The sequence below is a fragment of the Agelaius tricolor genome, unplaced genomic scaffold (genome assembly GCF_023055355.1).
Source record: "Agelaius tricolor isolate 1412-34295 unplaced genomic scaffold, bAgeTri1.0.p SCAF_2, whole genome shotgun sequence".
NCBI lineage: Eukaryota > Metazoa > Chordata > Aves > Passeriformes > Icteridae > Agelaius > Agelaius tricolor.
The window spans coordinates 2967217-3076059 of NW_027269262.1; the positions used below are offsets into that span (position 1 = coordinate 2967217).

Genomic DNA, 108843 nt, shown 5'->3' on the forward strand with positions numbered 1-108843 from the left:
AGCTGCAGAAGAAAAAAGCCTGTTTGGTTTTTTTTAAATATAATTAGTAATTCTTTTTCTTCTGTTGAATTGCCTCCTTTCCTCTCTTTTAAACAGATTTTCACAACTTACATCAAAGTTTGAGTTTTGAGTTTGCTAGCTGATTAAGAATGCTAGTAGTCAGCTGAGTAAACATCTCTGTGAAGAGATTTGCAAATTCATCATCATCATACTTAATGTAGGACCAAATTAAATAATATTAACTGTAGTTGAGGAATGACTTCTTAAGTTACCAGTGTTACAAACCAAAGGCATTAAAATTACATGCAGAATTCACTAGGATGCTGTAAATTTATGTTCAAGCTGTCCTCAAAACACTAATCTGCTAATCAAGCAGAAAACATTCTAGTAACACTGTCAAAAATGTTGACGCAAAGTATGGAGCTAAATCTTTAGGCTTGACCTGAACACAAAAATTTAATTGGGATGTTAGCTCAAACATTAGCAAGCTTTTGAGTCCAGGATTTTCATGTGACTTTCAAGAACTGGTCAAAATCACTTTTCTAGGAGAGTTGCACTCTTAGCCATGGAACATGCTTCTGTGTGTTTGAAAATAGCTGCATGGAAACAGAAAAAATATACTGCAGAATTTCAGCAATACCTAAAAAAAATGTGTAAAGCAAGAATATGATGCACAGTGCCTGTCTGGGGTGGGTTCAGGTTATCAGACTTTTCTGATGCCTGTTCTGAGTCACTTATTTGACAATTCAACCTCCCTAAGCTTTGTTTGAGTTTGTTTTAGGTTATCAAGCTGTAGGTGTTTGAAGTTTTAGAGCTCTGTAACTTCTTGCCTACAGATGGTATGAAAACTAAGAGCTAACATAAGGTCAAATGGAACTTGGATTCTCATGGACTAGAAATACACAGGAATGCTACAATCAGCTCACAAAGACAAAACTAGCTGGATGCTGGGCAAATGTAAAAGCTACCATATATATTTTTCCCTAGCTGCCTGATTTTGGCAGCAATATAGGACAGGGAACTACACTGAATGAACATTTGGGTTGACTGTGCTTATGTAAGAAACCCTTGACATGTAATTTTAACAATCAGCTCTCCAACATAAAAGACAGTAAGTATGAATGTTACATGAAAGATTCTGCTCAAGATAAAACTACGCTGTGAGATACAAAAACACTTGAAGCTCAGCCTGGATAATCGGAAATAGCCTGGATTTTCTGGTCTGAGCCCCACACATCTCCCCATAAATAGAAACAGTACAGTGATATGGCTATAAAAATGGACCATGATGACACCATTTCTTTTTTCAAAAGGCTCTATCTGCTTTTATTTCCTTGTTCCAGTCAGCTATTTCTTTTAGGAAGGCTGGTATCACAGAACAATTTCTGGTTGAGTATCTTTGTCACCATGGGTCAAAAAGGCCAGTCATTTTATTCTAATTTGATGTGTGCAACCTATGCCACTGTGTTTAATTCCTGTGTTGTCTACAGCTCAGTTGCTTATAAGGACTGCTTAATGCTACAGGATCCTGCTACTGCAGGCAAAAGTAATAAACTTTCAAACACAGGGGAAGACAGCTGCAGGGATCAGAGGGGTAAGAGCTCCCATCTTACCTCTGATTTCATCATACACCCTTTCCTCCCCTCTCACCACCCTGGGACCTGAGGGCCCTCCCTGGGGGCTGCTGGGGGCTGTGCAATGCCCTGGCCTTGCTGGGGCAGGGGGCTCATCCTGCTCATGCACGAGGGTGCTCATGCCCTACAGCCACGGTCATGACTGTGCCTATCTGCTCAGGAGGTCATGGCACGACATGAAATCACTGAGGACATTCAAATTGAGGAGAGGGGTAGACAGTGAGAAGTAGCCCTTCCTCTACAATCAGGAGCCCTGGTCTCCTCCTGGCCTCAATGAGCTGCCCAGGTGTAAAGGAAAGTCACAACTAGACACAGCTTTTCATTATTTTTGGCTACATGAAGGGAAACCATGATATGACAACTGAAATAAAATTTTAAAGGATCTGTTCTTAACATACCCAGAAAGCTTCTCAGGAGTAACTTAGCTTAGAAACATCATTGTAAAGTCTCATGACGGCTAAGGCAGAAAACTCCGTATTTTATTTATTCATTTATGTTCCCAAATAACTAAATCCTCAGGTGCAAGCTAATTTTTATGGAACAGCTCTCAAAAATACCACCAATAGAGAGTATTTGTGGTTTTTGTTTTTTGGGGTTTTTTTCATTTTGAAAAGCTTTATATTTGCTTAGACATTCAAGGAAATGATGATGATAGAGAAAAATGTGGTAAAACCTTGTTTGTGGTTTCCCACATTGCCAAACTGTCTTTTATGTTTGCCTTTTATACACCTTTAATCTCTGTGGGTTTTTTTACAAGGAATGAATCTGATGTTAAATTAAATTACTCCCTCCTTCTTAAGTGACTGGAAGCATTTGAGCGCTAAGACCTGAGATTGTAATTAAAGTGATAACAGTGGTATGAAATTTGGAAGTCTAATTATTAGTGTCATATGACGCAGAAAAAAAGGCAGTCTAGTTAAGACTCACAACTTCAGTTCATATTTACTGGAATTTTTAAGGAATTTCTTCTGCACCAGTTGTCACTTTACATCTGTAACTTTAACAATGCAAGTGTTCCCTGCTCTCCTACATCTGGTTGTGAGTGACAATGCCAGCACAAGCAAACAGTGCTCACAAATTTTGATTTGCTTCACATTCTCTTCTTCCTCACTAAGAGGAAAGAAAAACCATGAGGTTTGCTTTCATTGCTTATATCTCCTATACCTCCCTGGGAGTTGCAGCCGAAGGACTCATGGGCAAGGTGAAGACAGGGAGTAGGAATTTAACATTCCTAAGAATCCCTGAGAAAGGGAAAGCACCATAAACTCATGCTTTGTCAAAGAAGCACCAGTTTACACACCCTACTACATTATGACTACTTCTGTTTCTTTGTGTGCCTTCAGTACTATTTTGAAAAAAAGGAAAAATGCTATTAATGGCTGATATTGTAGGACAGGTTTTTAATTTGGAGAAGAAAGAAAAGAAAAAAGACGTTTCAGAACTTTGAGTGACTTAGCATCACACTTAAGCTGCAGATCCATCTCCAGAGCTGACTAACTGCTCCCTCCTTTGATCAGTAGGGTTTCTTCACCTTTGAAAGAGTGAGTGAGTGGGGCTGTAATATTTTTATTAGGTACAAGCAAAGTCATAACACTTTGTAAGAGACAATTCATTTTTCTAATTGCAAAGACAGGCAAGAAGAAAATTATATTTGGTGCAATTAAGTGGTTAGTCATTCTTCCAGAATGAGAAAATCTTGCATACAGCTTTTAAAAATCTTTTTGAACTGCAATAAAGCAATCATATTTAAAAAAAAGAGGCATAAATGCTAAATGTTTTACTGACTAATGAATATTAACCAAGCACTATATCTTTAATTAAATACATTTTAAACCACTTAATATGTACCAATATCACTGACAGTCAAATGACAAAGCACTAACACCAATTTACCTCTTTGATGTAAAAGGCAAAATACCTGCTGAATATGGCAACCCAAACTGGTAAGAAAACACCAAAATATTTAATGTTACAAAAACGAAAAATGTGAAACCTAACAAAATATTTATTAGGCTACAACTTGGAATTTGAATTCTTTTCCTGAATCAGTGATGTTATGGAAACTATCCATCACAAAGGATTTACATGAGCATGGAATGTAAGAAAATGCAGTGATTATCTCCCATTGATGATGAGAAACAACAACAGACCTTGATAAAATTCCGTATGATCAGAAGCCTTATTTTATTAATATTTTGATTTACATATCAAGAAAAGCAACTTCTTTTGAGAATCTGGGCAAAGCTTTAAACATTTCTACATGAAAATAGCCTGAAATAACTAAAACAGAAGAGATGTAACAAAATAAAGAAATGTTAAACAACTATGAGGTAAATAATAATTAGATGGATTTAAAAAGAAAAAAGGGGGGAAGCAAAACAACAGTAATAACAGGAAATCATTTTATCATGACTAAAAGTATGCATCTAAAGAACATTTATGCTTTTAGCTATTGAAAATAATCTGATTTTAACTACAGAAAATAATCCAAAACTGTAAATAACAAAAATGTGTTTACAAAGAGGCTGTCATTTCAGTAAGGCTGAGAAAACAGGAGGCTTAAATGGGAGATACAGTAGGCAGGAATGTTGTTACATTACAATTGAAATGAAAGTAATATTGCATCTGCAACTACCCATGGTAAGGTCATTACACTGTCATTATTTACAGATTCATGCATACTCAACAATAAATGGACTTAAAAACATACAGACATGTTGTAAAACTACAGTTTTGATTAAGGAACAGGGAAGAAGTATAGATTGCCTCAATGAAACATAACAGAAAGAAGGAAAGGATTATACCATGTCACTCTAACCTTTTGCACTCTTATTAGATTTCCTGATACTGTCACTGGTGGGACAGAGAAGCCAATAAAAACCTACTCAGACACAATTGGTCAAGGCAAAAGCTTTTCCTGGGCTGGCAGTAGAAATGACATGTAAGAGCAACCAGACAAATGTGGCCAAGGGGAACTCACCTCATTCCAGCTTTCAAAAACTTTTACAATTACTGATGAATAAAAAAAAACATCTGTCCCAGGTGCCTTGAAGGAGAATACTACCCTTTTTTTCAGTGTTGGTAGACACCTCCTTGAACTGAAACAGATGAAGTTATTTTACTTATTTAAATGGGAGGTGGGAAAAGGTTATTTTCAGGAAAGTGCAACACGATCTAATCAGGGTTAAGTAATGTGAACTAAGTGGCATATGCCCCAAACCTCTTTCTTTTGTAACAGATGTCCCAGGGAAAACTTCCAAGCAGCTGGTTTAGCAATCCAGTTGAAAAGGGATAGGAGAGTAGGGTGCAGGGTAGGGTGCAGGGTGACTGGAAGGGCTGTGCCAACCCCCTGTGGTGGGAGGGACCTCCTATACATCATCATAATGTTGTGTTATGTCTCAGGTCAGAGCTTCCCTGACACAGCAAGAAGCTGCTCATAAGGTCCACTTGGCAGTGATGGGAGGTGCATGTCAGGGGCAGACTCCAAAATGAACCTGGATATCTGGTGCTGAGTTAATTGTCCTAGGTGATGACAGTTTCACAAGACTTTTGTCTGATCAAATTAAAGCACTTATTGTGGGAAGGCAGCTGGAGGTAACCAGATCAACACTATAGCCCTCTCACCTAGAGGGCTATATTTTGAAGTTTTAATGATTTTGAGATAACATTATAGCATGCTAAGACTATTATTTTGGGAGGATTAAGCCTATTAATTTATCAATTATATGAAAGGCAAGAAAGGCTCAGCAAGAAAATACCTTCTTAGCCTCACCCATCTGCAGCAAACCTGCCTTCACAATCTGTTTAGCCATTTCATTTCATAGCATTTCTGGAGTTTGCAGACTGGCAGCAGAACAGGCACCAGGTGCTGCTGCTGGGTTTCTTCAACAGGAGCTGTTTGCTCCAATTCCTCTGTGTTTGTGTAGGAGTGGTTGCATCTTGATTACTCAGTGGAAGAGGCAGTCTGAAAAGCCAAGGGCACTGGATCATCTACCCCTGTGCAGGGAAAGCAAATAGGGACAGTTACTGCTTTCATCCTTTTTCACCCTGTTTTAATTAAGACAGTGGGAAGAACCTCCTGACAGGATACGCAGAAGACTTGTGTTCCTAAGCATGTGCTGTGCTAAGGAGCCTTTTGCATACCTGCACAGATCCTTCAAAAAGTGCTAACATTGAGAGAATAATCATTCCTGCAGAGAAAATAATTAAAAAATAAAACAGTGCCACTGTATCTGCTGGCAGTCAGTAAAATTAGGATCACATAACCGTATGAAGCATTGGAGGTCAATTTTCTTCTCCCACTGGGTGAGTAAATCGAGTCCCAGTGCTGGCAGGAAGGCTTCAAGGCATGAGAAATAGGGCTGCCACAAAGGAAAGATATCCAGGCTTCCTCTCTTTACACACACATCCTCTTCCAAGTCAAGTAGACTAGGTCAACTGTGGAAATAATAAGTCTTCTCTTCCTTTTTATTAGAACATGTTTTAGGAATTCACATGATACTTTTTTACTTCAAATGAGTAGACTTGGTCTCCCTAAGCTGGCCAAAACAGCCAACACGCAGAAATTGCAGAAACTGTGGAATCAAAACTGGCACAAGAACATAGCAAAAAAAAATTTTTTTAAATGTCAACAGACAACTCCTTTAGGCTCTTTCATATATATTCAAAAGCAATCCACAATTACAGTTCTGAGATATCATTCCTTACTTTAGAGAGCAAGCACATGAGTCACGACCTTCCCATACTGAGGAAGACATAAAGTAGCTTCAGGAAATATCATAACAGACCATTGTTGAATACAGTTGGTAAGGTGGGAATCAGACGAGGAGGTAAAAGCTGTTGTTCACTCAAGAGATGACCTTTTTACATCCTTAAAATGCTTTGATTTTTTCATCATCCTGTAGTACCTGCAAAACACTGTTTACCCCGAGTCAAGCAATTCATTAAAGACTGAGCAGAACTTGGCAATACAGTAGCATCACTAACAGGTAGAACAGAGGATCTGGGACCTTGATAGGCGGGTGCAAAGCATGAAACCTTTACAAGTCTGAAATTCACTGCTTTTTTAATTTTATTTTACTTAAAAATGAAATTGCTTGTTCTACAATGTTGCTGAGGGGGATATACTTAAATCACTTCTCTATGCCACATGGACTTTGGTGTTGAGTAGAAAAACGCCTGTTTCCAAATCAAACTGGTGTATTATTTTGGAATGGAGCTGTAAAAATCAAAGAAGCAATCAAACCATTTCTGCATGCTCTGACTGCAAATGGAAAATGGCAATGTGACAAGAAAAGAGCAAAATCAAAGACAGAGAAATGATGAATATTTTGTTGAAAAGCTATTCTGAATAAGCTATGGGTTCTCTTGCAGAGGCTTCCAACAGAGATATTTGCCATTAGGATGTGGGACTTTATCAGATGAGCAGCACTGGCTCCCCAGCCCAACGTTATCAGAAGATTGGAAAGGTAAGGATCAGAAGGAAGATACAATGAGGATGTGTGAGCTGGGGAGCATGCCCCAGTGCATCTCATGCCTGACAGGTGCTGGCCTCCTGCTGCAGCCACCGTGGGAAACCCCTACTAGCAGTAACAGTGTCCCTCAAAACGCTGCACGTGGAAACAGAGCAGCGAAAAGCCGAGCAGGTGACAAAAGTAGGGAGACCTGCACTCAGGGATTGGGTGCGAGATCCCACCTTCGAGGCCCTTTGCAGACCAGCAGCAGTGCCGTGGTCGCCTTTCGGCCGCTGGCACCCAAAGTGGCGTGAGGCAGAGCTCGGCTGCCTCCCCGCTACAGCTTCTCGGCTCAACACCTTCATACCCTTGCTGAAGGTCTTCAGACCTGGGAGACCTCTCGCTGCTCTACCTACAGGTCGCGTCCATGGAACAGTAAAAGCCCTGTGGGTGCAATGCCGTGGAAGGTGCCACCACGGTCCGGCCGGGCGGGGAGGACAGCAGCGGCAGCGAGACTCCGTGCCCAGGGGCTGCGCCTCCCGCTCGCCCCCTCCTCAAGATGGCACCTCCTCTCCTTGCTGCCAGCAGGAACCCCCCCGCCCCCAACTCCTTCTTGGGATGGAACTGGACCGACCCCACCTCTCCGCCCGGAGCCACCTCCCAGCCCTCCCTGCCGTGCCCAGGGCTGCCCACAGGTGCGGCCCGCTGCCACTGCCGTGGGTGGTGCGTGCCCGGCGGGGGCTGTGGGCAGCGATCCTGCGCGGAACGCGGCGGCCGCCCCTCGGCAGCGGCGTGAGGGACGGCGCCTGCTCCTGAGTCAGCAGCGGCGAGGAGGAGGAGGTGGCGGCAGCTCCCGCCCTGCCCAGCCCGGCCCGGCTCCGGCCCCGGCCCCACGCCCTCTCCCGGCTCCCGGCGCTCAGCACCCGCGGGAGGGAGCGAGGAGGGGCGGCGGGGCGGCGCCGGCTCCTGCCCTCCGCTAGGTAGGGTCGCCAGGAGATGGGATCGCCGCCGCGGCCTGGGCGAGGGTGGGGAAGGGGCGGAAAGCGGAGCCGGTGCTCCGGGCGAGGCGCTCCCCAGCTGAGCGCTGGGCAGCCGCCCTCGTCTCCCGGCGGGGCGCAGCCCGGGCTCCGGGGAAAGGAGCTGGGAACGCCGGGCTGGAAGGCTGCGGGACAGCGGTAGCGATGAGCCACCCGGTCTTCCAGGGAGTTCTCCTTCACTCCTTGACTCCCCCGTCTGCGTGAAGCAACGTGTGTATTCTGTGCGACCTGTTAGGCCGGGAGCGTGGGGAGATACAACAGTGGGCTGCTTTGGGGAAGCGTGTGTACGTGTTGGCAGATAGATGTATTTATTTATGTATGTGTAGAAAAATAAGTATTTATGTATGAAGGATCATTTTTGATAGGATATTTCCTAGGTGTTCATGTGCATTTATCTGTGTCCAATCATAGCTTTATGTTGTTCTCTGTGTGCGTGTATGTATTGATATTTATAAATCCAAGGAATGTAAGAATATTACTCTCACCAAGCTGCCCTCCAGTCTTCTGTCAAAGTGTGTTTTTGCTACAGCCCAGACATGTATTTATGTGCCTGCTGAGAAAGAATGGTGCTAATGTGTAGTATGTGAAATGTAGTATGCTTTGTTAGATTGCATTCTGAGCAGTAGGGCAGAGCTTAAACAGGAGAAAGTGCTATGTGTGATTTTTATATCACTGCAGTTTTGGATGTTATCTGCATTATGGTTGCTATACGGAAACATTTCCATCCTTCTCCTGACCCCCTTCAGGCGCCTATTGCAGAATAGTCAGATAGTTGAGGGAACAAAATGAAATGCAAACTGTTTTGCCCTCTGTTCCTCCCTTATCTGTTTATACTGTAGGAACACCCTCATGTTCCTCACACTGACTGCATGACAAGATAGTGGAATTGATATATTAAACTCTTTGGGGTAGGTTCTCTATCTCTTTTTGCCTTTGCAATGTCTTGTAGTTGGAGACTGATCCTCAGCCACACAATTCTGAGAGATGTAAGTATCATGTAAGTATCCTTGTGTTTTACAAAATTTGACTTTTGCAGTTGATATTTCACAGTTAGACATTGTGTTGAGCCAAATTTGAATCTCTAAAAACCAGAGTTAATAGGTGGTACTGTCTATACTCATTTTGGTAGCTTAGATGATGGGAGGTGAGCTGCTCAGCATGTTCTAGGTCTGAGTGGTACAGGTAAGGTGAGAGTGGTGTGTACAAGCTTCTTGGGCTGATGCTTTTCCCTAGGCACAAGGCAGTGGAGAATGCAGTATAGCCTGGATTTTACATTATTTAAGATGAGTAGAATCATGATCATGGTGGTCTGTCGAGGATGCGTGCGCAGGGATTGCTTGCCCAGTTTTAAGTTTTTCCCCACCATTTCCTTTGGGGAATACTGTGGTGGAGGGCTGAAGGAATACTTCTGTGCAGAGGGACAGAGACACTTCTGTAACACTTATGAAAACTTCAGGTTCCACAGAGAACACATGCAACTATTAATCTGCTTCATCTTCACTAGCTGTGTATCAGTGAGCTGTAATTCTGTCGATTTTAATGAACTGCATGAAGTGACAAAGTTTTGGTGACCTGGAGATGCTGTAGTTTGGTTCAGCTTTGCATTGTGTTGACCTCTCACCACTTAGGTTTTGGATGCTGTTTGAGCAGGCTGCTAATTTCAGTGGCATGGAGACGAAGGAATTACTGTGGACAGGTTTCTGAACCTGCTAGTGAAATCTCCATCAGGAATGCTTTAAAAATAGTTTATTCTCTCTCCTACCCATGTGCCAAGACACAATATCTGTTTCAGGTGGAGTCTTTCTAAACCTTCCCAGCTGTACTTTCTGTAATGTTGGAAAAGGCTTTCTGTGGGCTTCCACGCATACCAGGGGTACAGATTTGCTTACAGATCTTTCATTTAAGGAGGTATGTGGGAAAGGTTTATGTATACTAGTTTTGATATGTTAGGTATATCCTTAATGGAAAACCAGTGATTAAAGGTAGAGCTGTGAACAAGTCCTGCATATCCAGCAGTCTCCAATTTCAGGACAGTGGAGAATGCAAAAACCATTGTAATGGATATTGTACCCATAGGGAGAAATCTTTCCTACTGTCAGGCTGTTAGCTTTCAATTTCTGTCACAAGGTATCTTTCTGTACAAATTTATAATCTAATTTAACAGCAGATATAGTTGCTTTTCCATTTAAGCATCTAATCTCTTCCTGAATTATGCCAGGGTATGACCACTGAGTATTTTTCAACATGATGTGACTTTTTACTGAGTAGGTTGGAATTGAGTCAGTCCAGTTGGTGATAATATAAATGTTGTAAGGCTAATGCCAGTTTTCAGGCTAGTTGACCTTGATGAAGAGACAGTTCAAAGGTTATTTCCTATCCTGATGTATTTTCTTTGATAAATCTGTTCTCTGTACAGTTTGTTAATTGTTTTATGTGTTGCAAGGAGTTCCCCTTGTAAAATACAGATGGATTTTAGAGAAGTAAAACATACTCAATTATCTGAGATTGGGCTCCAGAAGTTTGCATCTGAGGGGAGTGCACATGTGCTTTAGCTGTTTATTACAAGCAAGTGATTTCCTGAACAGCAGAGTTAATTAAAATTTCTGTAAAGTGGTGTATTGAGGTCAAAACCTGATTTTTTCATTGTCTTTCCCTGTACCTCTGCATTTTTTTGCCACGTAGCTTCCTCTTTCCACAGACTGGACTGATTTCGCAATACGTGAGCTGCCATTTTCAATTATGGAAACTGGATGGCACATTATATGAGGTTTGAGCCTAAATATGTTCAAATTGCAGTTTTGTTTTCTCTGGCCTAGCTTATTTTACAAAAGTCATGAGAATTTAATTACCTTCTGGTAATCAGTTCTTCTCTGGTTGAAATCAATGAATGGCTTAAAGGATACATAAGTGAAAAAAATCTTTCAGACAAGATTTTTCTCTACAGGGCAGCAGTCTAACAATGGGCATAAAAACCTGCATTTGTCATGTGGGTCAAAAGACTTCCCCATGTCTAGAAATGGATTTGCAGCATCCAACTGCTCTAAAGCTCTTTCCTTGAAGGTGATAAAATAGCAAGACAAATGGAGAGAATGTTTGTGTACTTCATGTGGAAGATTTGGGCTTTTCTGGCTATCTGCTGTTGTATCCATGCCCCTTATGCAAGCTTTTTTTCCTGCAGTGTGTGTTATTTTATCTCAGGCAGTCACTGAGTTCAATACTCTAATCTCAGAAATGGTCAATTAACTTAGTTGATGTTAATACTTATATTTCTTGATCCAGTCTCTGCCAATCAATCTGTGAAGAGCTTGGAAAGCTTTTATAAATTAAATGTACCCCTAAGTCTGGTTTCATCACACCGTAGCATGATACAAAAAATATTACCTAACATCCTAGTGCATCCATTTGACTTCAAGTGTCAGACTGTCATTTCTTCTATTGTATGGTGCTTTGTTCATTAATGAAGGTAGTCTTTATCACCTGAAGGCCATAAATCAGAAAGCTTGAATCTCCTGTAAGGGAAGTGGGTTGAGAGAACTTCTACAGTAAAACTTAAATTTTACTGTAGTAGTTTTGCATTGTTTTTCTTCACAGTGTTTGCCTTGTGAGTGCTATTAGTGCTAGGGTGTCAAAGTAAAATGTAGTCATTAATTTAAGTGCAACAAATTGCACTGGACAATAACATACATGTTTTTGCAACTCTTTCTGTAGCTAGTGTTCCTTTGGCTGAGGTTACAAACTTGGGTTTTTTTGAGACACCCTCATGTTTTATGTGACAGCTGTCCTCTACATTTCAAAGATAGAAGGTGGCTGCCATTTCCTTTGAAGTGTGATCATCTCTGTATTCAGCACTTCTGAGATCAGTGTCTGGGGTTCCTGCATAGTATGTTTGAAAATTTGGTCACCAGTCTGGAAATACTAGCTTTGATGCTTAGGTAGAGATCAAGTTACAAGAAGAGTAATTTTTTTTTTTTTAAGTATTAGATACTAAATATCAGTATTAACAATTGCAACAGTTCAAGTTATCGTAAAAAAGATTATCTAAATCCTAGCACTGATTTAAATGTGGTCATGACTTTGCCCCATGAAGTTTTTCTTAAAGAAAAAAACTGGCAATATTTAAAGTCTTGACCAATCTATGAAAACTATGAATCTTGTGGGTTTAAATTGTGGGATTTTTCTCTTCAGTAGAGAGAGGTTTCTTTCCCTACTGAAGATTGTGACTTTTTCTATAATTACTGTAGTTCAGAAAATGGCACTTTAAGAAAATTTGTCAAAATCCGAAGAACTGCAATTTAATAATGGCATTTTGAATCAATTAATTTTTCCTTTTAATTTGAGGATGTAGAATATAAGTGGAAAAAAATTGCTCTTAGTTGCAGCTCCATGCTATAGCAAAGCTTTTCATAGTTTTAATATAGTCATTTTTGACCTTGAGCGAGTGCAAAATAAATACATTCTTGTGTTCTTTGCGTTTGTGTGATCCAGATTAAACTATCCATGTGAGACTCTTTCTTGCACCTCTCCTTTTAATTTCGTCAAGTTTCTCCAGAAGCATCAACCTGCACTTGCAAATTGTCCCTGAGCTGCGCAGAGATACCTCAGTACCTAGCTGGAGCCTGCTGTGCAGTGCAGCCTGCTGTGTGTAATTGCTTTCTGCCAGAATGGCACACTACTGAGACCACACGACTTTGTCACACAGGCCTTCAGTCAGCAGTTGGGCAGCAGCAAATTTGGATTCTGCAAACTGAAGAAGATTTCTACCACCTTCTCTGCAGTTGTATGTGTCTTTTGCAGGCAGTTTGCTAAATCTGGTTTTGCTTTTTCTATCCAAAGCTCAAAACTGATATTATGTACACCCATTGGATAGTTTTCTTCTGTCACCTGTTTTCCTGTTGGGAAAAAAGTATTTAAATACTAGAAGATTAGATAGAGAGATAGATAGATAGATAGATAGATAGATAGATAGATAGATAGATAGATAGATAGATAGATTCTAAAGTACCCTTCATGGAAGGCTAATGACAGGCTAGATGAAAATCCAGAGGATTATGCAAGGTTGCTTTGTCTTGCCTCTGCTGTGGAAGGCACAAGATACCATCTTGTTCCTTCAAGCTCTCCCTTTATGGGTCTCACTTAATTTTCATTGTGGAGTACATATTTGAAAATTGCCTCACTTATCAGTTCTCTCTCTCCTCTATGTCCTTGTGAGAGTGGAAAGCAAATGGAAACTGAGTATAATGGTTTAGAGGAGCTGTCCAACAGTTAGACTGCCTTCTGTAGAGAGGTATTTTGATATGTCTGGCCTGTTGTGGGGAGGGAAATGCTCTCAGGTGTTTACTGATCTCACTCTGTGCTATTAATTTTCTTAAGGATGAGTTTTTGATTAGCCTTCCCTCCTTGCTGGGTTCTCTGACCTCAGGGCTATGCAAATGTCTGTATTGAAAATTAAGTAGTAACAATCGTGAAACATGTCAATCCTGACACTAATTATAGTGTTTTTATAGCTTAGCAGAGAGTAGTTCCACCATTCATTGGTGGGTTCAAAATTTTTTCTTCCTGGTCTCTTCACCCCATAAACCCCTGCTAATTCTCTCAGCTTTAGGATTTCCTCTATTGTTTGCACTCTCCACCCCAGTTGTAATGAAGGAAATCTTGTAGAAGATTTCCTGAGATCTTGTAGAATAAAATTGCTCTTTCTGTGCAGCACTGCTCTTTTCTCTTTGTCTGGCTGTTTGGTGTCACTTAGCAGTTGACAGAGCTATGGTTACCAGTGGAGCTAGTTGAGCATGTATCCAATCCAGCTGAACATGGCAGAACATATTCAGCTATTCAGTTTGTTGTTCTGTCACCATCACCTTGCTGTTTGTGCCCTGGACCTGACTGAGGAAATTGATACAGAGTTGGGATGTAATACCAATCTAATGTCAGCCTTCACCACGACCTGCGGGAGACCCTCTTAATAAAGCAGAGAGACATTTGCAATTATAGTTATATCCTGCAGTTGCAATAACATTCCATCAGAAGTCATGGGTTTTTTTTCAAGTATAGGTATACCTATTGTTAGCAAATTGTGTGAGAGGAAGGTGACTTTGCACAGGTCATAAGCATTGATGACTCTGCAATACCTGCCACATCTGCTGAAGGGCTTGAAAATTATCTCCTTTATTTAGATGCCTAACTTGTGGCAGTTTTGATGATGTGTGTTCAGGCAACACATGTTATTGTTTGAAGTCCTAGTGGCTGCACATGTCCTGAGTTTTTCTCTCTGTTACTAGGGACAAATGCTACTGGCATGAAGTTTAATTTTCTTTCCTTCTACAGTATTTATGCAATGTCAATGCTCAGCTATGAAGTAACTGCCTCAGGTACTAATGCAGGTACCATAACTGATAAAATAAATATTTTTAATTCTTCATGAGAGGTGGATTTCCTGAAGGATTGTTTTGTACTACATTTAATAGAAAGGCTGACAAATATGTGTGTATATGTGTGTGTGTTTATGCATATAGACACTTTCATTAAGTGTGGTTATATGTTCATTTACTCAGCCAGGCTGCTTTATAAAGGAAATGCTGTCAATTCAAAAATAGGGATTTGCTTTACTGTGGCTTGAGTTTCAGATGCTGTTTCAGTATTTCTTTTGGCATGTTCCCTAGCTGTGCTAGTGACCATAAGGGCAAGGAGGCAAGGACCTTCTGCCTGCCTTTCTCACTGATGCCAGTGTGGCTGGGCCCAGCGTTCAGGCCCCTCATTCTCCGGGAGGTTTCTGCTGCCAGGCAGTGTTCTCTGACTGCCTTCATGGCACCATTTGTCCCTGTCTCTGATTTTGTTGGCATGCAGGGATTCTGCTACACCTTCTGTGGAGCACCTGCATACTACCTTATGCTCTCTTTGCAGTTTCACAGCTGGAGGATTTGAATGTATTCCCAGACACAGGTAATTCAGTCTGTACACATTCTTACTGCTAATGGCCCTGGCCTAATTATGTGTAGGAGGTGGCAATATAGTTCTGCATTGCTGACCCCTTTCTCTCTCTGTGGGAGAAAATTACTTGAGTCTGCCTTAAAGTTAAGGTGAACCAAAATGCAGAGTGAGATTTGATGTGGAGGAGAAGAGGAATATGGAAGTAATTCCTTTCCTTGGAAATCTGTTGTAGTTTGTGTGTTAGCTAGTAAAAGATGTGGTCCTGATCAGCAGCTGCAAATGTTTAAAAGGTCATGGAGTCAAAATGTTTGTATAGAGGGATCAGTGCAGACTTTTCTCTTATCCTGTTGCCTTGAGCCCTGCCAAAAGCTGCCAGCTGCAACAGAAAAACACAGTTTTCAGAGTAAGGCAATATATGTATAATACATACCTGTTTTGACCATACCTGCTGCTCAAGGTTGCCATCCCTCTTCTAGCTAAGAGTGCAAGTCAGACTTGAACTTTTAAGAGCCAAGAAATGTCAAAATAATTACCAGCAATGCTGTCTGCTTGTATTGTTATAAAAATAGCAGGCTTTGTGTTATATGTGAAGGATAGAGATTCAGCTAGCAAAATAATCTTGTGGCCTTAGTTATTTTTAATTGCTGGGATCTCAGGGCTGGCCACCTTAAATTTTAATGTGTCTTGTGTTTGTGTGATGAAACTTGCACTTGTGTGGAACAGAAAAGTATCATGGGGAAGATAAGAGGAGCATTGCATGCACACACTGCAGCACTGTTTACTGTTTTAACAGTTTAAGAAGGCACACAGTGTCTGGTAGCTTTGTTCTCATTTGTGGGTCAGAAGCTGTGCACTGAATTGTGACTGGGTATGCTTTGTGTCTGAGCTTGATCCTAATATCAGGAAGCACAAGCTAGTGTTGCAGTGAATGTGAGCTCTTTTATTATGTGGATATTAAACATCAATAGATGTGGAGCCACAATGGAGCATGGGAGGACACAGTGCTGCTTTTGTGCATTCACTGTATACTCACATGGTGTGTCCCATCAGGATTCAGTGAAGATTGTACATGTGGTACAAAGTCTACCATTTTGCAGCTTTGTTAAGTCATGTTTTTTTAATATAAATTAAAAAACAAAAAAAAAGCCAAAACAAACCCAAAAAACCCAAAACTATTAAAAAAATCACAAACAAACAAACACAACATAAACCAAATCAAACAAAATTACAAACAAACAAACAAACAAAACACCCAAACCAAAACAAACAACCAAATCTATGACCCTTTGCTTCAGGAACTTTTGTTTCTGAATCCGGGACAAGTAACATTGAAAAAGTCTGGATCATTTGCACCATCTCTCAGTATTTTTCTTAGTGTTGCTAAAATGTGGACTATCATGTAAGTGTTGCTGTCATGTGGACTCCTCAGGGAACTGTTCTATGGTAAAAAGAAGCTGCTACTTGTCTCTTTTTAGTGGCAGTGAGATTGTAGAGTTGGCCTTGCAGAGGAAAAGGCCTGTTAAATAAATAAAATATTTTTCTGCCTCTGGTTGTGGTTAATTTTTACCTTGTGATGTTCTGATACCAAGCCTGATGCATTTTTCCTTAGGCTAAAGAACTAAAAGTCTCTCTTAGGCATCTGGTCCATTTAGCTGTTTCTGGGAATGGGTGAAGGTTACAGCAAATGCACAGTATCTCAGAAACCTTTATCTGCAGTAGTAAGTTCTTCTGCAAATTGTGATTTTTTTGTGGCTAACAACTTTTCCAAATCTAGAAGGATTTCTATAGAAACAAGAAAAAGTCTGTATGTGAAATTGTGATCTTACCATAATAATCTCTTCTGTCTCTCAAGGATGAAGTATTTGGGGTTTGTGCTAATAAGATGGGGATATTTAGTAGGAACATAGCATACTTCTGCTACTCTGTTTTTTCTCAAAATCCACAGGAATGTTTCAAAAACCATTGCAAGATGAAGCCTGTAAACATTGTACACTCTGTATATCTTTCTGGTTTAGTTTGAGTGTCTGAAATAAAGCACCAAATAAAAATAATCACTTTGAGTAATGTGTTAGATGACACATTGTGCCATGTGTTACATGGGCAAGTGTATGCTGCTGGATTCAGCTTAAGGAAAGGCTTAAGAAGCCATCTCTCTTCAGCTGGAGATCAGTCTGCATAACTGAGATCTGGATAAATAGACTTTCTCATGGTGAAGGTGACCATATACTGGCAGATTGTCCAGGAAGGTTGTGGAGTCTCCATCCTCAGAGATACTGGATCTGTCTGGACTTGGTCCTTGGAAGCCAGCTCCAGGCTACCCCACTTGAGCTGAGGGGTGTGGATAAGGTATCTTACAGAAGTCCCTTCTAACCCTAACCATTCTGTGGATGGGTTGTGTTGATCTTCATAATTCATTTCAGTGTGAAATTAAGCAATTCCATTAGCTTCACCTTTACAGTGAAATCAGAATACAAGGTTCCATGTTGTGGGACCTTCAGGACTGACACTTTCCCTCTTGTGCAAAAGTGCTCATTTCTCTTCAGTTGCCAATGATCCTGTACCTTGACCCTGCTCAGTGGCTATTTCAGTGGCTGCATAAGTGGATTGTTTAGAATGACTTGGCTTAAAGAACATAAGAACTTTTGGTCTTTGTCTGCTACAAAACTAAGATTAAAGTATATGGAATATATTATAGTATATTAATAAGGTTATAGTTAATAGAAGGACAGAAGAGCAATTAGGTAATGCAAGACAGCAAAAATGGCCCTGTTGCTGAAAATTTTGTATCATAGAAGTAGTACCTGGAAGCATCCAAACAACCTTTTGCTCTTTCTCAAGTCAAGCCTTACTAAATTTGCTACAGAGGAGCACAGCTCCTCTGGCAGGAATTGCTTCCTGAGAGAACATCTAACAACAGGTATTAAAATAGCATCGTCTTAGAAGCAGTATAATGTGTGTTTGTTTGGGTTTTTGTTGTTTTGGGTTTTTTTTTTTTTGTGATCAGAGATAATTTTTCTAATTGTGCAGCATGGAATAGGTTGGGAGACCACCTTATCCTCACTAAGGCAGCTGCCTTAGGAAGGGGATTTTGTTTTATGTTGGATAGAACAAAACAAGAAGTCAAGGATCAGGCTTTTGGAAAGTTAGTAAGAGTAAGAATAATGCAATGTCTAATATCAGACAATTATTTGGAGATATTTACTGTGACATGGGATTTCTGATTTAGTGAAGCAATACAGAGTATGCTGAAATCACAATGCAAAATCCATTATACTTGGCAAAATGTAGCAGTGGCAATATGCAGTTTTATCTGAATACCAATATGATTCTCTTCATTGATTTCTATAATCCCAGCATCACAGCATCCTCTGTCAGAGGAATGGGACATGTGGGTTGAAGCTAGCTCAAGCCCATTGCTGTCTTTTAAATTTTTTTTGTTAGTTGTTTAGTTGTTATACTCTGTATCGGGTTAAGCGACCTGTTCGTGTTCACTTGGCTTGTGCTGGTCCAGCTTCCTCAGGGAGGCAGCCACACTCTTTAGTGAGCCACACTCTTTCAGTATTTCTAACTGGGGGAAATATTTATTCCATCAGTTGATCCACTCAGCTTTTGATAGAACTCCTAATATCTAAAACAAACAACTGGTCCCTTTTGTCTTGAGATAAATACATGTCTTGCTTTGCAAAAGCTGTGGTCAGTCACAGAAGTGCAAGTTGCAGATCAGAGTCCAGTTGTTTGTGTGACTTAAACACATGCCACCAATAAAGGATCCCTTTTCAGAGAGCAAAAGTCCAACTGCTGAGCTGCTAGGGTTTCTAATCTAGTTCAGTCAGCCCTGGCTTGTCTAAGTAACTTACTTTTCCTTTTGCAAGGGAAAAACCTAGGCGGTTTTTCATCATATAAAATTATGTGTGGCAAGGAACCTGCCAAGAGCAGCCAGTTAGCAGCATTTCTATCACATGTAGATATAGGCAGCTGAAATATGAAAGTCATGTAATGAATGTGTGATACTCTGCCTTGAAAAGGGCTGTTCGCTGAAAAAAACACTACCTGTGTTTTCATTTACAGAAGTGTTTCTTGGTCAAGCATCCATTTAGGATCCTTTATGTGGGGGGAGTTTGGCTAAACTGGTTTTTTTGTTGCATGAGTCTTGCATGAGTAATGTTGCTTTGAACTATTCATTCCTTACATCTATTTGTTGCTCAGGATACCTTACTTGGAGAATTTAGTGTCCTGACAAGGAATGTCTCCCTAGAAATTCTGGAGTAGTGTCTGCTTGCATTGCCTTGATAGCTGGAAAAGAATAGCTTGAGCACTCAAAAGCTGACTTAACACTGCATGGATTTTAGCATGGAGAATGCTGTCTGTGATTCCTTGGTTAAAATTACCTGCTAGTTTAAAGTCACAGCTAAACCAGGGTCTGGATAACTGCAGACAGAGAATTTGTGGGGTTTGAGGTACTGGAGGCCAAGAGTGCAAATATTTCTGGGGTGTTTCTGTATCTCGAGAAAGAGATTTCCAGGTAGGTAATTTGTTCTGTATCTTCAGCATGCCTGATCTACTATGTCATCCATCGAGAAGTCAGGAAGTAATGATAAAGCCTGCATGTCACCTGTCTATTTTCTTTAACTGTGACATTCTAATTAATTCTAATTCTAATTCTAATTCTAATCTGATCTAATTTTTCCTGTGCTGTCTGTTTCAGTGCTTGATGGCCACAGCAGGGCACTAAACAATATTAGAAAAAAACCCCAGCATTAAGACCTATCATTCCCACACCACTGGCTGGAAAAGCGGTTGTCACTGCCTTCTTGGTGCAGCATGGCATTTGGACCTGGTGTACTCTGCCTGTTCCTATGGACAATAACAGGTAGGAGTACTTCTCCTGTGTCTGAATCATCCAGACAGAACAAGTGAATTTAATACTCCTGGAGTGTGTATTGAGCTGTGAAATAAATATGAATAAGGCAAAAGTTGGGAAATCCTGTGATTCCTCAGTGGTAAAAGCTTTGGTAAGTTGCAGCTTCGTAAGTTGCAAGGGAGGAAAGCAGTTGTGAGTAGATGTTTGAAGCCAGTTTCAGCAGGCTGCTTTGGGGGAGATGCATAGGGTGAGAGTGGGTGGTGGGAGGGTTCAAAGAGGTTTCCCTCTTTTTCACTTCCAGGAGAGCAATTGAGGAATAATGTGTTGCTTGCATTGTGAGCTACATTTTTGTTCTGAATTTTTATATATGAGTAGCATGGTTCACATCTCTCACCTCATCATACTCTGTACAAACATATCTATCCTTTCAAAAAAACACAGGAAAGTCCTGTAAGTTTCTGCTTCAGCCACAGGAATAGGTAATTTATTTGCATAAGCAGACAGATGAAGAATGATTAATACTGCCTCTGTCAGAGAGAGACTTACTCTGGTGCAGGTAGTTTTGATATTGTAACTGAAGAAAAATATATTAAGAAGTCGGGTTTGTTTCCTTAAAAAATATCGTTTGAATTCTATCTCTGGTGGTACTGGTAGTATCCATATTAGCAGAAATTGAGAAAATAATGCACCACTGTCTGACTCTCACTTCTTGTAGTGTAAACAGAATGAGCTGTTTCATGAGGGAGAGACTTGCTTAATATGCTAAAGCTTAAATTGACTGCTGAATTTGGAAAAGTTGGATTAAAGGGGATGGATATTAGCCTACAGCTGAGGGGGATAGTCATTACCTATGTCTGAGCTTGTAGGTGGTGTTTGAGGTAGTCATCAAGATCACCATGAGGATCTCATAGTGCCAAGCTTTTTGAAGAGAACATGGAGCTGAGTTTTTTGTTGCTGTAGTGAAGAAGTGTGCCTTTTGTAAATAAAATCCTCTCCTGTGAGATACTGAGTACCTGCTGTACGGTCTATGCTAGAATCTTTAGGGAAAAAAAAAAAACAAAGCAACTTCAGCAGAAGACAGTAATGTGCAGTAAATACTGGAATTTGCCTGTAGAGAATGTCACAGTTTCATGCTTGTGATAATACTGTTAATTGTTAGCAGATTAGAACATCTTCCACATGCATATAGGAAGTTATCTGTTTTAATTGCAAATTTGCTATGCTCGCTTTGCTTATCTGAGAACAAGACCATTGCTCTCAAAATGCCGGCTGTATTTCAAGCCTCTGCCTGTATCTCAACTACCAGTTCACAGTGTTTAGAGGATAATATAACCTAATAGCTCATATTATTTTAGTAAAAATGTTAGTATTTATTTCCATCTCAGTAATTTGTGGTATTTTAGTACAATTAATATTAAACTGGGAGGTTCCTGCTAAGTTCCAGGATGTGCTTACTACAGTGTATCAGTAAATACTTCCCTTTTCTAAGTCAAAAGGACTTCTTTTCAGTGTAGGCTTTAAAGTGAATTGACTGACACTCAGGAATTTGCTAGATGTTCATTCTGCAGGTTTTTTCTGCACATGAGCTTGTGCCTTTAAAAGCTACCTTTTCTTTAAAAAAAACCCCCAAGTTATCTCAACACTTGCTTTAATTTAAGATAATGAGAAGACTGACTTAATATAGGAAAGAAAGGCTTGATACTCCATCACTGAGGGAAGAGAAAAACAGCCTCACTGATGAATAATGTTGGAAGGATATTGAAAAATGTGCTCTGGTTCATTAAAAGACATTGAGGTGGGCTACTCTGTCCTGTTTAGGTGATGTTTACTTAGTTTTATTTCATGCATGATAGTTGTTGACTAATAGTGTTTTACTGCTTCTAATGAATGTGTGGGTTGACCTTTGCTGGCTGCCAGGAACACAAGTCACTCTATCACTTCCCTTTCTCAGCAAGATGGAAGAGAAAAATAAGATTAAAAACTCCATGGACTGAGATTGAGACAGGTCATGTCTCATTCATGTACCCGTTACAGTCAAGAGCTGACAAAACTTGACTTAGTGAAATTTATTTAATTTATTGTCAATTAAGCAGAGCAGGATAATGAGAAGTAAGAACTACTATAGAAACACCTTGCCCTCACTTCTCCCATCTTTCTATATTCAACTTTACTCCCAATTATTCTTTCTTCTTTCCGTGAGCAGCTCAGAAAATCAGGGACTGAAGGTTGCAATTAGTTCATAATGCTTCCACTCTATTGCTGCTTTTTCCTCACCCTTTCCCTACTCCAGTATGGGGTGTCCCGGTCTCTCTGCAAGTCCCTCAATGTCCCTGGGCCTTACCCGGGTCGGCAGAGAGTGGGGGGTGCAGCCCCACCACGGCCGACTGCGGGGAGACACTCTCTGTGCCCCGAGGGTGCTGAGGGCACTCAGGCTGGTTGCCTTTGCTGCAGCAGAGACGACCGAGACGTCGGTGGAAGAGGAAAGGGGCCGACTCCCAGCAGGGGGTATTCCAAGGTTTTATTAAGGAGTCCCGAGGGAGCTCCTATACCTCAGGGGGTTCCTCCTGCCGAGAGCACTGGGGGACGTTTGGAGCTTACATTTAAAGGGGGGAGGAAGCTAACATAGATAAAATCCTACTGACCAATAGGTATCTCTGGGGGATGGGTGCTGGGGGGACAGACATACAAAGCAGCGTATGGGGCAGGACTTGGGGGGTTGACCCTTGGCCCCTGGCTAATCACTCGACAACTTGGACCGAAACTTCTAGGTAGGGGGCTGGGATGTCGAGGTGACTGGCAGAGAGCCAGGGTGGGGGTTTTGGAGATCTTATCCGGGAAAGGGATAACACAAGTACAGGGAAAAGGAGGGGGGGGGGTACAGTCTGAGATAAACCATTTGGGAAAAACATGGGAATACAAAACCAACTACTTCAAGGTATTACAAAATATAAGAACGCACTACAACATCTCCCTCTTTTCGTTTAAATAAAAAAGGAAGAGGCACCTAAACATTAAATTTCAGCTCGGAGTGCTATCAAGCATCAGCAAACCAAGGCTGTTTTGTAAATTCTGCAGAGGTTTCTGTCTCTTCCTCAGAAGAGGTGGGAACAGTCACCTGATTGACCTCTAAAGGGGAAATAGCTTTCGAGATCAGTTTGGTCACAATGCTCTTGATGATCCCAAAACTGATCAAAATAACAAGAAGAACAAGCAAAACTAAAAATACAGATTTCAAAATGGATTTGACCCAGCCCGAGAGTCCCCATCCCTGAAAGAGTCCATCCATCCAGTCCGCTGTTTCTTGCTTGATGTCTTGGACCATTTGTTGCATCTTCCCGATGATTTTGTGGACATTTTCAGCTTTGGATGACAGATTCAGGCAACAGAGACCTTCAAACTCCTCACAACGATGATTATGTAGCAAGAGGAGAAAATCAATTGCAGCCCGATTTTGTAGGGTGGCTTGCCTTGTTGTTTCATCGTCTGCCAGGAGGTCTGAAAGTGCAGCTGATGTAATATTGGCCTGTTTAGCAACCCAACACTCTAGATGTGATAGTTCGCCTAGAGCTTTAGCTGCAGACACCCATGGCAAAAACACGGTGATCGCAACTCCTTTTGGTTTGGACCAATGTACAATTTCAGAATCGCAATTTGGGTCCAGATTCCTTAAATCTCTCTTTTTGCGGGCCGAATTGCGGGTGTTGGTTTTGGTTCGCCAATCCATGATTTGGGTTTTGTTGGGTGTAAACAGGCTCAGCTTTCCAATGGTGCATGGACCTCCGATTAGACGAGAGGGGATGCCTGCCCATGCCCTGTCCCCGCAAATGAGGAAAAACCCCTTAGGAAGGGCACGGGGCTTATTATCAGGGGTAGAAGGTATTCCTACTTGGGAAATTTTCTTACACCAAATTTTTGCTGTATAGTTCACTTTAAACTGTTTGACTTCATGGTACAAATCTACTTGATCTTTTGGTGTAAACGTAAACTGAACACAATAGAATGCCTTGGCAGAACCAAGGAGTTCAAATTCTTGGGGTTCTTTTTCTGCTACTGCTTGTCTATCAATTAATTTTGACCAAGGGGATAACGGATTATATACTGGGGGAAGGGGAGCAGCTAATGTTGGCGGAAATTCATCATATTTAGATGGGATCCCCACAAGGCAAGTGGACATCGGGTCAGACACAGAAGAGGTTGACAGGCAAATGTGGTCTTGGTTGAGGACTCTGGCGAGAGTGGTCCACACATTTGCTTGGGGTTGTGGAACGATCCACATCTGACCTGGATGGACGGCTGTCAACAGAAGCAACGGAAGGATGGGGCTCATTCTGATGACACCAGGGCTGAGTTCAGATCAAAGGAAAACACTAAAACTGAAAATAAAAAATGTTAGGGATGAGGTCCAGGTAACAACAATTTAACTTTAAAGAGTCTGACGGCGCTTCCTCCTCCAGCAGGCACTGGCTACCTGTGTTGCAGCTTTGTCCTTTGACACCTTAGGAATGTACGGTCTCACCCACCTGGAGGGGATCCATCTCAAGCCTGAGGGAGTGGATACGCACGCATATCCCCTACCCCAGACTACGAGCTCATGGGGCCCCTCTATTTTCCAAGTTTCAGGGTCCTTTATGAGGACTGGCGGACGGACTTTTAATTTGTGCTGACTGTTCTCGTTAAAATGTCTTACAATAGGTGGGTTAAGGTTTTCAAAGGTACAGTTCAAAAAGTTCAGTGTGAACAGCGCTTTGGACAGCTGGATTTGAGGGGTCTCTGTTTTCACCACTTCACGTTGCCGGTGAAGAACCTTTTTTAGATTCTGATGGGCTCTCTCCACCACAGCTTGGCCTGTCGGGGAATAGGGGATGCCTGTTTTGTGTTCTATTCCCCATTGCTGCAGGAAGCTCCGAAGGTCTTTGGACTTGTACGCTGGGCCATTGTCTGTTTTGATGACCTTAGGGATTCCTAATGTGGAAAAGGCTTGCATGAAATGCTTCTTTACCTCACTGGCTTTCTCCCCTGTGTGGGCAGAAGCATAGATGGCACCAGAAAAGGTGTCCACGGAGACGTGGACATATTTAAATCTGCCAAATGATGGGATGTGGGTTACATCTGTCTGCCACACTTCGCAGCTCTGCAAGCCCCTAGGGTTTGCACCTGCACTTAAGGTAGGTAGTGACTGATTTTGACAAGAAGGGCAGGTGGCTACGATGGCCTGGGCTTGTTTGTGCTTCAGGTGGAATTGTCGGACCAAGGCAGGTGCATTCTGATGAAAAAATTGATGACTGATCTTTGCTTGTTGGAATACCTCTGGGAGCGGGGCCATCTTGGCTGTAGCCGCAAGGGCATCAGCTTTCCGGTTACCTTCTGCAATGAACCCCGGCAGGTCTGTGTGTGACCTAACATGCATCACATAAAATGGGTGTTCTCGGCCAGAAATAATTCTTACTAACTTAGAAAGTAATTCATATAAAGGAATGTTGGAAACTTCTTGCAGCACAGCATTCTCTGCCCTAGACACTACACCTGCAACATAAGCTGAATCAGTAACTACATTTAAAGGCTCGGGAAACTTCTCAAAAGCTCTGACTACAGCGGCCAACTCAGCAATTTGGGGTGATCCTTCCACCTTGGCAATATCTGCTTCCCACTGTTGAGTTTGGGGATCTTTCCAAGTTACCACTGACTTGTGAGATGCACCAGACGCGTCAGTAAAAACTGTCAGTGCTTTTAGAGGTGTCCTGCTCTGAATACTTGTCAGTGATAATGAAAACTGAACATCTGAGTTGAAAATTTTGTGGGCCGGTCTGTGAATTGAAATTTGGCCTGTGTAGCTATCTAGGGCTAATTGCAAGGCTTCATTCTCTTGATAAAATTGCTCTAGCATTGCTTGAGACAAATGGCCTGATTTCAGGTTTAAGGAAATGTAAATGCAGTCAAAGTCACACCCTGCCAATTCTCTGATCCGTATCCTTGCTTTCCGGATCAATTCTGCCATCAGCTCTTGTGGCATTGTCATCCTTTTTGACCTGTTGTGACTGAGAAAGACCCACTCTATAATTAAGAGGGGATCTTTCTTGACCTGGTCCTTTTTCTTTGCCTGGACAGTTTCCCACTGAAAAATCATACCATGGAGATGTGGCAGTTTGCCTAAGATGATAAATTTGAAGGGGAGACCCTGCTGGCACCTGTGGGCCTGTCTAGTAGACATGATTTCCTGAACTTTCTCCAGTGCGGTTTTCGCTTCCTGGGTGAGGGTCCTAGGAGCACTAAGGTCATCTCCCCCTTTTAACAAATTGAAAAGGGGGGCTAGGTCTTCGGTGGAAATGCCTAGCCAAGGTCTCACCCAATTTAAGGATCCACAAAGTTGATGGAGATCCGCTAAGGTTTTGATATCGTGTTTGATAGTCAATTTTTGCGGCACAATGGTCCGCTTTCCAATTTCAAGGCCCAGGTACTTCCAAGGTGGCATCTTTTGAATCTTTTCTTCTTGGAGCTCGAACCCTGCAGCAACCAATGCATTGATTGTCAGGTCAAGTGTGTGAGTAAGCATGTCATCACTTGGGGCACACACCAGGATGTCATCCATGTAGTGCAGGATGATGGAATCTCCTGCAGCTTCACGGACTGGAGACAACAGGGAAGAGACATACCTCTGGCAAATCACAGGGCTCACTTTCAGTCCCTGAGGGAGGACGGTCCAATGGTATCTCTTCATTGGGGCCTCCAGGTTAATGGTGGGAACCGAGAAGGCAAAACGCGGAGCATCGTCAGGATGTAGGGGAATGTGAAAAAAACAATCTTTGATGTCAATTACAGCTAAAGACCAATTTTGTGGAAGCATGCTTGGTGAGGGCATCCCTGGTTGTAGGGACCCCATGTCCTCAATAACGTTGTTGATTTGACGGAGGTCATGGAGTAGTCTCCACTTGTCTTTGTTTGGTTTTTTAATGACAAAGACAGGCGAATTCCACGGCGACGTGGTCTCCACAATGTGACCTTTTTCTAACTGCTCTTGTACAAGTTCTTCAAGCGCCTTTAATTTGGTTTTATTGAGCGGCCACTGAACTACCCTTATTGGAGTGTCAGTTTTCCAAATCAATTTTTGGGCATGGCGCACCTCAGCGACCGCTCCCCGAAAAACCTGCGGGTTTTCTGGGATGTCAATTGTGGTTCCCCATTGAACCATTAAATCTCTGCCCCAGAGGGGCTCTGTGTAGTCTAAAACAAATGGGCGAATGGAAGCTATTTTGCCATTGGGTCCCTCAATTTGAACAACGTTTTTTGACTGTCTTGCCAATTGAATTCCCCCTACACCTTGCACGTGTCCTGCTACATTTTGCAATTCCCAGTGTGATGGCCACTCTTTAGATGGAATAATCGTGACATCTGCTCCAGTATCTAGAAGTCCTTGTATGGACTTGTACTCACCACCACGGTGTAACCCACATGATAGCTTGGGTTTTTCTTTTCCCAATACCTGAGTCCAGCAGACATTGGGATGGAGTTTACCTCTGAGGGTGTTTGCTTGCTCCTGGTCCCATGGAGGCTCAGGTACTGGGATGGCTTGGGCTATGATTTGGCCTTTGGGCAAGTACACGGGTGGATGAGTACAGTGAAGCCATATGACAAATTGTTTCGGGTCTGATGATATGAGACCCGGAGGAATAATAATTTCTTGGGGTGTGTGTTTTGTGTCCCCAAGGACGACATACTTACTGTGACGCTTCTGGCAAAGCTGTGTCCAAGTACCTGGTTGTTCAGGGTTAACAGATATGAAATGCCAGTTAGTGTCTCTGAGATGAAGAGGTTCGGTCAACGCCAGCCTGTAAGGATTATGTGAAGAGTCAGTGGTTAAAATTGGTCTGGGATTATTCCAATGAAATGAATGTTCTGTTTTGTTCAAAGCCAGTGCCTCGCTTGGCACCGATACATCTTTTACACTAGATTTCTTTTCCCTCCCCCGTACTTGAATTGAGCCCACCCTATTTTTGTCATAGCGCTGGGGAAAGGAGCGCTCTTTACTCAGTTTTTTGAGAGGTGGTCCTTTGGGGAATTCTGGTTTTTAAGCATATTGTATTTAAAATCTAAAAACTGCTTTTTCAGAGGGCAGCCAGGCATCCAATGCCCCAACTTCCCACAAAGATGGCAAGGTCTATTAGAGCTGGAGATTCTCTCTTGTGGCATCGCGACATGCTGGAGCTGGCTGGTAAATGGTGGCTCAGGGGTTTCCACTGCAGCAATCCTCCTCTGTGGTTTTGGTCTCTCGTCGTGGTCAGCGAGGGTGATGGTAACTTTCCTCTCACACACTTCAAGCATGGCCTGCAGCGTAGGCGTTGGGTCAAGAGGCAGGCTGAGGATAGCAGCTTTGCACTTCTCATTGGCATTTTCTTTAGCAATTTCGGTGAGGATTTCCATCCTGGCTCCTTCATTCTGAACTTGCAATTCAACAGCTTTTCTCAACCTTTCCACAAAACTCAAAAAGGACTCAGATGGAGATTGTGTTATTTTCAAATAATTTTCAATTGGAATACTAGGACGGAGCCCAAAGAAAGCTTTCTCAGCTGCTCTAGCACCTTCTCTGAAAGCCCTTGTGGGAATGCTTTCTGCCTGGGTCACGGCGTTTTCCCATCCTCCCTGTCCACAGAGATGATCGAGGGATAACATATTACCATAAACATCACGAGCAGTAGCTTCATCAGCCCACAGAGCTGGTAAAATTGCTCTCAATCCTTTTTGCCATGCAACTTCCCACAAGAGATATTCAGAAGAGGATAACAGGCAGGAAAAAAGGTGTTTTATATCAGCAGGGGTTAAAATGTGAGCGAATAATGTAGCTTTAAGGAGCCCTCTAAAATATTCACTTGATCTCCCAAAATCTTTTTGGGCTTTGGCTAGTTCTTTAACAGAATCAACAGAAAGGGGGCTATAATTTGGCTGGAATGCCCCGGTGGCATCTGGAATATATGAGACAGGGGCAACAGAAAAGAGCTGTCCTGTTTCCGGGTTCTGACTCCCAGCGACAGCGTCTCTTATCACACTGTCCTGAGCGCCGGAGGGCGGGCCGTGGGGGGGGCGGAGGGAGCCCGCGGCGGGCGGGCAGAGCTCTGAGGGGGCGGGGGCGGCCGGGGCCAGGGCAGGAGGGGCGGCCGGGGCCGGGGCGGGAGGAGCCGGAGGAGGGGCCGGAGGAGGAGACGGGGGAAGGGCGGGAGGGCGGGTTTCGGGGGAGGGGTGCTCCGAGCAGAATGGGTTGTTGGGAGAGCGAAAGGGATTATGGGAAGGCGAGGAAACCGGCATTGCCACGTGGTGTCCGCCATTATGGTCCGGGGAAGTTACCGGGCGCGTCTCAGGGGTACCAAGGCGGGCACAAAGGTTGTGAGACACGGTATTATAACTTGTGGAAGCAGGGGGGAGGGTGGGATTCCGGGAATTCAGGGCAGAAGTGTCCGGGTTGGAGACAGGGGGCCTCTGGGGGAGAGCAGGGGTTTGTGCAGGGGCTGGGAGTGGGGAAAGGGGGGTGGGGGAGGGAGAACCGAACTCGGAGGGGGGTAGATCGGGTTTCTGGGGAACAGAGATATTGAAACTGTTGCCGGATGGCTGTTCTTGCATTTTTAAATTAAATTTTACAACATTTCTTATCTGCAGGGCTAAAAAAGCAAATTTTGACGGAGATATGTCTCCTGCTTTCCCTGCCTTCAATAATTCACTGCCAATTTTGTCCCAAAAAGCCAAATCACTGAGATTTTCAGTGGACACGTCAGGGAAGTGAAGGAAAAGCCATCTGACGAACTGTTTAACATCTGTTTTTGAAAATTGGATTTTTTCACTCTTAAGAATGTTTAAAAGATGATAATAGACACCCTTGTGAGATACAGAAAGCCTAGCACCCATTTTGGCTCTGATTTTAAATTTGTATCTCAAATTTCAGCAACCCAGGTGGGGGGGGGAGGAGAAAAAAGCCTACAGCTGGCAGCCTGCCCACAATAGAGAGAAAAAAAATTCAGCCCTCCGCGGCGGGGCTGAGAACAAAGGACAGGGAACCACCCCCTCCCAAAGAGGGGAAAAACAAGAGAAGGGTAAAACTTACCAATCCAACTGCAGGAGAGGGGAACGAAAAAGCCTGGGATGTTGATTTCCACCTAAAGCTGACTTCTTAGGGTACATAAGAAGCTCCCAGCTTCGTCCACAGGAGAGCAACTCACTAAAACGGAGTTTTTTCTTTCCTGAGGTAGCTTGCCGGCCGAAGGCTTATCGAACAGACTGAAAGTATGTCCGAGCCCCTTTCCGTGGGCTCCTGGAATGGTTCCAGAGCCCCACGTTGGGCGCCAAGCTGTCCCGGTCTCTCTGCAAGTCCCTCAATGTCCCTGGGCCTTACCCGGGTCGGCAGAGAGTGGGGGGTGCAGCCCCACCACGGCCGACTGCGGGGAGACACTCTCTGTGCCCCGAGGGTGCTGAGGGCACTCAGGCTGGTTGCCTTTGCTGCAGCAGAGACGACCGAGACGTCGGTGGAAGAGGAAAGGGGCCGACTCCCAGCAGGGGGTATTCCAAGGTTTTATTAAGGAGTCCCGAGGGAGCTCCTATACCTCAGGGGGTTCCTCCTGCCGAGAGCGCTGGGGGACTTTTGGAGCTTACATTTAAAGGGGGGAGGAAGCTAACATAGATAAAATCCTACTGACCAATAGGTATCTCTGGGGGATGGGTGCTGGGGGGACAGACATACAAAGCAGCGTATGGGGCAGGACTTGGGGGGTTGACCCTTGGCCCCTGGCTAATCACTCGACAACTTGGACCGAAACTTCTAGGTAGGGGGCTGGGATGTCGAGGTGACTGGCAGAGAGCCAGGGTGGGGGTTTTGGAGATCTTATCCGGGAAAGGGATAACACAAGTACAGGGAAAAGGAGGGGGGGGGGTACAGTCTGAGATAAACCATTTGGGAAAAACATGGGAATACAAAACCAACTACTTCAAGGTATTACAAAATATAAGAACGCACTACAACAATGGGGTCTTTCCCATTGGCTCAAATTCTTCAAGAACTACACTACCATCGGTCCTTTTCACATGAAAGTCCTTCAGGTACAGGCTGTTCCAGCATGGATCCCCTGTGGGGTCACAGGTCCTGCTGGAAAATGTGTTTCTGTATGGACTCCTCTTCATGGGCTTGTGATTCAGGCCAGGAGCCTGCTCCAGTCTGGGTTTTTCAAGGGTTCACAACTTCCTTCCAGGCTTACCCACCTGGTTCAAGGTGGGGTCCTCCATGGGCTTTAGGGCTGGGTATCTGCTTCAGTGTGGATCTCCATGGACCGCAGCAGGACAATGAAGCAGTGAATCACCATTGTTTTTACTACAGCTGCAGGGGAATCCCTCCACTGGCACTGGACCACCTCCTATCCCTTCTTCAGTGACCTTGCTGTATACAGGATGGCTTTTCTCACATTTTCTTGCTCCTCTCTCCTGCCTGCTGCACTTGTGCCAGATTTTTTGCCTCTTTGTAAAACCTTTTCACAGAGGAGCTGCCACCATCCATTTGGTTCAACCTTGGCCAGTTGTGAGTCAGTCTTGTAACAGGTTCTGTCCTGACATGGGGCATTTTCTGGTGTCTTCTCACAAAGATATTCTGGCAGTCAATTTCCCCCTGCCCCAACTACCAAGATGTGCCACATAAACCTAATTGATACAGATATCCATCACTGACAAATGTGCATGCCTCTCAGGAGGCTTGAGGTGAGTGTAGCAATAGGTATGAATGGGTACCATGCCTCTGTCACTCAACATCTCATGCATTTTGGGTGATTGATTTCCAAAATCTCTGGATGCAGCTCCTAATTTATCCATATACATATTCCTTAGTGTGCTTATAATCTTGTTTCAGTTTTTTGAATCCATTCATTGATGAAAGCAGCATATATTGAAATACATTTCAATTATCCTGGCCATTAATTAATTTTTTTTGCTAATGTATCAATTTCTTTTTTCTCTATGAGAGAGAGGAGACATTGTTTTCCAGCACAGAAAAGTGAGTTTACTTTGCAACTGGGAGTCCAGGATCTTGGAAGCAATTAAGTCTAGCTCTCATCTTGAGCAGGCATATTTAATTTGGCATTTGAAGCAGACCTTGTAAATACTGCTGTTAAAATGCATTTCTGCAAATATTGTCAATAGCATTCTCATGGCTGACTCTTGGTTTGGTCATATTGTGTGTGTGTGTTGTGTGCTTTGTTTTGAGATTAGCCACTCCAACAAAAATATAAACAGCAATTACCAGGTAATTGCAGTCATAGGTCTTGTGTCATCTGGTCTCCTGTTTTCAAGTCCACCTAGCCCAGATGTAGATTATATGACCTCCCAGATTCCTTGATAACCTTCAATGTCCTTTTATTTACTTGATAAAACTTTGATAACCAATGTCCTTTTATTTACTCTAGCAAAAGGTGTTTCTAAATATATTACAAGCCCTCAATTTTCAACACTTTTCACTACTACTGGTCTTGGACTTTGAAAAAGATTAATACCCTTTTCTTCCTACGTGTCTAACATGTAAAGCCCAAGCCAGGAGTGTCAAGGAACACTTTACGATGTGGGTGTGCCTTTGAAATGACAGTGGAACCACTGCCCTGGGGTCGTGGTGCATTCTTTGTTACTTATACTACCATGCCTAGATGTTCTAGTGTCCGGGTTCACACAGGTCTTTCCAGAGATACAGGATGGTGTAGTGCTTGATTACAATCTCTGAGATCATAGTGAGTTACACCATATGCCAGGTTAGTTCACATTGTCCATGCCTCCATTGGAAGTGATCTGGTATTTCCTTGTGGAGGGATGCAGTAGTTGCAGCTGTGCATCTACCCTTCTGTTTTCTTAATATTTTTTCCCCCTTCTTTTTAAATAGCACTTAGTTGATTTATCAGCGACAAACAGGCAATATGACAATTGATGGAATGAAAACAATACTTGGAAAGGATGATCAGACCCACTGAACTAATTATGATGCCTTGACAGATTCTGGACAAAAGAAGTGTGAAGGCTGCTGTAATGACCATAAAGGCTTTGCAAATCATTATTTGCAGATGTTTACTGTTGAAAGCCTTTGTTATCGCATATGTATCTGTGTTTAAAGACCTGAGAGACAACCTCAGGGCAGCCTGAAGTAAAAGAATGAAAGTGCTTTCATGGTGTGGAGGGATGTTAGCTGCTGCTAGAGGAACCAATGCAGTAAAATTTCAGCTGTTGAAATGTTCCGATGTCGGTGCTACTGCTTTTCTGGTTTCAAGGACAGTACCCTCTGTAGGGCATTACCAAAGCTGATTGAGTATAAGCCTTTTTCATCATTTATGATATAAGTGTGCTTTGCAGGGGTTTATAGCTCTGCTGTGGAAATTATCTCTAGCTTGAAAATTGGAATTTTACTTTCTCCTCTTAGATGACTGTAACTAAAATTAAAAACTTACTTTAATTTTGCTTCCAGAAACTTATCAAAATTGTTTCAGTGTGTTATAATGATAGTAGGAAAAAACAAAACTTATTTTTTACTGATGTCATGTCTTTCATCTCAAAATTCACCAAATGAGATAAAAGTTACTTGAATAGATTTTAAAAAGGATCACTAAGCCTAAAAGCAGAATAGAACTAGTTTGCTGCTAAAAGAGAGTAGATGGAGCATATGGCAAGAAAACAGGGACAATCCTACTCTTCCTGTAGCAAAATGCTATAGGATCCTCCATGCTCAGGTAGAGGCTTTTAGGCTGTGAGAATAATGTGCTATGTGGGCTCTCAATGTTGTGCTGCCAGAAAAAAGGTAATGGGATTCTGGTCAAATGTGATGATTCTTGGTGCAGGGTCTGAATCTGAGCTTCTCTCTATTACTGTACATTTCCTTTTGCCACTTCTTTCTGCTTCTTCTTATAGTGCTTGCTGCTAGGGAAAGCAAGCAGAGTGGATAGTTCTGCTGGGGTGATGAGCTGTGATGACCTAAGTGTTAGTACGTGGTCAATTTTTTACCGACTCTCTAAAGAATACTTGCTGGCAAATCTTTCAAGTGCTCATGGCTGTGTGAGCACGTGTGGTGGTGTTCGTAGGGGTCCCAGAGCCGAGGGAAGAGATGAGAATCTTGACTCCATTTTTCAGAAGGCTGAAAAATTTATTATTTTATGATATATTTAAAATTTATTATTTTATGATATATTTTATATTATAAGAAAATGATGTATTAAAACTATACTAAAGAATAGAAGAAAGGATTTCATCAGAAGGCTTGAAAGGAATAGAAAGGAATGATAATGAAATCTCCTGACTGACCAGAGAGTCTGAGAGAGCTGGACTTTGATTGGCCATTAGTTAAAAACAACCACATGAGACCAATCAAAGATGCCCCTTATGCATTCCACAGCAGCAAAACATGGAGAAGCTGAAGCTTCTCAGCTTCTCAGGAGAAAAGATCCTGGCAAAAGGATTTTTCATAAAATATGTCTGTGACAAGCATGGGGGAGAGAAACTCTTAGGTTTCCTTGTCCACTTGAGGAAAGGTCTCCAGCCAGCTGCAACAGGGGAACAGCTGTGTTCCCAATGGGCTCCTGACATCAATGGACTCATGCTCCAAGACGTGAAGGAGCAGAAGTGTGAAGCTCAAAGAAACGTATGGATGTTCCCTCATTAAAGGAGTGAATCTCTTTAAAATGAAACTGTATTCCACACTGTGACTCTGTTAGGATTTTGGTAGGGGATACAGGTTGGGTTTTTTTTTAATGGTAACCATCTTGCCTGACTAGGTCTCTGGATATGTCAGTGTTGTCCTGCTGTAGATGTAACAGGGTGCAGCTAAGAGCGAGGGAAACACTTTGGTTGCAGAAGTTTTAGGCTTTTGACTCATGTTCCAGAGGGTTTTGGGGAGTTTTAATAAAGGGAATCAGTCTTCCTATTGGTAACTTGAATGAGTTCTTCTGAAACAGAATTGCATGATGCTGGGTTTTGCCATTAGTGGTCGGAGTAGAACAGAGGTTTAATAACTGAGATCAGTTTATTAAAATAAAATAGTTGTGCTATGATCTCACACAGTGGGTAGTACTGTGACAGATACAAATGTTACTAAGTGACCTTTTATATTGCACACCTTCAGTAAATTTTCTGTAAATAAGGGACCTTGCTATCTCTGAGTCCACTGCAGACTGGAGATGAGATGTAAGTGAATATGAAATTAGAGATCAGATCAAGTTCACTCCAAGTAGACCATACATGTTTTTCATGTGAAGTAGACACACCCAGTATGAGGCCAAAAGAGCTTGATAAATTCATCCTTTCTTGCACACCTACTGCTACAATTCAGCTCAGGTGTAATGCTAGATAAAGCAAGATGAAACTTCCATTACTTTGAGATTTTTTTCTGCTCCTTGTTGGGATGAAACCTTCTCACATTTGCAAAAGCAGGTAGCCAAGGTTTGTGGCTAGGTTGCGTACTTGGGGAGATCTAGGTTCAAAGTCATGTATCATCTTAGAAATATGCTGGACAAGTTTCTCTCTATGGTTAAAAAAGCACCATGAATCTTGAGGGATGTTGACGCTGCAGTGTGATAACTGATGTGTCAAACTGAAAGTGGTGCAGTGAGATTTGAAGTTGATTGAGGACTTGAAGCCTGGCCTCACGTTAGAGCTGTGGAGTGTCCCAGTTGTGTAGGCCTGTCTCTTAAGCAAGAACTATTGGTCATTCTGTTTGGAGCAAATAAATAGTGAAACTTTCAGTTTGGTTTTTTTTTTTAACATACTCTTCACGTTCTGTTTCAGGAATAAGTTAAAGAAGTGGGGGTGATGAAAACAGCCATCAAAAAGCCATCATTTGGTTTTTTTTTTAACATACTCTTCACGTTCTGTTTCAGGATTAAGTTAGAGAAGTGGGGGTGATGAAAACAGCCATCAAAGGAGCTTTTTGGCCCACATTAATAGTGCTGTTCCTAAAGTATTCATTGTAATGATTTGTTGCTGACCTGATATTACACATTTGCACAGAGTCATGTTTCTGTTTTCCCTTTTTAAAGGCCTGTTACTCATCTCTCTACTGATTTATGGGATTAACTAAATGCATTTGAGCTGCAAAAAGACAGAATGGTTGAATGGGATGCCTGCCTCCTATACTTCATTTTAACCCAGACTTTTTCTGGCTCTCCTGTTCTAAGTTGTGCAGACAACTTAAACGAAAGACTTGTGATGGCAATTCTGAGTCTCTGCCACCATCTTATGTTCTTGGAGGTAAAAGGGAATGTAGAGAAAATGTTTATATGCAGTGTAACAGAAAAAAATGCAGAAATCTTGAGCATCTTCTGGGTACAGATAAGGATACGTCATGTTTGGGCTGTATAAGAACAGGATAGGTTGTTTTAAGTGCTTGTTTCCCTGGGTAGATTTTTTTCACTGAAAGTGTAAAGTGGAACAGTTGACAGCATCCTAGTTCTGTGTGAAGGAGCAGCTGCAGTCAGAAAAATGGTTCTTGAAGTTCTTATCCTTTTTGTCAGCTTCCTATTCAGCTATATTTTTGCATATCATCAATCTTCTTTAAAATTTGTTTCATTTCATGTTTTTCCTTACCCCACACAGCCAGCTCTGCAAAACCATCATGTTGCCCTCTCTGTCCCTCAGTATATTGTGTAATTTTTTTGTTTGTTTGATTTGGGTTTGTTTGGTTTTTTGCATTGAACTAACCTACTTTGCAAGCTTTACATTCTTCCCAGGCAGTTTGATTCTGCACATATATTTTGATAGCTATATTCAGACCATGTATTGTGAAGGAGTGTGCTGCAGTTCAGCCCAGATGAGGTGGTGGGAACTGTAATGTGGTGCTGGAGAATCTCTGCATCTCATATTCTGACCTAACCCCTATTGCCAGCCTCTTCCTACTCCTTGATTTCATTTTTCCTATTGTGAATAATGAGGTACAAAGCAAGCAAAGTCAGCTTTGACTTCCATTCCTGTGTTAGCTCCACAGTGGGGGCACATTTGTTTTCATTCATTGAGATAGCAATTCCAGTTGAAAACCAAAGAGAATGATTTTCTGGCTTTATTCAACTTTCTTGAAACATAATCAGATTTTAGGGAGAAGAATTATGAAGAGCAGTTATAAGCAGGGAAAAAACACCTAGAAAAGATGTTAAAAACTGACTCGAATATGCAATATGTTGATTCATGCTTTTTTTGACCATTTCACTATCAGTCTGTAATGTGCTATGAAAATAATTCCGATGTCATGTTAAAAAATTTTAGCGTTACTGGAAATGAAGGAAAGAGCTCCATACTGGAGCAAGCTCTTGGGTTTTCACATGAACTTGTGGGTAAAGCAGCAGAAGTTTGAGAAATTGATCCAGGTTTTATATTAAGATCAGTGAGTATGTTGGAGTGAGGAACTCTTCATGACATTCAGATGAGATGGCAAATCTTTCTCCTATTTAGAGTTTTGCTCCCTTCTCTCTCAAGTGAAAAAATGACATTACAGCATCTTATTTGAGTTTTGTTTCTAAACATGTTTCTAAAGATTCCAGTCGGAACATGCTGCGGAAGTAATGAAGATACCACATGGTTTTGGGTTTTTTTGGTGGTTTTTTTTTGTTTTTTTTTTGTTTGTTTGTTTGTTTGTTTTTGTTTTGTTTTGTTTTTTTGGTGTTGTATTTTTTTTTATTCTCTGCTCTTTTCTTGTTTTTAAGTGTTGGCAATTTGCTTTTATCTCTACGTATTTGAATTAGCACAGGAAGTAAAAGTTACTTCTGCAAAATATGTCAAGGTCCTACACTGAAAAATCCTCTAAAGTACAATTTTTACTGCAAAGGGACATGCTTAAAAAAGTAGTGATGATGTTAGTGAAAGGAAATGAGCTCTTTTAAACAGAATACCATGTGTCTCTATCTTAAAAGCTATTTATGGTCACAATAAACTCTATTATCACTTGGATGTAGTGCTGTGCCTTATGTTGGTGGTGTTGTTGCAGGTTCCAGTTGTGAGCAGTGCAGAGAAGGAGCCACATACTCAGGTGCAGTAATATCTCCCAACTTAGAAACCACTAAAATCATGCGAGTTCCTCACGCTTTGTCCGTGTCCGACTGCATCGCAGCGTGCTGTGACCTCTCTGGTTGTGACCTGTCCTGGATGTTTGAACGGCGCTGTTACATCGTCAACTGCCAACACAAGGACAATTGTGAGCCTAAAAAAATTGAAACTGTCAAGTCCTACCTTACCTTTGTGCTGAGGCCTTCCCAGAGGCCAGCCTCACTGCTAGGGCTTGGGCAAGTGATCCCAAGTATGGTCCACTCTGTGGGAGTCCAGAATGAGCCGTCAGAGGAAGTGAGTAGCCTGAAGAAGCTGTCTCTGCTTGGCAAAGATCCCAGCCTTGAGGAGATACCTGAATACATTGATGATTATAAAGAGTTGGAGCAGGACCCCTTTCAGGTGGGCATCAAAAATGAGCAGAAGGACAGTATGGATTATGCTGACTGGGGCCTGATAGTGGCAGGTGAAAATGGCTTCAACACTTCCACGGGTGATGATGGAGATAACCAGGAAGATTTTGCTGAAAAGAAAGGGGTATCTGGGAAGGTAGAAAGCCTTCTGAATAAAAACAGCTCTGAACTGACTTCTGTCAATGAACACCCCACAGAGAGGTCGTCCCCTCCGGAGATTACACCACTCCCTGGGAAAACATTTGAAAGGGAAGCAGCAGTTCCACTCCTTTCACAACCTGAGGATGCTTTGCAAAAAGAGGTATGTTTGCCCCTAAGGAAGCAGGCTCTGGTGAGGCTACTTGGCAATTATTTTAGTTTTCAAATCTTTGAAAATCTTAGGTTTTTGCTTTATAATATTACAACTCTCAAATGACTACAGTCGTGTTACTGTGTAGAAGAGGCTGAAGGGAAGAGGATTGTCTTAAGAGACAGATGAATCACTAAAGGATTTTTTTTTTTTTCATCAGATGATAAGGAGTAACGTTCCCTTTAGGGCACTGTGAGGTTTCCTTGAAAGTGTACAAATTAGTGAACCTGGACCTGGTGTTACAGTGTTCTTCATTTCTGACCCCTGGTGACTCACTGGAAGAAGTTAGCAGAGCAGTACTAGCAGACCCTGTGGTATCCAAAGGCCAGAATCAGGGAACATAAGCTCCTCCATCAACAAAATTAGGCCTGCTTCATGGTTTCATGCTACTAATGCACAGTGGTGTTACAGGTGTAAGTGCTGAGTTAATTTTTATAATGCTTTTAAAACATGAGAGGGGCATGGAACTTAAGGAGGGATGATAGCAGTTTTGGACCATGATGTGCAGCTGGATAAAGTGGATAAGGTGTTTCTGTTCTCAGAATCCTTGAGTCTGATAATTAGAAAAATAGGTTAATTACCTAAAATCCAATATGTAAGTCAATATAAGTAAGGTGCACCTGTTCTCTGTTTATGCCAACTAGTTTGATCAGTTGAGACTCAAGGGGCCTTGGTTTCTTAAGAACGGGGTAGGTTCAGCTGGAAAGTTTAAACAGGCTGTAAATTCAGTATTCCCTGGGTTTGACTCCCCTTGCCAGAGGAAAGAGGAAATTGATCAGTTTTAGCTGACTTGCTCTAAATACCACAAGATTTTGTAACTAGCAAGTATCTCTTGTTGTAAAAATGGTAATTTATTATTGTTACTGTAGGGAAGTAAAATGCAAGCAAATAAGAAAGTTGCATGAAATCTGTGACAACTGCAGTTCTGGGAGGGGATGACTGATGTGTGGAGAGCAGCAAGTCATAAGAAACAGATAAAGACTTCAGGTAACTGGAAGGAACCTCTTATTAACAGCCCTGGTCCTCCTGGTGGATTTTAGACACCCCAATACCTACTGGGAGGGCAAGAGAGCAGGGCAAAAGCTGTGCAGAAAGTTTCTGAAGGTTTTTGATAACTTCAAGAAGGTTATTGGTTTGAGTTGTTTCCAGGAGTTGAGAAGGAGAGACTCTGCTGGACCTCACCCTTGCAGGAAACAAAGGATTCGTTAGGGATGCAGGCATGAGGTAGAAGCTCCTAAGAGGGGCAGGAATAAGTGAGGAAGCAGAGTCACAACCATGGGCTGCAGTAGAGCAGTCTTTGGTCTGTTGTGGGATCTGTTTGGAAGAATTGCAAGGGAAATTATTGCCCTGGAGTTAAGTGGGGGCCATGACAGCAGGCTGCTTTTTGAGGACCATCTCCTGTAGAGTCAAGGTAGCCTGTGACTTTTATCACTGACTAAATTGGTCTGGAGTGTATTGGCACAAGTGAGAAGAGATCAGAACTCATTTTCATGTGTATGGAAGAACATTTGAAAATAGAACGAGTGCTGAGGCAAGCTGAAAATTAGGTACTGGTTCTGCAAGCAGAATTGATGATGGGAGACTTGTTTTTAAGAGTTCCTTCCATGCACACTTCCAAATGAGCATAATTAACATGGAGGTTTAGGTGAGAAGAGTAGATATTGGTTGTTTTTTTCTTAGCATGCAAAAAATATGTATATATGTACATATGAAGAGTATGAGAACAAAGTAGACTGTCACTGCTAATAAAATTTAGAGTGACATTCTGTCATGCACTAGCGGTGCAGTTAGTCCTAGCACAGGGCAATAGCTGAGCTAAAATAAAGGACATCCAACCACTGCTATACTAAGCTCATCTCCCATATTTCCTTCCATCTGCAAGGGAAAACTTGCAAGCATCTTTTAGTTGCTGCCTGTGTAGTGTGGTGGAAATCAAGCCACACCAAGAACCTGCAGTAGCTCTGTGCTCCGCTATATTTGTGCTATATTATACTTTAGGTATGCAGTAAGACTTGAAACTTGTTTCCATTGCATTTTGCTGTCTAATGGAAGAGCCATTAGCACGGTGCTAATCTTTAGCTAATTGTCAGGATCCATGCTGACTGAACTGCTTATGCCTTGTGCCTTAGAGGAGTCATAAAACTTCAAGTTCACCTAAACTATGTGTCAGAGCTGAGCAAGTTTGTTAGTTAGAAGGTGTAGTTAGAAGGTGGTTGGGAAGTGCTCTGTGAGCAGAGCTGTAGAAAGCATGTTAATGGGATAACATCAAAAGCTGTTCATGACATGTATTGAGAAATGGCTCTAAAGGCTCTCTATTAATGTAAAGATAGAATCTGGGGAAGCAGAAGGCTTTCAGAAACTGCCAAAGTCTAAGTTTCCTTTGTTTCCTAGGTGGGAATTCCTTTGAATTTAGACATGTGTGGAGAAATGGAGATGATGAGCAGTTTTAGCAAATAGTTTTCCCTTGAATGACCTTCCCTAGAATTAGCTTCAGTCCTGACCCATCTCCTGTCCCCTTCCTAGTCTCCACTCCCTTTCACTGCAGATTATGCTCAGTTGCTTTGATGAGGAAACAGGTGGCACAGGAGGTTGGAGTCAGTGCATGGCAGTCTCCTTTCTGCCACTTGTCATTTCTTTCTCTCTCCTGCCACTGTTCCTTCCTTTTTGTTTCATCTGCACTGGTGTGGCTTCTCTGTGGGCCTCATTTCCCTGGGAGGTGGCATGGAGTGCATGTTTCCATGAGGGTGTCTCCAGCCCTGTGCACAATAATGTTTGCTTCCAGATGTTTCCTGTTGTGCAAACCCCCACATCCTCCTGCGTCCCCTGCCCACAGTGGCTATTGCCCTTGTTTGACTAGGTTTGAGAGGTTGTGGTGCTGGTGCATGGTGGCTTGATTCCATCCACTGCCAAACTGACTGGGACCACCAGGGTGGCCCCTGCAGCCAGTCTTCTGCCACCTAAGCCCTGTCAGGTATGCCCAACACAAATTTTCAGCTTGGCTTCAAGTTTTTCTGGTTTGAGAGCTTTACTTATGACCCTAGTGAAATAGAAGCTGCCTGTGGTGTATAGTGGTGATAGGATTTCCTTCTTATGTGTCTCTTTCTCCAGCAAGCACATATTTTCATCAAATCTCATATGGATTGTTTAGCACATATTTGTGTTTCCTTCTGAAAAAAGGTTGTTTTTTGAAAACCAAACTTTGTTATGAAGGAAATATTACATTTTCACCCTGGATTAAAAATGCCAAGAGGTTTCCAAATAGTTTTTTCATTGGTATGTAATCCAAACAACCTCTCAAACTGTTGTGGTTTTTTATAGGTTATGAAAATATGAAGGTCTTAACATCATGCTTGCTACTAAGTTTAATGAATTGCCCTCCTTATTGCACATTATGCAATGTTTTCCTATCATCCTCTCAGCAATTCTATATCTCTGTTCCTGGATCTGTGCTGATGCACTCCCTTCTCCAGACAAAGCTGTTTTGACAAGCCAGACAGAGCAAGGTGGCAAAAATGCAATTCCACGATTCCCTCCCTTCACAGTAGTCAGCAGGATGTGATGTCAGGTGCTGTGTTCTTTGAGCAAGGACCTGCACAGAGATTTTAAACTGAGAAACAAACCAAATATAGAGCTCTGGAGTCTGTGCCCTTGGAGCATCCTTGTCATAAATGCAGTCAAATGCAGGGAGTTTCTGTATGTGATTTGGGAGAGAGAAGATGGGGTTTGTCACTTAAATGAGTCACCTGACTGTTGGGTTTACATCTGAGTTCAGAGGGATCTTATGGACTGTCAGTCTCTGGCAGCTCAATAACATGAGTGTGTTCAGAAACCTGTACAGAGTATGTGCTGTCCACCTGCCCAGATCAGAAATCTGCAGTGCTGCCCATCCTTGAAGTGAGATATCTGCAAAGAATTAATTTTCTTTTTAAAATTTCTAGTTAAAATTGATTTTTAAAATTTACAGTTAATTTCCAGCTGATCTGCTAAGCCAAGTAAGGTTTTTAAGGTCTTAGCCAGAGTCTAGCTGCTGCTATGTTGATGCTGCAATCTTCCAAACATTTACTCAATAGATAAGGCCTTATTTAATTCTTGTGCTTATTGTATTTGCAGGGATAATGGTGCAGTCAAAATGCATAAATCTCTACCTAAGAAGCCTTAAGATGGCTGATGGACTCTATGTGATGGTGAGCCTTTTAGTGTCTGATTGGCTTGCCTTCAGAATTTGTATTTAAGACTTAGAATGCAGTTGAATAACATAGATATTCATCTCTTGTTTTGGCTTTGTTTCAGTTTTGATGTCTGCAGAAGCTGAACAGTTCTGTTTGGTTAAAAATACAATGACTTGATCCATAGAGGATGTATAAAACCCCTGAAAGATATTTTGATACTTAGATTTATCTTTCTTTCTATTTTGAAGTGTGTACTTCATGGTATATTGTTGTTCTTATTTTCTGTTGGAATTCTCAAGAGATTTGCACTCAAGTCAAACCCAGGGAACTGGAGGATGTGGGCCCTCACCATTGGTGTGTTAGTATCAAGTAATAGTGGCTGTAAAAAAGGGTAAAAGCAAACAACCCACAAAGTCCCTACCAGCAGAACTGCCTATCGGACTCACTCCCAGAAAGAAGTCTTTTCTTTCCTTTAACTTTCACTTCCCAAGCTGGAATTTAGGTTGATCTTGCCCTCCACATCTGTTCCAGCAAACTCTCAGTTTCTGTCTGAGAGCCTAATTTCTGATATTGTCCCTGCCCCAGTTGTCTGCTGTCTGCTAACATTTTTAGTTTGTCTTTTTGGCTGTGACAGCGCTTCAGACATGACAATACCACAGGGCACCTTTTTTGTGCCTTGCCTAGACTTGCTGACTGAAGTGATGTATGGTGCCACTGCAGAAGAGGCACCCTGCGAAGGTACGTTTGAGGTAACTTTGTCTCCATCTGTCCTACAAAGCCATGATGGCTGCTTTTCAGCTGCTAGATTGGCAAAGAATGATGAGAGGAGAGAAGCCAGAGGAAGCTCGAGACTTCCCTCAAATTCAGAAGGCAAAAGAACACTGTGGTTTGCCCAAGTGTGGGAAGAAAATCTTCTATAAAGATGAGGGGTGGAGTGAGTATGTCGAGGAGACCTATCTGGAGGAAAGACCTTTTGTCAAGATACAAAGCAGGATGGGCTTGAGGTTCTCCCTGTACATGATGCTGTCAAGGGTGAGATTCCTGAAGGCACTGCTTTAGGAGAGCTGCAGTCCCTGATCCTGCTCTCAGTGTCCAGCTGCTCAGAGAGTACTGTCTGCATATGGAGCAGAGCTGGAGGTGTGACCTCAAAGGTGCTTGTCTTGTCTGTGTTATGGACTCACCCAAAGGTGCAGCTCTTGGTGTTTTCCTCAGCATCTTCAAGGGTGGGCAGCTGTAATCCCTGACACTGCACAGGGATTTGTTCCCTGTGTCCATTGTTGAAGGTTGAGATGGAGTTGCAGATGACTTCTGTGCTCTGTTTTCTTGTAGGCTGGGAAGGAACAGTTCCTGGCATTGCTTTCACGTTCCCAGCTGCACAAGGAGCTTTTTCTCCTGTCCAGAAGGCAGGGCTGCTCTTATTTCCTAGGGAGGCAAACTGCAAAGGGAAAGTAGAGCACCTGAAATGCAAAGAGTAGAGAAGTGGGACTGTTCAGTCTTGAGCAGAGAAGGTTCGGGGGATTTTACAGATGTGTATTAATAACTGTTATGGGTGTGAAGAAGATGGAGCCAGGCTCTTCTCAGTGCTGTTCTGTGGCAGGATAAGATACAATGGACACAAAATGAAATACATGGAATTTTATTTAAACACTAAACACTGTATTTTTTTCTGTGAGGATGCCCAAACATTGGAGGTTTTCCACAGAGATGGATTCTCTGACCTTGGAGATACTCATAACCTGACTGAATTTGGTTCTGAGCAGTCTGCTGTACCTGACCCTGCTTTGGGGGTGGGGGCTGAGCTGGGCTACCTCCAGGGGTCCCTTTCCACCTCAGCTGTTTGTGATGTTAGTGTACACTTTGCCAACCTTCATAATCCTATTCTTCAGTTAATAGATGATGTACAAATAATAGTATTTTGCTGTACCTTCATATGCCAGACACAGTAGCCATAATTAGAAAAATGCTTTTCCCATATCATTAGATCAGAAATAAGTCTTAAGAATATTAAGGAAAACCTGCTGACCCATTGAGGGTAATGTGTCATTAAAAGGTAAGATTAACCCAGTGCTGAGTTATTCGTGCCACTCTTGCCATGTCCTTTGAGGCAGTTCTGATTTACTAACAAGGTGAGGCAGTGCTGCTTGATGAATGAAGTAGAGACATGTAGGGTGTTTTATTCCTGTTGAGGAGATAAAAAGGTACAAGCAACTTGTGTACTGAGCAGATGTAGTAAGAAGCAAAGACTCTGTTATGTTTGTGTATGGCACAAAGACAATAATACCACATAGACTTTCTGACATTGTCTTTTAAAGGTTTATGACTGTATTTAGACCTGTTGTACTGATTTTTTTTAATATTTTGGTAACTCGTAGCATTAGTTGTATTCCAGGTTACCACATGACTGTTCTACATCTGAAACTTGGAAAATTAGCAATTGTTACAAGGCCTGGTTGGAAAAAAACCCAGTCCTGGTTCAATGGATATTCTGTATGTGAATAAAATCTCTTAATAGCATAAATCACTTGGGTCATCCTACATGCTATTTAAAACACAGCATACCTCTAAATCTAGAAATGTGAAAAATGTCTCACAACAACTCTTTCTCTATAATTCCTTTTTTCAGGCTGCTACACCTTCCTCTTCTTCAGATAAACCAGATTTCTCCCCAGGCATGTCAGAGAAAACCCAGACTCCCACAGTGGCCCCAGAGAATGCCACTGAAGGTGGGATCATGCTACTTCCCACTAATACTGCCCCATCCGAGCCCATGCAGCTGTTCACACCACCTGCTACTGCTGCTAAAGCAGGTAATGTTTCAACAGAGCTGGTGATCTGAGGGGTACCTGCAGGTTGGGCAGAGGGTGAGCATGACTTTTCTACTGTCAGGCTTCCAACCTGTTGTTAGTAAGAGCTCATTCTTTATCCAAATGTTACATAATCCCACTTTAAACCTGTAGACCTACAGTACCACTGCAAACCCCAGAGCCTGTCGTCACGTAATTCTGAGACAAAACCCTGGCCAAGTTCACCATTAGTGGGAAATGACAACTCAAGGAAATACAGCAAAGTAAAAAGCAGAGATTAAGACCTGTTTTAAATGTTTTAGGTTTTGGGTTTTTTTTTTTTTTGTTTTGTTTTGTTTTTTTTTTTTGACTTTGTAAGCAATACCTGAAGCTCTCTGGGGTTTCAGAATAGTCTCTTGTACCCATATTGTTGTTTTTGGTGTGACTCTTCAGAGCACTGCTCCCTCTCAGAAACTCTGCAGTAGAAGCCTATCCATAGTTGCCAGATACCATGCAGCAACATAGGTGGGACCTGAGGAAGCTCAGCCCTTAACAGTGGAGAACGTGGCCTCCAAATCCTGGGAAAACAAAATTTTGCTCTAATTTCAAAACTGTGGGGAAGCTTATGACAATTAGAGCTGCAGAACAATTGGTTTTATTTTGAAAAGGACTTCTAAATACCATGTCCTCTGTAGCTGTGTTAAATTCTGTGTGTATGTTCATGTATCTCCTTTCTCCTGCTGAATTTCCTGCCTCTCTGTGCACATGGACAAAGGGTTTGAATGACCACAAGAAGCAGAGAAGCACAGATGTGTGTTTTTCTGCACTCCTAATGTACTGAGGGATGTTGAGAGCTAAGCCCTTTGCTTCCTGGTAGAGCAAGTCTGGTTTGGAACATTCCTGACAGCCTCTACCAAAATGCAACCTGCCAGCCAGGATAGCAATAGAAGGTAAGAGGAAGAGATAAGCTACAAGAGATTTCTCTCCAAGACAGTGGATCATCATTACCACTGACTGTTGGCTAGGGAGCTCTTCCTCCTCCTCCTCCTGTGAAGGAGGAGGTTGAAGAGGGCCCAAAAAGGAGTTTGGAAGAAGAAACTGAAGGGAAGGTTGTGATGAATCTCACAGTAGGTACTGCTTTATACAAGGATTGCCTAAAGTTTGTGTGTTCTCAGCCAGACTGTCTAGAAAGTCTCAATGACAGTCCCTCGTTCTCTCTTTTGGCCATCACCCTCTTCTAGCCATTTTATTATCATCTCATGTGAAGGTCCAAGTGCAAACCTTTGCTCCTCAGGTGTCTAGGGCAACTTCCATGATCAATTGTGAAGCCTTGGGTGAATTTAGGTAGCAGTGACAGAAAGTGTGTTGTCAGTGTCTTCATTTCATCATTTTTAGACCCATCAGCTGCCACTGCTGAGTTGCTTCTTTGGCATCTCTTCTGAGTTTGTGAGTTGGACATTTAGAAACTAGTGAATGCTGCCTTGGGAGAACTTTTGTTCTGTGGTTTCCCAATATTAAAAGGAAGATATTTGAAACATTTGAAATACAGGACTAAGTTGTGCTTGGGTATATTTCTTCTGGGGGCTAGTTTTGTGTACTTTGGCATTTTTTGAAAGGCAAAAGTTTTCACAGACAAGGACAGGATAGCAAGTAGATTGAATGGGCAGTTCAGATAAGAAGTAACCATTTGCCATGCTATGCAAGCGGAATTTTTAAAAGGAACACAAGATGGACATTGGAACCTGCCTTGCAAGTGCCACACGAACATAGGAATAGTACTTCTTGGTGAAGAAAAGTGTGATAGTGAAGTTCTACTATGATTTTTTTGTCTTCATGCACTTCCAATTACTGAGAAAAATACATAACTCTTTATGCAGAGCATTGTTACCTCTGATATAAAAGAAGAATGAGAATGCTTTTCTCTGAAACAGAAGTAGGGAAAATGAGGCATCATAGCTGGAAAAGAAAAAAAACTTTTGTTTGGTAAAAGGTGAAGGAATCACAGTCATGATTAAATAGATCATTATTTTATAATACATTAAGGATTTTTTTTAATTATTGCTGCCTGTTCTCTGTAGAGTACTTGTCAAATTTTACTTAATCAATTCCAAATAATATTTGATGATACTAAATTTATATCAGTTCCATCTGTTATAACAATGTAGTCATCCTGTCTTATATGCAGTTAAAGAACTTACTGTATCTGCTGGAGATAACATACAAGTGATGTTACCCAAAAATGAAGTTGAACTAAATGCCTTTGCTGTCCCACCACCATCTACAGGTGAGTTGAATGCCTTGGTATACAAGGAGATGCATACACTACTTGTAGATGCAGATAAGTTCTGAGTTATGTGAACATCCACCACTTGGGATAGAACAATTTTTCTTATTTCTCTTACTGCCTCTTTTGTGGCTCTAACTGCAGAGAGATTTCCTCTGTTGGATTTTAAAGAGGAATTTTTTTAAGTGACTTTTACTTTCAGAACCTGAACTCATTAGCCAGATGGTTCAGTAGAAAGCCTGTAATTTCTACCAAAAGATGATGAGGCCTAGTTTATAGCATCTTGCTGTAAAGCTCAGGGGAGGTGGGAAAGTAGGTTTTGAATGCAACATTTGCCTTAAAACTGCCAGCTTCTGAATTTCAGGAGCAAGTATAAGATGTTTCATAAGTAGCTATGTGAAATATGTTGGCTTCACACAAAGCTGGTTATTGTGAAAAAGTTATTATTTGTGAAGTCCATTATATCCTTGCTGCTTTACCAATTTGAAACACACTGGGAGTTTAACATGTGGTCATACTCCTTCATTTTACAGGCTTAGGCAGTAGCAGTCATGATTTCATACTGTAGTGTTTTATCTGATGAGTGGTGAACTTAATTTCTTTGTTTTATGGCCTTATCTTGAACACAAACCTGATTGTTCTTACCCTGTGTTATTGCTCTTAGAAACAGCCTACACCTATGAGTGGAGCTTAATCAGTCACCCTGCTGACTATAGTGGGGAAATGGAGCGCAGGCACAGCCAGACTTTGAAGCTCTCTCATGTAAGTGAGCTGTAAGTTCAGGCTCATTATGTTTGTGTGGTCCTTTCACAGAACTGTAAGCTGTGGGGAAGGGCACCTTGATTCAAGGAGTTCAAATGGCTTCAAGCCATCCTGAGTCTATTCACTTGTTTGTGTCACCAAATTTATGCCAGTATCTTAAAGTGCTCTAATAATTTTCTAAGATAAAGTAAAAACTCCTCAGTGTTTACTTCATATTCTCCACTTCCAGGTGGTGGCTAGTGGCCTTTTATGTATGTGTTTATTAAAGTAGTTTGAGGATTCAGACATACATATTTGCTCTCTGGTGATATGATTGTCAGATTTAAGCATACTTTTGTATAATTCAACATGTAACCCTATTTGTTCTGTATTTGTTTCAGTTATCAGTGGGACTTTATGCCTTCAAAGTGACAGTTTCTGGTGAAAATGCCTTTGGTGAAGGTTTTGTAAATGTCACAGTCAAACCAGGTAAATGAGTTGACTGATATAATAAATTTATTCTACACAAGTACAGCATACTTATCAAACAGTCTCTCAGTTACTGTTTCTCAAGGACATCTGGCAGTCCAGTCATGCTGATGTGTTTCATATCTTGGTGTCTATAAGGGGTTTTAAGAAAGCAGAGCTAAGGGTCCTGCTCACTGTTTAAATACTCTCTAGTCTTTCCCCCTCCTCAGGCAAAGCCTGAGATATCATCATGCCACCTTTCCTGGTCCTGTTCTCCAGCTAGGGACAGCAATCATGTGCTGATCCAGCTCTATCTGCAAGTTACAGTGCACGGCTCTGATCTGAATTACACCACATAGGAGCACTGCAGTGGAACACTGCTATGTCAGCACACTGCTCATCGCTAACCTCTTCTTTGCCTTTTCCAAAAAGGACAGCAGATGCTGCAAAGCTGTGTGTTCCTAGATTTAATCACTGGGGACTATTGATCTGCAGACTTAACATAAGTTTTGCCTGGGCTTTCACTAATTTTTTTTTCTTGCCCTTTTTTTCTTCCCCCCCTGTCTTTCTCACAGCAGTCAGAATTAACCAGCCACCTGTTGCTGTTGCTTCACCCAAAGTGCAAGAAGTTTCCTTGCCCACAACTTCTACCTTCATCGATGGCAGTCGTATGTACTGGACCATCCTGTGTTTATATCCTATATTTTTAATATACAATTACAACATTATTGTTTGTCAATTTCAAGTGAAATTTCTTATTCTAACTCTTCTCAGAAGTTCCCTGAATAATGATTTTGGGAATACGTGTCCAGTTCTAAATGATTTTAATAAATTAAAAAATTATAAAACACTACCTTGCACATGGAGATTGAGATGCAGTGTGTCATAGACTGCTGCATCCAGACAGCAGCTACTCTTACAGCTTCTTCCTGTCCTGCCCAGAGAGTCTCTGTGCCAGTACAGCTGGGGCCATAGTAGAGAGCTGTCAGATAGGGTGTGATGAGGTGTTGTAACTACATTCATAATTACCGAGTACAGACAAGTCAGAAAGTGTAGAATCTGAGACTGATTTTTTTTTTTAATTCATGTGTGTAAAGAATTGTTTAGATAAATCATACCAAAGGTAACTTGTTATGACTCTGTCGTTAATGAAGCTTGTTCAATTATACTTGTAGAGACAATTTTAGAAAACCAGTTAGGGATGAACAAATGAATTACTTAAATATTCATTCCAGCAATTGCTATAAGAAACTGATGTGTTTTTCTTCAATGAATGTAGAAAGCATAGATGATGTGAAGATAGTGAGTTACCACTGGGAGGAAATTAAAGGTCCCCTGAGAGAGCAGAAGGCATCTGCTGACACACCTGTCTTGCACTTGTCTAACCTTGTTCCTGGAAACTACACCTTCAGGTACCTGCATGATTATTTTCTTGGGGGCTTATCTGTGATATCAGCTAAATTTTCATTTTTTTCTGTGCTCATCTGTATCTCCTCAAACAAAAGAATTTTTCTTCTGCATGCTGTTACTCTTCATTTTGCACAGTGGAGAAACATGGAGTGGTTTTATCAAAAAATGCTTGCAGTGATCCTTTATAACTCAAAATTACAGAAAGGAAAGTATCATAAATTAATTATGTCCCCACTTCCAGCAGTAACAACTGTGACAGACTAAATTTTTTTTCCTAGCCTAGAAGTTGGCTAGTGCCCTGAATGAAACTATGAGTCAGGCTGTGAAAGTCATCCTCTGAAGGGTGGTGGCAGACAGAATAATATTGGCAGACTGGTCCTCACAAGACATTGTTGTGTGCTGATTTTACTAAGAGTCATTCTGTTCTTTATAAAAGCATTTACCTTGCTACTGGTTTCACCGTTTATGCATTGTTGAAGCTGGGGGCCGCCCAGATAGTGGAAGGAATGTTTGTGGTTCAAGGTGCTTTAGTAAAAATCAGTCCTTTTTCTGAACTGTTTAACTTAAAGCCCAGTGTGTACAGACGCAGACTTCCCACTGACCCAGCTTGGGTTCTTTGGCTGTCAGTGGGTTGCCTATCAGTCAATGTATTATCTATCATCAGCAGATTGTTGAAGCCAGCATACATCTACATTAACTGTGGTGCTTCACATAAGTTACACCAAAAGTTTTACAGCTTCTACTTCTGAATTCTGTATTTTTTACTGGAATTGTTCCATAACAAACAGTAGCAGAAATGAGTGTTAATTTTTTTCTGTGTTAAAAAGGGCAGAGCCTGGCTTACAAGCAATGCTTCTAAGTGTGTTCCAAACCATAGGGAATTCAGAAGTCAGTTGTTGCATCTCTGCAACTTTGAGGGAGGCTGACTAACCTGAACAAAAAAAGTCCAGTGCCCTTGATACACAGTGATGTGCACTCATTGCAAAATGTACGGGTTCCCTACTGTCTGAGGTAGTGAACACTAGTTTTGTTCCTGCTCAAGTTCCCTTCCACGTGGTCAGCTGTATGCAGTTTTCACAACGGAGGTGGATTACAGATTAATTGGTCACCTTTGGAGTGCCTGCAGTAGTCTTATTTTAAGAATATTTTGTGCTTCTGAGAGGCAGTAATGTCTGAGGTTTTTTAAAACCCTGTAAATTTTTAGTTTTGTAACTTGACATTGATATTAATTAAAATTAGTAATGATGGGCCACAAAAAAAATAAGTGAGGATCTGCTACTGTTCTATAAGGAGAGCTTCTGAACATCCAGAGTAGTTTTAGATGTTTCTCTGTACTGTTTCACTATAGATGATGAATAAAATCCTTCTTTTTTACTGAGTACATTTCTAAGATTTTGTAGTGAATGGTGAAGTTGCTATTGAGAGCAGGTAAAGGGATTCAGAATATCTAGTTTTGTTTTGTTTTTTTTTTTGTTGTGAAAGGTTGAAAGTTGGCTTTGTAAAGTTTTCTGAATTTCTTTCTTGTCTTAGCTGAGGGATATGTGTGTTTGAAGCAGAAGTTCATATCATATAATGAGTGGCTTTTTTTTAGGTGGTGTTTGAAAAAGTGCCAGAAAAAGATTAATACTTCCATTTGGCAGAAGTTCATCTTAACAGATAGTGTTTTTCCTGTTGTAGACTCACAGTGATTGATTCAGATGGAGCAGCCAACTCCACCATTGCATCTCTGACTGTCAACAAGCCAGTGGATTACCCACCTATTGCTAATGCAGGACCGAATCAGGCAGTCACTTTGCCCCAGAACTTCATCACACTGAATGGAAACCAGAGCAGTGATGACCATGAAATTGTCAGTTATGAGTGGTCACTTAGTCCCAAAAGCAAAGGCAAGGTTGTAGCAATGCAGGTATGTGTATTTCTCCTTTCATAGGATTGAAAAGCTCTTTTATCTTTGCCTCTAACATGGGCAAACACATACCTAAGTAACTGCTCAGAAGCACTGAAATAACTAGAGTTATGTTATTATTTTTTTGTTTTTCTCTCACATGTGTTCAGCTCTTATTTTAGATACTACTTTTAATTCCTTTTCATATTTTTTTTAATTATTTGGGGCCAAAAAAACTTGCTTGTTCCCTGGTGGTTTGGAAAGACTTCAAGATCACATTGTCTGTCCTTGAACCCTAGAAGCTGTTTTACAGAATCCCATCTTTTGAGGCTCTGTGCAGGCTGAAAACTGGTTGTAGGAGAATGTGGGGATGGTCAGAGTTTTCTTGTAACACTTTCTTCTGGAGAGAGTAGAACTCAAATACAACCTTCATTTTCTGAATGAAAGATGACAAGACCTTTTGGCAGTGTTTATGCAGCCATGCTCTGTGGTGGATTTTTATCCTCACTAAAACATGGGTTTCCAGTGAGGGCTTAAGAGAATTTATTCTCTTATTTTCATGACTGTTTCTGTTGATGTTGTTGTTTTGGTTTTTTTTTAATCTGAGAAGTTAATAAATATTTTCATTGGACTTGAATTTGTTAAGTTGGAGATTCTTACAGCTCTGTAGGTGGTTGAGATAATTAATGTAATGAATCCAGCTGAAACTCAGGAGCCATTTTTTTATGAGACTTGATTTCTGCCATGTTGGCAAATGCTTTAGACCTTCAGAACTGAAAAGAGATCGCTGTAGATCTATTCAGGAAAGAAGTGATATTATTAATGCAAGACTACAGTGTAGAGGAAATTAAAAATTATGGAAAGACTTACAGCATGATGACTCTTTCTGATCATTCACCAAGACAAAAACTTTCCAAAAGCACCCAAGCAAACTGAACTTGTAGTTTTTGAGAGCTGTTCAATCTTAGAGCAACCTTTCTGAAGGAAGGGAATAACTGCTCAAATGATCCAATGGATTCACTGGGTATTTAATGTGGAAATGCAAGTGCATGTTACAGTTTCTTTTCAACAGACTAGTAATCTTTTTCATGTGCCTGAAGCTGAGAATCACAGAATCATAGAATGGTTTGGGTTGGAAGGGACATTGAAGATCACCTTGTTCCAACACCTTGCCATGGGCAGGGATGTCACTCACTAGACCAGATTGTTCAGGGCCCCATCCAGTTTGGCCTTAAACAGTTCCAGTGATGGAGTATCCACAGCTTCTCTGGGCAACCTGTGCTGGTGCTTCACCACCTTCTGAGTAAATAATTTCTTCTAATATCTAATCTAAGCCTGCCCTCTTTCACTTTGAAACTATCTGCCCATATAAAAAGTCCCTCTCCCTCCTTTTATAAGCCTTCTTTAGGTACTGTGAGACTGCAATGAGATCTCTCCAGAGCCTTCTTTTCTCCAGGCTGAACAACTCCAACTTTCTCAGCCTCTTTTTGGTGCACCAGCCCTCTGACCCATCTTCATGGCCCTTCTTTTGACCATGCTAGAGGATGCTGGTCTGTGGTGTATTAGATGGTATCCACTGTTAGAGTGCAATGTAGCAAGTACCTCTGCTGGTTAGTTAATCATTTATCAAGTCTCTGTTCTTATTGTCATCTTTATCCAAAAGAAAAAAAGAAAGCCATACTTACTTGCATTATGATTTGGTATTCCTCATATGAAAGATGCACAAATGTTCATTTTATTAGCAAAAGGACCTATAGCTGGGCCCAGTCATTTTATGATTTCTATAGGTATCAGTAAATTCTGCTGGAAGAGTAAACTCAGAACAGAGTTGTCTTGTTTAATATGGGGTTTTTTTCCATAACCCTATTTGTCTGGATTCAAGTCAAGCTTGGTTTTGCATTTAACAGTTTTTATAAGTAGTAAAGGATGTAATTATGTTTGGTTTTAAAATATCCCTAAGGAAATGGAATAAGCTGTAGGAATTTTCACCACTGTTTAATTTCCTAATTGAGAATGGTAGTGTTCCATGTGTTTCACAATTATTGTTGTGGAGATGTGGTGTATGCAGTGGTTATACCAACAGAAGAAAGTAGGATTTATTGCCTATAGATATTTCTCTGGGTTGGTAGGAAGAGTTGGAATAGTGAACACATTACCTCTGTCTGTGTGCCAAATTTTAAGCCTTCTCTTTATCTGCAAGGTGCATAACTCCTTGCTCAAACACTGTATTTATGACTCTAAGCATTTCTTTCTCCTTACATTTGCTCTGTAAGACCTTTCATTGCCCACAACCCATTTCTGTTTAATCTTGTGCCCTGTCCTTGCCGATGCTGCGAAGGGAGTACGGACGCCGTACCTGCAGCTCTCTGCAATGCAGGAGGGAGATTACACCTTCCAGCTGACTGTGACAGACTCTGCACACCAGCGCTCCACGGCCGAGGTGACGCTGATTGTGCAGCCTGGTAAGTCAGTGCAGGCATGACTGGCTCCCTCAGGGCTGGCCCAGCCTGCTGCCTTGGCTCCAACACCTCCTCTCCTCGCATTGTACCACTGATATGGCAGCCCCAGTGCCTGGTACCCCACAAAAAGGAGTTGCTCACCTCCATTTTCTGTCAAAGCAGGCAGTTAAGTGTAGAATCAAATGCAGAATCAAACAAAATCCAGGTGGTGATCCTGAGGGCTCACACCAGCCTGGTTATGTAAGGCAACAGAGGTCTGTTTGAATTTGCTTCTATAACCCAAAGAGTAGCTCTTGAGTTTAATGTCCTACAGAGTCTGTTTTGAAAGCTGCTCAGCGTATCAATCAGTGCTTTGCTCAGTTTTCTTATTGTTTTGCAATTCTCCTGCAAGAGTCCTTGTGTGATTTGAATTCACTTAAACAAATTGTCTTGTGTTTCCAAGGAAGAAGTGTCGACCAAGGACTTTTTGAAAGCTGCATCTTTCACATGTTTATTTAGGTTTGGGAGCCAAATGATGAATAAGCCAAAATGATCTTGTGTGATTTTTTAATGCCTTTTTTTTTTCACTGTATGTTTGCCTTTTACATCCACAGTAGCCTTTTCTGCCCCTGTGCAGGTCTCATATTCCACCATGCAGAAATGTTTTATCTTCCTGTTGCTGCTTAACATGCATCCTTTGTAGTTTATCCCTCTGGGGCAACTTTACAGCAGTCATTCACTGCAGAAACAAGAACATGAATTGGAAGTGTGGTGTGTGGTGGTGCCTTTTAGAACCCATTATAGTGTGGAGTTAGAAAGATGCTGTTGCTGAAGTCAGGCTCAAGGGTAAATGAATATACAGAAAAATGGTAGCGTTGCCAGTTTTACCATGTCACAAAAGCAGAGGCTGAAAACAGAGTAGCAGGTTATGTTTCTTTGCTAAATTCTCAAAGGCTCTCAGTTGGCAGTAACTTACTGGCCTTGAGCAGCAGAGAGAAGGGGTCAGTATCTTCTCTGAGGGCAAAGAATCATATTTGTGTGGGAGGTTTTGAAGGAGGTGGACTGGTAGAACCAGGAGAATACCCCTCATGTTTTATGACATTTTATATAATGCATTGAGCATGCAGCAAGATTTTTGGGAGTGTGACTATGCCTTCAGCTAGGACTATGAAAAAGGGAAGTACTTGATGTGGGATTTGTCTTGCTGCAGTGTGGGCCTCCCACCTGCTGGCTTGTGCATGTCATACTTGTGGTTTGTACCTTTTGAGCCAATATACCAAATTTTTATTAAAATACCCTATGTAAAATCTGATTGGCAGGCCTTGCCAGTGACTACATCAAAAATGTCATGCACTAAATACTAATTTTGCAGAAAATAACAGTCCTCCAGTAGCAGTGGCTGGCCCTGACAAGGAGTTGACCTTCCCAGTAGAAAGTACTACACTGGATGGAAGCAAAAGCCAAGATGACCAAGGCATTGTCTTCTATCACTGGGAAAATATCAGGTATCAAAAGATTTTACTAATCCTTAGTAAAACAGAGAACAAAGTGAAAATGATTGAGTCTAGAGCCTCTTATCCAATCATGTTGAATGATGAATCGTGAATTATGTTTGAAAATTGTTTTCAGGACAATCCCACTTGAGTAAGTAATAGTATAAGAAATAGCAATTTTAAGCTGAACTCGAAAAGCTTAGACACTCTCTGCCTATGTTTTGCAATGTTTCATTTTGAGGCCTACTTTTATAAAATTAAGAGAAAATGACAGGAACTTCTGTGTCTCCTGTTAAAAAGCAAGTAGCAGGCTTGGGTTGCATCCTGTAATACACAAAATTTTCCATTTGTGCTCAGAACTAGGGTTTTTCAGTCACTTGTTTATTGAACAGTAAAGTGTCAGTCACTTTACCCTGAACTTCCAGGAATGGGTGACTAAATCACTCTTGAATGATAATTGAAAATATTTTACAAAATCTTATAACTGTATGTTTATGTGCAAACCTAACTGATCCTTAATAAAAGGGCAAGGTATTTTACTCGTGCAGCTGTTGTTCTTGGTACAAGAAGAGTTATGCTGGCAGACAGTACGGGTTGTGAGTGGCTCTTAGAGCAATACAATTTGCATGAAATAGCTATTAGTTATAGTTCTGTTTTCATGCTGTCATGAGCTAGAGCTGTGGTGAGGTTGAACTTCTGGGGGGTGTTTTCTACTCTTCTGATAGGTGAGGATATGTGCTTGGGTGTTTTGAATGTCCTGAGAAAAGGCATTAATGAATTCTCTAAACTAAACTCATGTCTCAAATGGTTCTTTAGCCATCAGTGCCTACAGCAGTAGTAGAACTATAACACACAAAATCAAAAGGCCTGAGCAATGCTGCTGAAGTCACAGTTTGGCTGGCTGGGCACAATTATTGTTGTGAGATGTTTTGTTTCAGTGGGCCAAGCTCTGTACAGATGGAAAACACTGACAAGGCAGTAGCAACCGTGACTGGTCTCCAGGTCGGCACCTATCACTTCAGGCTGACTGTGAAAGACCAGCAGGGCTTGAGCAGTGCATCTGTGCTCTCCATTACTGTGAAGGAAGGTAAGCCTGGCTGCTGCCTCTTAGGGCAGGGTGTGCAACTGGACACTTCATTCATTTGCTAGTGTAATGTGAAGGAAATCAGAACAGAAAGGTGTAACATATTTGGTGTTATATTTCATTTGTGTTTAAGAAAACGGCTCTTTTGTAGTGAACTAGTATTAATTAATTTCCTTTGAAGAATTAATTTCCTTTGTTGCAAGCTGTTTCAATGTTCAATATATGCAAAATTAGTTATAATAAACATGCTCCAAAATAATATTTTTGACAATTGTATGTCTACATTATTAAGGTACTTTTTTATTTTATTTTGAAATTAGGCTTTGAGCAGAAAAGCAGTTTCACTGTGGATTTTAAAGTAACATCCAAGAAGAGACATCTCAGTGAACCAAGTTCCACTTAAAAATTTAATATTAAAAGACCTGGGTTGTTTGTTTAGTTGTTTTATTAGGTTTTTTTTTTTTTTTTTGGTGGTGTGTTCTTGTGGTGGGTTTATTTTTGTTGGGGTTGTTTGTTTGTTTTTTTAATTATACAGAGAAACGGTTGTTGTAGTGTGGGGTATTTTACATTTTGTGGGTTTTTTCCCCAACATGCAAGCTGTAGAAGAGGCTTTAGGATAATCACAGTATCATAGAGTGGTTTGGGTTTGGAGGGACCTTGAAAACCTCCTGCCATAGGCTGGGACACCTTCCACTAGACCAGGTAGCTCAAAGCCCCATCCAGTCTGGCCTTGGACACTTCCAGGGATGTGTTGACTTCAGCAAGCCCAGGATGCAGTTGGCTTTCTGGACTGCAAGTGCACATTGCTGGGTCATGCTGAGCTTCTTGTCAGTCAACACCCCAAGTCCTTCAAGGATTAGAGGCATTATGCTGACTATTCCCAATCTAGTCTCTGCCCAAATTATACTTGGGATCGGCATTGCTGTCACCCATGTGCATCTTGGAGAAGAAGCTGAACTTTGTTTTACTCATGTGCAACATTGCTTGAACATTGCAGAGTTTCAGTTAGTGTTCAGTTAGAAGTATGTGGCAACAGCTCTGCCCAAATATGTCCATGGTCTTGTTTGTGCTGTGAAGTGTAGCCACAATAAATTCTGTCTACAGGCACGGGTTTGATATTAAAAATACACAGTTTAGTCAACTGATTTTACTTGGAAGAGGCACAACCGTGTGTTGTTAACAGACAACACCCTTGAGATCTGCCTGGGATTGATTATTTATGTCCAGCTGTTTGTGTACAGTGAGGTATTTCACTCAGCTCCACAGCTTCCTTGAGCCCTGGCTTACTGGTTGTATTCTGAAAAAAATCAGTGATGTCTAGTTTCTGAAAAGAGAACATGTTCATCCTTCTTTGGCTTTTCTTCACCATATGCCCTATGCATGTTTTAGTTCCACAGCTAGTGGTGAGAAAAAACACTTGGGAATTAGACTTACTCTTAAGTTTCCTGATTGCATTTTGCCTAAATACAGGCATTTTGAAGATACAAGATCTTGCACAAGCTTCTATTGGGTAATAAGTGATTTTCCAGATGAAAAGGTCCCAGCATGGTGATCTCACGCTGTGCTGTGTTTCTAAGTAGGCAGAAAATCTTTTTGCTTGACTGAGAAGATCTGATGCTTAAGTTATTGTGGGACTATAAATAGAATATCCCACAATGCTTTTTGAAAAAGATCTTTCTCCTGAACTGCAATATGCTCAGAGCCAGATTTTGTATGCCAACTCATCCTTTCCCTGTAGCTTTGATATGAGGTTCTGTTGTTATTGTCTGTAGTTGTCAGGTGAAGAATTGGAATGTGGGTGTATTGACAATGGCATGTCACATGTTTTGAAAGCAAATCCTTCTCCACTATTTTTATGGCTAGAAAACAACAGTCCACCCCGGGCGCATGCTGGTGGGAAGCATGTTCTAGTGCTTCCAAACAACTCTGTTACCTTGGATGGCTCAGGGTCTGCTGATGACCAGGGGATTGTGTCATATTTGTGGATTCGGGATGGTCAAAGCCCAGCAGCTGGGGTAAGTTTCTTGAAGGTTGTAACGTAATTTGGCTTTTGTTGTGCACATAACTGCAGCAGGGAGAGCAGGTATGACCCATAAGATGCTGTCAGGTGTGCTACCTGTTTCTGGTTTGTCTCTCCTGCTCTCTGTAATGCTGTGGTTCAAGAGGCTGGTGATATTTTCAGTACAGCTAGAGAATATAGTAACTAAGGACTGCAGCAATGCAGAGTAATTGGTGATAGCATGAAGCTAATGTGTTTTAGAGAAAAATAAAATCTGAAACCCAGATAGTCCAAAGGAGGAAGGGTCTGAGAGAGCAAGTACCAGTAAAGATTAAGGATTCCTGCCTGGTACCATATGAGGTAAAGTTTAAGGTAAAAATGGTCTTTGGCATTACATGTGGAGGCACCTTCCCTGGCAGACAATTAGCCTGGGGTGTTAGGGCAGGGAATTCTGCTCTCTGAGCGGGGCAGACAGCAGAAATACCTGAGGATAAACTTCAGTTATGTGTCAGCTAATAAAACTGGGATAATTTTTTTCCCTATTTGCAAAAAGTTTTGTGGATAGCTCGTTGGTCTCAGGAAGATCAGCAATATCAGTAAATCAGCAAGTACTGGGAGAGGAGAAGAAGCCAAGTCATAAAAAAAACTGCGAGAAGAAATTTGCATGAAGCTGTAAGAATTGAAGAGGTTTAGCTTAAATATAGCTGGCAGAGTTGCTAGTTGAAAATGCATTAACTCCAAGGAGAAGAAATTAGGAGTTAAGGAAGCAGAACTAAGGATACCAGAATAGAATTGGGAAATAACAATGTAACTGTCTTGGATTTTCAAGAAGATGAGTTCTTCAAATTGTCAGCTGTTCTCTCTTTGGGTATTTTTAATGAAAATATCCATAGTGTGCAGACATCCTCATTAACTATCGCTGCCAAATTTCATTACTCTGCTATAAACTCTGGCTAGGTCACATTTGTCCCAAAAGTCAAAGCAAGAACACACAGCAACATACCAGATAGCTGACTTGATAATGAAACCTGCAAATGAAATCTTTCTCTGAAGGTGTAACTATTCTGGACCTTGTTTTTGCAGGATGTGATCCATGGCTCAGACCACGAGGCAGTACTGCAGCTAACTAACCTTGTGGAAGGAACCTATATTTTCCACTTGAAAGTGACAGATGCTAAGGGAGACTCAGATGTTGATTCAGCAACTGTTGAAGTTCGGCCTGGTATGACAATTAAAAGGTCATCGACATGTTGTGAATACCACATCTTTGTTCTCCTCCTCACTTATTTATTCAGATATTGATGAGAATCTCTCAAGTTAAAACACAGAGCAAACAGGTCTCTCTCTTTCTGCCTTGTTACTGTTCTGTGACTAGGCCCAAGTGTGTTAAAAAGTGACATAAGGATTCTTAACTACTACAGTTGCCACAGTTAGGACCATAAATAAATAAAAATTATACTTACTAGTTAATATTTTCATTAGGCTTTTGTTGCTTCTCATTAATTTTAGGTTTTTTGTTTCTTTTTCTAGTTGTTAATTAGTTTGGCCAATAGAAAGAGATGGGTGCTGACCATTAAATTTAAGTACAAATGCTGCTGTTTGGTGGTTAAAAGTGTGGTTTTGTTTGTTTTTCTCCTTTCATCCTGAAAGACCAAAAAATTCCTCTTAAGAATTTCAGGGGGTTGTAAATGCAGATGAAATAGCTAAATGATGGAAGTTGAACTCTCAGGAAAAGAGTCTGAAATCTTGGCTCTGTCAGAGACACCTTGTTTATCTGGCTTCGGGGCAATGATTTTATTTTTGTTCCTCAGTTTACTGTTGAATGTAGTCATAGTAATTGGATTATGATTCTCATGAGATATCTGTGAAGTTTGTTTTGTTTGCAAGGCACTCTAGAAGTTCGAGCACCATGTAACAGAAACCACAGTTTGCGAGGGTAGTCAGGGTAAACATACCTGATATTTCTCAAATTTACCATCCTCATTTAGACTTGTTCACTGTCTTGCATGCTACAAGTCCATCTGTGGCTCCCTTTTCCTGAGTTGTCAGCAATAGATTACTAGCAGGGAACTTGATAATTGGACTCATCTAGTGCTTACCTCTGACTTCAGGATGGCAGCACTTAGGAGAGAAGAAGTTGCTTTTCTGCACAGAAATGTGTAAATGCTGAAAGTGCACCCTGAAGTACTTTATTTCTATTGATAAGATGGGTTACTATCTTAGGACTCACCAGGTTTGTTTCATAGATAATGTGACAAAATAAGCGAGTACTTCTCTAAGAACACAAAAGAGTTGGCTTATCAGTGATAGGGGTCTTGCGCAGAAAACTATAGTGTTAAGAAATACTGTCAAGCACTGCATGTTGGTACTGAAATACTTGCCAGTCTCTGAAGGAATAGCATGTTCTTCTTCTGTCAGATCCCAAAAGGAGTGGCCTGGTGGAGCTGATCCTGCAGGTTGGAGTGGGACAGTTAAGTGAGCAGCAGAAGGACACTCTGGTGAGACAGTTGGCTGTACTGCTGAATGTTTTGGATTCAGATATCAAAGTTCAGAAGATACAAGCCTACTCAGATATAAGGTACAAAGATGTCCTGTTGTGCCAGAAATCCTTGTGATTTACTTTGCCTCTCTCACTGCTCGTAATTAGTTGTAAAATAATCTTTCCTAAGATGACAAAAAATGCTATACTTCTCAACAGAATGTACTTTAAAAGGTGAATTCCTTCTGTGGTAGAAAATTGACAAAGTAAACTCTGTAGACGCCCAGAACTGATGTGTTTTGTTTTAAAAAAAAAATCCTATTTCTTCTGGACAATTTTTTTCTTTTTCCTTTAAAGAAAGTGCATGCATATATATTTCAGTGTCTTTATTCCATACTGTGCTGCTATTTTTTCCAAATGTTGGATGGAGTTAGATAAACAAACTTTCTCATAGTGAAGCATGTATTGTATTTCAAAATAATGTTCCAACTCTGTTTAATCAAGCCCATTTTATTTCCCCTTTTTTTTCTACTTCTTCTCCATGGTTTTGATATTCTTAATATTTTATAAACATTTTCTGAGGTAACTGGTGATGAAAATCCATTTTTTGCACAGAAAACTCCACAGTGGATTCTCTTAAATGTGGTATTTTACTGTGAAGAAGAAATACTCCCTCCATTTGGTGTAGAATGCTAGAGATGGCTGTGTGTACCCTGAGAAACTTCTCAGCATGATTGGTAGAAGCTGTTTACATGAGTTAGCTTTAAATTACTTGTTGTCAACCACTTTGTAATTTAAAACCCATTTTGATGTTTGTTTAGCTTTTGGGGAGCTTCTTAAAATTTAAAAACACAGTGTGGAAAGTCTACCATTTATAGCTATGGTATTTCTAATCACAGCTTTTCAAATTAAATTGTTCAAATTCAAATTCAAATGTTCCCTGAAGTGTCTGATACAGGGTGAGATCAGCACCACCCAACTTACAAGTTGTGGATGACAGGGCAGAAGGGCTTCCACATTAAATTCTCTGGATCCTTTGCTTCTGAGCTTTTTCTCCTATTAAATTCAGTTTCCTAAATTTAGTGAAATTGCTTCAGAGTGTTTTGTGACAGGCTTTATATGACAGTGGAGAAAGCAACTGTATACATATTTAAAGCAAAAGTCAGGAAGACCAAGGAGGGAATTATATTTGCTGTTATCCTTCTCTATTGTCTGTGAAACTGAGAATCCCAAGAACTGCTGGTGTTCCCAGCTCAGAATGAAGATCAGTTCAGGGCTCCACAGACAGAGTTCCCTAGTCTTTATCAGTAGTGATGTTGGCTTTCCAGAAGCCAAAAAGACTAAACGCGATTTGCCTTTATACTTTATTGCTAAATGCATTACAAAAGTGGTCTGTGACAGCAGTCCTGACCTTAGCTGTTCTTTCTGCAGCACTGCAGTTGTGTTCTACGTGCAGAACGGGCATCCTTCCACGGTGATCAAGGCATCAGATGTCTCACGGACTCTGCACGTGCAGCTTTTGAAACAGAAGGCTGACTTCCTGCTTTTTAAAGTCCTGCGAGTTGACACAGCTGGTATGTTTTGATTGTGCTTGTCCATCTCAGAACTTTGCAGATATTTGGCTAATACAGCACCTGGAAACACTGCATGAAGTCTTTCTGGCTGCCATCTGGTGTCTGGGCTTGGTAGCTTTACAAAAGATGATGTTGAGGACAATACCTATAATGCTTCATGATTTGTGGTGGGTAGACTGATGTCAGTCACTCTTAAAAGATGCCATCTGTATCAGCAGGCACATCTTAATCTGGTCTGCATCAGGAAGGCCTGTGGAATGAGGATAGATACCTTAAAGGTATATTTAAGGATAATGAGGATATGAGGATAAAGATACCTTTTCTTACAAGATGTGCAAAACTTAATATAGCCATAAAGTAGGTATGTTTCATGTCTATGCTTCCTTCAGGGCTTTTACAGTAAATAGGCTTGTAATCGAACTTGTTCTTGTCTGCCTGTATCAGGAAAAATGGATGATATCAGCGTTACCACCTAATCTTCTAATCTTTGCAATATACACAGGCCGCTGGGGTTTCCTATAATGAACTCTTTATTTTGCCCCAAAAGATGCTTGAACTTCTAAGCTTATTCTAAGCTTCACTAGTAATGTCAACCCTTTATGATCCTTAGGTATTACAGACATAACTTCTCCATAATTTAAAATCAGGACACAACAATTCAAGTACAAACAAAGTAAGCAAGCTCTGGTGATAAAATAGTCACTGATTGTGCAGTAAATTCTGTCTTTATTTACTGGTTGAAAAAATTGTTGTTCTATTATAAATATACTTTGATTACATTCTTTCTTCACACAGCCAGCAGTCTGCTAGACTGTAGATCTATTTGACACATAACCCCAAAGGAAGGGCAGTTTCAAAACATATCACAGTGTTATGAGCCAGATGCTTTGCCACCAATCTAGTCTAACATTAAGAGGATGTATGAAAAGTTGTCCCTTTACACAACAGACCCTGTGTTTGGTTCTGTTCTTAGCCTGTCTTTTGAAATGCTCTGGACATGGGCACTGTGACCCCATAACAAAGCGCTGCATTTGCTACCAGCTGTGGATGGAAAACTTGATTCATCGTTATCTCAATGATGGAGAGAGTAATTGTGGTAAGTTTGGGTGTTGTGGGATGTCTTTCAAGAGTAACTTGTTGTCATGTGAGACTGTTGATTATTTGTTCTCAGAATGGGGAATACTTAAGAGGTAGATGGCTGAGGGGAGACTAGAACAGTCTGTGTTTTCCAGCCCAACAATACCTTTCTATAGAAAAATATTTGAATAATTTCTTGAAATGATATCTTGACAGTAGTAGCCTAAATTTTGAAGAGAATCACTATTTGATCAAATAATGTGAAAACTTGGTAATGGGAGGGAGATTTTGAAACAATTTGGGGCCAGTTGGAGGGTTTGTTGAATAACATGGGCATTGCAAAGCTTTTGAGTAGAACTGTTGCAAAGCTGGAAAAGAGGAAACTATTTCAATTTCTCTGAGTGGGTGGTTGATGCTTCTGTGACAGAATATGATCTCATCTAAGCAAAAAAGACATCAGTCTTCCAGACTGAACAATACTGACCTTTAGAACCTGATAACACTGACAACTGTGAGTATACACATGTTGGAGTTCAAATGATTGCACATATCTCTATATCCTTTCCTGTTTACCTGGATTTATAAATATAAATGTGGAGCTAGAAGGATCTACATCTAATCAGCTCCTCTTATGAAGCACTACTAAAGTGCCAGACCCAGAGCACCTCTTTTTATTTCAGTTAGGGAATGATAACTGAGGTGATAACCACGACCCCTTGCAGGACTGTCAGTTCCCACATAGACTTCAGATATCTTGAGGTGGTGAAAGCTATTTGAGAGTATCTGATATCTAATAGTATATCTAATGTGCACTTTTAATCTTAAAGCTTAAAGATTTTTAGGAATTCATCTAAGAATATGTTGGTGCTGAGTTTTCCTACATTCCTGTTGTCACTCCCCATTCCTCAGGATTGGTTATTTTAATGGAGTTGTATTAGAAGTTATTCTATTCATATGACCTTACAAAGCACTGTTGTGTTTCTTTTTTCAGAGTGGAGTATACTCTATGTGACTGTATCTGTTTTTATTTTCATTGTGGTCATGGTAGGGCTTGCCTGGTTCTGCATCTGCTGCTGTAAAAGGTACATGATTTGTGTTTCTTTTTGATGGGGCACACACAAAAATTGCACACAACTGCCACGTTTTAGTCCAGTCCATAGCACTAAACCACTGAGCTCATTTTGGACATGCGAGGAGCTTCCTGTAGCTGTTTCTGTAGACACATCCTTCTTTTGAAAAAAAGGAGTATCCATTTGTGTGTCTGTGCTCTTCTGCATTATGAAAACCAAAAAGTTGATGTTGCAGTATCCTTCATATTAAGTGATAATTGATGTTAAAATGCTGAGAGTATACTGCAGATCTTCAGTCTCCTACTGAGACCTGCAGGTACTGCGTGCTAAAAAAATAAAAGGCACACCCTGAAGGTCACTGATGTAGGAGTGTTCTAGGCCATGGGAAAGGATCTGCTCCCAATCTGTTTTATGCTTTGGACAAGAAGGGTGGATGCCCAGGCTACATGTGGCTTACAGGCAAGGCTTACTCTAGTGATCTCAGTCGTGCAGACTTCTTGCTTCCTCTTTCCTTAAACAGGAGCATTCATACTACTGAATGTTGTTTCCCTCCCTGCCTCCCCTCCAGTCTTCCCTAGTGAGCTGATAAGAAATTCTCTTTCAAGTGACAAGCCCCTGCAATTTCTGTCACTAGAACAAGTGTTTTTGCTGCAGCTCAAACAACTTAGCAAATAGATAGCTTGTTCAGGTGTTAGCAAAAATAAAATGCCATCACAATCTTTCTGGGTTTTCATCTTTTTCTAGGGTGTCTTTGCAATATGTAAAGGATGTGTAGGAGTTGATACCAATTTTATTTTTTATGGTTGAAGGAACAGCGCTGTAAATAGAAAACTTTAAATAGTAAAATGTGTCCCATTCCACTCCCACAGTGCGGGGTGCAGCCTCACAGGCTTGTGCATATTGGATGATTATTTGAGGGATTTTTTTGTAAGTTCAGTTGCTTTTGTCCTTTCTCCTCATGTGGCTTGTGCCTGAGAGTGAGGGCTGGTTGATACAGATCCTGTGAAAAAGAGGAGGGAATTACAGCATGGGACAGAATGTCAAGAGTTTGCCTTGTGGAAACCACATGAAAAAGACAGTGTAGACTCAAGATTTGGCTGGAGATTTGGAGTTTTTAAAAACTTTGAGTTGCCAGATGAATTCTACAGAAGATATGGAGGGGAGGCCAAGGCTGGCTGTTGCTGTAATGCTGGCTGAGCAGTAAGGTAGCTTCTCCACCGTGAACTGTGGGGCACATGAATATTCATCTACCATGTTTGTAGTTACTATGCTGAAATTGAACAAACTGTGGCTTAGGAGAGCAAATCAATCTGCCTTGCTTTCTTCATCTTTTTATATCAGTGAGAATTAGCTATACTGTCTCATCCATATTGTACAACTGCCTTACTCAGGTATAAACTAGCAATATTTTTAAGTGGAGGTGGGAAAATACAATAACATTCTGTATATTGGCGTATGTATATGAAAAGGAAGCGGGGGGCAGATTTATGTGTGTACATGAGAATTAAATGTCTTTTTGGTTACTATCTTTTTAGCCGGAAGAGGACAAAGATAAGAAAGAAAACAAAATATACCATCCTAGATAACATAGATGAACAGGAGAGGATGGAGCTACGGCCCAAATATGGTAGGTGCTGTATGGCAGCCCAGGAGCTCACCCTCCAAATCTGCAGCCAGTGTGTCTGAATTGATACCTGTAGGCAGGAAGAGCCCAGAAGCAGGCCTACAAGTTTGGGAATGGTAGAGACAAACAGACAGTGAAGTGGTTGTGGGAGAATCAGTTAATTCCTTTGATAAAGCCTTGGGCTCAGCCTCTGCTCTGAGCTTCAGAGTTTATCTTAATTTAGAACATTCAATTGCCCCACAGATTTTCTCCATGTGAGCCTTCCTCCTCAGCACATGCTTTAATTTGGAGCTGGTTTTGTGGCTGCACAGCAGTTCCCTCCTGACCCATCAGTGCCCTGTTAGACATCAGTAGATTTCAGCTGCTGTTTACATGTCTTTTAATTTACCTGACTTTCAGTTTTTAGCAAGGGAAATGTTGGAATCCAAGGAAGCAAAATCATTCTGAGAAATTGCTGTCCTAGAAAGACAGAGATAATGTTTCTGTAGAAATCTTGACCTTTCATTGCCACTCATGTTAATAAGGTCATTGAGTGGACAGATTGATTCCAGATTCAAGATACTAATAATATATTGGGTGTGTACTAAGATAATCTAGTTGTTCAACTACATTTAAATTTAAATACATATATTCACATTTCAGAGTTATAAACTGATGGGCCTGCAATGAAGTCATAAAAGTATCTGAAATTGTATATGATACTTCTAAAGTCAGTTTTTGTATTGGTGTGTGCTGTGTGCTGTTACATTGCACTTCAGTGAATGTTTTCACTTACTTTTCATATCACAGCAGGGGAGAAGATGGTAATATGCTACTAAAATTCCAAGCCTTTCTAATGAGTTTGTTTTGCTTTTTTATTGTCAGGTATAAAACACAGAAGTACAGAACACAATTCCAGTCTGATGGTCTCTGAGTCAGAGTTTGACAGTGATCAGGACACTATCTTCAGCAGAGAAAAGATCGAAAGAGAGAATTCTAGAACACTTATAAATGGGTCCATCAGAAATGGAGTTTCCTTCAACTACAGCTCCAAAGACAGATAACTGAATGAGGGTAAAAGCACAGAACACACTGGTGCGACACATCTGAAACATGTTGGCCCACTTCTGTTTTTCCAGAACCAAAATCTTCCTAAAATATCAACTAATTGCAGATTAAAGTGTAAATTTTTAGCACAGGTAGGGGAAGGCAGAAGGAGGGAGAAAGGATTAGATGGTCAGCTAACTCCTCTTGTCACCATTCTAGGAACAAGAAAAAGCACATCTTATTCCTTGCATGTTCTGTGCTGAATGTTTGAACTTCAGAAGGCCTTTTTTTCTATATCACTGCTACAAAACTAGCCAGGGCTGTTCTGCTATAAACTATGGTAACTAACAACCGCATACAGATTCATATGTGCTCCTCATGCTCTCTTTGAGAAGTGGTGTGATTTACAACAGCAAAAGCCAATACAGATGAAGTTCCTTACAATTATAGAGAGCAATATGTGGCCACAGGCTCCATCTTAATTTTCGTTTAGGATGGAAACACAAAGGGCATTTTTAGTGCATTGTCTTTATCCATCTGTACTTTGGGACTTCCTTTTCTAGGATAGTGTTCATTGGGTAGGGTAGTGTTCATTGGGTGAAAACATTCTTGTTTTCAGAGAAAGTTAAAATCTGGAGCAGTTGCACTGGATCAGCTGTAATGTAACATGGTATATCTGTGTCCTGTAGGATGCAACATCCCCTGTATTCACATAGGAGGTGTGATGTCTTCAGGGAAATCTAGCCTTAGGTTGCTTCTGTAATGATCAAATTGCTTTGGTTCTGCCATATCCATCCAGGAAACTGTAGCAGGAAGGACTTGGTGTGATGCACCTTGAGAAGCATTTTGAGCATCCCAAACAATCTTTTTAGATCACTTTGAGGAGCTCTGGACCTTTTAAGACTGAATGCTCAGCTAGGGTGAGTTTCCATCTGTCAGCATCAAGTGCCCAATTAAAGGATGCGCTGGGCACTTGTGCAATGAAATGTTTGTGGCACATACCCTGTGTGGAGCAGGAGGTTCATTGTACTTTCATTGTCATGGTAATTGGTACTGAGCAATGTTTTAGCTTGAACATAAGATTGTTTGACTGTTTTTCTCTCTGGCTATTGAGTGACTGGGTGTATTGGCCTAAAGAGATCCTTTTTGGTCTTTGGCAAGGGTAGGTGTATTGCAGTTCTGACATTCTTGTTCACAGTCTGGGTAATTTCTTCACAGTCTGCTTGTTAGGCTTTGAAATCATGTCCCCAGTACTGCTTTTGAAATCCCAAACTGAAGACCTGACTTTTATACACAGGCTTCACTGTGGGAGCATCTGTATCAGTGGTACTGTTTAGCCATGACATCAGCTTTTCCTGGGGCTACTCTACTGATGTACTGAAGTCTAGGACTGAGATGGAGGAAGATGTGTTTTGATGGAGAAAGCATTCCTCTGGGAGCATTTTTGAAGAGGTTTTTAATGCTTTGGGGTTTTTTTTTAATCCAGTGGTAAAGAACCTGTTATCAGAGAATAGAGCAGTATAGAGATCAAGGGGAGCAGTTTAGAAGGGTCAGGGAGGCTGCATAGCCCATTTCCATCATGAGGAATAATGTAGTTGAGGATTTTGGGGCTTTTTCCATCCTTTCTTTGAAGTCTGACACAACAGAGTAGCTGGCTTGAACACTGTGGCTTCTGTGCTACTCTTGTTACTGGACTTGGGCAACAGTCAGAACTGTCTAGGCTGGAAGAAATCAGTGGTCAGAAGTTGCAGCAACATAGCATGCTCATAACTTGTTTTATACTTTTGATTATCAAGTGCAGTCAGCAACAGTCCCTAAGACTACTAATTCAGCACTGAGGAGTATTTTTACCCTGTGTCCAGCCCTGCATTTTTCTGGAGATCTTTGTGTGGCTGCAGGAGTCATTGTGGTGGGAGAGGCTGTGAAGAGCTAAAAAGGGCTAATACAGGTGTTGTCTATGTTTTTCCCATAAGGAGTGCAGTAGGAATGGTATGATTTGCTTTATTCAGAAACCAAGTTTCAGCTCTGTGTATGGGGGGTTTGGGGTATTTCTTGAAACAAATCTACTTTATCACACTCTCCCTCTTCTTGAGAGAGTGTGTGTGTGTGTATATATATTTTTAAATATCTTGGTCAACAAAAGCAAGGTCAGCTTCTGATGTCTTTCAGTTCCTGCTCCAGATGTGTTAACATAATAAAAGCAGTGTTCATTTTAAAGCATTCCTGAAAAAACTTAAAGCCCACTCAAAACAGTAATTTATTTCTGTCCTTTGAAATCCAAATGTTGGGATTTGGATTTTTCAGGAATTATTCTCTTGAAAACATGCATTTTTAAACAAGGAAATAAGTTGCCTAAATAATTTCAAGTTTGTACGTGCTGTCCTGCCACTGATGCTTCTGATAAATACTGTCTCCAGTGTGCCTTTATCTATAAGCTTACCTGCTAGGACATGTCAGTGCAGTCTGCAGCATCTGTCAGTTTTGTGAAATTAGTGACTTATGTCTTTTGAGTTTATTTTATGTTTTTAAAGCCAGTGCTGAAACCTAGGATGTTCTTCTTTGAAGGTATTGAAATATCTTAAAAAAACCCAAAAAAACCAAACATACAAACCCCACCAAAATGAAGAATTGTTTCTCTAGTAAAACAACTCCAGGAATCATAAATCTGCATTCCTTAATGCTGCAGAATTTCCAGGACTATTCCCATGCCCACGGATGCACATTGGTGGGCCCAGATCGTTTGGATCTCTGGTAAGTTCATGGGCCATGAGAACATATGCATGATTTGGCTAAGTGTTTCTCACTCTAACAAATGAGAAATATTTAGACCAGTTTCTCATTGTATAAGGCCCTAGCAAGTGGAAGTTGCTTGGTAAATTCAGTTCTGATGATACTTTAACATCTTTGTTGCTAACAGTATTTTAGCTGTCTTTTCAAAGTTGAATATAGTTTAAATTTTTCAGCTGCTTCTGGTTCTAGTTTGATTATTCCACCTGCTTGGAAGAAGTTATTCCTCTTACCATAAGGCAGGCTTGCTTTTAATACGTGGCATTGCACAGAAGCTGAAAGCAATAATTTCTGGCTCTGTGAATTTGTAGTATCACGTTTGTGTCACTTGGACAAGTTTGTGTCACTTGTGTCAGGAATTTAGGAGGGACTATAGCAAGCCTTGTATCTTGATTCAGTATAATTGTTACTTCTAGAACTACTGCTTTCTTGCAGAATGTCAGTTCATACCTTGAATGAAGGGTCAGAAAACTGGCTGTAATGCAAACACAATGGCAGAATTTGGATTCTAACCCTTTGTTTCAGGTTATTATAGATTCCAAGAAGGTTCTCAGTCCTCACGTTTACTTCTGCACACTGTTTTCCTTCACATACAGAAAGAGTACTGGCAGCTGATTTGTAAAATTCCCAAAAGACTCATCTGCACTGAAAAGCAGAGGAGACCAGATAGCTGTCCTGTGTGGCTCAGAGTCTACTGAAAATAAAGAATAATTCAGTTTGGCACTGCTAAGATACTGCCTCTCATTGAAGGCAGGCAGTGTGGTGATACTTGCAGTGCCTCATTGCCTTGAAGTGTAAGCACTGGATTTTCATTTGCATCTTGATTTTACACGCACAAGGGATTTTCCAGCTATGTAAAAGGACTGCCTTTGTTTGCATTTTAAGGAAGGAGTGTATTTTGGAAAAAAACTTCCCAAGTATTAAAAAGGTTCAGTTATCCAATTGTAGTATTCAATGCAGTACATACACAGCATGAAACTGCCATGGCTGTCAACAGGTAATTGTCTTGTGGATTTTCTTTTCCTAACTAGAATCATACTGCAGTATGGAAGAAAGTTTACCTCGGCAAATCTGTTGAGATCCACATCCAAGTTCTCTGTCCTGTGGTTCAACCTGTCATATTAAGTAGAAAAACAAAGCAAAATGCAGTATATCTAATTACAGACAATTGTTTATTTACATAGGTGAAAAAGGTTATTCTTGTTTTGTGTGTAAGAATAGATTATCAACTCTGTCCTTTAGGTAAACAGTCTTACTCTCCCTCTGTCAGATGCATCAGATAAAAGTGCTGTTCGAGCATATGTTTTGTGCTGTCAGATGTTTGCTTATACAATGTCAAATTTCCTTTCTTTTGTCTCCTTTGGGCAATCAGAAGTTCACACACATGCAAGGAACTTAACAGTGAGACAGTGAGTGCATGCATGTGTTCTTGGTGCTGGTGCAAACTTTCCTCAGATACTCTAATGTTCTTGAAATAATTGAGTTCCTCAAATGAGGGAAATGTTCTATTCCTGCATTTATTCCTGTTCTATTCCTGCTCACCTCAAGTGAAATTAATTTTGCTCCCTGTATTCCAGTAATGGGCAGTAGTCAGGTGGAGCTTCAGGGTGGTGGTAATAAAAGAACAGTAAGTGTAGTCTTCTGACATTTTGGTGAGATTTGAGAGAGGAAAACGTTCCTTCAGGAGAAGGAAATGGGATACAGGTGAATTAGTTTCTTAATGTCAGTTATTGCTTATCAGGGATCCCTAACTTGAATACTAATCCTATACTTCTGCAGCAAAGAAAAACCCATTTCATGTACCTTTTATATCCTTAACTCCTCAAGGCAAAGGAGGGAAATATAAAATTTAGAAATAAAATTTTAAGAAGGAGGCAACAAAGGCAAATGATTTTTGTACAGGCTATGAATCAGGTGCAGATGAGCTGCACATCTGTATTTTGTCTCTGTATGAAAGCACTTCTCCCTGTGGGTGGATGGGTGAGCTATTACAGAATTTATATTAGGAATCTGTTTCTAGAAAATGTTATTTATTGCAAATGCTATTGTATTGTAACTGGAACCATTTCTGAGCTGAAATTACTACATTTATGTAACTATTAATAAAGTTTTGTCTTTCCTTTTAGAAACTTGTCAGGTACTTTTTTAGGCATGGTATTCTGTATTGGATCCCACAGTCAGGCCAGGTTAATAGACATATGTTGTCTTCCATAGCTTGTCCATACTCAAACATAAAAGCAATGCAGTAGCTGATTCCTTCCCTCCCTACTGGCAGAAGCATCTTTTACTAGAGAGGTAATATAATTCAGTAGATCAGAGAGCAGGAAAAAAATAATTTACTGCACTTCACAATAAATTTTCATGTGGTGCTTGTCCTTACTTGCTTTAATTGGCTGTGTGGAAGTAATCACCAGCTGTCATGCCAAGTGGGGTAGTTTCACAGGTTCAGTGGCTTACTCTGTCACAGACTCCATACTTGAGTCAGCTGCTTAGCAGTAATCAGAGATACAGGTGTGGAATATAACCCAAATATGCTGTTAGAGAGGGGTAGGTTATGCCTCTTGTTTCTGAACTGGAAAAGAAAAATCCTTCCATCACCGTGTTTTAAGTTTGTGCTGAATAGTGATAATAAATGGTGCTATGAGATACAAGTGTCTTTCTGTAAGGAAAAATCACACAGCATGAAAGCAACTTTTTAAGTCTGTTTGGATACACAGTACCACAGTCTGGGTGGCACAAAACATTGCCACTGGACTGCAAGGGAATCCTGGCAGCTAAATGACCTGATGAGATATATGTGTCCTTTGTTGAAGGATGGAATCTGCCCCTTTGTTATTGCACTGAACATTTGGTAATAGCAGTAGCCTTCCCCCATCCCAGTTGAGTAAGGGGTGCAGCAGAAGATAATGGACATGATTCCAACACAACTTCAGCCAAGTTGTGCTAAGCAGCTTTGGCACTCACTGATGAACTGACTAAACCACTAGCTTCTCATGGTTCTTCTTGAAAGGACCTAAGCAGGAAATTTTGACCTAGAAACCCTTTAAACACATGCTAAAATGTAACTTAGGGCTTCTAAACACCACACTTAAATATTTAAGATAGCTAAGTTGTTAATATCTAGTAGAACAGGTAAACGTAGTTTCTTTAGAGTTCATTACACAGAAAGTCAGGCAGTGGGGGTGTGTGTGGGGATGTGTGTGTGTTTGTGAAACAGCTGTTTAAAGAGTAACTTAGGAAAATTAACTGGAACTTGGCCATGACTGTGTCAAGATGGAAATTTAAACAGTTTCTCAGGCTTCAAGACTGTTTTAAATAAATAGAAGTAAAAGAGCTCCAAAAATTCTATTTCAAATCTTAACAAATGAAATAAAGAATTATGCATGTAATCACATTACAGAAGCAGGGAAGACACTCTGATCTGTTTTGTGATAAAAATGTTTGACTCAGCATAAAAGACTGGCAATACAAAATGACTGATGGCATATTACTGTGCCCAAGTAGTCTCATCTATCTGATTTAGATTCAAGGGACTCTAATTGGGGGTATGGAAATCTTACACTATATCAACATGTGGATGCAAAGAAGTGCTGTCTTTTCCAGTGATAAAGATGTCAGAAGAAAATCTCTGTAAATCTGAGAGATTGAATTTAATGTGGCTACTGTAAATTTATAAATTCAGCACTGAATAATGTAATAAACCACAAAATCTGATGCTTTCACAGAAGTTATTTATTAACTGAAAACATTTTTTTTAATCACAGTTTTAATATCCAGGAATTGCTAAACTAACATGAGTGCAATCAACACAACTGAGGTGTGAGAATTCAAGTAAGTCTTTTGTTGAAGAATCCCAGCTTTTGCTATGAAGATAACTTTGATTATTCTGTGCTTAACTGATGTAGACTTTACTGACATGAGGATATTAGCTGGTATCCAACCACAATCCAATCTAGACAAAAATATCTCTTAAGTTTCTTACAAACATTATCTTTAATTATTGTTTGTGCTTGTTATCAGGCATTGTAAAAAGTATTATTTGCAAAAAAAAAAAATTAAACACTCATTAGAAGTGCCATTATCAGAAAAGCACATTAAAAGGCATTAAGATTTTAAATGTACCAATGCATTATCAGTAACTTGTAGTGAAGAGAGCAAGGGTTAAATAATTTATCCTCCAACTGCGCTGTCCCAAGAAGTACACTCATGTTAAATACTACACTGTCATACGCTGCAAGTAAGATGATTTTAATTTTGACCTTATGCAGTTCACAGGCAGATACAATTGAATTTCAGTGGCAGATATTCTACCTGTGTACAATACCTGTAACTATTCCTGCATCACTGTGTTGTGGAAGCTGGGCACCTAGGTGTGACCTTCTTTTACCCTGTTGTTTTTTCCAATTAATACTAAACACATCAGTAGCCAAGGCTGGCAAACAGCTTTCTCCTGTATCCCCCAAATTCAGGCAGCCTGTGTGCTCAACTGCGTTATCTTAGAAGTTGGGCATAGGAAAGTTTCTTGCAACTAGTGTAGAAAGAGGCCATCCTTTTTGTGGTTTTGACAAGCACAGATAACAGTATTAAAGTCCTTACTACCACAAATACATGGGTTTGGTGAATTGGGAATTACTGGAGGGGCAGTAAATATCCTTTAACTGCCCTTCAGTTGGCATGATGCACACAGTACTGACAGACCCACCTGGTCTCAACTGCTACACAAATACAACCATAAAAAATATTTAAAAATAAGGAGTAGCAGTCAATGCTACTTTATGTGCGCTTTAAACAAAAACCCTGTGTAACTGTTCCAGCTTGCTCTCGCTCCCTCTAAGTCTTGTGTTACCTGGTACCTCTTTGCCTGATGGGATAAAAATATTTTAAAGTATTTCATTTTAAAGGGTACATTCATTACTTTATAGGAAGAAGGATTCCATTGCCTTCTTTTATTTATTTTTAATAATGAACACAAGAAACAAAATTTATTCCACTTAACTTCTGCCGTGCTGATTTATTCACCAAATTAACATTGCACATTTAAAGTGCTTTGTTTGACTGCCATTAAAATGTTTTCAACAACATTGTTTATTTCATACTGAGGAAGCCTTACATCATCTTTTGAAGATGACAGAATAGTGAGGTCAAGCCAAAGGTCAAAGCCTCACCTCTAACCACCACTATTTAAATCTTTATTAGGTCACAAATGAGCCATGTTCAAAGGTTTTTAAACCTTCCTCCCTAAAGGACCTTCACCTGTGTAACCACAAATCCAATTCAAGACACAAACCAATAGGGATGGATATCTGCTCCTGTTCTTTGAAGGGGGTGAGTTATGTTCCTATAGACACTCAGCAATATTTACGTCAGGGACTGTACTTCTACCCAAGGAGAGTCATGGTCTTTTTATGGAAGAGAGGGAGTTTATCACCACTTGTGCTTTCTTCACACTGCCCTTACAGTCTCCCCTTATAATTCTGCAAGTTGTTCCTGTGAGTATCTTATCTTCCTCCTGCTTCTCACTAAGCCAGCAATTCTTTGTCCTGGACTGTCCTGTTCCCAGGACTGCTGGGGCTAACAGGCATCAAACAAGGGCTATATTTCATCCTAGACATGCAAGCTATTAAGGCCCAAGTACACTTCTTTGCTCAAAAACCTAAAGCAGCCTTGCAGTCAGCATTAACAGTGCTGAAAAAGCTGTCTGTCAGCCTATGTGGATGCCTAGATATAGCTCAAAACAATTCCTCACCTTTTGTAAGCAGCAGATTTCTCCCATAATTAAAAAAAAACAAAAACCAAAAAAAACCCAACCAATCAAAAAAACCCCAAACCAAAAACAACAAAAAAACCCCCACAAAAACAAAAAACCCACATACTTGCTTCTAAAAAAGGTCACATAACACATTAGAAAGTGTGAGTATTTACAAAAAATTCTAAAGGGAGACTGCCATCCCAAAGCCTCCTTTATCCACACTGAAATACTAAAGGTAGTAAAAAATGGTGGTCTGGTTTCCCTTGCTATAGGTCACAACCTGTTTTCATTATGCACAAGTCTCAAAGTTCTCCCAGTTACACAGGGATAATCCAAGAACAATAAATATACATCCCTACTCTTTACTAAAAATAATGGACATTGTGATCACATTGCTGAAAAACTGGGTGTATAAACAAAGGTTATGTAAAAACATTTGGCAGCACAGAATACTGTAGATATCTCTATACACACACAGGACAGGGCTGATTAGTTCTAATGAAGGTAGAGGTTGCATTCATACATATTTCTGGCTCAAGAAGCTTATAAAAACAACAGCACTCTTTCCCAAGTTGTGGGGATTGTGCTGTTTGAAGGCTTTTATAATCCCCCAAAGCAGACATATTTTATTTCTAAGTATTCATCGATGCCGTATTTTGAGCCTTCTCGCCCTAAGCCGGACTCCTTTACCCCACCAAAAGGACACTCTGCTGAGGAGATTATGCCTTCATTAACACCAACCATTCCAACCTCCAGCTGTTCTGCAACTCTCCAGATCTGGGCTGGATCTTGGGAGTAGAAATATCCTGTTGTGCAGACACAGAGATACAGGAGTGAAAATCAGTAAGGAACAATTGCAGAAGACTGAAAAAGAGACTTAATGACATTCAAAATCATCACCCCACAGCATTAAAGCTCACCAAACCGCAGAAATACATTTATCTGACAGAGAAGCATACCTGCTAAACCCACATTAGCTGCATTTGCTATAGCAACAGCTTCTGCTTCAGTCTCAAATCTATCAATAGAAAGAGAAAAAACAAAAATGAGGCCCACAGTTCACCGGCTGTCTTGCTGACTTACTGACAAGAAGCAGTCTTATCAAGAATTAAAATGTCAATTTATTTTTCTCAAAAGTGTACATTAATTTAACATTCATTTTGAAACACTGAAGTGTCTACCTTTTTCTCTGAATTTAAACTGCAGTTAAGTAGTTAAGATTGCCTTTATCCCCCTGAGGTACCTGGATGGTACCAAGACATTTACTTCACATGGGTTAGCCTACCTATTTCCCCAACTACACAGCACTCTCAAGTCTGAGAGATAATTGTATGTTCTTCCATCACATCCAATTGGTCTGCACAAAGGCAGGGAAGGCTTTAAGGAGAACAGACAGCTCCAACTCATCCTCTGTCAGAAAAGCTTAGAACTAGCAAATCACATGACAAACTCAAAAGTCCTTTCTCTTATTTCATACTACAGATCATGAAGCCAATGAAGGTTTTGCTGCTATCTAACCTTGCTTAACCATTGAGATACTTTAATTTTCAAAAAGTTGCAGAGATGCTAAGATCAGGTCAAGAAAAAGAAACAAACAAGCCACAGATCCACAGTATGTTTTCACACGTGTACCCCAATCTTTTTACAAGACTTGTATGATCATACAAAAATACTTTTTTGTCTTTCAAATTTTGTTTATTCAAAATAATCTTTCATTGTTTAATTGTTAATTTTAATCTGTAGAATTAATAATCTTACCTGATAACTGGTGCTAAAGGGCCGAATGTCTCCTCTTGGGTGCAAAGCATTTTTGTTGTAACGTTAGTAAGTAATGTTGGCTCAAAGAAATTCTTCCCCAACCTGTGTCGTTTCCCTCCAGTCACAACAGATGCTCCTTGAGAAACTGCATCCTTAATGTGTTTCTCTACCTGAGGTATGCATAACAAAAGTTAAAAGTCAGCATTTAAGAATAAACAATAATACATTTCCAACTGAAGAAATAATACTCTCCCAATATTTAAGAGAAAATTTTGAAGAGAGGTTTACACTTTGCAGAGGATCATTTCCAATATTATCTAATTTCTCTTCAATTCTTGTTTCTCTCAGTCTGACATTATTTCAGAGGGATAATTATGAATGTGGTCCCCAGCCCACTTTTCTGTAGAAATTAAAAGCCTACACCTAATATGAGAAAAAGTCTTTACAGGACTAAAGACTGAATCTTCTATCAGTGATCAAGCACTATGGAAATGAAGTGTATGACTGCCATGGAAAGAGAAACAACTCTCAAGATGGAACTGGAGAGAACATTTTCCTACATCTATGATTCTACTCACCCCCAATATTTACAATTCATCTAAGGACAACAAAGCAATAAGAAAACTAAAGCAGCAATCCCTACCTAGAATACTGTCCTTTGAAATTACAGAAAGTGACTAGATAGAGTGTTTATTTGTATATATAGTTGTACCTGATACACGTACTACACTTTTGTGATGCAAGAAGGGAAGACATGAAGGAAAGAAATTCAAGGACTATATCCTTTGTCTCCCAAATAACTGAATATTTTCCCATTCTTTTATAAAGAGAATCCGGCAGCATTCATGTGTGATGGATTCAAACCAAGCCTGCATGCAACTGAGCTGTAATATCTTACAAAGTATGGGCCACTTGACTCAATAATCTTTAGCCTTAGGAAAAGTGAAATATTATAAAATATGTGACTTTAAGGATTTTTTAAAAAATAAATATTCCTGGAGTTGCAGGTCACTCAAAACAGAAGACCCAAACCATGCACATGAAGTTTCAAATATCAAGAATTCTGGTATTTTTAACCCTGAGAAATTATTCTGCCTAGCTTTTGCCAAAAAAAACCACAGTTCCTCAAAAGCACTTGTCAATCACAGTGCTTCAGAACTGCAGGATCACTGTACAGCTCTCACAGTGTATCCAATTTCAGTGAATGGTCTTGAGAACAGCTAGGGAGTAATCAGGAGCAATCAGTTTCTCCTAAAGGAGGCCTCTCCCTTAAAGGAAACAGAGGGATGTTACATGAACTGTCCACATCTGTTTGTCTATACGTACACATGGACTTGGGGGACAGAACACACTTCCAGCCACACTGCAAATATGCTTTAATAAACAAGGGAAAAAAAGGTGAAACATAAATGTAGTTATTTTATGAATCATAAAAAGAAAATTAGAATGTTAAAAATTATATATTTACTTATACCTTCTCCACTGCTTTTTCATTGATTAGTGGTCCTTGGGTAGTTTTTGCATCAAATCCATTTCCAACATGTAGTTCTTTGTCTATAGCTTTAGCAAACTTTTCCACAAATTCATCATGAATTCCCTTTTGCACCAGGAAACGGTTTGTGCAAACACAAGTCTGAAAACAAACAAGATAAGACAAAACCACATTAGTTTATGTTGTATTTAATCCATCTATTAATTCATTCTGGCCCTCATACCACGGAATCAGGTTACTACACTGATGTCCCCTGCCTCTCCTCCCTCATCCTAAGCTGTTACCCAGCAAAGCCATTTCTTTCACCTCCCATTTCACTTCAGAAATACAACTTCAACAAGCTGTCAGTGGGTGTGTGAAGTATGTCACACTGCCAAGTTGCTTACGCTGGGGAAATGTTTGTTGAGTTTTGTGGACTCAGATACATGGATCAACCAAGGTCCAGAAGCTGCATGAAATACCTTCTAATTAGACTGCAGAATGCTGGACTGAGCAGCAAAAACTCAAATCACACTTAGTGGTCAGGGGTCTTTTTTTCTAACTCCTTTATTATCTGAGTTTGAGTTTGCTTTCTTCCTGAAAGTTGTTTATAAGTGCTTTCAATGGTCTATTTATTTGTGCTACCCCTTTGCTCTGACAAAAATATATGGGATTTCAGTGTCGCTGTTTAGACTTACTGGTAACTGGCTTTAGTACCCAGAACCATTTATGAGTTCAGGACCCTTCTCACAATGAAGTGTTCTGTGCTATCCTTTTACATAAAATAGCTTATTTACAGCTTAAACTTTATGTACAGCTCTTCACTGTCTAGAAACAAGGACAAAGATTCTCACCTGTCCTGAGTTTCTATACTTAGAAGCAAGGGCTCCTGCGACAGCCCGGTCCACATTGGCGCTGTCGAACACAATAAAAGGAGCATGTCCTCCAAGCTCCATGGAAACTCTCTTCACAGTGCCAGCTGCATGTTTCAGCAAGATCTGCAGGCAAGAGAAGAGACACACACATCTGTACCTCTAACAGATGTGAACAGTGGAATCATGGATGCAAGGGAGTAAAAAATTAACTCTGGCAAGGAAATAATCTGCATCTTCTCTACAATGTTAGACCATCTCCTATGGCAAAAGCAACTTTCATCCATTAAAATCCTTAAAGATGAAATTCTGGCCAAGGACTAATGGAGAGAAAGATTTTGATCAACTTCAGGTCAGGTTAAGCTTTTATACACTAATATTGTCAAATTTTTTTTGTTCTATTTTTTTTTTTTTGTAATAAAATCTTGACTACTCTTACAAAAGTTTTCCAAGATCTGACAGAATTTGGTATTATGATTTGCCTTGATACCAGACTTTTGCTTCATTCTGCATACAGCTGTCCTAGAGAACTGTGTTTTTGTAGCCACACTCTGCAATTTTAGTGATTCAATTAGAGATGCTGACAAGATTGCTTATTGACTACAGTTGATAGCAGAGATTCCAGGGTCTCACTCCTCTAATACTTCCTCTCAACTGCTGAAACCATTCTTGAATGGCACCTTTGAAACTCAGTTTCAGTGCTCTTATTAGTATGTTGTCACCTTATGATATAAACCAAGGACATCGTGTACAGGACTGTTCACATTATGGTTTAATAAAGGGCAATTATCAAGAATTACAGACAGGCATTCTTCTGTGAAGTACTGATGCTGAGACATATAAGCAGTATCTCAAGAGGTACACAATTATTTGGACAATCTGTGTACAGTAGCCAGAAAAGAAGGCTCTGTATAAAGGCACACACTTTCCCCCCCTACTTTTCTACTATAACCACAGTAATAATCTTCAAGGATATTCTGTCCACGTATGTACCTTTCCTGTTGCTGTAGAGCCAGTAAAAGATATTTTGGATACCAATGGATCAGTGCATAAAACTTCCCCTACAGCTGCTGTCTGTTGTCTGGAGCAAGGTACAACATTATACACTCCTGCTGGGATTCCAGCCTGGTTTGCAAGCTGCAACAAAAGAAAAACAGAATTTGCATAATTAGTGCATTTTGTAAGAGGAATAGTCACTTAATGATTGTTCACTGTTTTGAAGAAAAGTCTGTAAGTCAATGGAAGCCAAAAGGACTCAGCACAACCAGGAACAGGTGCCACAGGTGCTTGAGAGAGCACCTTTGCTCTGGTTTAAGCTGTGTTCAAAGAACTAAATTAAAGACATAAGGATATTTTGAGTATCAAAATGGCCCGATACGCTTTGAGGCTCTAGACCATATTAGAGGCAATTTGCAAAGATTGTCAATAGACTAAAATACCTGCATCAAGTCAGTTTGTCCTTTCTTCATATATGAAGCTGGCCAGAGCTACCTTCCAAGCCCATCTGATTCCCTGTTATCAGTCCACTGTTGAGGTAAAGCTTAGTACTGAAAGCTCACCTCCCCAAGAGCTAATGCTGATAAAGGTGTGTCCTCTGCAGGTTTCACCACGACTGTACAGCCAGCTGCCAGAGCTGCACCAACCTTCCGGGTAATCATAGCGCTGGGAAAGTTCCACTAGGAAGAGAGAAAATAGTACAGTCAAAGTTGGGAAAATTTTGCCTCCTGTTTTTGCAGAAGTAAGTGACATTTTGAACTGGGGAGATGAGCTGAAAACCTTTATGTGACTCAGAAGAGTTCAGCTATGCTTACTGGGGTTATAATGGCTGCCACTCCTACTGGCTGCTTCAGCACCAGGACTCTTCTGTCCTTTGCAGACGCTGGAATAACATCACCATAAATCCGTCGAGCCTCCTCTGCAAACCACTCCAGAAACGAGGCTGAATACGTGATTTCACCCTGTGCTTCTTTCAGAGGCTTCCCCTTTGATTAAATCAGAGTGAAGATACATTGTAAGCAGCAAACAGAAGCAATACAAACAAATTCAAGTAATTTTGGAGTTTCTCTTCTTGTCAGAGTATTTTATGATCCCCTCCCTCTGACACACACTGTAATCTCCAGCAAGGATTATATGATTGCAGCAGCAATAATTGTGTGGATTTGATATACCATCATTGTATAGTCAATAATTTGTATTGCTGTGCCTGGATTCATACCTGCCCAGGACAAGGAAGAGAAACAGCAAATGTAGTATGTATTTATTTACAAACTCCAACTTAGCTGCTATTACCACTCTGAAGAAAGACACAAATCATGGCAAAACAGTTACAAGCTTATCCCAGGGTTATTTGTTTTGGGAATATTGCTTTGGACCACCCCCAGGTCTGATCCAGTGGACTGCATGACCATTAGCAGCTGAGAGACAGCAGAGGAGCTGCTGAAGAATCTTCCAGCAAGGTTTGGTCTAAAAGGATACCAGTTTGTGAGCTCCCAGACTACTCAGTGATACACACTGTATGAATCCAACTTGGAGACTTGCATGATTTTTCCCAGTCACAAACATTTCTGCCACGGGGACCGTGGTTCAGGTGGATGTACGCTTTTGCATGCCAAGAAGCACGTCATGGGTCTGGATTCCTCTGATTAGGTACTACCGTTATCAAACCAACGCATTTTATGTATGTCCGGAGGAGAAATGTTTGAAACGTCACCCACCGACATAGCAGAGCAATGTGAGTGCACAATATGCCCAAGGTTATTAAAAAGGACATGATGGCAAACTGGTGAAGCACGCAAGGAGAGGCTTGATGGCTGTCCCTTTTACTTGTGTCCCTTTTCACCTGCCTGTGTTGTTTTCCCAGCGCGAGTGCCAGCACGGGGCAGTGCCCGTGCCCACCCCCGCCGCCCCACTCACGTTCTCGGCTGTGATGATCCGCGCCAGCTCCTCCTTGTTCTCCATCATCAGCTCGTACCATCTGCGGAGGCGCGCACTCCTCTCCTGGGAGGAGGGAGAGACAAGGCTGCCGCGGCCGCCGCACGCAGGGACGGGGAAGCGAAGCCCCGGGAGACCCGATCGGACCGGACCGCCCCGGGGCCCCCTCGCCGCCACCTCCCGCGGCCGCTCACCTTGGCGGGGAGGCGGCCCCAGGCGGCGCCGGCTTCGTGCGCGGCCCGCACAGCCGCCCGCGCCTCGGCCGCCCCGCAGTCGGACACCCGGCCCAGCTCCTCGCCGCTGGCCGGGTCCTGCACGGGGAAAGCGGCAGCCGTCTCCACCCATCGGCCGCCCACCAGGCCGCCCCGGCGTACCAGGGCGGCGGACAGGGCCTGGCTGGCGGCCCGCACCGGCCCCGGGGCGAGCGGCGCGGGGCGCAGCAGGAAGCGACGGCGGGCGGCGGCAGCGCCCCGCGGCAGGAGGGTGGCCATGGCCGCGTTCGGCGACAGGCGGCGGGCCCGGCACGGCCCGCCCGCGCCGCCCCGGAGGAGGAGCTGCCGAGGGGCTGGGCCAGAAGCGGCGGCTTGGCGGGGAATCGCAGCCCGCGGCACCCGACCCCGGGGCAGCCGGTGCGCCCGGGCAGGAGTGGGAGCGTAGCCGGGGGTGGGGGCGGGAGGGGGCTTCTGCTTCCCGGAGCCTCGTGTCCCACACCCCATCGAGAGCCCCGCTTCGTAGGGAGAGGGGAGGCCCAGAGTCACAGAGTACCCTGTGGTGGAAGAAACGCTCAGGGATCATGGAAGTCCAGCTCCTGGCCCTGCACAGCACACGCTAGCTGTCACACCATGCGCCTGAGGGCGTTGTCCAAATGCTTCTTGAACTCTGTCAGGCTTGGTGGTCTGACCGCTTCCTTGGGGAGCCTGTTCCAGTGCCAAAGCACCCTCTGGGTAAAGAACCTTCCCCTAATTCCCAACCCAAACCACCACTGACACAGCTTCATGCCATTCCCTCGGGTCCTGCCACTGATCACCACAGAGATCAGTGTCTGCCCCTCCTCTTCCCTTCGTGAGGAAGTTGCAGATTGCAATAAAGTCTCAGGGTTCTCAGTCTCCTCAGGCTAACTTGTGCTTAACTGCAGGAGCACTGGCCCCTGGGAGCCTGTGAGCACTGGGTCCCATGGCAGCTGGTCCCATCTCGCTGGGGACTGCTGTGGCTGTGGCACATGCATGAAGGGTGGCTGTGAAGCGAAGGGTGTCCAGCCTCTGCAGCCAGAAGTTCATAGCAGTACACTTGGCAGGAGTACTTCCATGGGTCTCCCATGTATCATCTGGGCTTCCAATACTGACCATAGGACCCAGACCGGAGTGCGCAGTATCCTGTCAGCTCAGCAAAGGTTATGAATTTGTATCACCTGCAACTCAGGAGCTAGTGTTTTTCTATTGACATTGCTTTAGCAGTTCGCTTTAATTTCCTTTGTGAAATGGGATGTAGTTACTGTAAGGAAAGCACAGCATGAGCTGGACAAGCTCTGAGAGGATACTCTTTGCCATGCTGTTGGATTTGACAAAAATCTCACTGCTGCTGTGCAGTGATGTACAGATTACACTGCTCAAATCCCACAGATATTACAGAGTTCAAGTGGGAAGAATACCCACAGTTTTTCTTTCTTTATAAAAATCACTTTATTTGCAGTAAAAGAAAGCATTGGTATAAAATAGCCTTTCAAATTTGGCAGTCGTTTGCCTGCTGTGTCAGCAATATGTGTGAAAGAGAAGGCATGCTCCGTAACCTACATTTCAAAGGTCACAGTGCTACTGCTCCAGGCTTCTGAAAACCACAGTTGGAGCCAGCATCATGGTTGGTCTGAAGACTTGGTCTGTCTCTCTGGTTATACTCTACCATTTCTGTCAGAGATGTATCCCGTGTGGAATTTCAACACATGTTGAAATAGGTAAGACATGTTCAAAACGGATTTTGTTGTGTTTTGAATTTCTTGTGAAGAGAAGTAAATTCAGATTCAGCAGGAAAGCAGAGGGAGGAAATAATGCTAAAGTAACAAGCAGTCTACATAATTTTAAAAAATGTGAATAACAGATAGGATAAATGAGCAGTTTAGCTTTTGGAGTTTGAAATTTTACTGGTTTTGTAAGTAAAATGCTTGAGTTGACTTGGGTTGCGTATTTTTCCGTCTCCTAAGACACAGGCATTATGTAACTGGAATGTTTTTCTCTGTGAGTCCTACGCAGACAGACTTTGGTTTGGAGAAAGAAAAGGAATGCTTTAGGCAATTTGTGGGATTGTTATACTTAAATTAAAGAATAACACAAGTTCTTTGTGATAACTCTGTTTTTAAATCACTTTGTATAATTATGCCATAGCTGCACAAGTAGATAAAATTCTGTAATGTGTTTCTGTCTGTAACTAACAGCATAAAAATTTTGTTCTGTGTCTCTTTCTGATAGGTTGCTCTCTGTAGCTAGAAAAGCCTAGATTTTTAGCAAATGAAGGCGAGAGCTGGGTGAACATCAAAATGGAAAAATATTTCTGTTTTGAATTTCTTGTTTGCCTGTGCTATTTTTAAAATCTGGTTTCTTCCGCAGTTTTGCGAGCACAAACACAAGCAGTGTGAGATTATTCTGAGTTACTCATAGTAATTGACAGTTTATGTTGTTTGTTCTTCTGGTTTTGTTTCCAAATCCATTACTCAAACAGGTGGTAAAATGTAGGATGTTGCCTTTATTCGGGTAATTTTCTCAGACCTTAAGTACTGAATACAATACATGCAACTTTGAACAATTTAAAGACTAAGATTATTCATGGTGTTTGAGACTGGAGTGTGTTCCCTTACTGAGTGTTGTACCCATGTCAGCATCCTGGAACAATTTGCTTTTCCTAACAATGTGTCAAGAAACCCATAATAATCTGTAGGAGAAGCCATGCTGCCTGAGGTTGGCAAGTGCACTCCACTCTGCAAGCTCAGGGCTCTAATTACCGAGTACAAGCTTCTGAAGACTTGAAATAACAGATTTGCCAGAATAGAGTGTGTTTGAAAACAAAAAATCTGCAAAGAGAAGCTTACATATCTGTCCCAAAGCAGTAATTTTTTTTCTTTTTCTAATCAAGAGTGCATGTTGCAGAAAACTTGTGTTTATATAATATAAAGATCTTGGTTATCTGATGAGTTGTGCATACACTGAACTATTGGGTTATAATTTACAACAGGTTTTGTCCATGTGTTGGAAAATTACATTAACCTGTGATGAGCTCTGATGCTGCTAAAATGAGTGCTCTTATTGTTGTTCACATAAAAGTCTATGATGATAAGATAAAATATTTCCAAAATTGAAACACTGAGTACTGCAGGAAAACAAAAAGAAGCAAGCAAACAAACAAAAAACCAAAACAAAACCAAAAATACAAAAAAAAAACCAAACAAAAACCAAACAATAAACCATACAAAGGAATTCCTCTTACTCAAAGCCGGCACCAAAGAAATCCTGGACAGAGTTTTGAATGTACTTTTAAAATGGTGAAAAGCTCTGCCTGTTCAGAATGTTGATGGTGTTCAGTGTGCTTGGCAGAGCTGTGCTGTGTCCTACTTGCATGGCTGTGCCTGGAGGCAGGTCCCAGTGGGGAAGCTCTTTGCCCTGGGGGTTCCTGTCAGACTTGTGAAGCTCTGTGGGACTGTGGGGATCTGGCATAAAATTCCTTGTGAAGGTGGAATTGTAGAACCTGGGCCCACTTGAGTAGTGAGAGAAGTGCAGAGGAGGTGTGAGGCAGAAAAAGCAAACTGTCAAACTGAGGCTCTCCCACACTGGAATCCGAGATGTGTGTAGAAATTTCTGAGCCTTAAAATTTTAGAGTATTACTTACTATTTTGTTGCTGTTTCTCTTCTGGTGCAAGGCTGGTCTTTAAGGTATCTTACTTGTATAAGGATGATTTAGATTATTGGGTAAAATTCAAAGTGAAAGATCATTCAAACCCCATTCAAAACAGTTTTGTCTAGATCTTATTCCGGAAGAGTAATGGATTGTCCTGGATTTGGTAGGGGGAGTTTTTTGTTTGTTTGTTTTGTTGTTTGGTTTTTTTGGGGCCTTTTTGAGATGTGATTTATTTGGTAAGGGACAAATTAATCTTTGAAAATAGCTTTAGAGGAAATGTTGGGTATTTTTAGAATCATGTTGATAGATTATTCCTGGGATCTAATATTAATTAGGAGACCTCATTAATGAAAAGGATGTAATTTTGTTTCATTCACTTGTTATGCCAGCTAAATAAAGATTTTGGCAGTAAGAATATCTGCCAATTCAGTGAATAAGTAATGTTATTTACCTTGCTGATTTACCTTTAGATTTCTGTTACTTTCCATGCATGTTAAAAATTAATCAAACTGTTAAACACCCACATTGGTTCCCAACATACCTTTTTCACTGTTAAGGGCAACAATGAAGCTTGAGTACAGTACAGCTAAAACTTTATGGTCGACACTTTACATGTGCTGTGTGTGGTCCTGTCAGTTCACTGCTGTAGCTCATTTCTGGACATGGGAGTTCATTTCCCTGTGATTTCAGCTTGGTTGGTCAGCTTGGCAGCTAGGGATTAGAGAGAGACTGAAGATGTGCTACAGAAAGAGCACTTCCTTATTAGCCCCTACGTGAGAAAACACACCTTCTCGCAGGTACACAGTTCTGTGTGAAATGGTGTTTCAGGCACTTGGTTCTTGGCTTAGGTATGAAAATGTGGTGTCTTCTGGTTCTGCTACTGCTTCTACCAAAACATGGGCCTGGACACAGTACCTGTAAATCAACTCTTCAATATATTGTTTTTCAGCACATAGAGCTCTGGAATTTTTCACTAAGCATGAAGGGAGTGTTAATTATAGAAAGGTAGGAAGCATATTATTTCTTAATTTTGTACACTTTTCTTCTGAATGCTTTTCTTTCTGTCTTCTTGCCTTTCTTTATTATTCTCAGTCATGTTTGCATCAGTATTGTGCCCAGACTATATTTTTTACCTTTTTTTATTCAAAATAATTTGACTGATTCTGAATATTATTACAGAAATATAGCAATTACACCAGTATATATATATATATATATATATATATACTTTGTGTGGTTTCTTGCATGTTTTCTTCTATGTGAGCAGTTGTAATAGAAGAACCAGTAGAGGACTTTGGGAAAGCAGATTTAATAAACCTAAGGACAGCAAATGACAGTGAGTTTTTGTGCACTACATGGTGTATTTTACCAAGATACTAGTTGTATTATTTTTCTGGCTATTTAGAATGTTTCTATCTTTGATGATGGCAGTAAAATGTGGTTTTGTGCTGTGCAATAGCATTCTGATTCCTTTCCCCCCCATACTTTCCCCAGTTATTATTAAATCACCAAGATGCTTTTCAAGCTGGAAGCATTTATCCGGATGCCTTTTATTCTCCAATCTGCAAACGTGGTAAGGAGAAGCTTTATAAGTCCAATGTTATAACAATTACATTTTTATGTGAAAATCTTACAGAATTTAGTGAGTTGAAAGTGGTTACATTGTAAGAAATGAAGTGTGGCCAAAAATGCTTTCCTGCAAAAACTATCCACCATTTTTGTTAGAGGCTTTTTGAAGAAATTTATAATGAAATAACACATTTGAAAATATTTTAGAAAGTAACTCTTGGGTAAATTTAACTATTTAATGGGTAGGACAATTTGATAGAAGGATGCTGTTTGACTAAATTAGGTCAGATTACTGAGTACAGAGAGAACAAGATGATGGGTTTTTCATAAATCTTAGGGAAGGCCTAGAGCTATTTCTGTGTTAAAAATGATTAGTTTCCATCAGATCAGTCAAAAAAGGATAGGACAATCTAAAAGTCCCACAGCAACAAAATAGTGTAGAACTTGCTGGGGGTGGGTGGGCAAGTGTAAATAACATCCCGGTTTAAAGCCTTTTTTTTTTTCCAGAGTGCAATATTTTGCCTTTTAGTCTTCTTGTTTGAATTTAATATCAGTCTTAATTTTGCTGCTTGCAGATCAAAAAACTGCAGTACAAAATTAGCACCCTCTTGCAATAGATGTAAAAGGTATGTCTTGACTTGCAGGTGGTCCCCTGATTTTTCAGCTCTGAAGGGTCAACTCTTGATCATAAGCATCTTCTTCAGCAACATTAGAGCTGTAAAAGAGCCAGCTAGGCCTTCCTGTAGGATATTTGCTACTGAAAGGGTAAATCTGGATAGTGAGAAGTTAGCAAATGGGATAAAGAGCCTATCCTCCAGGTACAAGCTATTAGGGTGTTTAGGTAGATACCACAGACAGGGCAGTGGTAAGTACTTTGTGTGAGGGTATCTGGCCTTACTGGCTTCAATATTGTTGAGATACTAGTGGAAGTTTAAAGTATTGAAAATACTTATTTTAGTGAGCCACGTAAATTCCACAAAATTTGAGGGGTAGTTAGGATCTTTGTTTGGTGTAGAGCCAAATCACACAGTTGCAGCCAAAGTTCTCATTTTTCTCAGACAGAGGTTGTTGATGCTGCCTTTTGGTTTTGCCAACTACAGGCTGCTTCATATCCTGATGTGCTCAGTTCACATCCAAATCACCTCTCTGTCCTGGCATTTAATACTGGATTTTCTTCTGTCACTCATTGGGTCACTCATCTTGGTTTTCTGCCTGGCTCTGCCAACTTCTTGTCCAAACTTCAGTCTTGCTTTCTTGTTTTCATGACTGATATTCTCCTGGGGTTTTTTTTTTCAGTTCCTACTTCAGCTTGCTTATATCTATCTACCTCATCTTTCCCTTCTAACCATTTTGACTGTCTTATACCAGGTCAGAGCTTCTCTATCTGCAGTATCCAATCTTCATTCCTTCACTAACCTTGGAGTCTGTCTTGCCTTGTTAGAGTTGGACCACTTGTCAGCAGTTTCCTTAGTCAATATGGAAGAAACAGATTCCTCTTCAGGCCTGAGCTGTTTTAACTGTGTGACAAGATCAAGAACAAAGCCATCCAGACTGCCTCTTTGGGCAGGAGACAAGCTTAGTTGTAGAAGGCTACTCTAATTTTGCAAAGCAAGAACCATCCTTCTTTTATCTAGTTTAGCTGCACTGTAAAATGTCATGAGGCCAAAAGGTAAGTGAATTGCCCCACAAGGTCTGCTCTCTCAGTGTTTAATCTACCCTAACACTGTGCAGGTTCACATTGCTGTGTCAACAAACACGCACTCTTCCTCCAAGAGTACTGATGGGCTGAACGATCTCCCACCTACCTTCTTCCCCCTTAGAGAATTTAACATTGTGTGCTGCTTGATCTCTTTATGCCAACATCCCTTTGCACTTAGCTTTATGTAGGTACACAGATATTTTTAGGCAAGGTCACTGTTAGATCCTACACAATCTTTCTGCCTAAATTCAGGTGAGAGTAATAAATGATTCTTCTAAAGGAAACCTATTTTTTCCTGCTTTCCTCCCTTTTTCCCCTTCTACACTGACTGTATCTTGGCTAGTTTGTCTTTATCTTGAAAATGATTGGGGTGATAATGATGACATGGACCACCTCTGCCCTGTGGAAACTGATGCCTGCCAGAAAACATGACATTTTGAGTTGGCTGCCATTCCCTACAGCTTTTCTGCCATACAAGTGGGTGCATTAATTTAGTTAGCAGGTTCTCTCTCAGCTCTCTTCATCCTCTCTGCTTGGGAGGCAGCTTTTCATTGTACTGTACCTACTCACAGGCACAGGGAAAAGGAGCAGGCACAAAATTTTCAGATGCTTCAAACCAAAATCATAGAAGGTAAATCTAGTATCTGTTTTCTTAGTATGAATCAGATAAAAGTAAGTCTCTTTTGGCTCTTTTCATGAGCTGGAGTGCAAAATGTATCATCTGTCTGACGTGAAATCGAGCAAAAGTCTGTGGGGTTTTAAATGGAGAAAAACTCTTTATTTTTCTTTTTTTTTTTTAATTTAATTTTTCCCCAAAGAATAAATCAAATACTGATAGAATTTTACTGCAATAGGAATGTTCCATGATGTGTCTGAAGACACTCACTGGTCACCATTTCTCAAAGCAAGTATTGACTACATCAGAAGGAATTATCCTCAGCCTTGGGAAGAGGTAAGAAAATTGATTAACTTTTGCTTGATTGACTTTGTTTTCAATTGTTTTCCTCCCCTTCACTAGTTGCAATTTCATCATTTGTGAGGTATAGAAAAACCCAACATTTTTATATTAAAATCTCTCCTTATATAGTAACACTTGAAATCCTCTTCTAATCTTTACCATACAAAAAGCTTACAGTTTCCATATAAAGTCTGTCAGTTATTTCCACTGTGGCCTGGTGCATATATTTCATAGGTCCAAACTTTTAAATATAATTGGTTGCATTCCTGTGAGATCTGGTTCAGGGTTTGCCATTTGAAAACCAGACATGTTTTAGGTATCTTACTTGTGAAATCTTGAACTTAGTCTGAATTTGCTCTTGTTAATGGTCTGTAAGCTATGTAGGAGGAAATGAAGAACAATTGGTCAAAAGTGAGCATGCAGAGGAATGTATTTCTCTCCTCTGTCTGCCTACACAACAACCATGGTGGCAGAGGAAGTTCAGTCTCTTTGGAAGTGGAAGTGTTTATCCTTGGTCCAGAAAAACAGTTTGGTACACATTTAACTTGAAGTATGCAAATTACCCTCACATCAACCTTGTAATTCTATGGCCTTGGACTGTATAAACTGCTTAAAGCTTCTTGAGTTACAAAAGTTGACCACAGCATCAAGGAATAAGTGGAGAGCACTTTGTCTTGATAATCTCTTGGACTATAAGAGCTCGTCAGCTGTATCCTTGTTTAATGCATATACAGAAAATGCTAACATTTTCTTAAAGACAGGAGTAAAATGATGGACAAATGGATTGTTGTTGTGTAGGCTACAGAGAAGCTGGTGGCTTTCCTGTTTGGAATTGCTTCACATATGGTGGCAGATGTTAGCTGGCATAGCCTGGGCATCGACCAAGGATTTCTAAAGGCCATGGGAGAAGTAAGCCTGTATTATTTTATTTATTCATACAACTGCATTTATTGGAATGGATAGCTTTGCTTTGGACTGTGGTGGGGAGGAAAGAGAAAAGCTGGAGCCCTGTTTCAGGAAGATTTTTGGAGAAACACAATGTCACAAACTTCATAAGAGTGAAGTTGGTCAGGTTTGGGACCTGTAACCATTAGTGTTGCTTGGAGAGTTTGTTTCTGCTCATATGAAAAGAAACAGGCAGTTCTCTTGTTTTTCTCTTTCTCCAGATTGATTTTCGTGGTTCTTACTCAGAAGCTCACAGTGTTGGAGATTTTGGTAATGTTTCTGTTTGCCAATCATAGATCCTTGTATTGGAATAAGTCCTCTTCAAAACCATGGTGGTTGATTCTGGCTCTTGTCCTGTGCAATGCAGGAGTTAAGGATGTCATATGGACACTGTGTTCTTGCCCTACCTTATGGCTTGCAAAGCCCTGCTGTACCTGTCCTCAGGTTTCAGGAGATGTGATAAGGCATATGGACATTTGGATTAAAGCCAAAATGCAGACCAAAGGATGCTAAGATATGGATGGAGTCACTACTGTGATTTTAAATTGTGCATTATTCTCCAGAGGTATAAAATGTCCAGCATACTTTCAGGTGAACTATTTGTGTATTCTAAATATATAGCTGGAAGATCTGCCATATAAATGCATATAGAAGAGCCATACATAGCTTCATGCACACTGTTACCTGTTACAGATACCTAACAGGTTTTTTTTTTGAGCTGTGTAGGGTTTTTTTTCATTTTTTCATCCTTAGGAGGAGATGTAGTGAGTCAGTCTGAGCTGGACTTCAGTTACCTGACATCGAGTTGGTAAGATAATGAGATTGCCTTCTTTCATATTTAATGGGGTTTTTGTATAATCATATTTAATAAAATTACATATAATATCACATAATTCTGTATTAATCTGTTTTTAGAAAATGTTTTCCTTTATTTTTCTTTCAAAAAAACCCCTTGCAACTCTTTTAAATATTCTGTGTTCGGTATTCCTTATATGCATATTTACTGTTCCCTGACATAAAAACTGGAAGGACAGAAGAGAGTTTTATGTATAGGAACACAGCAAAAAAGATTAAATTATATTATCTTATCTATAGTACTTATTATCTTAAGTTATAAGTAGTTATATGTAAAATAACTAGTGAAAACCTTTTGCTGGAATGTCCTAGCAGGTAGTTAAATAACTCAGTTAAGTGACAATCTCAGTGAGATATATTTAAACTTTGGGAAGTTGAGGATATTGAGGTCAGTTTTAAAAGCATAAAAATGAGCAGAAGACTTGGATATCCACTATTTTTTTTTCTCACAGTTGCATGTGCAATCCTGGTATTTGTAGATCTTCATGACCTCATGTGGTCTTTTGAAATTTGGAATATTTTATAGGCTGTTGTTATTACAAGAACTGCAATATTTTATCAGGTGATGTGGCCCATCTATTGTTGTAATACATTATTTTTGTTTTCAGGTATGTACCTGTGAAAGACTTAGCTGCTATCTATAAGGAATTTTATGGAAAAGAGATCATAGCTGAAAGCACAATTGCTGAATGTACTTATTTGCTGTTTTTTGAACTGTAAGTTGAATATCTCTACCTGAGTTTTTTTAGTGAAACATATGTATGAGAAATATGATAATCATATTTGAAACACCTTATGCATTGATTTCAGCAACAAAGACTCCTTCCTAGACCCCAAAATCACAGAACATCTGAATTTTTTTAATGACTAGGATTCAAATTTGGGCTACACAATGACTGGTAAATTACTACACCACAGATGGTGAATCTTGGCTATTTAATGCATTTATGCATTTAATGTATTTATGCCTATTTATTTGAGAACAGCTGTGTTTTCAAGTACCATTGCACTGTGGTGAGTTAGCAGTATAATTATCATGCACTGAAGGAGTCTCTAGATACATGCCTTAGCTACACTCTATGTAGATCCCTTCAAGTCTAAGAATAATTCATAAAAGACTTTGGATATCTGGTAGTATCTACTTTTGAATATCCTGAACAGCTTAGCTGTATTTTGTATTTCAGTTAATTACCAATAGTCACACAACATCTACAAAAACTGTGAATCCTTCAAACTTAAGGGCAGTAAAGTTTATATTGTTTTACATTACAACTTTAAAAATATATTAACAATCAACATGGAAATGTAACGACTTGCATAGTATTTACCATATAGGACTTTTGAAAATAACTATTTAAACTATTAAATATTAAGCAAGTTTTATTTCTGATTTTTTTTTCAGGCATGGAGAAAGGCTTCTTGTTGGCAAGGTTGGTTTTCTGGTTTTTTTATAAAAATGAGCATAGAGACGATGTGATCCATCTTACTGAGTATGTTGCCTGTCCCTTAGCTTTTTCCAACATTTGCTAGTAAATCTCCATTTCTGGTGGACAAGTTCTATGAATATTTCCTTGGGGGAGTGGATGACATGGCATTCTGGACCAACAACATTTTTGAGCTGACGAGCCATATGCTAGAGAATGGAACCAGGTATAGTGTGTGTCCTTAACTATGAAATGCAGTAGTCAAGTGCTGACACCCACTTAATTGTTCTTCTTAAGGGAGGATCTTTCCTAGAATAGGTACTGAGCTTTAGATTCTCACTTGGACAAGGGGATTTCTATGTCTGCCTTTTGCCTGGGTGCACAGGATTACGCAGGCCTTGCATTTGTATTTTTTATGTGTTCACGCTCCTTTGCCCTAGCGTGCCTCTTGCATGTCCAGGTGATACTTACCAGGGAAAATTTGGGGCATTCTTTAAGACATACTCAAGGGTTTGCTTAAATGCTGCATAGCCATGCCCTGAGGTTCTGCCTGGACTGGCAATCTGAGTCTGCACCTTTTGGCTGCTGCCATCACTCAGCAAAGATGTCCCTTTTGAGGAGAGGTCAGATATTACCTTCAGACTCTGAAGGCAAATAGGATTAGAAAGACTAGGAGTATATATTCTACTGTTTAAGCTCAGGCTTCTACACACAATTTCATAGTGTTATAGAAGTTTAACGTTCTCTTAGAACAGCTCTCTTACAAATACAATATTTCTTCTTTAGAAGACCAACAGTGGCAATTAATCCATCCATTTATATGGAAAATACCACTGTTGCTATTTTGGGAAATTATGCTTGAAATACAGAATGGCACAATCTGTTATGTTCTTTATAACATTTTGATTAAAAGTGCTTTAGATTCATATGCATGCATGTTGCAATAAGTTTCCTTCAAGAGCTCTATAAAGACGTGATATTCATACAGAATCTAATCAAGGTCACCAAATAAACATCATGGGGTTTCTAAGGGTTATGATGATGCTCTGATTTTGATTTTCTTGAGAAAACTGATGACTTCTGACAGAGGAATCAGTAAGTATAAAAGTTGTATTTTTAGTTTCATTTCCATTGTCGTAAAATCTTTAAAATGCATTCTCTGTACTCTTCTTTAGTGACTGCTACCTGCCTGAGAACCCTCTGTTCATAAACTGCACAAAAGAGCACAAGGACAGCCACATGTAAGTATAGCTCTGATGGCTTCAGTGATGAGAGTCTTCTGCTAATGTGGACAGTGAGCAGTGGAAAATTAGAGATATTTTGGGTAATCTTTTTGTGTATGAATTTGAGATTCTCTTAGCATGAATAACTAAGGTTGTATAAAGGAACTGTGCAGAACCTAAGAGCAGCATTAATTCTTATCACTGCCTTCTTTATTTTAGCAGAAACAAACAATCAAAACATGAACATCACAAGAATACAACTTCTTTGCTTTCAGAAACACTTGAGAAGAATATAAACTATACAGAGAGAGGAGTTCAATTTGACATACAGCCTTGGGCAACAGTAAGTGAGAAGTAACAGATGTGTCAGGTAAAAGTCATCTCTATATAATATTGTTTTTGTTTCTGTCTGAAATGCTGCATGAAGGAGCAGGGTCTCTGGATGGTCTTTGACAGCATGGACATGCCAGTACCATTGTTAATGTATATATGTACATCGTAAATACTCAATTTTTAAACTTTGCTCATTGTATAGTGAAGTTAGAACACATCCTGCAATGCCAAAAAAGACAAAATATATATTTAGTATTTACATTTTACAGACATAGGGCTTTTTTGGTTCAAGAACTCCTAGCAAAGCATAGCAGTGAGTGATTAGTAGTGCTCCCTTTAAAGCTACAGATTTTTGTCTTTCTGAAATGGTGCTTATGATCTGAGTCAGACTCCTCTTAAATCCGTGTGGTGATTTCCATTGTTGGTGACTTGATTTTTGAGGTGTCCCAAAACATTTTAGACTTTCAGCCCCTGGAGCTTTAACCACTGTTGTGTCCCTTTATTATTTTTATTTCAGAAATCCCTCCGCTTGATAAACCATGCTTTTAAAACCAATGTCTGGAAAGCATTAGGAGCTACAGATCAGAAATCTTCTAAGCACGTCTCCAAGCCAGCAGCTTCATATTTTCTGACTTCACCCTATGCTAGGCTTGGATGGTTGGTAATCTTTTTCATCCCACTTTGCTCTTAATTTCTGATAAGTTTGAGTATCTACCAAAATATTATTGTTGATCCTTTGGATACTTTTCTAAGGTGACAGTGCAAATCAATTGGTGGTACAAATCTGAGGGAATGTCTTATATTGTATGACCAAAACAGCAAGCTAACATATAAGATTTTTCTTTCAGATGTTGATCAAGCTCAGAATGGAAGGAACCAACATTAGAACTACCATTGTCTCTAGTTCTGAAGAGTAAAAAATCGTTGCTACCCTTTTTTGGTTGTTGAATGATGTTTGTGCAAAATAAATCATCTGTCATGAGTTGATGACTGATGATGTCTAGCAAGACCTCTTGGAAATACTCTAGACTACTAGGGAGTCCAAAGATAGATTCAGGACAGAGAGAGGCATATTCTCTTTCCTTGCCAATGCTTCTACCTTGACCTGCAACAAGGAAGAGTAATAAAACATATTTACATTGCTGCTTATTTTAACTTCCCTTATGCTGTCTAAAAATTTGGATTTAATTCTTGAGTTTACTTCACACTAGCTATATTAACAGTAATTAGTTCTTTCCATGGTCCCTCTCTAAACTCCAGCATGTTACTGAGACCTGGGATCCTTTTGCTTATCTCCTGTTAAGTCATTGATTAAAGCAGATGTTCAGTTTAAAAGATTTGGGTTTTTTTGGTATTCTTTGTCATATGCAAACAGCCCTTTTTAATGCTTCTTGCTCTGATTGCTCTCAGGTGCCTAATGTCAGTAAAAAGCAGTTCCTGCAGATCACAGGTGCATTGATGGAAGATGATTCTTCTGGTTTTACTTAATTCAAGAAAAGACAAATAAATATATAATATTTAAAATGCTGTATAGATCTTTACAAAACAATATGGGGAAACACAAGTCCTGGTTTATCTGAATTATGGTGTTTTTTTCCACTAATGTTGTGGTAGTCTGGAAACTAATGCTGATTTTGTATACTCCTTTGCTGTACAGGGCACTGGTCTCAGCTGACCTAAACCAGGATGGATATGAAGATCTCGTGGCTGGAGCACCAGGGTACAGCACCATGGGCCATGTTCAGATAGGAAGGGTGTATGTGGTCTATGGCAACCAGTCAGGTTTGCCACCAGAGGACATGGATCTGGATGGGAAAGCTGACCAAGTACTACAGGGTCATCAGGTAAGGGGTCAAGGCAAAAATTTGTCACTTAATTGTTTTTTGCCTGAAAATTGGTGAACTTTGAATGAGCAATAGTATCATTAATGTGTGTAAGTATTATTCCTGAAACACTCCTCCTGATGTCATGCGATGTCATATGCTTTGCAAGAAAAATAATCATTATTAAAGTCCCAGGAACATTTGAAGTGATGGTGCTCTGTAGGTTCACTTCCATTACTGTACCAGATAAAGTGAGTTTTAGTCCATAAAGGGCCCTTAAATAAAATTCAGGTTGTGTCTCTGTAAGTCACAGTATAACTAATTCTGGTGCCTGCATTTAAGAAAATGTTGTGGTTTTCTTTTTAATCTAAAATTATTAATTTTATATGTTTTAATTCCTTTGAGTCTGCATTTCTTCATTAATTGATAACTTCTCCCCAGATAATTTTGTCTTTAAAAATAAAAAAGAGAGAAAACTCTTAGACAGGATGGTGGCTGGTTTTAACCAACAAGCAAATGACCCTTTTGGGTGTTAAATATGATCCTCTGTAGAAAATACCTTTATTCATAAAGAAGATAATATGGAGAAATGAGATACATTTCCTTTTAATTTGTTTCTGTGGTTATAAACTGTGGAGTAACAGCTTCTATCTTCTTACAGAGTGTTTTAGTGGTTCCCAGTCATAATGCTGTCAACAGGAAAAACCATAAACTTGAGATCAGTGGTGCACGGGACTCAGGAGAGGCAATAGCAAAGCAGCACCATATTATATTCAGTTGTCCTTAATTTTAACACAGTTGACTTTGAATTAAATGTGTTGTCATGGGGGTTATTCCTTAGAAGAAAAAGAATTGTTGGGATAGACTTTTGTCATCTGTTGCCAGTTATTCCCTGTGCAAATGTACATTTGGTTTTCATGGTTTTGACTGGAAAACATGAGAGCAATTCCTTTTCTTTTAGCCTTCAGGAAGATTTGGTTCTGCCTTGGCAGTCCTGGACTTCAATGAGGATGGAGTACCAGATCTGGCAATTGGAGCACCTTCTGTGGGATCTCAGTTTCTTACCTACAAAGTAAGATACAAACATGGGTTTATTTGTTTTTTGTTTTTTTTTTTTTTAATTCTCCAAACAGAATGTTTTAATTTATACATAATTTTTAAACATTGAAATGAAAAAGAGAATTTCTGTTGTTGCTCAATGTGACATTGTAATTTAAACAGAAGTTTATAAACTTTGTGGCTACTTTGACTACAGCAATGACAGCTACCTGTAGTTCTCTTTCAGGGGCCTTTTTGCACATTAGAAATCTAAACCAGATTGCAATTTTGCAGCACTGACATGCTGGAAATGTAAGGAGCCATTAATAAAATACAAACATACCCTTTTTGTTTAGGAACAGAGAGTCTGGAATGGACCTCATGGGTCAATGAATTTTGTCATATGAATGCTGTCACAAAGCCAAAAAATGATATCTAAAATGTGATATGAACACAGACACACTTGCTAAAATAATCAAGTTACAGAGGCTTAATGACTTGCAGCTTATGAGATAAGCCTGTGTAACGGTCCCTGAATATTTTTAGGCCGTTTTTAGGCTGAAACTGAGAGACAAAATGTTTTGATTTAACTATGTCCATTAAGCTTAAAACTCTTCAGAATTTTAGATACTAATTTAGCTGTCCAAATAAGAATTTAAGTTGCTTTTATTTAGACTCACCACTTGGAAAATTGTGTGCATCTGTTGTGCCATTGCATTAAATAATAATTGTCAAAATTTGAGCCATCTAAACATGTGTATTATGAGTTTAAATACACTAGACTGCGCTTGTTCCTTACACAGAATATGATGAACATGTACTTCTCTACTTTGTTGCTTGGTTACAGCAGTACCCATTAACCATGGATATTCTTAGGTTTGGGGTAGGAAAGAAAGTATTATGGGAAAGCTCTGAGAGGGAAGAGTGAAGTAGTATGAATAGCCCTTGCAGAGCTGTTCCACTCCTTGTGATTGACCTTGCATTTCATACTTGATACTGACATGCAGGTGCTCTCATGCCTTATTTTCTTTTTCTGCTGTTCAGGGTGCTGTGTATGTCTACTTTGGAACTGAGGGAAGAGGCTTGGCACCTCAGCCAAACATTACCATAACTTGTCAGGTATATTGATGATGTAATGTCCTGTTTATACTACCCTGTTAGCCAGGCTAACACAGGGCTACACAGGCAGGAGGTGAGATAAAGGGGAAAAGAGCTTATGGGCTTAAAAAAAGAATGTTAAAATTCAACTTATCATTGCAAGGAAATATAGACTGATGGGGATGGAGCAAGCAGGTGCTTGGTTGGATTAGTTGTATTTGGGAAAGACATTTATGCCCCAGTGCAAGAAGGCAGCAGGATGACTAGAAAGGTGCATTAGCTCTCAAAACCAAAAAAAGCCACCAAAAAACCCTGACCCAAACCAAACAAAAAACCTCAGAGAAAATTGGAGCCAGGGAGTGGGAGGGTAACTTGGTCAAAAGCAAATTTAGGTCTTTAGAATTAAGTTGCTCTATTTTGCTACAGAATTGATGGTTTCAGTTCTATTTCAGGCTTAAAATAACTGTTTATTGCAGTATTCCTACTGTAATCTTGGTTGGTCCCTCCTGGCAGCTGATGTTGATGGGAATGGAAATGCTGATCTGGTTGTCGGCTCTCCATATGCACCCGGTGGTGGGAAGCAGAGAGGATTTGTGGTTGCATTTTACTCTCATTTCAACAGGAGTCACCAAGGTAATATTTGTTGAGTAAATTAACCTTCACATAGTTTATATGACTGGTTATTTGTTCCTTATTAATCATGGCATAATTCAGGTTTGAAGTGATCTCAGAGGGTGTCCTTCCTACTCAAGCTGTGAAGCCAGACCAAATTGCTCCGGGCTTTGTCCAGCTGCATCCTAAAACCTCCAGTGGTAGAAATTACAGAGACACTCCGGGCATTTGTTCTACTTCTTGGCAGTCATCATAGGGGAAAAAAACCCTCTTGTTACAGCCAATATGAACCTTTCTTGTTTCAGTTATGTTCATTGTCTATTGTCCTCCCACCATGCATAGAGACCTTACAGGCACAGAAAGCATGGAACACCCCTATTAAACTGGTTCCAGTTTGTCAACATCTTTCCTGTTATGGAAGGACATATTATAGGTGTGATCTAGGGAGCAATCACTTCTCTCAGTCTCTTTGCCATGCTCCTGCTCACAGAGTCTGAGGCACTGTTGGCTGTCTGCTGTCAGAGCCTCACACTCATTCCCTGCCCACCAGGATCTTCAGGGCCTTTTCCACATGGCAGCTCCTCAGCCAGTCTGTCTCCAGCTGTATCAGTGCGAGGGCATCTCCTTTCCCAGGGTCAGGCTTTGCATTTGTCCTCACTGAATTTTGTGAGGTTGCTGTCAGCCTGTTACTCCAGCCTGCCTGGGTGCCTCTGAATGAGGCCACCTCCCTGCAATCTCCTGTTGTCTGCCAGCTTCAAAAAAAGGCATCATGTTGCCTTGTCTAAGTATTTTACAATAAAGTGACCAACAGGATGAGTCAAAAAATTGATCCCTGAAGGCACTCCACTTGTTGCAGGCATTCAGAGAACAACACATGGCTCTCTGCTCTTGTCAGAGGGATAATCTCTACTGGGTTTTTCGCATCTGGTTTTCTGTCCATCTGGACTGCAATGTCCCAGCTTGGATGCAAGAACAAATGTGAGAAACTGTGTTGGGAACTTTACTAAAGCAATGGATTCAACCATTCTATTGTGAGTCCAGGGTAGGCTCACTGCTCTTTCTTAGAAAACTGTAAATGAACCTCCACAAATGAATATTTATCATTCTCTATGTTCCTTCATGTGGCTAAAGAGGAATGCTACAAGTGAATACAGTTAATGAGGACAGGTGATGAGATTTCTAGTGAATGAGAGAGTAAATGTCATATATGGAACTAAATAATAAAGCTTGGGCGGCTTTGTCAGAATCATGTAATTGAGATTTTATTACAATAATGCTTAATTTTTGCAGCTTGTTCTAATTAATGTAAAATTAGAAATCACTAGAACATGGGTTTCAAAACACTGCTAACTGAAATTTTTGTAAAACCAAAGCACAGAAATACTTATTTAAATTATAGCTAGAATGGTGTGAAGCTCTCCCACCCAGCACCCTTGAAGAATTACAAGTTCTCATAAACAGTAAGTAGTTTAGGGCAGGCTCAAGTGGTAGCTTTCATGTGCTTCATGTAGGCTATTGGAAGGATTGAGAAACAGGCTGTGTCAAATGAAAGCTTTCACCAGCCAGTAGAGCTGCACGGTGAGCAAGCAAAGTCAACAACTACTGATGCCATATAATGAACAGTGTAACTTTGCACAGAAAAACTTCTTGTCAGAGGATGAATCAGTGGAGGATTGCAAATTGGTTTTTCAATGTCAGGGCACACCAAGATTTAACTCATATTTTTTTCTGGTCTCTCAGGACTTCTCTCAGTACAGGATGCCAACTGGATGGTGCAGGGGGAAGAAAACTATGCTTGGTTTGGATTTTCACTTGCTAGCTGCCAGCTGGAGAACATGACATTACTGCTGATTGGTAGCCCTACATGGAAGACTTGTTCTAGGTGTGTTGCATGTGACAGCTTGCTGCCTCCTCCACTCTGCTCTTCTTCTGCAAAGTTTAAGATTAGACTTCTAGGTTTTAAGGAAGTTTCCCTTTTGTTCTGCTTAGAATATTTTTATTAAATGAATATTTTTATGTCTTCACCCTTCTTTATGAAGACAAGGATTTTTAGACCCTCTCTAGAGCAGGTCTTTGTTATTTAAAGACACCTAAGAATTTCTTGGGTTTCCTTGAGGAGGGAGGAGAGGGGTCACAAAAATGCTGATGAGTAAATGTTCCTTAAATAACCATATGGATAGCTCTTACCTTGAGATAGCATTTTTAAAAGCAAATTAAACATGAAGATGTATTGGATGATTAAAAAGTGGACAGACAGACCAAGTCTACGCTCAAAGTATTGTGTAATTAGTTAGAACAAGTATGGGAATTACTAAAGTAGATTTCTAGAATTTGCCAGGAATTATTATTCCAAAGTAAAAGAAGAGAACATGTACAATATTATGTTGTTAGATACAAACTTATTTTGCATTGTAATTGAAGCTGCAATCCCCTCTTGCCGGATGTCAGACAGAGTGTTGGGAAGGTGTACGGGTATAACCCACCAAGTACAGAGCGCTGGTTTGAGATAACTGGAGACAAGGTAGGGCTGCTTCTTTAGTATGGGAATAATTTGTGAATATTGGTGAATAATTTGAAGTGAAGTGACTTTCTGTAGAAATTTCATAGGTGTTTTAAAAATCTAACAGGAGATGGGCAGAATGGGTTTGTCTCTGGCCAGTGGTGTGCTGTCTGTGGCTGGGAACACAAGGAAAGTTTTGGTGGTGGGTGCACCTACTGCAGGTATGTCCTGAAAATTAGAGACCATTTCTGCTTTAGGATGTTTGTTTCTGCATGACTTGAGTAGACATAAAATGTTTAAGGGAAAAGGAACCTTTCAATTTCCATGTAATTAAAAAAAATAGAAATCACTGTAATCACCTCTATATGCTTTATATGTGGAGTCTTATTTACTGTGTCTCAACTTCAGGGGGTCTTCTTCCTTCCTTAAAATGGGCTTAACAGCATTACTACTTTGCCTTATTTATGTAACAGTGATTTTCTAGTAGACTGCATATTTCTTGGACTTGAAACAACACTATGGCAGTAGACAGTAAGGAATTGAGGATATCAAACTGCTGAAGTGAATGCATTTCTCCCCTGGTACTATGACTAAAAGAATTTATTTCCCTATGCTAATTAATGTTAATCCCATATAATTGTTGATGTCATTTGATACATTATATTGTCTATTTTTTGCAATGACAGTATTACCTATAATTTTAGGTATTTAATCTGAGTTCCTATGTCTGATGCTCAACACCTGGTTTTTGGTTGTTTTTTTTTTTTCCAGACAGCCTGTCTAGGATTTTATTTATGTCCTCAGTGCTGCATCAAGCTGGACTGGCTCTGGTATATGACCTGTCAAACAGCACCAAGCCTTCTCTGCTCAGTGTATACAGTGGGGACAGGAGGTTTTCTCGTTTCGGAGGAGATGTATACCTAAGTGATCTGGATAGCGATGGGCTAGGTAAAGCTTGATGAATCTAGACCAGAAGTGAAGTGTTTGACTATTGGCAACAGGAAAATTGGTCACCTACATATTCATAAAAGTGCTAAACACAGCTCAATTGAATTGTACTAGTATTCCATTGTGCCTTACAGGGAGGCCTCTCTAAAATCCCAAGCAACTCAATCAGAAATTGAAACATTTTAGTTGCCGTCATTAATAGGAATTTTGGTATCTAGAGGCATGTACATGCCAGCTCTTCTGTGTTTTGGTCTACCATTAATTCACTTCTGCTGTTATGTCCTCTTTGTAATACGTGCAGATGAAATGATTGTGGCATCCCCACTGCGAACTAATGGTGTCACCTCAATCCTGGCTGGTGGGGCTGCTGGCCGTGTGTATATTTTCAATGGCAGACAGGCATCCTCAGGGAATGTGACAGGCCACTGCACATCATGGACATCTCCTTGTCCTGAGAACTGGGTAAGAATACGTGAAAATGAATTCTGGACGTAAATTTAAAATAACTAATTAATTGCATCCAGTACAAATACCAAGTGTGTTCTGCCTTTGTTCCAGAAAACAAAAGGTTTTCTCAGGTTTCTCAACCTGTGCAAAGCTCTTAGGCTCCTCCTGTTTGTTCTTAAATTACTTTGCTGTTTAGGAGCCAGGGTTATTATACTGGTCTCCTACTCTCTTCCACTGACTTTTTATTTCCTCTTTTTTTTTCTTCTTTAGGCCCAGTATGTCCTGATTTCTCCTGAGGTAAGTAACCAGAAAACAAATTACTGAGAGAAACTAAAACATCCTACTTGAAAAAACTTACCAGCATTATAACTAGCAATGTTATTTTACAGGAACTATCAAGATTTGGGAGTTCCATTACCACTGTGAAATCTGAAAGAAAGGTGAGAAAAATTACTGTGGTTGGTTGTTTCACATCATCCTTCTACCTCACTTGCATATACTAGCTAACACCTCACATGTATCTTACACATTTTCAAGTCTTAAGTTCTTTACATAGTTACTCTCTGAACCAATAATTAAACACATTTTATAGATTGATGAGCTATGGAGTTGCTACAATTTTGGCACCTAAGTTAAAAAATCTGAATCGCTTTAAAGCAGCCTGAATTCTAAACTGCTTAGGAGTATGCTGAAAGGTTCCATGAGAAATGCAGCATAGGTGCCTCCCAGCTTCATGCCAACCTGTATGCAAATTGGATGCTCAGCTGTGGAGCAAACCAGGCACCCAAAATCATCCCTCTCATTTAGTCTTTACAGGCTTGCTGTCCTGGCTATCACCTGCAGTGAACGCTGTTCACGTGTCACGTGTTTCTAAGTACAGAGGTCCAGTTCCTACCTGGCTGGTTTAGGGTGTGTTTGTGTACCTGTTTCTCTTTCCTTCTCTCAGATGCCCATTTTTTTACCAAACACCAAATGCTACATTTGTATGATGCACTGAGGAGCCTTTTTTTCAGCTTAGTGATTGTTTGGCTGAGTTCCAATGTTCTGCTCACTCTAACATCACCTCCATGACGACTGAGGTTCTCTGTGTGAATAGAGAGGAAGCTCCAGTACGAGGCTGAGGAGGTCTTCAACAAATGGTGTTTGACTTCTTGTGTTAAAACATGCGATGGAGAAACACCTGGAAATTCTTCTCAGCTAGATTAGGATGCATAATCCAACACCTGAAACACAGGCACTGCTAAATGCAAGTGAGGCCATTCTCCAAGCAGTTGCTTCCTGTTGCTATAGCACCATCTAGTCCACACTCCCGCTTCATCCCTATTGATCTTAGCCCTGAGAAGCAGTTTATATGGGCAAGAGACTCATTTCATTTGGTTCCAGCTTGCTCCAGTTCCCCAAATGAAATAGTCTGTTTTGCCAAACTATCATCTTAACTGCTACTCTGATGAGGTGGGCTCCTCTTTCATTTCCCATCACATTTCTATATGACACTAATGAGATGGTCAAAATCCACGAGGGAAGCTAAAGGCAGCCATGCACCTGCAGTTGCACTTTGCTAACCTTTGCTCTTTATCCCTGCAGAAAGAAGTTGTAGTGGCAGCAGAGAGAAGTTCTGCGAAAGCTCGACTTGGTGGAAGGCTTTTTGTCTACTCACTCTAGAAGTTCACAGTAGCCTGAAAGACCAGGGCACACCTGGTCTTCGAGTGAAGAACCTCTGTAGTATTTGTGCTACTTTCCTGAGCCCACACAAACCAACATACCATGTCAGCAAGCTTTTGCTGAATTGTGATGGGCAGCAGCATCGCTTATCTAGAACAAGCAAGTTGGTCTGAAAACCTTTTAGAGGTTGAAATGAGCAACGAGATGCATTTTTGGTAGTAGTATTTGGCTGTATAAGGAATGTTCAGTGGTCACCTTTACTGGCCAGATTTGAGTATCGTCTTGACAAAACTGGGAAATTGCAGCACAGCATTTACAATTCTTACGTACTGTGATAAGGATTCTAAGTTATGGAAAGTTACTGACAAAATAATAAGCATGGAGCAGGGACAGCTTTAAGACTGACAGAAATGTGGGTGCTGATCAAAAGGACTGTCTCTCTCTCTCTCTTCTCTCCCTCAAGTCTTGAGGCGTGCATTGAGGGTGTAGTGCAGCTCAGATCTCCCAGGAAAAAAAGAACAAGCAAGACAGATAAAGTTTGAGGAAATGCAATTTGGCTGAGTACTCTTGACATCCTTTCTGCTTTTGTGTAAAATTCCATGACCATGGTAACATAGAATTGTTAATGGCTTTTATTGTTAACAGTATTGTCTTTAACTAATTAACACTAATTTTGTATGATGCAGGTTTAACAGCGTGCATCAATTATCTATTAAACAACTTGAGCAGCAGAATGTGTTGATACTATTGTTACCAATGCTAGTCTGTAGACACGTGTGTTTTCTCTCTCTTGCCTCCTTATTATTTTTATTTTAAATAAAATTGCCCAGAATTCTAAAGGTCATACTCCAAAACTAAACACCTCAATTTACTTTCCTAGGAATTCTCTCTCAAGGTTGTTCTAAACAAATCAAAAAAGGCAAGACAAACATTAGCTTGATTTACAATGCATTCTGGTATCTATTTTGAGGACTTGTCCAAATAGCAGAACACTTTAAAAAAGAAGTTAAATCTGAACTTCGTGCAAGAAATAACTGGCTGCAACTGGGATTGCAGTACTTATGTTACAAATCTGTTAACTGGGGTATGAGGCAAAACAAGCAGTGTCCTTTTAAGGACAGAATAAAGATTTTCTCTTCAAATCAAAATTGACAAAACCAGTAGGTTCTGTAGCAATTCCATTCTGAGCATACACTCTCCACTGGCTTTTTTCTATGTATGACCTCCAGATAATTTTATTGCACTTGACTGCATTTTGATTACTTGAATTGTAAGAAAAACTTTAAACATTTGCATATGTCTACAGATAAAAAGCAGTCTTGTAGAAGACATCTCTTTCACTCTACGTTTTTATTGTGCTTTGAGTCAGTTACATACAGTTAGTGAGTCAAAAGGAGTTCACAGAAGCCTCCCTGCAAAAAACCTTATGAGAAAGCTTCCCTAACAGCTGCACCAATATCAGTTCTGGCCTAAAGAAACTACAGCTCATTTGAAAATATCAGCATCTATCTCCCTTCACACACTGAGATTCCTGGGGTTTATCAGCCAAGGTATGTAATTGTTTTTTTTCCATTGGACTGCTCAGTTAGGTGATTTTTTACTACTTTACCTGCTAAGCTTAAAGGCTGCAAAAAAAACAGCTAAAAAATTCAAAAGCATTACAAGCCCCATTATCCTTCTCACCTTCTCATGCCATTAGTATCTGTACTTAAAGTCATGTACAGAAGAACTGTTGGAAAGTAACCACATACAACTGACTTTAACCAAACCAGAATCACAGGCCTGGACAACTTTAATTTATGAACCTTTTTATTTCCATCTTTGACTCATTAGTCCTGAGAATGTTCACAGCTACAGCTACTGTCTTTTCAAGCCTGCCAGTACAATGATTTACATGGTAGCACCTAAGGAGCTGCTCACTGTGTTACAGATAGATTAAAAAAATCCCAAAGAAGAAATGTACAGAGTGTGA

At 40.6% G+C, this 108843-nt stretch overlaps 4 protein-coding genes across 10 annotated transcripts; 2 read left to right on the forward strand and 2 right to left on the reverse strand.

Moving 5' to 3' along the window:
- Window positions 1-7740: 7740 nt before the first annotated feature.
- Window positions 7741-73206, forward strand: KIAA0319 (KIAA0319 ortholog). Of its 4 annotated transcripts, XM_071450749.1 has the most exons (22): window positions 7742-8067; window positions 9074-9121; window positions 19754-19918; window positions 37869-38638; window positions 45479-45662; window positions 47824-47922; window positions 48587-48684; window positions 49065-49152; window positions 49707-49799; window positions 50411-50543; window positions 52219-52447; window positions 54765-54888; window positions 56237-56369; window positions 57296-57444; window positions 59305-59456; window positions 60524-60662; window positions 61859-62018; window positions 63351-63493; window positions 64467-64589; window positions 65562-65652; window positions 67176-67267; window positions 68129-73206. In XM_071450749.1, exons 3-22 carry the CDS (start codon window positions 19870-19872, stop codon window positions 68305-68307), a joined length of 3228 nt encoding a protein of 1075 aa, XP_071306850.1. In that variant the 5' UTR covers window positions 7742-8067; window positions 9074-9121; window positions 19754-19869; the 3' UTR covers window positions 68308-73206. The 4 variants fall into 4 exon arrangements, with proteins under 4 accessions (XP_071306857.1, XP_071306850.1, XP_071306845.1 ...); XM_071450756.1 differs by lacking the exon at window positions 9074-9121 and having other exon boundaries at window positions 7741-8067; window positions 65619-65652; XM_071450744.1 differs by lacking the exon at window positions 9074-9121.
- Window positions 22411-28850, reverse strand: LOC139601592 (uncharacterized). The gene is made up of 2 exons (XM_071450738.1): window positions 27626-28850; window positions 22411-24282 (listed from the first exon to the last, which is right to left on the reverse strand). The coding sequence occupies exon 2, from the start codon at window positions 24234-24236 to the stop codon at window positions 22944-22946; it is 1293 nt and encodes a 430-aa protein (XP_071306839.1). The 5' UTR covers window positions 24237-24282; window positions 27626-28850; the 3' UTR covers window positions 22411-22943.
- A 1582-nt stretch (window positions 73207-74788) lies between the features above and the next one.
- On the reverse strand, window positions 74789-84400 carry ALDH5A1 (aldehyde dehydrogenase 5 family member A1). Its single transcript, XM_071450803.1, has 10 exons — window positions 84053-84400; window positions 83841-83924; window positions 82739-82909; window positions 82487-82603; window positions 81921-82064; window positions 80910-81053; window positions 80059-80217; window positions 78585-78754; window positions 77786-77844; window positions 74789-77632 (listed from the first exon to the last, which is right to left on the reverse strand). The coding sequence occupies exons 1-10, from the start codon at window positions 84347-84349 to the stop codon at window positions 77427-77429; spliced, it is 1551 nt and encodes a 516-aa protein (XP_071306904.1). The 5' UTR covers window positions 84350-84400; the 3' UTR covers window positions 74789-77426.
- A 1239-nt stretch (window positions 84401-85639) lies between these two features.
- On the forward strand, window positions 85640-107717 carry GPLD1 (glycosylphosphatidylinositol specific phospholipase D1). Of its 4 annotated transcripts, none has more exons than XM_071450771.1 (25): window positions 85644-85806; window positions 88687-88742; window positions 89232-89310; window positions 91860-91957; window positions 92762-92872; window positions 93130-93178; window positions 93662-93716; window positions 94372-94479; window positions 95166-95193; window positions 95274-95413; window positions 96363-96428; window positions 96633-96753; window positions 97261-97400; window positions 98401-98587; window positions 99528-99638; window positions 100649-100723; window positions 101179-101335; window positions 103055-103196; window positions 103736-103835; window positions 103942-104035; window positions 104586-104762; window positions 105064-105224; window positions 105480-105506; window positions 105599-105649; window positions 106794-107717. In XM_071450771.1, exons 1-25 carry the CDS (start codon window positions 85710-85712, stop codon window positions 106869-106871), a joined length of 2508 nt encoding a protein of 835 aa, XP_071306872.1. In that variant the 5' UTR covers window positions 85644-85709; the 3' UTR covers window positions 106872-107717. The 4 variants fall into 4 exon arrangements, with proteins under 4 accessions (XP_071306890.1, XP_071306872.1, XP_071306881.1 ...); XM_071450764.1 differs by having other exon boundaries at window positions 85648-85806; window positions 96630-96753; XM_071450780.1 differs by lacking the exon at window positions 94372-94479 and having other exon boundaries at window positions 85646-85806; window positions 96630-96753.
- Window positions 107718-108843: the final 1126 nt, after the last annotated feature.

Bases quoted from the DNA above. Each gene is read 5' to 3' on its own strand.
- KIAA0319 (XM_071450749.1), top strand. From the start codon at position 19,870: ATGGCATTTGGACCTGGTGTACTCTGCCTGTTCCTATGGACAATAACA. The intron at 19,919-37,868 runs GTAGGAGTACTT...GTGTTGTTGCAG, and splicing joins GTTCCTATGGACAATAACAG to GTTCCAGTTGTGAGCAGTGC. The intron at 64,590-65,561 runs GTAAGTTTGGGT...TTCTTTTTTCAG, and splicing joins TGATGGAGAGAGTAATTGTG to AGTGGAGTATACTCTATGTG.
- LOC139601592 (XM_071450738.1), bottom strand. From the start codon at position 24,236: ATGAGCCCCATCCTTCCGTTGCTTCTGTTGACAGCCGTCCATCCAGGT.
- ALDH5A1 (XM_071450803.1), bottom strand. From the start codon at position 84,349: ATGGCCACCCTCCTGCCGCGGGGCGCTGCCGCCGCCCGCCGTCGCTTC. The intron at 82,604-82,738 runs GTAAGCATAGCT...CTCTCTTCCTAG, and splicing joins TGGCAGCCATTATAACCCCA to TGGAACTTTCCCAGCGCTAT. The intron at 81,054-81,920 runs GTACATACGTGG...TCTTGCCTGCAG, and splicing joins GCTCTACAGCAACAGGAAAG to ATCTTGCTGAAACATGCAGC.
- GPLD1 (XM_071450764.1), top strand. From the start codon at position 85,710: ATGGTTGGTCTGAAGACTTGGTCTGTCTCTCTGGTTATACTCTACCAT. The intron at 96,429-96,629 runs GTAAGTATAGCT...TCTTTATTTTAG, and splicing joins GAGCACAAGGACAGCCACAT to CAGAAACAAACAATCAAAAC. The intron at 99,639-100,648 runs GTAAGATACAAA...TCTGCTGTTCAG, and splicing joins CTCAGTTTCTTACCTACAAA to GGTGCTGTGTATGTCTACTT.